This window comes from Chenopodium quinoa, unplaced genomic scaffold (genome assembly GCF_001683475.1).
Source record: "Chenopodium quinoa cultivar QQ74 unplaced genomic scaffold, ASM168347v1, whole genome shotgun sequence".
NCBI classification, from domain to species: domain Eukaryota; kingdom Viridiplantae; phylum Streptophyta; class Magnoliopsida; order Caryophyllales; family Amaranthaceae; genus Chenopodium; species Chenopodium quinoa.
Genome location: NW_018745174.1, coordinates 1,009,306 through 1,153,484, shown reverse-complemented (window position 1 = coordinate 1,153,484; position 144,179 = coordinate 1,009,306). Strand labels below are relative to the sequence as shown.

Here is a 144,179-nt window from a genome sequence, read left to right as displayed (position 1 = left end):
ACTAGGGTAATTTTTGCAAAATTCTTAAAGAAACTTAAACAAAAACTTTAAAGTGCAAGAGAGATTTTACGTGGAAAACTTCTTGGCCCTAATCAAGAAGAAAAACCACGACCACAAGGGATTTTAAACTCAATTCTTAATAATAATAGGGAAAATAACCTATTACAAATTGAGAATCTAAACTCAAGTTCCTCTACGAACTTAAGTTCCCCCTCAACTGATCCCTCAATCAGTTGAGCTCTCGAATCTCTCTCTTTCTCCTTGCTTCACTCAAAGCAATTTAAACACTCTAGAGTTTACCCAAACTCTACCCCAATACAACTCAAGATAAAACTTCTAAGATGCTAAGTACAAAGACACTCAAGGACTTAAGTGGATTTTTGACTCTTTTAGAAAAGCTAAGAATTGTAATGCTTAAATGTACTTTTCAAAACAGAAAACTAATCCTATTTATACAAGAGGAAAGCAGTTGAAAACCTTACGTTTGCCTTAACTCCCACTACACCACAACTTCCATGAAATAAGGAAGTGCAGTTCGTGGATGCTTGGGCAGCAAGCTGAAGCACTCAATAAGGAAGTGGTTCCTTTATTTTCTCAACCTCCTTGACCAAGTAAAAAGTCGTTTTAAAAATAGTTGTACCAAGTCAGATTTTCCAAAATATTAGGATAAAATCATAACATAAAATCTTTTAATAAATAAGATATTTTTACTTAAAAGATAATTTTCCGAAATAAGATTAAATCTTGTTAAAATAAGGAAAATAAAATCTTTATAAACTGAAATTAAATCCACTTAAATCCTATCAATTAACAATGTACTTAACATATATACAAGAAGCCTAAAATAAATAATAAAGATACAATAGACTCCTTGGAACACAGTGAAGCTTCGATTCTGGAGCTTCAGTTCCTCACTCAAGGAACTTGGCTTCTGATTGTCTTCTATGCTCATCCACAGCTCATCCTTAGACCTTGTTCCATGCTCCATTCTGACTCTAGAACTTCGTTGCATATAAGAACTTGTCAAGTACATCAAAGCTAATAGACAAAAGTTAAAGCCCTTATGGGTTTGCTTAGGTTCCTTGAGTCATCATCAAAACTTAAGATCAACATAAACAGACCCGAATTTCTTTCAAGTCCAAAAAGATGGTAAGTACCAAAAGGCCTTTGGAACTCATTCATATGGATCTCTGTGGTCCAATGAGAATCCAAAGTAGAAGTGGTAAGAAATATGTAATGGTTATTGTTGATGATTTTTCAAGGTTCACTTGGGTTTTCTTTCTTGTAAGCAAGGATGAAACGTTTGATGAGTTTGTTGCTTTTGTAAAGAAAGAACAGAGAAGAATAGGTAATCATTTGATACATCTTAGATCATACCATGGAACAAAATTTGAGAATTCAAAATTTGATGAACTCTGTACTGAGTATGGTATAGATCACAATTTCTCTGCCCCAAGAACTCCACAACAAAATGGGGTGGTGGAACGCAAGAATAGGAGTCTTGAAGACATGGCAAGGACAATGCTGATATCAAGCAGGCTGCCTAGGAACTTCTGGGCTGAGGCAGTGAACACAACATGTTATATACTCAACAGAGTATCTGTTAGGGCCATCACTAACAAAACTCCATATGAACTTATGAAAGGGAGAAAACCTAATATTTCTTACTTTAGATATTTTGGTTGCAAATGTTTTGTTCACAATAATGGTAAAAGAAACTTGGGAAAGTTTGATGAACGTAGTGATGAGGCAGTATTCCTAGGATATGCCTCAAATAGCAAAGCTTACAGAGTGTATAATAAAAGAACAATGTGTGTTGAGGAGTCTGTACATATTATATTTGATGAGACTGAAAATTTGGTTGATGTACAGGATTGTGATGATGATTTCGAGATTGGACTTGTGCGTAAGCAGAATCCAGATGAAGAACCAGCATCACTGCAGAAGCAGCAAGTTGAAATTGCAAAAGTAACGAATCCTGAAGCAAATGCTGAACCAGAGCTGGAGAATGCACCAGGAACTCCACTTCAAGAACAGACTGAAAATCATAATGAAGGCCAAAATGTGGAAACTCCTGAAGAAGTTCAACCTGAGATCCAGAATCAAGTTCCTACAGAAGAACCAGTCAACAATAATGAAGATAGATTGTATCCAATCAAAGATTTCACCCCAAGGCCCTGGAAACATCAGAAATCTCATCCAGTTGATGCAATCATGAGTGATATCACAAAAGGAACTCAAACCAGATCTCAGCTTAGGAACTTCTGTGCATTCAATGCTTTCCTTTCTTCCATGGAACCTAAAAATTATTTTGAGGCTTTGACTGACGCTGACTGGATTAATGCTATGCAAGCTGAACTAAATGAATTTGAAAGAAATAAATTTTGGCATCTGGAACCTAGACCAAAAGACAAGAATTTCATTGGACTAAAATGGGTATTCAGAAACAAACTAGATGAACATGGTATTATTGTCAGGAACAAAGCAAGACTAGTTGTACAAGGTTTCAACCAGTAAGAAGGAATAGACTATGAAGAAACATTTGCACCTGTAGCCAGGTTAGAGGCTATTCGTTTACTTATTGCTTTTGCTGCTTATATGGGATTTAGGTTGTACCAGATGGATGTCAAATGTGCATTCTTAAATGGATACTTAAATGAGGAAGTCTATGTGGAACAACCTCCTGGATTTGAAAATCCAGAGTTCCCAAACCATGTCTATAAGCTTGACAAGGCTCTTTATGGGTTAAAGCAAGCTCCTAGAGCATGGTATGAAAGATTATCTAAGTTCCTTTTGGCTAATGGTTTTAAACGTGGAAAAATTGATAAAACATTGTTTTTAAAGTCAAATGGAACTGATATCTTAGTTGTACAAATTTATGTTGATGATATTTTATTTGGTGCAACTAACGAATCTTTATGCAAGTATTTTGCTTGGAGAATTTGAAATGAGCATGACTGGGGAATTAAATTTCTTTCTTGGTTTGCAAATTAAGCAAACTGAAGAGGGAATTATGATTCATCAGCAAAAATATATTAAGGAACTGATCAAGAAATACAAGTTGGAAAATGCCAAAACCAATAATACTCCTATGGGAATTGCTACTAGATTGGATGAAGATCCATCTGGAACTTGCATTGATCAATCTATGTATCGAGGTATGATAGGCTCACTACTTTACTTAACATCTAGTAGACCTGACATATCTTTTAGTGTAGGTCTGTGTGCCAGGTTCCAAGCAAATCCAAAGGAGACTCACCTGACGGCAGTAAAAAGAATCCTTAGATACTTGAAAGGAACTGATGATTTGAGTCTCTTCTATCCTAGAAGTGATTCTTTTGATTTAAATAGTTTTACTGATGCTGACTATGCAGGTGATTTGGTAAATAGAAAAAGCACTTCAGGTATGGTCCAATTTTTAGGACCTTGTTTAGTTTATTGGGGTTCCAAGAAGCAAAACACAGTTGCTTTATCTACAGCAGAAGCTGAATATGTGGCTGCAGCAGCATGTTGCTCACAAGTTCTATGGATAAAACAATAGGTCAGAGATTTTGGTATTATTTTTACATGTGTACCTATTTACTGTGATAATACAAGTACTATATGTATTTCTAAGGATCCAGTTCAACACTCAAAGGTAAAACATATCCACATTAGGCATCACTTTCTAAAAGATAATGTGGAGCAAGGGAATATTAAGCTAGAATTTTGTCAAACTGAAAATCAAATCCCAGATATTCTAACCAAGCCCTTGAACAGAGAAAAGTTTGAGAAATTGAGACTGGAACTTGGGATTATCAAGCTGAAGTACTAGCCTCTGAAGTTCCAAGATATGGCAAAGTCAAAAATAATGTAAATAAAGCAAAAAGAGCATTTAACACAATTTTGGTGTGCTAAACATAGCTAAAGTGTCACCGTTGTTAATTACTGAAGGTAAGTTCATTAAACACTCAATTAATTTTGCTAGTAGTAATGTACATTGTATATGTATAGAAAGCGTGTTCCAATTGCGTATTTGTGAACAATGATCTTGTTTTAAAAGTTAAATGAATTTGGAAAGAAAATGAAGTTTGGTAAATTCTTCCCGCGTGTTTTATTTTTGGAAAATTCGTTGAACTTGTTCAATTAATGACTACTTTGTAAACCCCTTAAATTACTTACACCGCTTTATTAATTATAAAACGAACCCACAACCACCTTACATCATCACGCTGTCAAAATCATTTACTCCACTGTGAAAAACTTCTACACTATTCTAAAACCCTTTTGAAGAAGAAACTATGGCCATAATCACCTCACTAAGCTCGTCTGAAAACTCACACCACAACCATTCCTCTGAACAAGAAGAAGTTTCATCACTTCCGATTGTCTCTCACACTAAAACTCAAATCATAAACCCACCATCATCCACCATGCAAAACCCTAACCCCGAACAATTAGAAAACATCACCAAGTCAGTGCTTGACAAATTGAGAGAGTGGAAGGCTAAGAAAGGACAAAAAAAGTCCCTGGAGGATCACATTGAGGAAGTTGAGGAGTTTGCTTGCAATTTGGAAGAGGAGGGTTCTGAAAAAGAGAAATCGGAGGACGAGGAAGAAATTGATCAAGCTGAGCTTGAAATTCAAGCTGATAGGTATGTTGTTGGTCATCGTAGTGATTTAGATTGGTGTAGGAGTGCTAGATTTCTAGAATTTATTGATTTAATTAAGTTCCAAGGCTGGGAGTATTTGTTGGTTAAAGTTTCTAATAATTTGATGTATCCGAGTGCTATGACTGAATTTTGTCAAAATTTTGAAGCAAAATTGGGAATAATAACTAGTAAGGTTAGTAAAGTGAATATTGAATTAGATGTGGAAACACTAAGCAAAATTCTGAGAACCCCTATGGAAGGGAATGAGACTTACATTAAGGGTAAGTCAAGTGTCAAGGTTGGAAATTACTTGAGTGGTGACATAGTTGAAGCCCTAGGAGGAAAAAGGGGGAAGAACATTATGAGTCATAATGATCTGAGTCCTTTAAATAAATTGTTGTTCAATCTTGTTAAGAAGACCATCTTACCAAGAACTGCAAAGAAGGGTAAAGCTTGTTTGATGGACATGGCTGTAATTTTCAGTCTATCAAGGAGGATTAAAATTAATTTTCCCTCACTTATGTATCAGCACTTGGCACATTGTGTTCCAAGTGGAACAAAAGTTGGATATGGTGCTATTCTGTCTACAGTTTTTGAGAGTCTTGGTGTTAAGCTTAAAGGGAAGTATGTGGGCTTGGATGAGAAGCCAGAGAATGTGATCGATGTTGATACTCTAGCAGGTCTAAGCTTAGAGGTAGTTCAGGGTAAGATTTAGAAGTTAGAGAAGGAAGAAGAGAAGGCTGGGAAGTCAACAGGAAAGAGAAAACAAAAGGAAGCGAGTGATAAACCTGTTAGGAAGAGCAGGAGATTATCTGAAAGTGCTTTGCCTCAGACCAGCATGGAGAAACCATTGGAGCTGGATACTGATGACAAAGTACTTGAAGGGCAAGTGGCTGAATTGGTTGATAGAATGGAGAGGGTTGAAATTCAAGCCAAGGAATCTGCTGGGCATGTTCAGTTTCAGAAGTTGGAAAAACAGGTGCAGGAGCAGGGGAAGGCACTAAAAGAACTGAAGAAATCAGTGCAGGCACAAGACAAGGTTCTGAAGGAACAGGAGGAGAAGTTCTAACAGAAACTGGAGAGTCTTGAGTAAAGGTTGGAAGCTCTTATTGCACAACAGAAGGAAGACAACAAGTAGATTCTGGACCTCTTACAGACCTAGCCATTTCCTTTTTAGCTTTCCTAAAAATAGCCTATCCTAACTTCCTTAGTAGTCATGAACATTTTCAGTTTGCTTTTAATGTTTAAATATTTTGGTTTGTAAAAACTTAAGCAGGATGATTAATCTCTTTTGTTTTTAATGAATGCTTTTGGAATTGTCTATACATATATACTCTTGTCTATTATGAATGCTTAAACAGGAGAGTGGAACTTTCCTAAGGGATGTTAGCAGCGCTGCCTTCAGTTTCCCACACTCGATGAATTGCTTGTGGGGCTGTGGGTAGATGCTTAATAAACTTGAAAAAGCAGGACTTTTTTATAATGCCAAAAGGGGGAAAAGAAGAAGCAAACATGGAGGCTGAAGTTGTTCTGGGTTCCAGTTGAGAAAGTATCATAACTTTCTTCTGATATGATGCTAATAGTTTAGTTTACTGTCTGTCTTAGTTATTTTTGTTTATTTTTTGCTTTTGGTTTTTTGTTTTTATTCAGTTCTGTGTTTATTTTCTGTTAATAATTTAAAAATACAAAAATACGACCTTTTATTTTGTTTTAACTTTCTCAAGAGTTTGCTTAAGTTTGTCATCATCAAAAAGGGGGAAATTGTTGATGTTTAAAGGTTTTGATGATGAGGAACTTAAGTTACAGCAAACTCATCTCATAAAGGCTTTTCAAGTGTTTGTTTAGTTTAGGTGAAATTGATCTTGGTGATGGAAGAAGTAACTGAAGCTAAGAAGACTTGAAGGAGTTCTTTATCAAGAAAGTTATTCAAAATAGAAGAAGAGTTCCCTCACAGGAACTGAGTTCCCTAACAGGAACGTTCCTTCACAGGAACTTGAAGATGGCTGACTAAAATCTTTGGAGGAACTTAGTAAGCGTGGAGCCCAAGTAAACCTACCAGAACAAGAGCGCAGCGCAGCAATGTTTTAGTTAAGATTTTATCTTCTAGATTCATTGTTAAATACGTTAAGTAGGATATGCATGAAATTTATTAGAGGCGTGACAAGTTAGCTTGCCAAATAAATTAAAATCAGAAAAGATAAAAGATAGAAATCGAAAAAGATTTTCTTTAAATGTTTATTTCTTAAAATCAGTTTGTTAAAAAGATATTATGCTTTTTAACTTAATATTTCTATCTTATTTTTCTGAAAATATTTTCTTCAAAGGATTTACTTAAAAACTGTGTTTTAAGATAAGTTAAGTTTTACTTATTTATCTTTATGAAAACCTACTTTCTATATGAGCAATGCTTGTATAAATAGTAGAGAAAAAAAGGAGTTAAGGTTTTTGTGAGTTTATGCGTGAAGAATTACAGAGCTTTAATTGTGTAAGTTTGCCTAGCTTATAATCTTGTCATATTAGTTTCGGGTTTCATGCATAGCTTGCCTGTCATATACTAGGTGTTAATTCTTGTATTTGGTTTGGGTTATTTGGGTGAGAGTATTTTTATTATCATTTCATACAGAGAGAGCTTCTGGTGAGAAGGGGAAAGATTTGTACTTAGGAAGTACGAGAGAGTCTGAGTGTGGGACTTAGACTGGGTAGAACAGTGTTCTGTTCTGTAGCAAGTTCATTTAGGAACTTGTGAGTAGAGGCTTAATTATAATAGGTTGTAACTTGGTGTTTGCCCTATTATAGTGCAAGTGTTTGTGTTTGAAATCCCTAAGGTAGGGTCGAGGTTTTACTTCTAGATGGGCACTAGAAGGTTTCCTCGTAAAATCCTGTGTGCATTGCAAGTTCCTATCTTATTCTGTTTTATATTTGCAAAAGTAGTCATTAGAAACTCATCTACAATTCACCCCCCCCCCCCTCTTGTAGAGTTCATCTCAACTAACAAAGTTCTAAACCCATTCCACTATGGTTCCATTCCTGATTCCAATCCCATACCAGTTTGCGAACCAAACGCCCCCTAAGTATGAAAGTATGAAAACATTTTGTTGGCTCATTTTGAATCAGGAAGGAAAAGAAAAGTAGGAAGGAAAATATTATATCTCTCTCTTCTCATGGTCCCTACTCATCAAACCCACAAGTACATTTGTTTTTTTTTTATTATTATTAATTATAGCTCTCTTCTCACATTCATTACTTTTCAATAAACTATTAACCCCACTATCTTTCTTTTACAATTTTTTAATACTCCATCTACCTCACTTACCTCTTATTTTATTTAAGTGAATTAAATCGCCTAAAACTATGTGCCGATCAAACTATAACACTTAAAAAAAAGACGGAGGGAGTAATTAGCTTGTTAATTCATTTAGTTAGTGTCTTTATATACTCATAAGTTTTCCTTATGTTGTAAAAAAAACCATTAAAAGTGAACAATGATAGATATTAGTTTAATGCATGATGAAATTCTACATACATTGTATCTGAAAAATAATCTACTCATTTAGTTAGGAAAATTTGCGAGAAAGGTCCTTTATTTTAAATGGTCAACCTTGTGAAGAAGATCCTTTTATGAAAAAAGGTGACACAAGAGGTTTTTTTTTATTTTTTTTTTATCAGGATTAGGTTGTGATGAGAAGGGTCCTTTGACCAAACTCCAACGTTGACCAAATTTTTCCGGCCAAAAAAGTCACGTGCACAGCATGTGATCACTTAAATGACCCTTTTTTTTTTAACCCCCTTTCCCTCTTTTCCCTCAATTTTCATTTTTCAATCCCCCTTTTCCCCATTATTAAACCTAATTGAACTTTTTCCCCAAGATTAGTGTTTTGTGTGTTTGGCCAAAGACCATGAACGGTGAATTGAAGGATTTCGGAGTCAATTTGTTACTGCGCCAAAACATTGATTTATGGCGACTCTATAAGTTAATACTAATAGATGATTCCATAGAGGTTGATTTAATTTGTATTTGTATTTGTTTTGGTCTGATGGTAGTATTATTTATTGAAGAACTCAAACGATAGTAGACTTAGGCCCTGTTCTCTTCACCTTAAAAAAATAATATTAAGTAAAAATAATTTTAGTTCAGTAAAATTAATTTCAATTCAGTAAAAATAAGTTTTCTAAAGAAGAATTGTAATAGAAAATCAGTAAAAATAATTTCAGTTCAGTAAAATTAATTTAAGTTTAGTAAAAATAATTTAAGTTCAGCAAAAATTATTTCAGTTCAGTAAAAATAATTTCAGTTCAGCAAAATTAAGGTGAAGAGAACGGAGCTTTAGTATTGAAGAAAAAAAAAACAAATTAAACGTTGACAATGCTCACAAGTATGAAAATATTTTGTTACTTCCAATTCATTTTGAATTGTGAAGGAAACAAAAACAATATATATTTTGTGTGTTATAGCATAGAGAATTACTACTTTCCATTCAAAAAAAAAAAAAAAAAAAAAAGAAAGAGAGAATTACTACTTATAGATAAGCTTATATCATCACTAAGATCTTTTCTAAAAGTAGTACACATAGAGGGTTATGAATTTTGTTGGGTTGTTATTCAGTTGTTAGTTCATTTTTTGAGTTTTGATAATCGATGATTCAAACTGAGTAAGTCACATTAGTTCTTGCTGAGCTCCAAATTAGATTGTTAGACAAGTTCAGGGTAGAAACTTGTGTGAAAGATCCATTTATAAGTAGGTTGTACTTAGGAGAGTTTCGCCCATTATGATAAAAGAGGTTTTTAAATAAATCCCTTGAAAGTCGAGGTTTTACTTCCAGTTGGACATGAAAGGCTTTCTTTTAAAATAGGAAAAATTGCCACCATTAATCTCAAATTTGCCTCATTCACCAATATCAATCCCAACTTTAGTTTATTCCCGATCACTCCCATCTTTAACCCTATTAATTTTTATCACCCCCAACCGGTCATCCAACCTAATATTACAAGATACGTGTTAGCGTATGATTGGCTTAAATTTTTTTAAAAAAATAATAAAAAAAAAAACACAAAAAAAAACCCCAAAACCACCCATGTCCAGCACGCTGCCACCACGACACCATGGCCAGCCCAACCCCCAACCCCCTACCCCCGGAGCACCGGCCGCCGACCATTCCCCCTTCCCCCTCCCCCGGTGATGTCCCGACCACCTGCCCTTTCCCTTTCGATCACCACAAACAAGCCAAAATCCCCCAAATCTCAACCCCCAAATCCCAAGCTATAACCCTAACATTCGATTCCGACAGCAGAGGGGATTAATGGTTGTTGAATCAACCACAAAATCGTCCGATTTTAGTGCGCGAGAGAAGAGAGGTTGATGAAGGCATTTGGGTGGCTGAAAAAAGAGAGTGAAGGAGCAAGGGAAGGCGGTCGGGGAAGTGACGACACCAGAGAAGGGAAAGGGGTCGGGGTCTAGGCGGTTGTCGGCGCTCTGGAGGAAGTGGGTTGGTTGGTCGTGGGTGGCTGCGGGCTGTGTTGGGTGGTTTTTTTTAAAAAAAAATTGTTAATTTTTTTATTTTTACTTTTATTTTTTATACTTTTTAACCAGGCCAATTAGGTTGCGACATGTGTACAAGTAATTCCAAGTCAGCAAGGTTCACCTTTTCAACTGATTTCAAGTCACTTGGGAGTTATAAAAAATATTAGGATACAAAGTTGAGAGTGATAGTGAGAATAAACTGAAGTTGAGATTAATATTGGCGGATGTGAAAATTTTACAGTAGTCGTTTGAAATATGACTACCATAATGTTTTAATGATTATATAGTTCATAATCGACATAATTTATAGTAGCCCTTAATTATATTACTTTATTAATGGTATTAAATTGTATTATCAACATTTTTTTTGATTTATCAAATTTTTATTTTCATTTATGTAATTTTTATTCTTATATTATAGTCTCACAAAAAAATTTATTTTATATAAGGTTTAAATTTTCAAAATTTATAATTACATTGTATATATTATAAGACTAATTGTGTCCATTTTTTACCGTGAAAAAATAAACCGATCATATTATATATCATTAAAATAATATGGTAGTCATTTTTCAAATTAATGACCGTTCTAAATTCATCTTAGCGGATGACGCAAAGTTGGGATTAATTATGGCAATTTTTCCTATAAAATATGCTATATTCTCTTTGTACTACCATATGCTTTTGTTTTAATTTCGCGAAAAATTGAATGTATAGGCCGAAATCCATTATGCATTACAAAAATAAATACGGAATGGGGTGAAAATATTGAGAATATATCATTATTATTTCACAAATTCTTTTATGTGGGGTTAGCCAGGGTTAACGTAATTAGTGTTGCAGGGATTACTTCGTCACTATTATATGGATTACTTTGTTTTATTAAATGGCTTTATGACGTAGCCAACCTCACACAAAACACGCTATTTGTAAATAAAAAAATATATCATAAGTTAAGTTAAAATATAACAAAATTTAATTTAAGGAGAAAAACCCATTAATTAAAGTTGTAACCGCAGCTTTAACATTCCCAATATTATCTCATTCTCTTAAAACCCCCCATTAAAATTTTCATCTCACATTCCTACAACCCATTAATACATTTTTCACCCAATAAATAAAAATAAATCTCCTTGTCTTACACAAATTTTCTAAAAAATTTCTTTTCAAGTCAGATTTGAACTTGGAGAGCAAGGGTTTTAAAAGCCTATTTATTCTCTAAATTTATCTTATTTTATTTTTATTACGGAGTATATAATTAACAATGACCAATCACAAAAACAGTCAATGCATGAGTTGGAGATCCGCCATGTTGATGGTGGTTTTCACGGCGATACTTGTAGCAACACCACACGTACTCGTGGATGTTCCGCCACCGCCACCGCCTTTTGTCCTTTGTATTCCGCTAGTCATCGTTGCTATCCTTTTTTTCTTAGGTTTTTACATGCCCTATAAACTCCCTGATCATCCTAATGCTGTTTTTGGTACTTAGTTTTCATAATTTAATTTATTCCTTAATTTGATGATATTGTAATAAGTTGCAAATTACTTGGTATTAATTAATTAATACTCGTAGTTATTACGGAGTAAAATATCTTCTTTAGTTGTGACAATTATCCTTATCTTTTTCTTTATATGTACTTACTTCATGAGCCTTATCTTTGCTGGTTTTGCTGACTTTTTCACTCTTACTAATGTGAATTAGGAGAATAATTTACATAATTAATGTCAAGTTATAACCCATGTGTACATGCATGCATGTTACTAAAAAAAAAAGGTAAAGTCTTGTTCACTATTTAATTTATTGGATTATTTATCACTATTTGAACGCGTAAATTAAAACGATTTAGGTAATTATTGATTCCAATTTATCTGATGCACAAATGGAAAAATACAAAACCAATTAATTTTTGATGGAAATCGCATACAGTACGATTGTTTTCACTCAATTTTTTTTAACTCGCGTTTTACACAATTTAATTGCTTATGTGTGAACAATTTTATGATTATATCTATAATTACATATAACTTTAAATTATTAAAATTTGATATTTGAATACCACACATTAAATACAATGCCTTAAAATTTAATATTTGAATACCACACATTAAAACAAATTTAATAAGATCACATTTAAGTTTTGTATTGGTATATTGGTGATGAAATACGATTAATTTTTCGTAGTTTGACCCATGAATAAGTGAATAAAACAAAAACGAATGAATGTAGAATTTCCTTTGTTTCAAAATTAATGTCATGCCTTGACAAGATACGTATGTCAGTACAAAACTTTGACTATTAATATATTTTTTGACTAAAAATATCATTAATAAAATAATAAATTATAAAAAGTTGATATTTGAAGGGTAACATTGAGATGAATCTAACAAATACCCACGTGACTATAATTTGATTTTTCTTATATACTTGTATATTAACATTGGTCAAAGTATATGATTTTGTCATTTTGTGAATTGTGCAAAAAGTTAAAATCGGATTGAAACGAAGAGAATATATAAATTATAGACCACTTTTGTTTCATAAATCATAATACTCCCTCTGTCCCCTTTTGATAGTCCCTCATGGGCATATTTCACGGGAATTAGGGTCTATTCTCATTGACTGAACTCAGCTGAACTGAATTGAATTGAACTAAATTGAATTGAGCTGAACTGAACTGAACTGAAATGAAATGAATATTTTATAAGAGAAGGAAATTAGGAACTGAACTGAGCTGAGCTGAGCTGAACTGAACTGAACTGAACTGAATTTTAACGTATGAGAACAGACCCTTAATAAACACAAATAAGAATAGTAAAAGTATATTGAAAAGGTAAATTGACATTGAGTATGGAAAAAAGTAGAGAGAGAAGGTAAACAAGTACATCGAAAAATAAAATTTACATGGAAAATTTTAATTTGCACAAATATTGTTGCAAATTGGAGGGAGTTTTGGTAAAAAAATTAATATTAATGATTGTTGAAAAAAGCAAATGGGGTGAACATTTTGGGACTAAAATTTGTCCACAAGGGATTATCATTTGAGGACGGAGGGAGTATATGAAGGTGTTGAATATTAAGTTTTAACCTTTTTTTTTTTTTTTTAAGGCTATGTTCTTTTGAGCGGTTGTGCTAAAATTTGCTCTGCACTGTTGGGCCCTACTTTACTTTGCTAAGCCCCACTATGCTCTAGTAAGTATAAATAAGTTGATTTACTCTGTTGAAACCTGCTCAAAAGACCAGGATCTAACTTTGGATATAAATTTGTATACTTCCTCTTCTTTTTTTTAGTTGACATCTTTCTATTATCACGCTTGACAACGCATGTTTTTAATGATTAATATCTCTAATTATCAACATTATAAAATTATAAAAAGTGGGTATTAATAAAATATACATTGAAACGTTTCAAATAAGATCCCACATAAATATGTTTTATCGTATCTATAAAATATAAAAGTGAGTCAAAACGTGTTGTATGAAAAGTGTAAAAGTCAAACGGTATCAACTAAAAAAACGGAGGAAGTGTATGGGAAGAAAAAAAATGAAGGGACTAAGTAATTAACACGCAAAATAAACAACGGTTACTATAAGTCTACAATCCTTAATTGGTTAAGTGGCCCACGTAATAATGGGTTTTCGAATCAACGAATCGACATTGGCGAGTGGGTCAAAAGACTAGCTTATGCCCTGGTCTTATGGAGTAAGGCAATACACACGAATAGCATTTAACTACATTAATTAGTATGGAGTAAAAATTAGTAAATGCTTAATTCAATATTAATACAATCAAATACAGATTGTATTAATATTGGGCAGTGAAAAATTCACGAGGAAAACAAGGGAGTGGTTTAATTTGTTGAAGTTAACACTTTATCTGGCGCCTGAAATTGGAACATATGCATGTTTGACACTTCTTGCTCTCTTTTCTTTTTCATTTTTCACGTTTATTAACACAAAGTAATAAGTTATTACATAATCAACAACCACTTATTTAACTTAGCTGCCTAAGATGCATGAAAATTGAACAAGTATAAAGCTAAGAAAGCAAAAGTTGGTGTTAGTCAATAATCATGCAATAGTTAGTCTTTGACGACATTGATGCAATGTCTTTTACGATTGCACCCGATAGTGGTGCAGACCGCATCAAACCCCATCTGCATGCACCCATGTTATAGTTGGTCTTGTTATTAATGTTAATTTTTTCCTTTTACTTCTGAAACGTTAGGAAAAAGTTTCACCACGTGAGTCAAACCTTATTAGTTTGACTTTCATGGTACGTATTTCCTCGTATTCTTAAGCTTGACAACTCATATCGAAGACACTAAAAGAAGGAATAAAAATCTTTTGAAGTAAGCAGGCATATAATTTTGTAGACTGTCCCTTACCACTAAGCATTTGTTACTCAAGTACCCACCTGTCTATTTGGTGTCCAAAACAACATAATGTACTCTATATTAAAACTACACTTGAGCTAAAAAGTATTGGTGAGACTTTCCGTTTCAAGTCTTAGTTCTTTGCATCCATCCCACTTGTATATATTTTTGGTAGTGCCAACTAGTTGTTTCAATCAAATAATAAGCATAATGTAGATTATCAATGCACCAAACAAGAAAGTATGAATCCATGATGTAGATTAATAAAGGGACAACCATCAAGTGGTCTTCACAATATATACAAGCAAGCAAAAAAAGAGAATTAATTAGTTAGGATTTTATTTCCCCTATACTATAATATCATCTAATGCCAATATAATAATACTGTATGTATTACACTATTATGGAGAATCTAATCTAACATTCAGAATATAGTCGTCGACATATAAATTGATATTATAGCAATGCGAAATTAAACGACACTCTAACATTTGTGCATTTATAATCTAAATAAAGTACGTTTTTTTTAGGTAAGAAAAATAAATATTGAAAAACCCTCGTCAATCACAAGGGGAATTCCTAATGTAAATAAAGTACGGATATGAGAATAATGAAGTTATAGTGATCAGTCTTGTACAATCCGTCCAAAATTATTTGTCATATGTTTAGGCTTTTATCCGCAAAATTTAAGGGGGTACTTTATTTACCTGATAATTCTTATTGGGATTATTATTAACTAATCTTAAATGAACTTATTAAACTTTACTTTCCCTGACCTTATCTTATCTACTTATATATGTATGAGATTTTTTTTTCCTTAAAAATAAGTGAAAATAACTTAAGGTGAATGAAACAATAATGCAAATCTTAATAACATGATGACATTATTAATACAAAAGACCTTAATAATTTAGATCATTTCTATCTTGCCTGCATGTTCTTGTGCAATATTCAATTTACATTGTAGGAAATTGAACTTTAAGATCATTACTACTCCGTGTTTTAATTTAAAACTAGGGAATGGTCCGGGCGTTATTCTGGTTTGCTATTTTTGTAATTGTGCAACTGCTAATTTTTAAAAGGCATTTAATAGTGGAGTATGTGTTTTCAATACTTTTGTAGTATACTACTTTGGATTAGTTATTTTTGTACGCAAGATTAAAATATAAGTGAAAATTAGCCTAAATGGTTAAACAATGATCTTTCTTTAAAGAGGTTGAGTGTTCAAGTCTTCTCATTCACATTTTTTTTTAATTTAGTTAAAACACACATGGAGTATTATTGGTTGTGTGGGTGACGTGGCATATTGAAAAATTGAGTGGGTGACATGGCATATTGAAGAATTGAGTATGTGACATGACGTAATGAGGGGTTTACGTGACACATAGACGTTGTTGGAAACGTCTTTTAATATATTAGTATAGATTTTTCCGAGCATTACAAAATAGTATATGTAAATAGTGTATTAGATATATAGCCGAAATAATTATAGAAGTGATAGAGTAATTAATTACATAAAATTGGCAACATATTGGATTAGATGTAGATTAATAATCATGCCAACTACTTTAATTTTTGCACTCAATAGAAAAATTTTATTTGTTTAAAGAAAAGGCCAACTACTTGGGTAAGAAAAGGACAGGAATTTGGTAGAATCATTCCCTCAAATATAATTATATGAAATTTACATGCAAAGAATTAAGCAAAAGATGCATTGAATGTTGTAGGAAAGTATACATCACGTATCCAAAATTACCTCAAAATTTTCCTAAGTCGTACTTGTTGGTGGACTCCTTAAATCCATCGTCTAAACAAACAAACTTGAACCTTATTTTTCATTTTGTCAGATTTTATACCAGCAAACGTGCTACTATGGACCCCTTTAAAAGTTTAAATACATATATTTTTTTAAAATAAATAAATAAATAAATAAAGATTTTTTTTTTTTTTTTTTTTTGTAAGTTTGTTATGTGGGTGGTCCTTATTCTCAAGGCCTACCCCTGAACTAAAGGGCACGACCCACAATTTAGTGTTTTAAAACTAGTATTAACTGTTGTTGAGCAAAGGTTTATTATAATAATATATATAGCTAATTAGCTACTAATTCAAGGGGCGATGACAGCTATACTCATGCATGCAGTTGTTTATGAGCTTTAGAATTCAAGGGGCGACCACAAAGCAAAATTATGGTAACAGACTAACAATGGAAAACATTTTTGGATAGAATAATGCGGTTTACGTTACTTAATGCCTAATTTGAACTTTATTAAACCTTAATAGTGATTACATGAATGTAAATTTCCAGAATAATTAAAATACTAGAATTGTATTGTTGTTATTTTTTATTTTTTTTTTGTAAGACCCGTTAAGCTAAGGCGTCATTATATTGATATTAGAGCAAGGTTATATGCATGCATAAACACAAAAATCAAAATTGTATAAAGAAATAAGTAAAAAAAAAAAAAAATTAAATTCATTGTTGATAAAGAACTTGTACTAGTGGGTATTAATGGTTGTGCATGTACAAATACCACATTCAAAATTCATGATAATGTTACTTGTAAAACGAAAATAATGTACAGTACCTAAAATGCTTATTGAAATGCATTAGTATTGGTGATAATTAAATTTTTAAACTAGTGGGTAGCTCGGGCGTTGCCTCGGGTTTCTACTGTTGTCGACGTACAATCGATAAATTTGTGTAAAGGTTTTTCATAACTGTAATTGTCATTGTCAAATCAAAATTGAGTTATTCTTTGAGTATCTTATTGTTTTTTTAATTGAATATTGTGATTTACAGTTATTTAATTATTTTTACACATTAATAACATAGTTGTTCATTGGCTTGCATGGCTATATAGTCATCTTTGATAAGAGAGGTTTAAGGTTTGAACCTCCTTATCCTTATGTTTTTATATTGAGCGATGTTCGGTTTTATCTTTGCAACTTTTCTCTTTTGTTGAACTTAAATTGACCTCTTCAAACAACGATTACTATTACTTGAGTAGCTACTATCATGATCTTCAACTTCAAGCTAATTCGTGACTTAAAGGTCGTCCCAAATTCAAGGCTAGCTTTTATGCTTGTTAGATCGTTGTGACTTTACCTCCTCTTTTCACTTCTCATAAACTTGAATTGGCTCGCAAATGAACAAGAGTACCCGAATAGGTGAGTCAGATCCAAAATTCATATCATCATATGTACCGAATTACCGATGTACGCGCGTATCAGATGACCAAGGTCACGTTACAAATTTTACATGGCGCCCAATAAGACAAAAAGGAAAAAGCGATGTTTTCAAAGGTTATAAAAGGAAATAAAATCGGGTGGTGGTATTTATATATGCTTACTTTGACTCATTCCCTTCTTTTGCTAATTCATTCATTTCTCATAACCCAAATCTCTCTCTATTTCTCTCTCTCTCTCTCTTTCTTTCTTGACTTGAAATTTCTGAAAAATAAACTTTCAAAAAAACACACAACATTGATTACTATACCAAAAGAGTCAAATCAAATATACAAGATGAGCTGAACTTAGAACAACTCATGAAGTAAGTAAGCATTTAACACACAATAACAAAAACAAAATTACACGCATTATCATTATCATTATCATTATCATTATCATTATTATTATTATTATTATCATTTTACATTAGCCATAAAATTTGTTGGTACAACTTTACGACTACTACTAATACTAACACATTAGTATGTTGTAGGCGTCGTAGTAGTTGGCCTATTTATATACGAAGTATATTATTAATTAGAAGTTGGCCTATTTTTATATACGAAGTATATTATTAATTAGATGTATTATTGTAGGAGAACATCGGCCGCGATGGTGGTGTTGATGGTGTCGATTATGGCGTTGCTGTTAATTCTTCCTTTGTTGCTGCCACCACTTCCGCCGCCGCCAGTGCTACTTTTATTTGTTCCGGTGTTGCTTTTGCTTCTTCTTTTTGCTTTGGCTTTTACTCCTAATACATTTCCTCCTCAACCTTCTAATTCCTTTGTTTTTTCTTGCTAACTAATCTTTAGTTAATTCCCATGTATATATATAATTCTTACTTTAGATTGTTTGTAGAATTTGGAGAGAAAATTGTAAGGTGAATTCCTTTTATTAGTTTAAAATAGAAAATATTCAGCAATTCTTTTTTTTTTTTTTTTTTAAATATATATTGTTCAATTCTAGTCATTATTGTAGGTGTAAATGATCATCAATTGTTACTATGCTAGAATATTTATTGAATTTTTGCAGATATAATTTATAACAGGTTTATTGTATACAACAAGATTGTTCGTCTGAAATCAACTATGGAGTGAATTAAAACTCCTATTCACAATTTATGAAATTGTTTTAGGAACTTAGAATAATTTTATGGTATGCTTTGATTATGATGAATTGATGATAATGGTCAAAATCATCAGTAAGTTCTAACTGCTGTTAGCCTTTTAAATTCAATGCCTTTTGAATTCCAAATCTTGGAAAGACCGTCATTCCTGTCGTTGATGCATTCAACATTACCTGCATTGCATGTCTTTGATATTTGATAGAATCCAAAATTGGCAACTTCATTTCAGTTCAACAATGGTAATCTGCCATATAATGGGTGTCTTTTTTTGTTTCTCTCTTTTTCTTTCGTTGGACAAAATTTAGAATTTGTTATATACATCCAGGTGTATCGTACACTCAAGTAAACCAAGGTTAGAGTTTACACTTTATTTGATGATTAAATAAATAAATACAATCATTAAAATGAGAATAAAACAATCCGGGTGTATATAACAAGCTCACACAAAAATTTGATGAAGAAACTATGTATTGAAGCAACACATATGATGCTCCTTAGCACATTGAACCCTTTCACGATGAGGCATGCTTGTGTATCCTACACCATACTGAAACGAACCTCAATCCTACTAGCACGAGAGGGTTGGGCTGTGGAAGCTCATGTCGTGCCCATTATAAGACAAGAATAGGTGTGTTGTGTTAAACTTGTGTTGATCTTTCATAAAAAGAGCTCACGCACAACTTGAACTACGTGTCATAAAAATTCCGTAATAATTTTCTTCTTTCTTTTGTAAATTGGTTAAAGGGAGCCGACCCTTTATGCTTAAAATTGACAAATTTAAAAATTATATGTATAGACATGGACCAGTGTATCTCTCATATGCATCCTGAGTCGGACTTGTTGCGGGTTCATGCAAAAACCGATCATTTTTCTTGCAATGTTTGACCGGTATATTACGGACCAAACCTATGCCCAACTCGACTCTTGAATGAGCCAAATAAATCTCATGTATGTCTCCCTACTATAAGGCTTGTACTTGGGAGTTTGGACTCTTAAATCAAAAGTATATACGATATTATCAAGACACCAAGATACCCATTCTATAAATTGGTCAATTGAGAACGTATAGTTCACATTGTGATATGATTTTAAGATTATAAACGAAACTATGATAATTAATTTAGGTTCTAAACTTACTTATTCTTAAATCTACTACTCCGTATGTGTTTGCAGTATTGCACACATCTAATCTCCGGTGGATTTTAAAAATTTTAATATGTAGTATGTTACGTTCACATCATTTCAACTTACTTTAAGAAAATAAGTTCGAATAAGATTTGATAATAAGTTAATTCATATAACATACATTTAGAAAATAAGATCTATTAGAAGCTAATAAAGGTTGCAGCCTAAATTTAATTACAGGCATGATATATAGATTATTTGACTAACAATAAAAAAATAAAATAAAAAGTCTAATAAACTTAATAGTTTAGATAAGCAAATCAATTGTCACACTTAGACTAAGGACCTGTTCTGATTTACTGAACTGAGCTGAATTAAACTGATTTGAGATGAACTGAACTGAATTGTTAATGAGAGAAGAAAATTAGGAATTGAACTGGACTGATTCAAGCTAAACTAAATTGAAATTAAGCTAAAGAGAAGAGGCTCTAAATTGTAAGATAATTCTGTAATAGTCATTCTTAAAATGATTACCATACACCCAAATGATTATCCTTTATCTTAGACACATACACATTGGTCCGATCCATAAATACCTATCCGAGGCCAACAAGTCAATACCATCAACAGTCCCTCATACCCATAGTAATAATAATTCAAACTCGAGGAAAGGAAGGAAGGAGTGCGAAACAATTTGTCTAGACACACATGTATAGTTCACAACTCACTTTGAAATACATTAAATTACATCACATTACATAAATAAATAGGATTTTATTAATAATTATCCCGGGACGTTAGATAAGAAATAATTATATTGGTTGAAATAATATTAGTTAGGAATGCATGACAAAATCACATGTCATTCGGCGTAATTAATATTAGTTTTACTTTAATATTTCCACTTTTAATTCTCTTATCTAACGTCGCGGGAGCACTAAACTATGATTCTTAAGGCATACATAAATACGGCGTAAGAGAGGATTCAAAATAAAACGACATGCGGCAGCTCACATTTCCATGATTCCATACAATAAACCAAACGTGTATGTTTTTGATATGATTTAAGAGTAGGCTATTAATAACAAAATTGGATTATATATTCAACTTTTAAATAAACGCTGAATAAACTTCATTCGGTGATACATTGCATCTACTTCAATTTTCTGGTTAAACATGAATTCATTCATGACAGTTTACAATACTTTGGCACTGAAAAGTTTATATTTTGTACGTAGTTAGCACAATTACCTACTTTTTTCTTTAAAATAATTCTTTCTTTTTTCTTTTGGCTCCCCTTTTTATTCCGGGTCTTCCTCTTGTTTTGTCATCATATATGCTACTAAAAATTGCTCTACGTGTCGGTCCAAAAATAGTGAAAATAAATCTATATGTGCCAAAGTAGTCATTGTTTTGTATAAAACATAATTGCCTCGATTTGGGTTCTAAAGTAGTGATTGTGTTTGATTAGGTGATCCGTATAAGGAAGTACATTGTAAAATCTTATCTTAGGGGGCTGAGATTCAAAAAATTTTAAATGAAGGTGTTAGTCGGGATTTTTTTATTCTTTCCTCTACTCTAAAAATAGTAAATAAAAAAAAATCGTGAAAATTAAAGTATATACAGTCAGTATCTACTTAAAAAAAATGAAAATAGTCGTTTTTTTTTTTAAGAAGATCCGGCTCTTCCAATATCTTGTCCTTACATGTTGTGCTATTTTAACTTTACAATAGAAGGTTTGTAAATTTTCATAGGGTCATTATTTAAAGAACTTTAAACATGAGATTAAATGACTTCTACTAAAAAAAAAAAGGAAGAAAATTGACTTCTACTTGGGGAAATTACTTGGGGGTTATTTGTGTTCCAATGGGTTTTCAAATCCACTATGTATTGTTTTTTTTTTTTTTTTTTTTTTTTCAAATGAACGTGTCTATTTCTTCAAGTAAGTAATGGGCATGGATGAATTGCTCGAATACCATGGTAAAAATCCTTATTGGATTAAACCAAGCTCATGTTAGAATAAGAAACAAGAAAAGTGCCCATAGTAATTAGCCTAATAACAACAGAAAATATCATCGTAAACTGTTATAAAAGATCAATTATATTTGAATTGGGTGTTTTTTAGATGTTTTTTTAGATAAGTTCAGTGATATATGTAATTAGATGTATAAGTTGGGTTAGGTTTTATGACAGGTCAAATATCTTGTAATTTAAAGCCTTATGGCTTATATATAGGACGAGGTTTAGCCATCATTAATAGATTGTCGTTTTAAGGCTAATTTTTTAACCATTCCTAAAAGTCCCTGTGTAAATTATTTACTCAACAGCCACTTAGCATATTATCTTTTTTACTCAGTACGAGTAGTATTAATTCGAATGCTTGAGGGTGTACCAGCTATAGTGCTATTGACCTAATTGCAACCAAACCCAAACACTCCCAAGACTCTGGCCAAGCCATTGATAGCAAACGTTGCACCTGCACCAGTATTACAGAACAACTAGTATTACAGAACAACTGTACCTTCGTATTAGAAATGCTTGTCGTAAACTTTAACTAGCAACGAAACTATGAAAGTACTGTAACTATCACAGTCACACATCTGAATGATCTGATAGTGAGCATAATGATTTAACAGCAATATGTTGCTTAAAAGACAAAACAATTAGAAAACTTGGAAGCATGAATACAATTGATTGTTTCTTTTACCTAAACAAGTAAAGTTCTTGTGCATTTAATTCACAGTAAAATGATGAGAGGTTATAAATTAACAAGTTTGATGTAGAGAACTCGAAAGAGATTATTCAGAGATACAGAGAATTTACAAAGTAAATATAGTTCTACGAGGATAAAAAAAAAACTAGCTGACTTATTTAAAATTAAGAGGAACTTGAATAAATATATTGGAAGACAAGCCGAGGTATTTAACCTCAAAAACAACTACTCCATCACTATACAGCTTTATTTCATGGGTAGCAGAATATATACATATCGAATCAGTCAATAAGAAAACTAATGGAATGAGGTTCCAAAAATTTGAGACTAGGAAGATTATTTAATGAGAGTTTTAAGGCATCAAAGACGCATTATATTTACTTAAGTTATTCATAATTTTGGACAAGTTGATCCACAAATTACATGCAGCACTTGTCTGCAGGTCAACAATATACCTTTAGGATCTAAGATTAGATCTCAAGGAAAATAACACCCCCCAAAAAAATGAGGACAGTTAAGTATGAGAGAATTTACAGTTGCAATATATACGGTTCTCCTCACAGTAAGACATTCATGAATAGATCAGGTCCCAAGTCGAAGAAATGAAGACCTTCATCTCGTGACAAAGGAACTCAGCTGAGGCGCAGAGTGTGGCCTTAACAGGCTCCAAAATCAATCCCTATACATTAAGCAGAAGGTGCAGCTGAACGCTCCCCACCTTTCACTCTTCTTCCAATTCAAATTGTGACGAGTAATCTGGACATCTTCAGGTGAAGAAATGACATGTTGTAGCAATTCTCTCTATGCAGACTGTAAAGTGGCCTCCTCCTCAGTAGTTTGTTGCTCAAACATTGCAGAAGCCTCAGGAGTGTCTTCTTCACTAGGTGGTACCAGTTGCCAAAAGAGTGGCAGATACTTGTCCCAGTCCTTCAAAATAGTAGCACCTTTGGAGCTTCCGGTTTTTTCCTGCATTTCAAAAGATAGGCTAGCAGGTTAATTATATGACATTAAAATCACAAATGGGTGACGAATGTTTTCGTTTTATAGATTTAAGGCTACAGACGACTAAGCAATTCTTTCCTACAAACATGAATAACATATGGATGTTACTCTTTTCATGTAGTTTGTCAGTGATATATTTAGTCTTGAAGATTGTGGTGTCTTTTGTAAGAATTAAGGCATGATAATGTTTTTGGGGGTACTCAAATAACCAACACCATGCACAAAGTTGACAAGTATTTTCTAATTTTTGAAATTAGTGGCTGGCTTTGCCCATGATCATGGAAATAAATTGGACTGGAGAGAGGATTTAGACATGCAATTTGAGTAGCTAGTGCTCCAGTTTTAAAGCAATTGTTAAAAGAGTGAGAAGGAATAGGGAAGGGTATGTGATTTTAAAGTTCTTATTCAGTAATCCTTCATGGTTGTGTCAGTTTAACAAGTACACCGTATCATTTTCTCAATTTTTTTGTAATTTCTGAGGAGTTCTACGTCAATTCTACTAGTACCCTCTTTCAATGTAGAGTGTCATTCTTAAATGCAGCATTTTACAAAATTTGAATGTTTTATTTTTACTGAAACGCTTTGCATCATTTATATAAATGTCAGTGTCCTGTTTCAAGTACAAGGGAATCAGCTTAAAGATGATTTTGTGCCATTTTTACAAGTTAATTTTCAAGAACTTTGTGTCACTGTATGACCTTATGTGTCCATTCAATGAGCGACATTTATATGACATTGTGTGTCATTTTATGAGTTTTAGTGCCAGTTTCACAAGTCATTTTTCCATTAGAAGGGTTCAGTCACTTCTAAGTCATTTTTAGAAAACCTGAAACTCATCATAAGAGTATAAGACAAATAGAAGGCACGTTGTTTCTGCATAGTAATATTGCTGTTTGTATAGAATACTTACAACATGAGCTTCAATTAAACTCTTGAGTTGCATCTGCCCAACAGGAGCTGTCACCCTCTGAATTTTCACAATTTCCTTGTTTACCTGGTTCAAATACACGCAGCAATTAGTATACAATTTCATCAAATTATGACTTTGACAGAGAATAAACAAGCACACTGGAGTCAAACAGGGTGCTAATCTAAGATAATATGCCATCCTCGAGTTCCTTTACTGTCTTGCAGAAGGTTCAACCAGCACACTTAGAAGAGCAGAAGGTTCAACAAAAAGAATAGTCTTGCATAGCCAAGAACTGGGCTATGTCTACACATGCAGCATTTAATATCCTCTTGCAAATAGCCATCATCCCTAATAATGAGCACAAGGATAACATATTCAGAAATGAAATCCAACCTTTGGAATGAGAGTATCATCTTCATCAAGTATGTATGCCAGACCTCCAGTCATGCCGGCAGCAACATTTCTACCAACTCTGTTGAAGGGAAAGAGAAAGATGAGAATATTTTCTTCTTTTCCAAGTGCAAGATATTTAATATTAGTAAATAAGACTACACTCACTTTCCAAGTATGACAACACAACCACCAGTCATATATTCACAACAGTGATCACCAGTACCCTCAACAACCGCCTCGGCAAGTGAATTTCTTACAGCAAATCGTTCCCCTGCTTTACCTCTTACAAAAATTTGACCTCCTGTTGCTCCATATAAACAGGTGTTCCCAACAATTGTAGCTTCTTCTGGGCAAAATCCAGGATTTTCTGCAGGAGTAACAATCAACTCACCTCCAGCCATACCCTGTGAACATTTAATTCAAAACAATTGTTAATAGGAAACTTAAAAAGATAAACCTGAAATTTGGTGAAAGTTATGGGCTATTTATTATAATAAATCAACAAGTCTCTCATTAAACAACAGAAGAAAATTTTACTCCACATCTGATCACTAAGTTAGAAATTATACACCAGAATGTAACCCAAACGAACTTACAGAGGAGAGCGAAAATGAATTGAAAGCCAAGCTGTGTTCATTTAATTTCATAGTTGTTTTTATCAAAACCCAAACATGGATTCAGGTATTGATTTACATTGCCAGTACAGAGAGCAAATCAATGTTTAAATTAAGGTTGATGAGAGATGGTCATGACATGTTGCAAATTCTCCTACTATACCAAAGACTTAAAGTTCAAGAATGACAGATGACTTATATTATTTGCACATCATTATCATACGGTTCATACCTTTCCTACATAGTCATTAGCTTCTCCAACAAGGCGGATATTCATTCCAGGTGTCAAAAAGACTGCAAAAGATTGGCCTGCACTCCCTTCAAAACTGCAGACATGAATGAGGTTAATTGTTCTATTAGCCCAAACTTTCCATACGAGTAAAGAGTTGAGGAATGAGATATAGCTCTTGAGATGAATAATTTAAAACATCAAATAGACATTACGTTATATTCAGCTGCCCAGCAAAACCAGTGTCACCATACTTCTTGGCAATAACACCTGCTACACGGCCACATACAGCTCGATCCACATTGAATATCTTAACAGTTTTGTTAACAATCTTTTCGTTCTCAATAGCATCTATAATCTGCAGGAGTTGTGAGAGAGAACTTAGAGATTTAATTTAAATCTTAATACCAATAGAACCTTCTGGACTTAAATGTATCCATATTTAAAAATACAATTGCAGAGCGCTTATTGTAACAGACTTGCAGATAGTTAATGAACACTAAAAAAAGATATGATATGTTTTACAAAAAAAATTATCTTATGTTGCTTGATCCTTTAGTCATACTTACGTAAATGTCAGTTACTATTCTCTCAATGCATTTAACACACTATTACTCCAACACTTAACCCTGTAACCGCTTGTCCATAATATATTCTCCATGTTCACTAACAATAAATGACTAAATGAGTAGACATTAACCAATAGTATGTTAATATAGCAGGAATAGTGATAGACCGAGGAAGTGTTTCTTTTACACATTGCAGCTGGTCAACTCTGGCAATTATAGTAAAAGACAAAATTGATTATGAAGACTTAGCAATTTGCATGCTTCTAAGCCATTCTTAATAGCAACTACCTGGTGGGTTAGCTACATAACTCTTTGCCGTAAAAATAGCCATTCAATCAATCAATCAATCAAAGCCTTAATCCCGTAAAAGTAGCCATTCTGGTCATAAAATGTAGCAACAATAGCTACAAAACTTTCTTGCCATATGTTATAGACTGGATTCTACTGTTTTAATTAAGCACAATTAATATTAATTTAATGCTGAAAGCTTGAACATTTGATTGATTAATGGTTGGATTGCATAAGGATAGCCATAACTTGAGGTTATGAGTCTCTCAGTAGCTTGAGGCTACAAATCTCCTAGCAACTTAAGGTTGCAACTCTCCAATTTTTCCTCACTAATTTCTGCCTACCTTCTATGTTACCCATACTAACTTACTTATACTAATGGTCAAGGTTGACCTTAAAGCTTACATGTGACTACTTAACGAAAATGGAAAAACCATAATAAAACATACTAAAAGCTGAATGCTTTCTTTCCTTCTCTTCTTCTTAATTAAATTTGTCTTTTACTTAATTACCCCCTAAAGTCGGTCTATTACACCATAGGAGTAGCATTTCTGGCAATACATTATCATTTGCAATCCTAACCTTATGGAATCAGAAATTTTGAACGAAACAGCAGCACCAACATAAAAACACAATGCATATAAGTATAAAAAAAAAAAAAAAATGACCAAGTAAACAAATCAAATCAGACTAGAAAAGCCTTCACGACCATGGTATTAAATCTCAGCCACATCACTGCATCACGAATTCACAACCCATTGTAAGAAATTTTGAGCCTACCATGACCCAAATATTAGGCCACAACAACCGCATTGCTCGTGATAGTAGTTCCGCAGCCATTACCGCAATCACAGCGGCATCCAAGATTCAAAACCATGTTCATGGCCCATTTGATAAGTGTAAATGGGATTGATAAATTTGCAAGGAACATCTTGTGTGAATGCCTAAGGTAATGCTAATCAACCCCAAAATATCTCTTTTCAACATAAAATTTTTCTACCATTCATTTTCACTTGAGAGAAAGTATTTGGTTATGGAAATTTATGAAGAAATTTTTAAGTTTGGGGAATGGGCAGCATTACTGTGGACATTAGGATGAAACCTGTAAAACTAAACTTAAGTTTTTTCCAAATACCACCATATATAGTATATACCACCTACCAAAGAGACCATCAATAACACAACAAATTTTGCTTTTCTTATTGAGGTATGAATTAATTTATGATTCCTAAATATACCTCAGGATCTGAAAGTATTTGATCATCCAGCACTGGTCCATTGGTATGAACTTCCTGTTTCCTGATGGAAGTGCTGCTCATCCTTGGTAAACCAACACTCTGGAAATAGATTTGGGGGAAGAGGGGGGGGGATTACACACCAGTTAGCAGAGAATTAAGTGAAGTTATGAAGAAACAATCATATAATTATACATATAACAAGTTTGAAATGAACATACAGAAAGTAAGTAGTTGAGATCAAGATGTTGAGTTTTCATCAATGAGATGTCTCTTGGTTTTAGAATATCTGTTCTCCCAATCACATCATCCAACTTCTCAAAACCCAACTGCGCCAAAATTCCTCTTACCTGGCAACCATTAAAAAAGGTCACTGCATAAAGACTACATTCATGATTTTGTAAAGTATAATCCAATGTCCAGCTACTACTATAAACCACAAAACCACATTATGTCCCAGTACCCCCATAAACTGATTGTTTTTAGAAGTCTCAGAAACTAAGTAAACAGTTAATTACCTCCTCAGCAACATATAAAAAGTAGTTCACCAGATCACCAGGCACACCAGGAAATCGGGCACGTAATTCTTCCCTCTGTTATTAATTTATGCGAGAATGGAAGTGTAAGAAAGACAACCCCTGGAGAGAAGAAAAGTAATAAAGTGTAATATCAAAAATGGTATACCTGGCTAGCAACACCAACAGGGCAGTTGTTCGTGTGGCAAATGCGAGCCATAACACAGCCTGTAGCTATCATTGCCAACGATCCAAAACCATACTCATCAGCACCCATTGCTGCAGCCATCATGACATCAACCCCACTTTTTAACCCACCATCAACTCTCAAAATGACCCTCTCTCTAAGTCCATTTGCAATAAGGGTCTTTAAAATAATTTAGTCAGTAATGAAATGAGAAATTAGATAACCAAAAAGAAACATTTTGAGACATTCCTGTGCTATACAAACCTGGTTGGTTTCTGTAAGTCCAAGTTCCCAAGGTCCACCAGCATGCTTAATCGAACTTATTGGGCTAGCTCCAGTTCCACCATCATGTCCTGATACCTGCAAATCAAGCTGTGAATTGACTCCAGTCCTAAATTGAAAGCTTGGAGCATAAATGGATATGTAGTCCCAACACAGGACAGAAAATACAGTTGGTTCATTTCTCATGTCAAGCCACATTGATTCCGGCAGTCTTGCCATGTAGTGAGAGATCCACCTCATTGGTAGCTTCCCAAATCACCAATCTAACTAAATCTAAATGAGCTATCTAGGATTTCATCGGGTTTCCGATATCACTAAAATTAATAAATTTGTGCTTCAAAGCTCACAAGATTCCATAAGTATTAAGTATCGCTCACTCCCAAGAAGAACACTTGCAGTTAAAAACCCACAACTTCCAGATCAGAAAATATTATGATGCTATGACTAAAAAAAGAGGACTGCTCTGAGCTTAAAAATAAAATTTAAGTTGACTGTTATGCAATCATGAAACTAACATCAAAATATCAAGAGAAGAAGGCCCACATCAATAATTATCACTGTCAGTTGAATAATATTCTTACTAAAAAAAAATTGTTCTGACATGAATATGTAAGGTTTCAAGGTGACATTATGTTTGTGCAAAAGTATGCCCTACTGCAAATTAAAATTAACAATTTACTACTGAATACTAATTTGTCAAATGTGACTTATACAAGTACTTAATTTACATATTGACCATCTAGCCATGACTAAATTGTATAATTTGTTTTCTTCCAATCTGTTATAATTGTAATGTGTTTCTGTTTATGTAGATGTTAGTGTAAGCCATTTTTGGAACACTCTACCTCAATATAACATATGGAAAGGACATATGTTTATGTAGATGTTAGTGTAAGCCATTTTTAGAACACTCTAGCAGTGATACAGAGACATTCATACCTCAATATAACATATGGAAAGGACATATATACCTGAATGATGTCTGCATTACCCTTTGCAACACCAGAGGCAACAGTGCCAATACCAGCTTCTGCTACTAGTTTTACTGATACCTTGGCCTTTGGGTTAATCTGATAAATTTTCATAATGAGTGAAAGCTGTAATTACTTGTAAATGGATCTCTATAACATTGATAAATAGGATTTGTACCTGATGAAGGTCATAAATTAACTGTGCAAGATCTTCAATGGAATAAATGTCATGATGAGGTGGTGGAGAAATAAGAGGAACCCCAGGTTTCGAGTTTCTCAATCGGGCAATATATGCACTAACTTTTTTTCCAGGCAATTGGCCTCCTTCACCAGGCTTAGCACCCTGTGCAATTTTGATTTCCAATTGATCGGCATTAACCAAAAACGTTGGAGTGACACCAAAACGTCCAGATGCAACCTGAAGAAAATAAAAAGCTTGTAAAATTCAAGAATTGCAGGTCAACCATTCAACGGAAATAAAGCAAGATTTTAGACAAGAATTTATACATGGCCTAAAAAGGTGAGAATCTATAGGTGCTCATCTGTGACAATAAGAAGAATCTTTGTATATATATAATAAAAAATAAAAAAAAAATAAAACAAATATAAAAAAAAAAAACCCCTAGCTGATTATATAAAGTCACCTGCTTAATGGCACTAGTTGCTGTGTCTCCATTTTGAAGACCTTTTAGATGAGGCAGAGTAGAGGAATACCCATCAACCACATCGGTCAGGGGACGCCATCTAATTGGATCCTGACAAAAAAGAACACCACCAATAACTACGGCGCATATATTGTGAAAGATGGGAACATAAAAATGAAGCACAAAGATTGTTAGCCATAAAAGTTTTTATAGAAGAGAGTGAATACCTCACCACCTTCTCCTGAGTTGGATTTTCCACCCAACCTATTCATCGCAATGGCAATTGCTTCATGAGTCTCCCTAGAGATAGCTCCAAGGGACATTCCACCAGTACAAAAGCGTTCGACAATAGATGTAGCAGGTTCTACTCTACCCACAGGAATAGGCGCCCGGTCACTTTTGAACTCCAGAAGATCACGAAGAACCTGAAACAATTTCATTTCATATTATCTTTTCAGTACTTCAGTCATTAGCAATATTTGCAGACACGTTTAAATTTGTAACAAGACACAGAATAGCATATCCCTAGGGAGCTGAAAGGAGTTCACGAAATACAGAATCAAGGATAGTGAGAAACTCTAATCTAAAAAGTGATTTAGCTCTCTACCTGGAAACTGATTAGAAATGGTAACAGCTTCCTAAAATTTTAAAAGGCTATGTCAAGAGATCTAGGGACTTTTGAAATAGTTGGCCTCCACAAGGATACAACTAACATTAATCTTTATAACAACAAACTTGGATACAAGATGTCCAAATCTTCCAATTCTCAAGTACAACAGTAATACGATATGCCACACTTGGTGAGTAAAATAAACACAAGGAAAAAAACGCGCACACACACACACACACTATCCCAAGCCTCCCAAGTAATGCCTAAAAACTCCCTGCAGTGAAGAAGTAATAATTGACCCCTTCCCCACCAAAGAAACAAAAGAGCATCAAAAGCACTAAAAAACAATCCTTTCACATATGTAACACACGCTATTAATGTGGCCCTCACAGGATTAAAATGGATGCAACTCATGCGAGATAATTAGCTCTTAAATCAACACGGATTCAAGAAAACTCACGCTGACAGGTCTGTTAGCCAGATGCTGCTGATAAACTGCATAAGCACTTTCGCTCTTGTTGCGGACAGCTTTGTGAAGCAACTTTGACATCTCTGGGTTGTTTACATGATATTCCCCTACAAAAAGAACATAAATAGTGTAAGAAACCATTCAACATTCAAAATTTAAGGAAACAGAAAAATCAATAAGCTAAACGAAATTAAAAGAATAGCTGTTTACAGAACCAAAATCATGGACTGAGCATATTCAAAAAGGAATCAAAATGCAGTTACATTGCCACAATTTTTTTATGTTGTTAAGTGCTGCAGAAGTACAGACATTAACAATAAACATAGTAAGAAGATGAAAAATATAAGAGTTAAGGGACTTGTTGACTTAAAGCCCAATAACCTTTTATATCCAATTGATATAAGCAAGCATTTATAACGTCATGAATGCTCTGGCCTTCCCAATCAGAGATGAACAATGCAAGGTCTTATTTTGTAGATGAAGTTAAGAAGATCCAAAGCTTGTCAAAATGTATAGATTTCAGAAGCACAGCAGCAAGAAACTTATCCAACAAAATCCAACTGAACTCTTGAGCTCTTAAACAAAGATATTTTATTTATTTTTAATAGAAAACTAGGTTACTTGGTCAGCAATCAAGTAGAAGGGGAGAGGAGAGGGAAGGAGTGAGCTAGTGTATTCCTTTGGTTTATTAAAAGGGGAAGGAAAATGAATAACTCTAATTTTTTACCTTCCCCTTTTCCCCAATCATAAATCCAAATAAGGAAGAACGGTCTTTCACAATCTATCACCTTTCCATCATCCAAAGGTTCCAAACACCTGACACCAGTATGAGTTTATAGAAGAGAAGGGTGATGCTTCTTTCAAAAAGGATACGACAGCAAAGATATTATTAAGATGAAAATATTAACAACCCAGTGGAGCTCCAGTCAAAGCTACGCTTTCTTCTGATCAGTAGATAATCTGTGACCCTTCCAAAAACCTAGTGCCTATGCAAAGATATTATTGCCCAAAGCTATGCTTTCCTTATCAATAAATATGTGATCCTTTGCTAAACGTAGTGCCTACGCAAAGAGACCAATATTGCCCACACCAATATTGCCCACAGAATAGAAGTCTGATGAAAAGGTTCACGGAAAATATAACTGGTAATTGGCAAATTTGGTCATTAAAATAAATATTCAACTCTAAATTTTAAACAAAGGGATAATCAATTCACTAGATATAGCGTGTGACAAATAATTTTAGAAATTTGTTCACTAACGCTTAGATCCTACACTCAGGAGCAAAGATAAATGTTCTTTCAATTACACTTACATGTTTGTTTTACTATACATCCACATTTATAGCATAGTTTGTGATTACAATTGTATTGAAAACGTAAGCCTTTAAACACTTGGAATTGTTATGATAATCAGATCACCAAATATAGAATAAATGCCCAGTTGATTCAAAAATGGGATTAAGAAAAGGATTATTCATGTTGGTTATTCACTTATTCCTTTTTTTTTTTTTTTTTTTTTTGAGGCATTCACTTATTCCATTAATGAAACGGCTTATGTTATAATTAAGTTTTTCAGAATACATTACAAAACTGTAGCTAGGCAAGAGTTTGTCCAGCAAGAAAGCATGACCAGAATCGGACACCTTGAAAAAGGAGTTAGCATTAAGATTTTTCAGTCCCGTTAATTGAAAGGGTGTACACAACTAACCGTAACTAGAAATGTTGCAGAAATATTAGTTTTGGGTTACTCCGAATCTAAAATCGTACTCTGTGAAATATGTACTCACTTGACAAGGAAAGTAATAAAACAAAAGTCATGTCATCATCATCAAGTCAAGAGTTTCGACAGGCAAAAATAAGACAGCAGTGTGCAAGTAATACCTCCAGGTCTGAATTGTATAAACCCGAAATTTTCCAGTCTTTTGGCTGTATCCTCGGAAAATGCCTTAACCCAAAAGGACAACGTCTCTCTCGCAAGCTACAGATAAATATTCACCAGAAAGAGTCAGGATAAGACATGGACTACAATCACCAGAACAAATAGAATTTTCCTACTATTATATATGTTTGATCAATAATAAATCCCAAGATAGTTAATTTGCAACCATGAGCCTTTATATCAGATAACCATGCAAAATGCCATAGGAGCTTATTTACATAGGATGATAGGATCAAACAGGTGGATCAAAGCAACATTAATCATTGGATAATGCATCATGCATGATCCCCAAAAAGATGAGACTGCGTCACTGCACAAAATTGCCACTAGAAGATTGGTTGGGAGCATGTCACAATGAGTCGTTGGAAATTCTTATGGTGCATTGTGGGTTCTTAGGAACATTCATGAGCATATATTGACATAGAACTACAGGCAATAAGGCTTCCAGGCACAAAATATATGGTAATCTCAGTACAATATGCCATTAATTTTATCCATCATTAAGACTGATAGCTACTCATTATGCATATAAGCAGTCAAAGATATGACAGTCGTGATACAAGACAAATTATGCAGTATAAAGGAATATGTGTACAGAGAGAGAGACAGACAGACAGACAGACACACACACACACACACACACACACAGAGAGAGAGAGAGAGAGAGAGAGAGAGAGAGAGAGAGAGCTTCCTAGCTTACCTCATCAAGAGTCATTCCACCAATGCTAGAGACACTCCCTCGGAAAGCTATATCAACAACATCTTTTCCCAACCCATATATTTCAAATATTTGAGCACCGCAGTAACTATATTGTGAAATGAGATTAAGACTATCAATTTAACTGGCCATAGCATAAACTTGAAAAAATAAAATTAAAATCTAGATAGGGGAACAGAATATAAGAAAGCAACAAAATTAAGGAAAATTGCAGAAAACTTATGCAGATCTGGAGTAAGGACTAAGGAGTGCATACCTAGAAAGCAGTGAGATACCCATTTTTGAAAGAATTTTAAGAAGACCAGATTTAACAGCCTACAAGCAAATAAAATAAAAAAATATTAGTTGTGAAGTAAATCAATCATACTTCTTAATTTTATTTTATTGGGGAGGGAAGGAGAGGGTTTTTTTTTTTTTTTTTTTTTTTTTTGCACTAATTTAAGGCTGTCATAAAGCAATTCTGGGGGAAATGTGTGAGTTTTATTGATAAAATAAAATAAATTAAAGAACGCAATCATAACTATGTATAGTAGTATAGCAACAACTAAAAATAAAATAAGGAAATAAAAGGCAACAACACAAACAGCAAGTCGCACAGGCTTATTTTTCAGGGATGGGTAGTCCAGGATTGCTATGCAACAAACCTTGCAGAAGTTCTTTTGTGCTTGTTCAATTGTAACTGTGGGAATTTTTCCAGTTCGCATCAAATTCACGGTTTTATTGCTCAATCGCCATTGTCTACATGTCTCCAATGCTAAGTATGGGCAAATAGCACTGCAAAATTATATACATATATATACATTAACATCAACGCATTGAATCAGGACCTAAGAAATACAGCACAAAGTAAAAACAACTGAAACAACAATATATATACATTAACATCAACGCATTGAATCAGGACCTAAGACATACAGCACAAAGTAAAAACAACTGAAACAACAAAGCTGGATCCCCTGCCTTTCCCAAGCAGCCACCAACTCAACCTATTCTCTCTCTCATTTGCTCACCAAACGAAGCAGGTAAAGATGGTAATAAATAAATGTGCCTTGTTCCAATTGGCCATTAAATTTTTTTTTTTTTTCTGCTCACCCCACCCCTCTCACTCCTCTCCTCTCCTCCCCTCCCCTTTCCAAACACTATGGATCCCCACCCTCTCACTCCTCTCCTCCCCCTCCCATCTCAAAAAGCTACCACACACCACCTTCACATGGTCACACCAACACCATCCTTACTCCTCCTCCCCTGCACCAACCACAGACAACATTCCAAGTTCTAGCAAAACCACCTCCTACTACCATCAAATATTTTCCCCCTTCCCCTCGCACCAACTACCAACAACATCATCATTCTCCTCCCCCACGGCCCCACCTCTTGCCACCATCAATTTCCTTACCCTTTCCCACTCTTCCAGCGTCCCGATTACCTGCTGGAGAATATTCTCAAAAACTATCATTTTGCTGGAGGCTTTTGCATAATTGCCGGGCATTTTGGCTTCATGAAGATGGTGTAATGTGTTTTTGAAGATGTTCACTTGGTAACTTTCTCAAAAATCATCCCTTTTCTAGGGGCTTTTGCATAATTGTTAGGTATTTTGGTTTTATGGAGATGATGCAATGTCATATATGTCAATAAGGCAATGTGGTGAGCAGGAGAAGGGATGAGAGAGAGGGTTAAGGTAGCTGCTGGACAGTGAGTGGGTACAATGATGGCAGGATAAGGAGAGGGGTTGTGTTAACAGAGGAAAAGATTTGTTAGTGTAGGATAGGGAATGGGGCTGTTGTGGTTGACTAGAGGAGAAAGATTGTGATTTTTATTCACCTGTTTTGTAGGCTACAAATCACTTGTGACCAATTTGCAAACACACCCAACAGTAATGGAATCTTTCAAAACAATCCAATTTTGGGATCAATAAAGGTAGAAACAATACTTCGGATGTATCATGTTTTTCTTTTAACTTGTGACAAAACCCAATATTAACATATATTTAAATGAGACTTGTATTTAAGATGTACATGGAATTCCAGGGGTATTATTATAGGATATCTGAGTCATCTGACGATATCAGTAAAAAGCATCTTAGCACAATTTAGTTACTTTTTTTCTGATTAAGAAGTATCGTTGTAATTTCTCAAAGTCTGAGTTAATTATTGTATGGATAATCAAAGTTGTGCTACATTATTAAATTATTAGCTATCACTGAAATTTCATCAGACTGTCATTAGTTCCTCAGCTACTTTTTCCTTAATCCCCATCGGCATTTTCTAAAGTGATAGCAAATTCTATGCAAAAAGGTGGTCCGTGGTCGTAGTTGCCATCATGGTGACAAATGCGGTACCTTGAAAGCAACATCTTGAGTTAAGTTGCATTTCGAGGACATCACAGTGTGATTTGACGTATTAGAGAGGTTTCTTTTAATCGATATGAAGTTTTGAACATAAATTTTAGAGTTTAGTTAAAAAAAATTTATCTTGTAAGTTTATCAAATAAGAGGCTAAAAAAAATTGTATTAGTAACTAACATATGTGCGTAATTCTCATGCATGAACTCAATAATATTTACTCCGCATATGCTTGACGGTTTCAATAGCAGGTTAATAGCTTATGACAGATGATGCTAATTAGAAAGATCTACAAAGGGTATTGGAAATGCTATGTGCGTAATGATGTGTTGATGATAAAGCTTCGTAAGTTTCAAATAGAGAAATATATCTGACCTTGCACCGTATCCAATCAAACAAGCAAACTGATGAGTGCTGAAACACTGAGCAGTATCAACCACAATTGACGTGTATGTTCTCAAGCCGTTTTGAATTAGATGATGGTGAACAGCACCAACAGCAAGGAGTATAGGGATGGCAGGTCGAGTTGGTTCCTAGAGAAAAGAAGACATCAATTACAATTACTACACAAATTTAGCAATGTGCGCAAACAGAAAATAATTTCTATTCCAAAAGGGATCAGAAAGAAAGCAGCATATACCAACTCATCAGAACGATCAGACAAGACAAGCATCTGCGAACCATTTCTAACAGCTTCATCAGCAGCTTCACATAACCGATTAAGTCTTTTCTCTAGAGATCCTTCAACTCCTTTCTTTATATCAAAGAAGGTTGGCAGTACTTGGGCCTTTAGTAAGGGATCATTTACCAACGCTTCCAGCTCCCCTTCATTTAGTACTGGACTGGACAAAATAACCTAAATCACAGTGGAATACGTCAAATATCAAACCTAGATAGCCATTAATCAGACACGTGATCCAGATCCATGATCCTTTGTATACTGCGATAAATAATCACATTTAAAGCCAAGTGAGGGGAAATGTCAATTGACTAACCTGTGAGGCATTTTCAGGTCCAACCTCTAATATATTCCCACGCTTACCAATGTTAACTTCAAGAGACATAACTAGCCCTTCCCTAAGGGGATCAATGGCTGGGTTTGTAACCTGTAAAGATGAAAAGTTAGCTATATCATGAGATCCTTATTTAAGCATAAGAAGCATAAGAAAAGTGCAATTATAGAATTTAAGCATTCACTTCAAACATATTTGTTTTTTAAATGTCCCAAAATGAATTTCACACTTATATTTTGCGTAAATTTTTTGCTTCTTCTCCATCACATCAACCTTTTTTGTCTTTCTATGAACACTTGCTCTTAATTTTCTCTCTATTCGCTATATTATTCAGTTATCAACTTTTGTAAAATTTTTGCCACATGAAGGGGTCTAGGGAATAATTCAATGGACCCCAAACTTTATTTCAAAAGTTCATAAAGCAAACCTGTGCAAATCGTTGCTTGAAGTAATCATACAGCATATGTGGTTTCTGGGACATCACTGCCAACGGAATATCATCTCCCATGCAAAATGTAGGCTCCTTTCCTTGGGAAGCCATACTTTCAATAACCATTTGGACATCCTCACTTGAGTAACCAAAAGCCCTGTCAAAAAGAACTCTGAGAATCATACAAGAAAAAGCAAACAGAAATCCTCTTATCATCTCAGTATAGCACCGTGTCATGTTCATAGAAGTAACAAATAATAAAAGGCTTTATCTGCCATAAGCAAAAGCCACCAATCTAAAGCTTAAACGGGCCTTGTGACTCACAATATCCAATTTCTGAACTACAAAAATCCCGATTTTTTTTAAAAACGCCATGAAAGATTGATTACCATCATTAGCCTTTTAGATAACAATGACAGCATTTAGTGATATTCTATTGCTACCAAGATCTTATCTATTCAAGGGCCTTGCTTTCACCTTTGATTTTGACCAGACAGACAGCCTGACCGAATTGGGCCGTAGAATAGAGTCATAATGACAAGTCTAGACCTGACTGTCCATGGGCTAGTGGACCCTTAATTCCGAACAATAGAGGGCAAATACATAAAGCCAAGTTCAAATTAAATATAAATAATGAAATTAAAAAGGCAAATAAAGCATACCATACTATAAATTACAAGTGTGACAAGATAAATGGTTATTTGACAGAAATTATACCTTTCAAATTCCTCAATTTTAAAGGTGACATCCAACTACAGGAGACTAGATGATTATGCTTTCACCAAAGGAAAAAAAAAAAGGTCGATACTTATGCAAAAGGAGGAACCAAAACCTGTAAGATTGCGTGTTAATATACCCATTTAAGTAACACAGGAAATGGCATGTTCTAATTGCATACAAGTAGATTCTAGTAGCTAATTGAGGGAAACATGCACATCAAGCTGCCAGACGGAACAGGTTGTGATTATCTTGACTCTAGATAGTGGATACATGTCTTACAATTATGTCTTAAGTCCACCACACCAAGGCAACCTAAAATAGCAAAGGGGCAAGAATCTTACTGTTGATTTCTTAAGATTGTGTCGCTTTCCAAAACTGCTCCTGAAAGAAAGTTTACAGCCTTCAATGAACGCAGATTTTCCTTTACCCACTCTCCATAAGGATTAGATGAAGCTACACGTTTCTTGACTTCAGTATTTTCATAAACCTGCAGTTACAATCCACTAAAGATGATTGGCTGAAGCAACTTAAATCTTTCTGAATACCAGTGAAGCATTAATGTCACAGTGCCTTTACTGCTACAGCAATTAAAATCAAACAACTATTACTGCATCATTGCAGTAGAAAGACCTTGCAGATCAAGATAGAACATGGAAGCATAAAGCTAGCTATTTATTTATTTGCAAAGTCCAACTAGAATTAAAACAGAACTCCTATCACAGGCAAACTCCAGGTAGAAGCTATTATACTAATTGGGTTAAATAATTGATTTTACACATTCCTTTAATTTCTTAAAGATCTCACATCCTCACTTAGGGAATCAAGTTTGGAAGTGGTAACCTAAAGGGAAATGAGTCTTCCTATTAATACAAAACAGGCAAACACTTAAACAATCATAAAAATTAAGAAAAGTGAATATTATTACAGCACATCGAGAAAATTTAAACAATACAAATTCATATATGTATTAGTTATGAAATGCCATTTATACACAGCACATTCTAGCAAATATTGTTCAAGTCTCAAAATGATGAGGTTACAGAATACAGATGTCAACCAGAAAAACAAATCAGACAAAGTAATATGAGATACATTAATAGAGCAACCAATACGATGGAATTACTATTTTTAAAATGAAAATGAAAATGAACCTACAGGGCACATTAACATTATTCACAAGAAAAAAAACAAATTACAACAATACCCAACATGAAAATGACCATCTTAGTACAGCAAATATTTCAAACTCATTCTGAGACAATTTCGTAAAAGTTAAGAGTACAAACCTGACCACTGGTGAGATCAACTGATATCATCATCCCTGGACCTAAACGCCCTTTCATTGTAACTTTTGATTCATCCATTGGTAAAACTCCCACCTATATGAAGACAACACCTGGAACAATTAATTTTTCTGTTGAATTTACTTCAGATAATAAGCTTAGGCTTTCCATGACACAACACTTAGCATTGCCCTAATTAGCATTGCCTTTTTTAGGGAAAATTAGAAATGGTAAGTAGCATAGACAGCTCCCAAACAAACATATATTGCCGAAAGTCAAAGTGTATTGTTAACATTTATTCTGAGCGAACAAAAAGTATATTGCTAAAATATCTTATCAATCAAAAACTTCACAGTAATCTTGGCCCCGCTGCCAAAGAGCTTCACCTAAAAGGCTATGTGACAGATAATCATTAGACCCCATAAATCTGCTTAATAGCTAGCCACCTTTCTCTTACTCCTTGCTATCAATTGCACCTCAACAACCTTGGCCCTGCTGCCAAAGAGCTTCACCTAAATAGCTATCCTCCCATGTCTAACATGAGGCAGAAGTTCCCATATTTGTGCAAGGGAATTTTTATTTTGAAGTTCCGAACAAATTTTGATATGGAATAGATATTTAGCAATTTATATTTAAAAAAGTGACAGAAGGTCTATAGCAAGTAGCCTCCCAGCCCTCCCTAAGCATACAACTGGAATCCCTAGATATGGTATGTGAATTTTCAAGTGTTACTACAAGTGAACAGAGGATATATAAAATTTATCCTTTGGTCCTCACTCACCCTATATTTTAGCAAAAACTTTTAGTTGCAACACTTGAAAATTCACATTTTTACAATAAACCTTCTTTATTGATTGATATGTTGGGCAAATTATAGTCATGTGGGATATTGTTAGATTTGTCGAGTGGAACACCACAATTCAAAGGCGTCAGATGCAACATAGACAACATTGTCTACAGATGTATTTTACTTACAAGAAGTGTGTATTGAAAAGCATACCTCAGATGCAACATAGACGACATTGTCCACTGTACGCCAATATCTTGCAGGACGAAGACCATTTCGATCCAGACAAGCACCAACAGTTTTTCCATCACTACGAGACATTTACAGCAGAGCAATAAAAATTAAAAAAAAAAAAAAGTTTAGTAACTAGTAGAGCATTATAGGAGGCAAATATAGAAAATGATAAGCTGATTCAAATAAGAAAAGTGGAAATCCACTACTTATGATGCCAACATTTACAAAAGAAAAATAATAAAGAAAGTTTAGTAACTAGAAGAGTATTATAGGAGGAAAACATAGAGAATGATAAGCTAATTCAAATAAGAAAAGTAGAACTCCATTATTTATGATGATGAGCATTCATTGCTTCTTTCATTCTTGAAAGATATGCAGTCAAAACCAAATTTGCAAAACTACAAATGAGTATCAATAGAAACCAAAAGACTAGAATCGACAAATAGGTGATTTCAATATATACCCATACTACAAACACCCTCACCTATGTGGCAATCAAAAACAAAAGTTCTTAAAAAACAGGAATATGTTTCATAAAAACTACTTCCCCCCACCACCATCCAATTATTGTCCACATATCTTGAACTTTAAGTCTTGACAAGTCTTAACAGTCTAAACATCTATTCCATACTACAAACACCCATACCTATGTCTGAGTAATATAGCTTCAGAGACTATCTTGACCACATGAAATTCTTCTAATAACTTGATTTTACCAGAAAACTATACAGGACAATTCCTACAACTGAAAATGCAATATTCAGAATTGCATGAATGATCTTAGGCTCTATATTATGTATAATTATACATAGAACTGTATCAAGATCATGCTGTTCCTGAAGCCAGCATTGAGAAGCGAGAATAATTATAACAATGAGCAAAACAAACGATATCAAGACAGTGATATTAAAACCCCAGCTAAATGTTGTCTAGGCCCTATTTTATATCAAACACTGTCGATGTACAAAATAACACATTGACCTAGAAAGAAAAAATGCACAAAATGAAATTAAAAAAATAAAAAAAAAAAAAAAAAAAAAAAAAAGAGTAAAATAAATGCTAAATTACTTCATTTTCAGGTTTAAGTGGCATTCAATTCAATGAACAAATGAAAAGGATCACATGAAGAACATGCATGAGAGCATCTAGGAACATAAACATCCAAAGAAGTATGGCCCAGAAAATGCTTCAAGAAACACATTGGAGGATAAAAAATATATGCCATCAATTCACCTGAATAAAAGCAAGGCAGGTCCATCCCAAGTTTCCATTTGCCCCTTGTAGTAATTATAAAAATCTTCAACCTACATAACAAGAGGAAGGAAATAGTTCTATTACCAAAAATCCAATGTGTAATTATAGTTGCATAAACAGAATTCTAGACTTATTTAGTTATTTTTATTAATTGGCATCTCCAAATCGATCAAACTTTCAAACTAAAATGAATTAAAGAACCTCGATATTTCTAGTAACTTGAGCCAGATATATGCAAGTTCTGAATATCAACAAACATTAAACTTTGAATTATAAAAAGAATCACCTCAGGGTATTTGATCATTAAGGTTGGATGGTTCTTATAAGCCTCAGGAACAAGAATCATTAAAGCTTCCTCAGGGGCACGCCCACTTCTTATCAACAACTGCAGAAATTAACAAGACCAGAGAAATAAAAAGGGAAACAGAGCATAATTAGAGATCACTCCATCCCACTGTGTAAAGGGAAAAAGAGAGGGGGGGGGGGAAGTGCAGAATAACACAAAAGAAATGTGAACAATCGGCATTAACCCCCCTCTTATTTCATAGTCCACATGCAACATATTAACAATTAAAACGTACAAGATACAACTAAAGGATTAGGGTAACATACATAAGAACAAAATGCAGAGAATGAGCGAATGGATCAGAAGAACAAATGGCATATATTAGTCATAGCATACAATTAGAAATTGTCTACATGTTTCTTCTTACAAGAATAGAAACAACAGAAAACAAATGGAAGATAATGAAAATTTTGTTTTAAGTACACTACTCCATTATCCTAACCCCACTTCCATTTTATTACCAAACAGGCACCCAGCCACCACTGAAAACACCTCCCTTAAGAAACCATCAACAGTATAACAAATAATAGGTAGGTAACTCCTTAATGGTTCTCTAAGGATATATGGAATATATTTCTGGAATGTTGGTTAAAGGGAAAAGCCTCAAAATCTTCATGTCTTTCGATAAGAATTTCACGATTAAAACAGAAATAATTCTGGAATTTGTAAAATTCTATTGCATGCTTCCACAAGCAGTTTTATATATGTGAAGTTACAGCATTCATCTGCTCATAAAGAACCATTACTTTCCTTATTAAGACAGCATGCTTTCAGATAAACTTTAAAGGAATACTTACCTCTGCTGCACTATCAAGATTAGCAGAATCAGACGCCTTGGGATTTCCATAAGGACGGATTTCACTTTCACGGCCACGCCAAACTGGCGACTGTAATGATGCTTCTCGAGATCGCATCCAATTCAAGTTTCCCTGTACATGGATCTCACAGTAAATTTTTGGTGACTAAAAAAATAAGGTCATGCCGAATTTAAACTCAAAAGAAACCCAAATCTCAACCTGTATGGTATTGATCTCTCCATTATGACCAAGAAACCTCATCGGCTGAGCAAGTGGCCATCTAGGACTAGTGTTTGTACTGTACCGCCGATGGTAAATGGCAAATGGTGATGTGTAAAGTTCATCCTGAAGATCATAGTAAAACATTCCCAGAACTTCTGACCGAAGCATCCCCTTGTAAACAATAGTCTGATTGGATAAGGAGCAGAAGTAAAGCTCAGAACCCCAGGTTTCAGAACTGACAGCTTTTTCTATCAATTTCCGACAAATGTAGAGCTCTCTTTCAATATCATCAACACCTTCTTCTTTGATAACTCTAACAAAAACCTGCTGTATGTTGGGCATGGTTTCTTTAGCATTTCGACCGACAACAGATTTATTAGTGGGGACAGACCTCCAGCCAAGCACCTCAATACCTTCTTGAGCAAAAATATTTAGTACAACTGCAAAAAAAAATATAGGGACCATAGAAAATCAGTTCAATCACACAAAAGCTTGGTACACAAGGTTCTCAAATCTCACAGTTTTCTCAACAGATCTGTTGTCCAAAATTATCTGCCTAAACAGAAAAAATTATTGTTACATACATGCATCTCTTGGAAAAACCTCTCCAATTGCCTCAATAAGCAAGGGGTAAAGGCTAATTGTATAAAAACCTCCCCTTGATGAGATAAATGATCAATTGCTTTTTTTATTTGAAACATATTATCTCTAAGTAGATCTTTGAACAAGTGGAAGTAGAAAATCCAAGGACCATCACAAGTCCCATCCACAAACAAATGGAATCCTTATAGCTAAAACTCGATAATTTCTAAAAATTTGCTTAGAACGATAATAGGTTTCCCAATGACAGCTTAGCAGTCAACTGCAAATGCAGCAAGCGGCAAAACAAATTTGAATCCCAAAAGTGGTTTGGACCATATCAACGAAAAATAAGCTCATCCTTGAGTGTTATAAATATTGATAGATAATCCGTATAGCACCGACTTGTGAACAAAATAATGGACATGGCCTGTATGACTTCAACCCTTCATAATTTCTTTTGTACCCATGTCAAACACTCAACACTCCAACAAGGGTATGGAATTCTTACTAGACACTTCAATGCTCACCCAGACATTTAAACTATCTAGAACCACATAACCATATAGGAACATGTAAAAATATATGAATGAAAAGGAAGAATATGTGTAATTTTAGCTAACAATGAGCTTTGGAAAAGCCTTACAACAAGAATTAATAATCAATTCAGCTTAAATTGTGTGTACAGAGTATTTGTACATTAGAGTTCATTAGAAACAGTATTTTAAAATATAAGGTATGTTCCATTTATGCCACATCCCAATTTTTGGACACTGTCCCTTGTGTCTGAAATAATCAGCATTGACATATCAAATACTTGGCCAACACTCATACCCGTATTTGAGTAACATAGTACATGGCTACATGATTCTCAGCTGAGCTTTCATACATCCCTAAAAACAGATTTCTGTTTTACACTACAATTAGTAATTAGATATTTCTACTCGCCACCATTTCTTTGTGCCAATAAATGCTATATCCCATTCCCATAAGGCCATAACCAAGAAAGTGACACTTAGTAAATTTCAAGAGAAAATTAAGATTACTGTCTTCTTGGTTTTTTACCTTGTTTGGCTTCTTCTGCCAGGTTATCTTCTTTGGGGAGAAAAACCATTCCAACACCAGTGTGTGTCCGATCAAAAGGACCAATCCCTTGGTCTTTGGCCCAATCATCAAAGAGATCCCAGGGTATTGCAGTCATTACTCCTGAGCCATCACCTGAATCGTCATCTGATCCACATCCCCCTCGATGCTCCATGCAACCAAGTGCAGTAAGAGCATCCCTAACTATCTGAAATGACCCCTTATTATCTAAATTGGCTATAAAACCAACACCACAAGCCCCTCTCTCTGCAAGTATATCCTCCAAATTTACAGCCTGGAATATATGAAGTCCAAATCGTGAGAAACAACACTACAATCAATCCTTTTTATCTCATACTCTTCAAACAAACAAACAAAATTGCTACTCTAATTTAAGAATTGTACTTCTCAATTCTTATGGTATTTTTTTTACATTGAAAAAATTTAAATATAAAACAAAAGAGACTATAGCGTTCGTGTTCTTTTAATAAGGTAAATAAAAAAAATAAATAAATAAATAAAAAGTTGTTTTATGCTACTAAAATTCAATCAACAATCTTCTGAAATTAACTCTGACCACAAGCAACATTTCGGCAATTTATAATTCTGTTATAAGATACAGATTATCAATCTGAATTCATATAAAATTAAATTCAAATATGAAATAAATATAACCTAATTCAAGCCAAATCACCCAGACAAAAAAAAAAAGGTCAATCCAAATAAATTTACAATATACTATATTTCAAATTTGCTTATCCTCCTATATGAGTTTAAAGAAAAAGACACTTGTATTTACATCGGATCTTGTTAGATTCGTCTCAATGTGTAGTTTTAAAATATACGGAGTACTTTTTATAAATTTTATACGAAGTTGAAGATATTGATGCTCTAATATGTTCATTGAAAACCATGCAAAGAGACAAATTGAGCAAATAAAAGAAACAGAGAGTAGTCAGCATCTTAAAAATGAATTAATTCCAATTTTATCACCTATCCAACCAACCGTATGAACTATGAACTACTCCCTTTGTTTTCTTTAGTCTAATCAAGTTGACTTTCACTATTGTCAACATAAATATTTTTACCATGATGGTGTTTGATCTTTTTTTTTTTATGAAATTAAATACCAAAACAAATCTAACAACTATTTTCTTTTGTTCACACGTTTTAACGGTCATGTTTGCCAATACATAGCTTCAACTATTACTAACGAACTGATTTAGAAAAAAAAAAGATCAAACAGTATAACCTTGAACAATCAATAAGTCAAAATCATAAAAAGATAACTTTTTGAAATCATATATCATGGCAAATCTTATAAAAATCACATATATAAGAAAAAAGAGAAAAAAAAAACATGTCAACTAAAAAGAAAGAGTATAAATCACAAAAGATAGTAAAAAAAAAAAAGAAAAGAAATAATTAATCCATCCCTCCTGCTTGGACCCTGATTGTCTCTTAAAAAAATACAGTCAAAAACAAGAAAAGACTAAGGGAATAATTAATTGCACAATCATAGTGACTAACATATAAACTATATATATGGTGCAACATATCATCACAAATTCACAATACCACCTACCAAACAGGCCTGTAAAGAACTGAAAGTAGAATCTTCGCGAAAAACAAAATAAAATAAATCAAAAATTCAAACAAGCAAACAAAATAGAAAACATGACCATATTTTCAGAATCACTGATTAATTCAAGCATTATAATTAAGCAAATTCACATATAATAAGGTGTAATAATTAAAAAAAATGTTGAAGTTTAGAATGATGGCATATTAATTTGAACTGAAAGTAGCGCAATCACCAAATAATCAATTCAAAATTAAAAATATTTAAAAATAAAAGAATCGTCATAGTATACCAGCTGTTCGGAGGGATTAGAAGAGGTTGATTCTCTAGGAGTAGCAGAACCAGAGGAATGAACACGGTCAACGTCATCAACAACAGCCTTGATCGCCGACGAAACAGCAGAAACCGCCGGAAAATTCCGGAAAGTTCCGGCGATTCTCCGGCGTCGAGAACGCTTCTTAGAAAGACCGACGAAGTCAGCGAAGATGAGACGGCGTTCGTTGGCAGAGAATACCGACGGAGACGGTGACGAGTATAGCAGCTTCGGCGCCGATTGTAGCGCCATTGTTGACGATTGATCAACTCACTGAATGAACAAAATCGAAATCAAACAAATTCAAAGTGGAAGATTGAAGATGAAGGAGAGTGTGTGGAGGAGAGAGAAAAAGAGGAGGATAAAATGGGGATGAAGGTTGAGAAGACCACAACCACAACAAACCCACTAGAATGGAAAAATGAGGAGTTTTTTCAGTTGGATTTTGGTGTTTTTATTTGGGAGAAAGAGTGGAGGAGTGTGGCCACTAGCCTTTTACTGTTATATTCTCTCTACTTCTTTGGCCCTAATTTATTTGTCTTCTTTTTAATCCTTTTTAGGATAATAAAGGCTTTTGCCTACTTTTTTGGAAATTTAACTCATTTTATATTAGGTTTTACAACTTTTATCTAATTGTTACTATTGCATACACATGTCACATATGTATGTGACTGCACCGTTCTTAGTTGCTTACGACTTATTCTACATTTAAAAGAACATAACATTATGATAAAATATTGTGTAGGGAAATTACATGCGGAATTCTCGTCCTGCATCTAACATCACTAGCAAATCTCTCGTACCTTATCTTGATTTTTGTTGATAAGATATTTGTAATTACAAAGAAAACGTAGTTAGTGGTATGGAGGTTTTTTTTCTCGTTTTAAGCTGTTGAAATTTTATAATGAGTAAAAAAATTCTTGTTCAGTGTAAGTAAACGAATACTTTGTGAAATTCTGACGGGAAAATTCTCGATTGTTATGGAATAATCTCTTATTTTGTATGGAATTTTAAATATTCTTTATATTTGATGGAATATTTTGACTTATTTAAATGATACTTTTTCTTTTCTCTTTTCTTCCATATTATTTGTAAGTGACTGATAATCATTTGGATGATTCTTTTGGATATTTGATAGGTTCTTTAGCAAGGTGTGCTTTTTTCCTTACTCAAAATATAAAGATGCATGGAAAGTTGTTTAGTATATTGTCCAAGTATTCTACAAATGTGCATTTGAATTGGAAAAGTTTGTTTTTTTCTTCTATCTCTTAATTTAAGTTAGGTGTATACTGAAATATATATTAAATTTTGCTAAAAAAAAATCATTTTCCAACACACCAAATGTGCTTTTTTTTTTTGGCATATGAGGAAAGAGAAATAAATATTCTAGACGGAAAATAGCATTAGTAAAAAGAAGCATAGAATTCCATCAACTACTTTTCAAGAGAAACGCTTTCAAATTAATCACAACTCGATTATTTTCCTAACATTTTTCTAAGCTAGTTAATTGGAACACTTTTTGAATTCAATCAGGATCTACTCTTATTTCAGCATTTTATTTTTCACTTCCACTGGACCTGCACTAAATATTTCTCTTTCAAAAAATAATAATCTTTCCCCACAACCCATTTGTATAAATTATTCTATCTTATCAAGAGTTGTATATATCATTTAGGTCGTGTTCACTTCATCTTATTTTTACTGAATTGAAATTATTTTTAGTGAACTTAAATTATTTTTGTTGAAATTAAATTATTTTTACTGAGCTAAAATTAATTTTACTGACATGAAATTATTATTTTTACTGATTATCTGTTATATTTGGTCCTGTTTACTTTTCCTTAAAAAAATAATATGCAGGGAAACTAATTTCAGTTCAGCAAAAATAATTTTAGTTTAATAAAACTTATTTCAGTTAAGTAAAAGTCAATAACTTTAAAGAAGAAATACAATAGAGATTTAGTAAAAATAATTTTAGATCAGCAAAAATAATTTCAGTTCAGTAAAAATAATATTAGCTCATCAAATATAAGATGAAGTGAACTGGACCTTATTCTTTAAAGTTACTTATTTTTACTGAACTGAAATTGTTTTTTCTGTACTGAACTTAATTTTACTGGATTGGAATTATTTTTATTGAACTGAAATTATATACACTGAATATTATTTTCTTAAGGTGAAGTGAACAGGGTCTTAGTCAATAAAAGATGATATATATCTCACTATTATACATTATATTACTTTTAGTATTTTCCAATTTAAAGCGCACCTTAACCTCCATATCTTATCTCGGTTATCATGAATTGATAATATAATTACAATAATATACTTTCAATCTTAGATCAAGGGGGTGAAAGTTTGTGACTATTTAATAGGTTAGGGAATTGAGCCAAAAATAGGAGAATCTGCAACAATAATCAAGCAAAATGTTACACCTAGCAAAGAGGTGAGCGGAATCTTTAGAGTTATGACTAATTAAATAATGGAATAATTGTTTAAATATTGGTCAATACTCAGTAGGTGCTAATTAATTGAGTTACAGTTAAGTTAGAGAATAGCACGGCAGCCTAGTCACATCTCACAAGTTAACACTTTTGATTTTTATGAGCGGGTTTTAAGGTTACATGACTCATTAAAACATGACTCATTAATCATTATAGGATACAAGTTTTTTTTACCCAGAATAAAAAGGATAAGTATAATCTAAAAGGTTATGTATAAGAAGTTCCAGTACAAATAAAAAAAAAAATTATAATCATAATTAATAAATATTAATTACACTGACTTGTGCATGATTTTGTCATAAATTTTCAAATTAATACGAAAATATATTAAATGCATTATTATATTTGCTCTTATAGTTGGCTACATATATCATTATCCTAAATTGTATTTAATACTGGTAATAAATAATACTTCCTCTGTTTCATAATATTAGTCTCATATACTCCCTCCGTTTCAGTATGATAGTCCCATATGGAATCAATCACATAAAATAAGAAAAGGTGAATATTTGGAATCTAGCATTAAAGTAAAAAACAATTTATAAATAGTTTGCCTTATTTCATTTTTTTTATTTTTTTAAGGATAGCATTAGTCATAATTGCATAAATCAAAAGAATAATTTCTTTACATAGAGTCATGTTATTAATTCACAATCAATTAATCTAACCACTTAGAATTTATTATGTATAAAATAGGAAATAAAAGCTGTTTCAAAAAAAAAATAGGAAATAAAAACTAAGTTAAACTGGAATACATTCAATATGGGCAGATCTTTTTGAAACGCCCAAAATAGTATATGGGACTAACAAACTGAAACAGATGGAGTCCTATTTTGGGCGTTTCAAAAAGATTTACCCATGTTGAATATATTTCATTTATAACTTGATTTTGTTTGAAATTAATTGATTGTGGATTGATGACATGACTCTAAGTATGGAAATTTTTACCTTAAATTATGCAAGTATAACTTGTGCTTTCCTAATAAAAAAACAGAAAAGTTAAATAAATTAAGCTAATTATGAATTCTATTTTAATTTGTTGTTAGATTCCAAATATATTTGTTTTCTTATTTTATGTGATTGATCCCATATGGGACTAACATTATAAAACGGAGGGAATAGGATACACTTTGTAATTTATGTTCATTAAATTAGTTGATGTTGTGTATTTTCAAAATATCAAATTCTAATCATTTACATCCAACTATCCATACAAAACTATTCAAAATTTAAATGTCAATGGTCAAAGTTTGTATTTTGTATTAACATTGTGGGTATCAAAGTGTGTAAACCAATTTTATAATGAACATTGAGTAATATATTGATTTTAAATTATGAAAAAAGAATCATTGATATATAGAGAGTTTTTGCAACCAACATATGGAGTTTTACATATCAGGTTAAGGGTCCGTTCTCATTGACTAAGCTGATCTGAACTGAACTGAACTGAACTAAACTAAACTAAGCTAAACTAAACTGAATATTTTATAAGAGAAGGAAATTAGGAGCTGAACTGAACTGAACTGAGCTGAACTGAATTTCAACGTAAGAGAACAGACCCTAAGAAGGAGAAGGTAAGGAAAAGGAAATCCTTGTCCTAAGCTAGGGATCACACTTATAACAAGCAAGGTGAAAACACTATTGCATAGCTAGCTACACCAAGTGGGATCAGAGTTAAATTGTTAGATGTTCAAATCAACTAATTGGTTTTGTTTATTTAATAAGTTTATTTAACTAGATTGTCAATTTAGGGTGAGGGATAGTTCAAGTGGTTAGCGCTTCCCTCTCGTTTCCAGGAGATTTTTGGATCGATTCTCACTCTGAAATAGGTTTCACATTTTGTCATAATCATGTTTAATTAAGAACACTTATATAATACGAGTAATAGAAAAGTTTAGCTTAGTCATGTATGTATGACGAAATGAGAGTGCTTGCTGAACGTACCCGTCATACTTGATCAAGGAAGAAGTACACCAAATTAATTGCATGGCTGATGACGAACGCTTGATGCAATCACAAAGGAGTTAACTTGAACATCACATTTTCACATAATCAAAAATTAGTCATCAATATAAATAGTGTGAAAATATTTTATAAAACGAAATACTTGTATAGTTGCATGGCAATATTAATTACCTTTCAATATTCCTTCAAAAGAAATATTTCTTTAGTAAAAACATATAATAAAGCTCGTATATAAACAATATAAAACTAAAATTGTTACAATAAAAAATTTAGTGAACATATAATAATGATTGATTATCAAAAGTACTGGTATATATAAAACTAAAATTGTTATTATCATTTAGAACAAAGGAGAAACACCAAAAAAAAAAAATAGAACAAAGTACTTAATACAAACTTAATTATTACTTTATTCCAGGAATAGTATAGTTCTACAGTAGTTCACAATAATTTATATAAATGAGTCCAGTCTATAACTTTAATATTTACGTAACTAAAAATTTTCTTAGTGATCGAATGTATTTACAATTTTACATTATGGTGTACACACTATACAACACATGTCCTTTTTAATTTGTTTTTTTTTTATTTGTCCTTTTTAGTTTGTCCATGGAATGTAATAAGTGATCACATAAATTTATCTCTTTACTCTCACAATCACCACATTTCGTTCGATAAATTTCTCTGTCATTTAGTTTGGTAGTGGACTAACTCAACCAAAAGCTTAATCTGATGGTTGAGACACATAAATATATTTTATACTCTATTATTAACTCTATCAAACATAATAAACAAATTGTTTTACAATAGGACAAACGGAATGGAATAAAAAAGACTAACAAGTATAAGACCTCGTGTATGTTTATTTAGTTGCATGAGTTGGAATATTGTTAGGCTTTTCCAAGTGTCTAAAGGTCAAATAAATGTCAAATAGGCAATGCTTAATTATGGGGGCCAACTTCCTTTTTCCAATTGTGGGCATGTCCATGTCTTTACTCCTCACCTTTGATGGCTTACTTATATCTTAACCATTATCACACAACCACAACCACATGAACTTCATCCTATAGAATCCCACCACATTCACAATTTTACCCAATTACACTAAATTGTTAAATTATATACTACGTATAATAAATATATGCCTTGATTTTGATTTTATTAATGAACAAGGTCTTGAATAAATTGTAGGTCCTTCATTCTCAAAGATCAATTGTCATTTTCAATTCCGACATATCAGAGCATGTCATTTTTAGTGGTTATTTTTAAAGATTTTTATAGCTTCTTTTAGGGAGAACGATCAATGTTTTTCTTTTATTGTAGGAGTACTAATTATACTTCCTTTATTTTATACTAGATTAAACCCCGTGCAATGCACGGTTTTCAAATAACTTTAATGACAATAAATTTTATCAAAAAAGAGTATAACTCAGGGCCTGTTCCGATTGACTAAACTCAGCTGAACTGAACTGAACTGAACTTATTAATTAGTGATTTTTAACTACGGATTAGTGATCTTTGATTATTTATTGATTATTTATTACTATACATATGTGTATATACAAATGTACATATTAAAATATTTACGAAAAATATACTATATAATTATAATTATAAAATGTATGGAAAATATATTACAAAATATATGGAAAATATATTAAAAACTTAAAACCTCTTAACATTTTAAACACATATACTATTTAATTTTAAAATAAAATAGTATTAGAACAAAAGAACACAAAACACTTACATGTATCTAACCCATTTAAACAAATTTTAAGTTGTGTAGTACTCTAATTTTCTCAATGAGATTAACATTAGAAATATGTATCAAAAAAATAGAACCATTTGAACAATGAATTGTATCAATATTATTATTATTATTATTATTATTATTATTATTATTATTATTATCATTATTTATTGTGATTATTATTATTATTTATTGATTATTATTAGTATTATTATTATTATTGTTGTTATTATTATTATTATTATTATTATTTATTGATTATTATTATTAGTATTATTATTTCAATTATTATTGTTATTATTATTATTATTGTTAATATTATTATTATTTTGAAAACATTATTATTATTATTATTATTATTATTATTGTTGTTGTTGTTGTTGTTTTTGTTGGTGTTGTCGTTGTAATAAGAGCTTAAAAGAATGAAATTTGGCTTTATATCATTAGCAATATCATTAGACATAAATTAAGAGCTGAACTGAACTGAACTGAACTGAGCTGAACTGAACTGAACTGAACTGAACTAAACTGAATTTCAACGGAACAGAACAGGCCCTCGGTATTATCAAGTATGAAATATATTTCTTCAAAAAAGGGTATGAAATGTATTGTTTTTTTTTTTTAAAATGATAGGAGTATATATGTGAAAGAAAATAATTAATATATATGTAATAGTTATTATGGGCAATGTTATATTTAAAGAAGTTTGTTTTATATTTTGTACAAATCAATAGTCAAAATTTTGATACAATATAAAAATAAGGCTTTTTTTAGTAAGTTGTTTTGGAGGGAAAACTCTTTATATTATATTGCCAAGTGTCATTTTAGATTCGCCTTTAGTATAATGTAATTGATTAAATGCGTCACTTTTTAAATATTAAAATTTTAATTTAGATCTATCACTTTTAAACTTAGGTTATACATTTTCTCTATCTATCTCCTATCACATGTTCCCTTTTTATTTTTTCTCTCTACACTCTATACTTCATAAATTGCCTAGAAGTCTGCAAGTACAAAAGTGATGCAACTAAATAAAAATGGAGGAAGTAGGAGTAATTGTCAGATTTTGCATCGAATAAATGTGTTCACAACGTTGACTCGAATGAGCATCATTGTTCATTGAAGAGTAATATTCACAACGCAACGTCGTTGTAAAACTTACTGTCATGGTCTAGTGGCAAAGACGGAATGTATGATTATGATAGATTGCAGGTTCGAATTTCCCTTTTCTATTTTGTAATTTGTAATGCATACTAAGCTTTTATTAGTTTTCTTGTTACAAAATACGTTATTAGTAACCCCATTCACATGTATAACCTTTTATACAAAGTATATAAAAACAGGTAATGACAAAGTTTTCATGTCTGATATATAAATATACTAAAGTAGTTTTAATATAGTAGAGAATTTTCGAGCTTTAGCAAGCTTTAATTGAATTATAATTGAGAGTAGATAAACATATACGGAGTAAATGGACTTAAATAAGTTGCTCACATGTATTATCTAGTCAAACATTATGTTGTCCAAACTTTATTTATTTATTTATTTGACAAGCGTAAGACTTTTGTTTGAGCTTGTTTGTTACTTAATAAACAGATTTTAGAGAGAAGAGAGAAAGAGAGGTGGTACCAATGCTTGAAACCTGGACCTAGACTTCAGAGGTTTCATTCTCTTACCACTAGTCCAGACAGAGTTGGTTCGCGAGTGGTTTATGAACATATCAGTTCATTTACACCCCCTACTTCAATATATGCACTTCTCAAAATTTAATTTAGCAAACCAATTTTAGCTCAGTACTAAATAAATGTAAATCAATCTAAGGCGATTTGAACTAACAAGATAATGTAACAAGTTTTGGGATAAGTCGAAGAAAACAAGTTATAAATATGCATGTTACAAGTTTAGTTTAATGTTCAATAATAAGAATCAGCGGATAGCACGAGGGAACGGAACAATTCTATCATACACAAAACAAACAAGTTCTACACAAAACAAGGGCATTACTAATCAACCGCAGAAGTAGCTGTCACAGTTTCTTATATACACAAGACAAATTTACATACAACCCCTATCCTCCTAAAAAATTCTATCATACACCGCGGCAAAAAAAAAAAAAAAAAAAAAAAGTTTAATCAACTTACACCTTCTCCAATATGCTATACAATTGTTGATTAAACTCGTCATTGCATCAAAATCCAAACATGGAAAATCAGCCCGATGGCTCTAAGCCATGCCATGGCTAGCACTTGCAGGAAACCCAGGGCCAACTATTACACAAAAATGGCCCATAAGATCATACAATTTAACCAAGTGCCAACAACTAACTGGCAGCCCGAGTGAGTCCTATTGAGGGTTCTTTGGAACCATAAACCAACTGGCCAAAAATAAGTGCTCTTATTTGGCTGCATACCAATTTTGAGCACACTTGGCGTCAACAGCAAGCTCAACTGTGAGAAGGTTTCTACCATTAAAAGGTTTGGACATGCATTCAACTACCAGAGCCTTTGCTTCTTCCGCTGATTCTGAAGGCCCCTCTAATATCACTTCATCATGAACCTGCTTTCAGAAAACATTATGAATTGTAAGCCTACGCAATTTCTAAAACAGTATGAATTGTTCATCACATAAAGGCCTGTTTGAGGTTGAAACACAAATTGGTGCAATGATTTGTATCCAACATATTCATGAAATAAGTAGCAACTTTCAACACATTGGAATAACGACAATCTTGTGAACATATTGAAAACAGCATTTATATACATTCCACTTAAACTCTGATAGAACTTCTAAAAACAGCATATTACATAATGATCCAGTGCTATCACATTTATTTGCAAAATCATCACTTACTGTTGTAACATTACTCCATAGTAAGGTACCATAATGAGGTAATAATGCCATAATAAGGCTAGATATTATGGCAGGAGTGGTTACCACTTACAAAGATGAAGAGATGTAAGGAGGTGGTTGTATAAATAGATTGTGAATGTAATAATTTTGTAACATTAGTCCTACTCTCCTGTCTCTATCATAGATAATTTAAACATATTACTATGTACAAGTATTTATACTGTTTATTTGAGCCAAAAGGTGTCACTTCTTTCATTAGATTGACGGTTGAAGCTTGCCATAAGTACCATGTAATAATGACATTTCCTTATCTTGTGTAATGAATTATTTTAGATGAAGAATCCACATGGCACTATGGCAGCCTTGTCAAAGGCTACACCTTTTAAAGAGAGTAGATATGATGAATCATATTACAGATCATTTTTTTCACTTACTTTTCAAAAACTGTTTAACATGTTCCAACCTAAGGAAAGAAGGCACGTTTCATAGTCAATTCCAATGGACAAAATTTTTTTGGCAGCCCAAAGCGTCATTTTATATGGACGATTGTGAAAACATTGAAGATTTGCAAAGTTGCAATAATTGCTCTAGCTCAATTCTTAGATCACATGGAACTTCCGAGGCATAGTCACCAAGGCCCCTAGTCTCTAAAACATTGAGAATTCACTAAAAATCAGTTTGAAACAGTAGAAAGCTGAAAGTATCAGTTCAACCACTAAAAATAATTTCACTCTAGTTAAATCTAGTGAAGAGAACAGGACCTAACAGGGAGATGTTTATAAAAATGATATGATATATACAAACCTAAGGGCTACATAAAAGGAATTAAAAGTGCAAACATTAAGCTAAGTCAAACATTGATTACATTCATCCAAACGCGATATATCTACTAAGAAAATTTAACGCCAATTTACATGTAATAAACGCTTATATGCAGGCAGTACTTCAATGCAGCCCTAAGCAGTGCAAGTTTTAGATAAATGAACAAGTGTTGAATGATTGTCATTGGAGGAAGTGATAAATTATCATTCTAGAAGTACAAGCTCAAAATAAGGGTGGGAAAAAGTATACTTTTTTTTTCTCAGTTGTTGGTCTAACCTACTCTATATATTGTACTTATTCCTTGTTTAAACCACATTATTTATCCGTTGAGTATAAGGTGGGATAGATATTTATTTAATGAGGTTGAGGGTTCAAGCAATACAAAACTACAGAAGTGTACCCATATCATTAGAGGACGCCCTATGGAAAAAATTGTATGAGACACTCATTGCATTGATAGTGAAATAAATAACTTCCTGCCAACATGCATCAATTACTGAATACTACTCCCTATGTTTTAAAGGTTAAGGTTAATTGTATTTGGGTTAAGGTTAGTTTTCTATCCTATAAATACAGTAATTGTTTCCACTTTCCTTTTTACTTGCTTCATACTGGGTTGGGGATTTGAGTAGTTAGAATATAATTGGGACTCTAATGTAAAAATAGAGCCATGCTTTTATCATTCTAAGTGAATGCACTCTAAAACATCAATTACTTAGTAGCAACAAATAAAAAAGACTATAATTATAACACGTCAAACATTCGAAGCCAGAGAAAGTACTTCCTCTGTTCTGCTTTATTTGCAACATTGGAAATTTGCACTATTCACATTCTCTCATTTGACCACCTTTATGTTTTACATGTTAGGAAAAACAAAGTCATATGGAATCTTGATAAATTCGTCTCAATTATATTTTTTTACTTCTCATTTGACCACCTCCTGACGTTTTTTTATATTTTCACTAATATAGAGGGTTAAAATTATGCATTGGCACGCATGAAAGTCAAAATTATGCAACTAAAAGAGAACGGAGGAAGAATTAAAAAGATTAGAAACTGAAATCTAGAGGGATAGCAAATTTGATGGTTTTGACAACTCTAACAGGAATACGGGATGGAGCAAGAAAAATGCAGACCAACAGAGAAAAAAAAAAAAGCGAGGAGAAAGTGAAATAAAAAGTTAAGAAAACCAACTGAACCTGCAAAAGCAGCTTCCAACCAAGCTCTTTCAGACGATTATTTGTATCTATTTCCAGCATGGCACACATGGCAACATCGGCGGCACTTCCCTGCATAGATCATTTAGATAAGGTTTAAAAAAAAAAAAAAAAAACTAAATCATTATCAACAGTAGATGGATGGGATCACATGAGAAACAAATAAATTAACATATAAGTAAAGCACGGAGAAAAGAACCTGCACTGGCGTGTTGATTGCAGCACGTTCAATGTGACTCCTTTGTGGGGGTGAAGCATGAGCCATTGAAGGGAAGCGACGAGCTCTCCCTAGCAGGGTGTGAACACAACCACGTTTTGCAGCTTCTTTCTTCCGTGCTTCTTGCCATTTCAGAACCTCCTGGCGTTCTTTATACCACAAATCAACTGTTTCCTTCGCTTCTTTAACAGAAACCTAGAGCAGGTGAGCACAGTTACTAAATTAGAATCACTTTCAAGTTTGGGCACCAGGCATAGTTCAAAACTAGTCAGTTGCAACAGAAAAAAGGGCATATTTTGAACCTAGTCAATTTGCTACAGACAACTTAGATATCAAATTTTAAGGAACATTCTTATAATTAAAACAAATGATTATACTTTGTCCCGATATACTTGCCCCATTTTCCAATCAGGGGAGTCCCAATTTACTTGCCTTTCAAAAAAAAAAAAAACTCTACAATTTTTCTTGAGTTGGGTCCCACTCTCAGCCACCCTATTTTTTACCCTCTACTTTATCCCTTGCATAAAATCTTGTGCAAAACTGCACATGGCTACGAGAAAAATAAATTGAGAAAGAGAGAAGCTAGAAAATATACCTTCCAGTCTTTAGCAAGACCCATGGGAGTTTTCCCATATGCAATGGAAAAGTTCAGCATTTTAGCTTTCCTTCTTTCAGAACCAAAAGCATCCTGAAACAACATTTGTAGAATTAATCAGAACTCTGAGGTAACCTACATAGAAATTCATAAAGAACACAGATAAGGCCCACTTTAACAAGGTTAGTGCCTAAATTAGGGAGACTGTTTCGTATAAAAGTAAGGGCAAGCAAAGTTGGCTATCCCAAGTAACTAAAAACATGAGTTAACCCAACTGTAAATCTGGAATACACAATAATTAAAGAGAGCAAAGCAGTGATTCCAGATAAGTAGTCCAACAGTAACATTTCTTAAATAAGAAAATACTCTTATTCTAAAATAAAGGTTGGAATTTAATGTACCTTGAGTAAAGGAACAGGAGGCTTTTCTTCTCCAGGTTGAGGATGCCATTCAAGAATTACTTCTTCCCGTTGAACAGCTTCCCGGATATATGGATACATATTCATAGCAGTTCTTGAATGGAAATCTCCACCAGCTTCAAATGCTTCCTTCATACTCTTACAATTAGCAAGGTGTGCAAGAATCCTAAGTTCCAGCTGTTCCAAGGGAAGCAAGATTAATGCTATATCAAAACTTGGAAATTTCAGTAGTATCAAAACATCTAAATAAAATATACTTGTATATAATAAATAAAACAAAATCAAAATACAGTAATCCAACCTGCCCATAATCTGCAACAATAAGGGAGTTTCCAGGGGAAGCGACAAATGCTTGGCGGATCTTATATCTGTCTTTCTCTAAAGCAGGTTGATTCTGATGGATGGCAAACAAATTCACGATAATTTCAAAATACTTAACAGAAAAGATTTGGCTTCAGTTATAGTATAGACACTACCTAGCAAAATTGAGATATGCAGCATGTTCCAAACTATACAATGAAAAGTTGAAACTATATTTACAGAACAGTAAAGAAATATCAATGCTATTCAACGCAAAAATATCTAATAGAGTTTTTGGTAACTGCTAATTGGACAAGCAATTACTTCACAACATGGCTAAAAATATTCTCCCTAAAATAGTCTACATTTCTCCAGAAAATTTATATAACATCATATGAAAAATGAGTACCTGTAAATTTGGCCTCCTAGCAGACAAGCGGCCGGTTTCTGTATTTATATTTAAGGAGCAATGGATGCGGCCATTCTTCCCTGACACATGACTTCCCTGAGATGCAGAGCACAAATGTTCAGACGTGATCCACAGACCTTGAATTAAAAATGGCCAATTTATTTCATAAAATACATTCAGATATTATTAGTGACTAGCTCTCATAGTCCTAAATCCTTTACAACTCACAAGAATTTCAAATAAAGGGAAGGTCTATGAGACTATGACCTGTTACTGTTCTACAAACAGCTAATGAGCAACTCATGTTTAATCAATCTTGCCTGTCAGATTTATGACATCCTTTGTTTTACCTTAGCACACTCAGACAACTGGAGAATAATAAAAATTTGACGGTCCCTAGGCTGATAAAAATCACATTCAACTCCAAAAGTTGATTCCCGGGTTTTAAAGCTAGAAATATACTGGTCCAATTACTTGTACAATTTATTTAATTATATAATATTGTCAATTACTAAAAAAAAACAGAAATAGCTTCAAAGCAGAATAGTGCAACTGGACTTCATAAGTTTCCAGTCCCAACTGAACATATCCAACTTTATTTTGATCATATAAAGTCAAGGGAGTAAGATTTCATACTTAAGCTCTTCTAGATAAAGTAGGCTTAAATTGACACACTAGCTTCCATGCAGAGTTTTAGGAGAATTATATAGGGAATATGGGTAGGGTACTAGGGTGGTTCGTTGAAGTGTTGAATATTATGATGTGAGATAAGAGAAATAATAAATAATGTTGGACTGGAGAGCATGAGGAGAGATAAATAATTTATAAAGTAATAGTGGGGACAAAAAGAGACAAATATATGTGGGTTTTTTTTTTTTTTTTTTTTTTTGCACAGACATATATATGATTTAATTGGTATAATATTTTCAAAGAAGAGAAAGTGTGTCATTTTACAAACAAAAATAAATTAATTAATTAAAATTGGAGGTTCGAGGAAAGTGTCATTAAAAAAACGGACGAGAGGTATCAAATAATGAGGCCCACGCCATGGTTAGAAAGCAATATATTGTCTTATAAAAGCCCTATTACTGGCCCAAACTTCAAGTTAAATTCATTTCTGCACAAATACATTGTTTCTTAAAAGCTTGCATGTAACATTTAAGTGATGAGCTTCTTGCAAGAAATAAAAGGAGCATTCTCTATATTTATTCCAATGTCTGACAATTCCTTCATACTTACAAAGGCAGACACATAAGAAAGTATGAAAGTATGCAGGGGGGGGGGATTCTGTATGTATGTATACCTGCAAAGGCAGAATGAAATTGGATATTAACGAATCAATGGAGCAAACTTCACACAAAGAGGCAATAGCATGGCAGGCCTCCATTCCTTCCTGCCCTCCTCCAAAAGCAGCATAAGCAGTTCCATAAGCAGAAATGTCAACATCTTTTTTTTCCGAGTTTGGTAGATCGTCATTTAATGGATCTTCAACATCATCACTTGAAAAATCATATTCTGCAGAGACCTTCCCAGCAATAGCTTTTAAGGCATCTCCACTAACAGAAGGCCAACCACTTGCCGTATAAAAGTCAGTTTGTAAACTAGAACCAATTTTATGCAATGTAATGTCACGATATTTTTTAGGAGTCTTCTTTCCATCTTCAATTACATTTTCAGTATTCGGGACTTTGAACTTTTTCTCTGTAGGGAGAAACTCATTATGGTTCTTCCTGTAAAAACAGCAAGAAAGTAAGCCTCTGCAGGTTATGTGTGCTTTTGTAAGATAATCAAAGCCCCTAATTCCTCGCAACAAGATCATTACAGTTATATTACAAAAAACCAGCACATACTTTAAGTTTAAAAAACTTATTCAATGACAATCTTCATTATCATTAACAAGCAAGAAATAGTGAAAACAACATCAGTTTTAACCAAGAAAAAAGAGAATACAAGACCCACCAAGTAAATATCACCATATATACAAGATCATCAGAGCAGTAAAGGTTTGGGAAAACAGCATCAGTTTTAACCAAGAAAAAAGAGAATACAAGACCCACCAAGTAAATATCACCATATATACAAGATCATCAGAGCAGTACAGGTTTGAGGATTGTGAAACATGATAATTCTTCTCCAATAACATATTTTCTCCTATAATCCCATTAGCACTTAAATGGCCAAAAGTCTGGATCCAAATACTAGTTCATCTTTTTTCTATCTACAACTTAATGAGGCTTGTTTGTTTCTTCACTATTACAATTGTACAGTAAATATGGAGCATGTTCATGCAATTTGGTCCTTTGGCAATTACTTGGAGATTCTGGACAGAACAAAAATGGAGTTGTTGGAGGCTTAAAAAAGAGGTTATTTAACTAAAAGAAATTGCAATACAATGTGTCCTGCCAGCCAACTCTTACTTCCATCGGCAATATGGCTGAATCAGCGGGAAAAAGGAGGTGTCCTTAAAATTAAGGGAAGATGCACAGAGCATTCTAATTTTTTCGGACACCAATACTTAGAAAATACAAATAAATTTCAGATATACCCAGGTAAAGGAAATAAAGAAGGGAAAATATATTAAAACCGGTTATTTCTACACATTGATCCCACTGAAATGCTAGCTATTGCAAAGGCACCCACCAGAGTTCCAGACAATAGTTGCTATATGTAGGAAAGATATTTAACCCCAACATCTAAGAAAGGAATATGTTTATCTTATCTTAACATAGATCTAAAGCATTGAGTGCTTTCCAGACACAATCTAATTAAAGAACGTTGATGAAATACCAATATAACGGGAGTGTGTATAGGCTTCAAATGAAAGAATGTCTCCCAATATAGAGTACAATGTACTTATATAACAAAAAAGAATTTGGATCACACAACATCAGAGTAGCTTGAAGAATCCCTCAGACCTTGGTGTATCATTGATTTTTTTTTTTAACACTTTTCAGATAAAACCCAAGATTCAAGAACAAATGCCTCTATTATAAATTATAAAAAAAAAAAAAAAAAAAAAAAAAAAAAAAAAAAAACCCACATTTATGGTACAAACTTGGTGTTGACTATGACGGCAAGCAAATTCATTTACATCAGGACTTTCCAGTAGGCGGGCGGGGGGGGGGGGGGGGGCAAAAGGCTTATAGCATTCTGTCAACCTACACGCAACATCGACTGGATCTCAACACCCTTTTCACACAAAAAAAGGATGAATAAAAAAACTATTAGACAAGCTTATGATACCAAAAAAAATACCTGTTGCATATTCCACCAAAAAGGAGTGTTCTCAATTGTGCATCACTACCTACATTCATATATCTAGCATCAGGGCAATGCTTAGAAGTCCAGTTCCGAAAACGATCAGCAGCAACTTGTTGTTGAGCAATAGCCACCTTCTCCACCTCTGAAAGATATGCTCGATCTACTAGCATACCTTCTGTTTCCATTTCCACGAGAAGTCTGCCAAAGGGCTGCCAATAGTTTTCATAGAAATTAAGCATATTCCCCCTATATTTACCCTCCATAATCCATGGCATTTTTGATAACTTGGATTTCAAGCTCTCATACAGCTTTAAAGTACTAATGGAATCTAAAGAAGAATAGCATATCCATGGTAGCCTTTCTTCCCGTTGCAGCTCTTCAACTGAAGGAAGAGAGACAGTTTTACCCAGGGATCCATCTTTCTTTGCCTTTCTCTTGCCAAATATGGCTTTCATTGAAATTTTTTCCCATCAGATCTTTTTCTTGGCACATAGTACTCTCAGACATTACATCTGGATTACCTGTTAATGCTTCAAGAGAGTAACCACCATCTGCTCGTCTAGAAGAATCCCATAATCGTGCCATGTGCATTGTATCAGCATGGAACCCAGAAGGTTTAATCCCATAGTTTTCTACAACATGGCAATCAAAGCTGTAATTGTGCCACACCTACACAAGTAGCTAAAAATCAGTCAAAATACATAAAAAAGATGGACTAGGTAGGTATCAAAGTAAAGCATAAGGAAACTACTATCTACTTTATGTCAATCAAATACATACTACAAAACATTCTTAACCTTTTGATTTTCCATCCTTCATTTTCTCCGAGACAGAAGACTTGTTATCCAAAATTATGCAAGAAATAGGACTTCTAAAAATGAATGGATAAAGAGTAAGACTACATGGTCAAGCCAAATAAAAATTTGTGTAAATAAGATGGAACATATATATCCCCTAGTTAAAAACAGCAACATAACCAGTTGCCAAATACTATGCTTGCAGATCTGCATAAGATGATACCAAAATGTGTCTGTAAAAATTCTAATACCATCAATTTGTTGACAGGCATTGATAATGAACAAACAGGTCAGCAATACAGTGACATGATTTGCTTCAAACCCCACTAATGTGCAGACAGAGTATCAGACAAATGTACAAGAATTTTAGTGTCATGGCTTCAAAAATCTTTTTGGCGTGACAAAATGCCATACTAATTGATCTAGAATTCGCAAGGAAATACTCACCTTTTTTATTGATGAGTCTTCAAAGAATGGAGCAAATTCAGCTAAAATATCATTGCCGCCACCATCTAGCACATCTACCCATATGCAAGTTTTCCCATTACCATAATCTGCTTTTTCACCAGAATAAATACTGAAGCATATTATCTCCCCATGATCTACAGGTGTCTCCTGCTTCACGTCAATCTTGGACACCTATCATGATACAAATGTATATTAATTAATATAACCAACATGAAGAATTCAGCTCAAAACTTATATATACTGCACATAGACAACAATTAAGACTGAAACGTTGTATTATTTTCCAGCATAATATTTTCCCTTTAACATAATTTTCGTATCAAAAATTAATTTGTTTCAATGCCTCGTAGATCATAACCTTGCAAGTAATAGGTAAACTTCCCCTGTTCTTAACAGGAATACCCAGCAGGCCAGCATCCTAATAAACTAAAGTGATAACATAAAAAAAAAAACAAAAAAACACTTCCATAGCAATACTTCCCCCCACCCCTCTATTCCCCAAAAATAAAGTTTCAATAGCAGCAAACATGCCTCGGTATCACATGCATGTACGTGATGTCTATACTCATGTGTAAGCTTATGCACAACTTTCCTAGCCACGGTGACGTTATCAACTACAAGAACTTTGTCAAAGATGCTGCAGAGCCTCATTTGAAGTTTTAGTTGATCATCCGTTTGTGCACCATCAAGAATATCAAGCTCAGAAAACTTCTCATGTACACCGTTTATTCCCTGATTTAATGAGCTTTCGTCCAATTCTTTCGCTGATGATGCGCCATTGGCAGACAAAGTCTTTTTAGACTTCTTGGCAGTTTTTTTTGCTCTCTGTAGCAGACTTCAGGCTCACATCATTCCTTTCATCAGATAAAAGTTCACCAGCTACATCTTTTCGTGATGATAAGCCATTAGCATAAAGGGCTCTTCTAGCAACATCTGTCCAGGATTAGGCAAACTGTTATATCATGAGTCCATTGCTCTACTTGGGAACAACAAAATCACAATAGAGACTGAAACACAAATAACAAAAAGTAGAAGATCATATACCATCAACTTCATGCAGTGTTTCACCAAATGTCTCCTGAAGTTGTTCTAAGCCTGCTTCTATATCAACAGTTGTGGTTGCAAAACGTGGGGAGCTTGTAGCAGAAGTAATACCAGTAAACCCAGGAATCCCATTCAAGTTATCACTTGTTGAGTTATGACCGCGATTTTCTGTGGCTTCCTTGGATGGTAATAATTCTAGTTCCATCACACCATGCCTAAAGCCCATTTTACTCTTCTTCACCTTAAAAGTCTCTTGAGCCCAAACAGTTTTGTCAGTGTGTCTCGACACTCTTGGTTGGGCAGACTCTCCAGATCTCCATTGCCTCACAAACGTCCCTGCATCAAGAGAAACAGGAAGTGATCAGATCAGCATCCATAGAGTTTACAACTTTATATCACAGTATGACAAAAAATCTCTGTTCCAAAAAGGGCACTGGGTAAAAACCAAGCACAACTTAGAAACTGCTTTCTTTCATTTTCAGTGCAAAAATTTCAAAGACCCTTGTTTTGGTTTTAAACAAATTGGAATTAAGTTAAAGAGGAATTATTTGTAAAAAGGAAGCACAACCAATGCATTTTCTTCTTTCAAAAGGCACTTCCTTAATGGCTTTTTCAAATAACTTTAATAATTTTGAAAACAATATGTTAAGAAATTATTCTAAAAATCCCTATACGAAATTGTATGTCTCCTAGATTCAAAATTTACACACTTTGGTCACTAATGTCTGAAATAACATTCAAATGCAATACAGAAGTACATTCATTCTATTAATTTTACAAAAATAATTTATACAAGTATAATTATAATTCACACATAAAACAATATGGGTTGTGAGCAAAAGTCACCACAGGGAGGCACTGTTCTCATAACCACCAAACTGCAATAATTATAATTAACCTCCCTGAAATCCTATTTCAACTTCTCATAGTCACCCTTTGACATATTTGTCTATTTTATGATAACAGATTCCCAGTTTTGTGGTGATATCCTATGATGAAGGTATTGAATCCAAATCAATGGAGAAGAGTACAATTATCTTCCTTGAATCACATGAAACAGAATCAGGGCATTATGAATTTATGATAACGAATATATGCATCTTGCAAGCAAGGAAGACGATGAGTCGTAGAAGAAAGGTCGGAGTCAATGCTAAAGAGAGCCTTTTAGTAAAGAGCCCATCATCTAAAAGCATTAAAAGTACAACTATAACAAGAAACTGAAAGAAAGAAAAAAAATAAAAAATAAAAAATAAAATAAAAAGGGTGTTCTTCAAAAAAACAACCTATAAAAGTGAAAGTGGCATTCTCTACCGGCAAAATAAAGTATATAACAAAGACAACGAATGCACACCATTATATCTGGTTGAATTAGCATGTTGCCCTGTAGAAAACATTGGTTCAGGCTGTCGTAGCTGCACAACTTTGAACAATTCATCATCACGTGAAATCCCATATTGACTCTGAAGACGATGAAACTCCTTCCTGTAAGCTAACAAAAGCACATCTAAGCAACAGACATGATATAGAAGAATACTACACTATACAACTCTTTCTACTAAGTTAGGAAACTTTTTTTTTATGGCTATGTTGGAGAACTGTGATAGCAATATTAATTTAGTATTTAGGTAATAGAAAAACCAAACAAAAATTAATTAAATAGTCAAGTAGGAGCTTCTTCTAGAGCAAAGGGGCTCCACTAAAAGAAAAAAAAATACCCTTTTTTCTAGTTAAGAAACCCTTTATCAGTTAGGCATCACCAAGCACTGGCGCACTGCATCTATCACTCAAGAAATAGAGATAATTCTTCTAGCAGAAGAATCCTGTTTCGCTCAACCAGAGGTGGCAATGAATTAGAATGCAAGCTGGAATATCCTCACTCTAATTTGTGTCAAAATTTCAAGGAATAACCTCCCACCCTACTCTATTAACACTATCCTAACCCTTCCAAATATGACACATTCCATTCTACAGTAAATCTAAATCAACACCAATTCAATTGATGTATCAAAATTACAACTCTTCCATTCATTGGATACTTTTATTTTCCCAATATCCTTCCAATAAATATTGGTGTCGGCTAAACCAAGAAGTCTGTGTCACCAATGGACAAGTATCATGTCTCTTTAATATGGTTCTTTTCACTAAATGAAACCAATATATTCATTCTACCTCAAAAATGTACCAAATTAGAAAGTGCAAGGCTCATTAAGCATTGGCATCCCCTTTTTAACAACATTAGTCATCAATCAAAAATTACCACCAATGTATATCATACTCCACCCATAGCTTCAACACCACCACTTCGATTCCACCATGAATTTACACCGCCCATTTCAGCCTTTAGATTCCACCCTATCATCTCCTATTCTCCTCCCCCTCCCTACCCACCAAATAAAATTTATTTTTGAACTAATGCTGATTGACATCAAAGCTTTTTTTTTTTTTCAGTTTTCTTATCTTTAAGCATGCTTATCTCATTCAATCTTGCTAAAAATTATATATATATATAAATAAAAAAAAAATACTCGATTATAAAAAGTACTCCAATTAATAGCTACAGTATGTTGGTAGCCTTGGTACCTGAGCAATGCATATAGTATGAAACAAGCATAGAACCCCATTAAAATAATAGAACAATGCAACCCAAATTTGAAATTAAAAGGAAAAAAAACTTTCAACATAAAATACCCATAAAATAACAACTCTAAAAATACCCACAAAAATAACAACTCTAAATTTCTAAAACACCCACAAAAAATTTAGAACATAAAGTAACATTGTAAACAAAATTTTAAAATAAATAAATAAATAGAGGGGGTAAGAAGAAACTGACCATTTATGAGCAGCTTTAGAGCAGAAAAAGCGAGGACGAAGAGAAGCCGCCATAGAAGAGGAAGAAGAAAGAGAATGAGGGCAAACCCAGAAAAGAGGAGGAGAATAAGCAGCCCTAAAAGGGGAAGAAACCGCCATAGCTAAAGCTTCAGAAGCTCTGCAAAGCTTATGGCTTTTGCTAATAGTACAACCCACCGTTTTGTAGCTGATAATTTATAAAAGGGGTCAAATTTATTTTCACAAATTGAAGAAATTTGAAGGTGAATAAATTTTGAGGTGGAGGGTTTTTGGAGGGTTTTGAAGAGGTGGGATTTTGTCAAGAGTTCATGGCGAAACAAAGGAGGCAAAAAGAGGAGAGAGATAATTTGGGTATGATTGAATCAATTAAGGGTTAGCCTAAAACCCTTTCAACTGTAAAAATAAAAAAGAGGAAGTTGAAATTATTCAATTTGTGCACTTACCCAATTCAACGGGAAACATGTGATTTTTGTAAGAGTACTTTGTAATTTTGTTCCGGTAAAAACGAGACACAATTAAGGTTTAACCAAACGATTTGTTCCGGTAAAAACGAGACACTTACGTTAATTTTTTGTCAATTTCGAGTTCAATTTGAAAAGGGCTAAAATGGGGGCTAAAATCTTGACCGAATAAAATTGAATTAGATTGCAAATTACAATTTATAACAATTTTTTGGCTGCAATTTGCGATTTTTTTCAAACGGCTGCAATTTGCAAAATATTAAATGCATCAATTTTTATTTTTTTTTTAGGCAATTTTTTCTTTTGGGTAAGTGAGTTATTTTTTTAGGCAATATCTGAATATTATCTTATTTAAGGCAATATCCGAATATCATCTAATCTAATCTACTGACATAAAAGTACTATAAAACAAAGTACTACCATTGAGCCCTCACGCACAAACCAGAAAACAAAGTACTCCCGTTAATATCCCGAAGTCCTGATTCCAACACGAGAGAGAAAGCTTCCTAGACTTATTACGCTCAACAACCATAATCGTCTTTCTTCCCTTTCACCCGAATCAACAGGTTTTTAATGTTTTATTTTCTCCTTTTATTACCTATGTTCGATTATAGTTTGGGCCTGCTAGATCTGGTTATATGATTGTGTTTGATTTAACTTCAATTGAATTGGTTTTATTTTTAATTTTTTTTACGTGTAAATATTCTTGAAATTGCCAATTTGCTCCTGCTTGATATGTTTTGATTAAAGTTTTCTCCTTTGTAATACGTTTGTGAATTTATTTATTTTTTTTTTTTATTTTTTTTTGTGTTTGATTTTAATTATTCGCGGATTGTTGTTAATTGATTTAGTTCTTATATACTCATACTCTGCTGTGATAATATGATATTGTTCAATATAGATGGATTTAAATATTGTCGAATTGGAGGGTCTTGTTCAATGTAGATGGATTTGAATCATGTCGAATTGGTATGGTCTTGTTCAATAGATGGATTTAAATCATGTCGAATTGGTATGGTCTTGTTCAATAGATGGATTTAAATCACGTCGAATTGGTATGGTCTTGTTCAATAGATGGATTTAAATCATGTCGAATTGGTATGGTCTTGTTCAATAGATGGATTTAAATCACGTCAAATTGGTATGGTCTTGTTCAATTTAGATGGATATAAATCACGTCGAATTGGTATGGTCCTGTTCAATTTAGATGGATTTAAATCATGTAGAATTGGTAGCGTTGTTCAATATACAAGGATTTAAATCATGTCGAATTGGAGGGTCTTGTTCAATTTAGATGGATATAAATCACGTCGAATTGGTATGGTCTTGTTCAATTTAGATGGATATAAATCACGTTGAATTGGTATGGTCTTGTTCAATTTAGATGGATTTAAATTATGTTGAATTGGGATGGTCTTGTTCAATTTAGATATATTGAAATCATGTCGAATTGCTATGGTCTTGTTCAATTTAGGTTGATTTAAATTATGTCGAATTGGTAGGGTTGTTCAATTAAGATGGATTTAACCATTACGAGTATATGCATATACATAATACGGAGTAAGACATTCTTAATTGTGGTGTTTTTACTAATGGTTCAAATTTTTGAAATTACAGGGTGAAACAATAAGACCTAAATAATAATTTTATCGTAATATACTCGCTCAAATAAGAATCAAAATGATAAAATTTTGTATTATTTCTCACTTTTACTCTTCTTTATTTTTATTTATTGCCCTACTTGGTGAGTTGTGATCTTGAGAATTTTGTGAGATATCTTAATTGTGTAAATGTTTCTTCTATGAACTTGATACCTACATCTGGTTTTCTTGTGTGCCACAAGAAATTTATACTATCATGAAGCTTGCATATTGCATCTCGTATCTAGTTTGTTAATTTCTGAATGTTTGTGTTGATGCAGTTTGATGGCTGATTGGTCTACATTGCCCTCTGATCTGCTGTATGGAATTGCACTGAAATTGAATTCTATTGAAGACTTTATTCATTTTTCCGCGGTATGTCATTCATGGAATAATGGCTTCTCCTTGGTTAAAACCAAGTGGATTGCAAATAATCTAACAACACCGTGGTTATTGCTACCTGAGCCTAATAATATAAACTCTAGTCAAGAAGAGAACCCTCGATTTGATGAGGGTCATAGGAAAATCTTGAGTATTGGCGAAAATAAGTGTTATAAATTGAAGCTACCAGAAACTTTTGGGGCACGATGTTGGGGTTCTGCATACGGTTGGATAGTGATGCTACACCTTGACAAGCGCATTCAATTATTTAATCCTGTTACTAAAGCTCAATTAAACCTCCCATCTCTACAAACTATGCCAGAACAACCAAGAGAGGACGAACTTCCAGAAGATCCCGATGAAGCTGATGATTGGTTTCAAAAAACTTTTTTGCACAGGTTCATTGTACTAAAGATGCCTCGAAAGGACCATGTTGATCAGGACGAATTTGTTGTAATGGCCATCTATTGGCCTCTTGATCACTTAGCATATGCTCGTCCTGGAGATCAAGCATGGACACCAATATCTACATCATGCACATGTAAGCGTTAAGTTAGTGATGTGTTCATTTGGAATGGATTGGTGCTAATTTTGTATATTGATGGAGCACTAGCATATTGTGATATCAGTGGAACTAATACTTGTAACCATGATGCACCTATACCTGTCAAGGCCAAAGGTTATCTACCCACCCCCAACCACATCTTTGGGAACGTAGTTGAAGGGCTTGGTGAATTATATATGGTGGAGCTAGGTGGTGAGTTGGGTGTAGTTTTACGAGAAAAGCGGGATTTAAGCCATTCAGAAATCGACTATTTTACATGTGGTTTTGAGGTCTATAAACTTAACTACCACACTAAATTATGGGAAAAAGTTGAAGAATTGGGTGATTATTTGTTATTTGTTGGTAATAACACACCCATGTCTATTCATATATCAGATGCTGCTAATTGCATCCGGAATGCTATATACTTCACAGATGATGAAGTAGAGTTTTGGGAAATGACAGCGACTCGTGGTCATGATATGGGTGTTTTTGACATGACATCACGGGAAGTCAAAAGGATTTATGAAGGCATTGATACAAATTCCAAGTGTTCTCCTCCTATATGGTTTTGGCCCAAGTTTTAGCTCTATTCCTTGTATACATTGTGTACACTAAGTTTTTATTCATTTACCTTGATTGTGTTGTATGATGTTGAATGATTTGGAGAGAAAAATTCAGAAATTCAGCCTGTGAGAGAAGAAGCTTGTAAGTTTTTAACTTAGTATCCATGAATCAACAAATTCAAGGCACATAACTTGTTATGATAATATGCTATTGTTCAATATAATGGATTTAAATCATGTCGAATTGGATGGTCTTGTTCAATATATAATAGGGATTTAAATCATGTCAAATTGGATGGTCTGATCTTGTTCAATTTAGATGGATTAAAATCATGTCAAATTGGATGGTCTTGTTCAATTTAGATGCATTGAAATCATGTCGGATTGGGATGGTCTTGTACAATTTAGATGGATTGAACTCATGTCAAATTGGTATGGTCTTGTTCAATTGATGGATTTAAATTAAATCATGTCAAATTGGTATAGTCGATGGGTTTAATCATTATATACATACATATAACAAATCATTCTTAATTGTGGTGTTTTTACTAGTGGTTCAAATTTGTGAAATTACATGGAGGAACAATAAAAGCTAATAATAATTTCATTGTAATATACTCACTCAAATAAGAATCAAAATAATAAAATTTGTGATTAATTTTCATCAACACATTCAAGACACATATTTAGATGGATTTAATCATTATCCTAATCCCTATCCCTAAACCTATAAAAGCACTGAGTCACAAAAAAGAAATGGCTCCTTATGAATAGTACACTGCCCATATTGCCCCTAAAATTTGACTAGGATTTTCTTATGAATAGTAATCTTCCTGAATTGCCCTCAATATATTTTGCATGTGAAAACACACGTGGTTATAAGCTGGGAGCAATTAGCAAACAACACCAATTAATTTAGGACTTGTTTGACATCATTTTTTGTTTTTTGTTTCCTTTTTTTTTAACTAAAACCAAAAACAAGAAACAAGAAAAAGGTGTTTCACTTTTTTGTTGTCAGTTTTCATATTTGTTATGATTCTAATAAGTTTAAATAATTTTTGATTTATTATGTGACATATATCATATAATTTTATACAATAACAAACCAAAAAATAGAAAACCACAGTAATATCAAACGAACCCTTACATGTGTTATTTAATGTTTTTTCAATAATCTTATGTTAGAGATATCGGAAAATATATGTGTGATATATTTTCCGTAGATATCATTCAGAGAATAATATATTTAGGATATTTATGTTAAGATATTATTTTGAGAATATATCTTTAGGGTTTATGGTTATGTTAGTATATCTTTAGGAATATTGTTTCCTATCTTATGAGCGTAGGTTTTGTATAAATACTCTACCTATCGATTAATAATAATAAAGCCATTCATTTCTATTTCCTCTCTAATTTGTCATGGTATCAATAAATCTTGGACCGCTCACAAAAAATCCCCCCCCTACCGGTGGGTTAGAAAATTAAACCCACCGGTGGGATTCAAAATTTTGCTTCCGCTATGCAATATTAATACTCTTTAAATTTTTATTTTTTTTGGGTTGGTACACGTTAATCATATGTGTATGTGAATTTTTTTTTTGGGAGATTTTTTTTTTTGTGGGAGTATGTGAGTGGACTTCCTCCACTATAACACATCTTTGGAGATGAAGACATCAAATAGCGTTATGTTTGACGCGATATTTTTTTAAAAAAAAAAAAAAATTCGGCTCTCTTGTGTCGTGAGACAAGATATATTTGGTTTTCCTTGTGCCGTGAGACAAGGTTTGTGACTTGATTCGAGCATGATTTTGCTCATTTGGATATGAGAGTGTGGTTTACTCTGGAAGACCAATACAACATTTGAGTGTGGTTTATGATTGGAGTTCGGTTTTGCTCTGGAAAAACCAAAAATTGTTATTTGCAGGTTCGAAAAGAATGACGTTCCTGTTTGATTGATGACTGATGAGTTCGAAAAGATGAGCGTTCTCATCGTTGAAAAAGAAGAAACAAAAATTGAAGGAGGCATCACAAGAGTGTGCATCTCGACTTCAACAAAGTGAAAAATTTCCAATCGCAACGTTCGTGTTAATGTCGTTAAGATTGCGGGAGGGTGTTAGAGATATCGGAAAATATATGTGTGATATATTTTCCGTAGATATCATTCAGAGAATAATATATTTAGGATATTTATGTTAAGATATTATTTTGAGAATATATCTTTAGGGTTTATGGTTATGTTAGTATATCTTTAGGAATATTGTTTCCTATCTTATGAGCGTAGGTTTTGTATAAATACTCTACCTATCGATCAATAATAATAAAGCCATTCATTTCTATTTCCTCTCTGATTTGTCATCTTATATAATTTTCACCATCTAGGGTTTAATTTCACTCTATCGTTGATTTAATTGTCAGTTTAGTCAAATTAGGGTTATTCTTAGGTGGATTACTGAATTATTGGCTATAATTTACTGAAATTATGAAAATTTATAACAAGCTTCTCGTGTTTTGTATAATTTGAACTGTATGTTCGCTAAATTTGCTAGAAGTCTGGTTCAATCAAAGTGTTTCCTGCTGATTTTATGATTCACTCTTTGAATTAAAGGTTTGTCTAATTTGAAAATTTGGGATTAAAAGTGTAATTTGGGGATTTTTCTATCCAAGTTCCAGTCACAATTAAAATGAGTGCCGAGAATAGGGATTCTTCCATACATTTGATATATGCGAAGCTATAAACCAGCCTGAATTTGATAGCTGCTTCACACTCACTGTAAGTTCTAAACCAGACAGACGACATGTATCATACTATCACATTATTCTTATTGTGTTAAGTGTAAGAAATTCCAATTTGTTACTTTCTCCATCCCTAAATTACATTCCTGGTTTCTATTTTGGGTATTCCAAAATTACATTCCTTCTTTCTATTTAGTAATTTTTTTTTCCAAATATCCCAAATCAATTCTCTTTTTTCTGTTGTATATTTAGGTGCCGTTTGGTTGGGGTTAATAATCAAAGGGAATCGGAATGAACTGATATCATTTCCTTTGTTGTTGTTTGTTTGTCACTTTTTTATTCCCTTTACCCATTTTTATTTTTGAGTTCATCCATTTATAGTCTACATTGATTCCCCACCCCCCCTAGACTTTTCCATTCCCTTTCCCTAGTCACCATACCCACCACCATCTCGTCGCGGACCCAGTCACCTCGTCGGTGCCCGCTGCACTTCCCCTGTAACACCCTAGAAATTTCTTTCCTTTAAATACCCATTCTACTCTATTAAAATACGATTTAGGAATAACTAAGACATTACCGCCATCGTGAAAACGGCTAAGGCAATTATCAAAGATAGACAGCGAAAGACTCAAAATTAAAAACCGATTTAAACCAATCAACCCAAAGTCAACCAAACGAAAATAAAGTTTAAAACCAAACGAACAAGTCAAATAAAATCAAACTACAACTTGGAACCATTAAAGGCCCTTCTTCAAAAACCGTTCCCAAAACCAAACCTTTGTGTTAGTCCACACATAATATATCATAAATAAATAAAGCATTAAACACCTTGTAACCTAATGAAAACTAGTAGGATTAACTCTTCACTCATGCCCCATCATGATCATGCTTCAACACCTGAAAAGTTTATCTTTACTTGTTTCCACTACTCTCCATTAAAAATGGGTCATCATAGGGCCAAGATAAAGACATGGCCAAATACACAAACACACACAATCAGCAAAGCTGAGTACATAAGCGTAAATTAGCCACACTAACATGCTTTTACCTATCAACACACACTTACCTCATTGCACCTGTTCACAAGCACACACACCAATCATCAAAACACAATGACTAGACACTAATAAATTCATTTTGCATTTATTACGCATCGAACGGGTTTCCACCTCCTAACCTCCCCCAAATAAATTTGAGGTTAACTGGCACGAGAGCTAACCGTGCCAGCGACAAAACCACACAAAGGTGGCGGAATTCCTGCGCATAATAATAAATAAAAAGAAAGGAATATACAGTGTCCTGTACTCCATTAGAAGTTATGGTTAAATATAAAACCCCATAACTCCCCCCATTGTTCATACTCAAGGTATATACGTTCCAAGAGTTTTGGTGCGTAATCTCTTTCACTTTACGTTATTTATAGATTATTAGACTTGGTGATGACTCTCAAAGCATAATAAGTCAATCAACAATAATTATTCAATCAAACAAACATACCAATTTAATTCTTGAATAATTAGTGACCACATATTATTTATTGTTGAACCCTTTTTAATTCTACCTCAGTGTCAAAGACACCTTAAACGCATAATGCGCCAAAAATCCTATCCCTCGGTGTTAAAAACACCTTAAGTGCACAAAGGCACCAACATACAATTTATTCCTTGTGTACATAGACACTTATATAGCTCATTCCTCATGCTTAAAGCATCAATAAAAATTATTTGAACCATAATAAAATTCCTTTTCAATATTCCAAACATAATTAAACATGTAGTTTAATTAATCATGCCTTCTAACATGCCATAAATAAAAATGTGGTTCAAACACAACATGCCCAAAATATAATTTTCCAATCCATAACCAACACAAATAATTCATGCTTCGCAATTCAATCATAAACACCATAAATTCACAATTCCATACATAAACCTTAGCATGATACTACTTGTAATTGATTGAAATCAAACCTAACATGATTCTACATCATCAAAATATGCTAAGTACTCGTACGTACCTTGAGCACGTTATTAAAATTGCCACGACTAGTAGAAATCGCTTACTTCAAAGTCTCCTACACATTAAATCCATAATAGAGTACTAATATCCACTCTAAACAAATTTCCAGCAATATATACTATTTTAAAACCCTTCATAATTTAATTAGAATAAGCTGAAATTATATTTAAAACACCATAAATTAAGTCCCAATTAATGGGTAATTTAAATTTCTTCAAGAAACATAATATCAAGTGTTCTACATAAAATTCCAGCACTTTATTATAATTAAAACTTGCTGTAATTAGGTTTTAAAACACTTAAAACAAAGGCCTACCCTATTATACATCATAATCTTTCAATAAATCACGAATCAAGAACCTAGGGTTTAAAAAATTGGGGCTTTTTAATTAAAAACCAAATCTGAAAATTAATTAACACAATTACAATAACCAAACATCAAAATTAAATCTCCAAACTCATAATTTATAATTAGACTAAAGCATAGATTAGTTTTGGGTAATAAAGATTTGATTTTTAAAAGAAAAAACCTTTTTTTTTTCGAGAAACATGGCTGCCGACAGCAGGGGGCCGGCGCCACTGCCGGTGGTCTCCGCTGCTGTCAGCTGGTGCTGGTGGCCGGCGGCCCACCGGTGGTGGTGGTGGCTGCCGGTGGTGGATGTGCGCGGCAAGAGGGGAAGGGAAGGAGAGAGAAAAAGAAAAAAAAATAAAGAGAAAAGGGAGAGAAGTTTACCTTGGGTTTTCTCCACTCTGGGCAACGTTGAATTGCCTCATAAGAGGAATATTTATACCCCTTCTCTATCTCCCCTTTTACCCTAAACTTTCCTCCTTTAGTTTTTCCTAATCCCTTCCCTACTAAAACTTGTTAAAAATCATAATTTCTTAAAATAAAACCCCAACTTCTATTAATTAATTAATTAGACAACCTTTCCTTTTGTAAAATATTCCCAATTTACATGGGATAAATAATTAAAACATCATAATTAAAATGCTAGAATTATTTAAATACCCTTATAAAATTTATATATATTAAATAAAATACGTATAAAGTGTATATATATTAAATAAAATACGTATAAAAATACGGAGTATTACATCCCCCCACATCTCGTCGGAGCCCGCCTACCTCCCCCACCTCTCCCCAAGAAAATACCTCCCCTCCCCCGAAAAACGTCGGTCGACCTTCCCCCCACCCTCGAAATCCTAGCAGCTAGTTGAGGGACTAAAATAGTACTCCTTGGTGGTTGAGGGACCAATTTGCCTCACTCAATAGTTGAGGGACCAAAATGCTACAATTATGTTACTTTAAGGACCGTATTTGATCTTAACTCCCTTCGTGTCTGTTTTATTGGTTCTAATTATTTTTATGCCTTCTCTATTAGGCCGTTTGTTTGAATGAAAGAACTTGGAACTTACCCCTTATAGTGGTCTCCCTTCTGAAACCAAATCAACAGTTTAAATTTCAGCAGGGGGGTGATCAAGTTCAAAATGTCGCGAAGCTACTATTGTTACCGGACGGAGCAATTCTCACCACATCATTATCCAACTTGCAAAACTCAGTTTTAATACGTAAATCTTGTAAGTTATAACCAGCTGAATCTGCAATCAGATGATTCTCATTGGAAAACCTTTGAACTTAATTAGGTACAAAAAGTGGACTGTGTTTTTTTAAAATTGAAGAGTGATCCTTCAATAGTATAGATTGTGGAAGAATTATCTATATGTGTAATGTTAAGAGTTTCTACATCTAAGCTAAGACTTTTCATGAGATTTTCTATGTTGTTTTGCTTGCTATTCCTCTTCATCCTGTCCCCTTTCTATTAGCTATATGTGCTAAATGCTTTGTATATAATCTTCTCTAAAGCTATATGTTGAACTGTTGTTATGATTTCGTTTTGTAGGTGAATCCTGGTGGCTTGTTCTCCCTGCTTTTGGTTGATGTAAGTTGTAAAAAGTGTTAACTGCATTACAAAACTGATTCTTTTTACCAAAAAATAAGACTTGGTTGCTATGATGTTAGTGTTCACTATTCAGGATTAAAATAGAGATTTTATTTTTATTATTATTCTATTAAAATTTGATTTTGTTTTTTTGCTGGTAGACTTGTTGTATATATAGGAAGGCAATAGGGCTTATTGTTTAAGCCTGTTGTGCTCTAGGTACATACATGTCATAAGTGTCGTCCCTGCCTTCGAACAACTTCCATAAGGGAAAAGAAAAGAAACCTAGCAGAAGATACTATATATTTCCTCTGGTCCAATTTACTCGCAACAAAGGGGTATTATTTGTGAGCAGAAAATAATACCCCCGCGAGTAAATTGGACCGGAGGTAGTAAATCAACATATGGATTGATTAATGAAATTTGGATTTTAGAATTTTGAAATGTAAAATACTTCGTATGAAGGTTGTAGAGGGCTAAGAATTGCTTTTTGGCTCTAAATCTAAAATTAGTAAATTTTTTTTTTTTGAATAAAGATTATTTCATAAATACAAAGTTATAGGATATTTATAAAGAGATTTAACTAAAATAAAGAACCTAATAGATGTGATCTAGACTATTGATACTGTTAGATTAGTGTATAGTTCAATTTCAAAATTTAGTACTCCATATTCTTGTGTCATGTTAACCATTGTCATGTCAGTTTAGATTAAAAATCATGAACTGAACTAAGATGTTAGTTTTAAATGTTACTGACCTTACTATGCAGAGTGTAGAAGAGAACATGTATTATAAGTTTGTTTTTAATACTACATAGATTTTTAAATTGGACAAAAGTTCTAATTCTCTTTTGTACGAAGTAGCATTTTGATTATCCCTAAAAAAAATAAAAAAAAATAAAAAAAAACAAAACTAAAAAAAACAAATAATAATACTTCAAGAGAAAACTTTTATTCAACAGTTTTGATGTATTGACGTTAATTTGGTGGTCGTTTTGATGTCTACAATTCTACTTACTATTACCGTGAAATCCATAAGAACAAGGCTTATTTCAAGAGAAAACTAACAAGACCCTTTGGTGTATAAGTGTATTGTTTATATAGGACAAACAAAGTGAAACGGAGACAATACCACTTTTCTCATCCATCTAAAACCTAATGTTTTTTTTACGCCTATATAAACCTTAATGTTACAAATAATCATTTGCTCTAATTTTAGAAAACTGACTGTAAATCCTCACAGCTCTAGGACCTAAAACTTCATAACTCTTAGTATCAATAGAAACTACTAAAGTCAGGGAGCTGCTACACATACACTGAGTGTATGTAGCCCCCACATACACTCCCAATTAAATCTTGACACCTCACCATTCACCAAATAAAAGAGAGGGAAAATTGGGAGGGAAATATTTTAGGGAATTACCGCCATTATACACTATTAGGCGGGAGAACTAGTTTGGCGCCAATGCTAAACATGTTTGGGCCCACCATTCCCACCCACCCCATTATCAATTTAATAAAAAAAAAATATCAAAGGAAGCCATTAACGATAGAAGCATTTTCCGGCGAGGTATTTTTTTTTTTTCATTTTTTTGTTGTTTAATAAAATCAATTGTGTTCAACTATGTATTTCATATGATCAATACATCGAGATTCTATTGTTCAATACTTCATTGTACACATTTCATGTATAAAGCACGCTTTATGTAATGTTATAAAATAATCGACTTATAATGTTGTAATTTCAATTTTCATTGTTAACTTATTTTTATAATCCAATAATAATTGTAGTGTTTGTTAAACTTGAATGTTACATATATTTTGTTTTATTTAAATCAAGTGGTCTAGTTTTGACAAACTTTCTGGAATTGTACAATTCTGGGTATAATCCACTATTTTGGTTAGACGAAGAAGAAAAATCGAGTTCTTCGTGATTTAAAAATGTCTTTATATTTTAATTTAATACCAATAACATTTGTTTAGTATTTTTAATTATATATTAGTAACTTGATAGTGACCCGTATATTTTCTGTAGTATAATATCAAGAGTTACTAAACAAATGACGGGATTACTATTCAAATACATTAAAAAATAAATTATAAAGCTTGTATTTAGAATTAACAAATACTTAATATTACCACCTTTAAATTAGTTTTGAAAATAGAAATTACTTGGTAATTGTTAGATATCTCAAATAATTGTCATTAAAATTAGTTTTGTGAACAATGATATCAATGAAGTAAATGTTTTTACAAATTGTAAGTAAATTTTTTTAAAAATTGTAAGGAGCTCTCTAACTAGTCTTCATTTTATTATCAATTTCCATTTTCAGTAGCATAGTTCTTATCTGCAAACTTTTATATAGCATTCCAATGCTAATAAAATAAATATTGTTACTAAAATAATTGTGTACAAAATTTAATCAAGTACGGCAGGGTTACAATTAAAACAAACGTAATTCAATAAAATAGGCTTTCAGCTACTAATAAGTATACAATTTTGTCAACAATGATATAAAGAAGGTTAATATTTGTATAAATTGTAAGGATATCTCTACCTATTGTTCATTTTATTATTATTTTCCATGTTCACATGTTCAGTAGGATATTTATAATACAACGTTGTTATTTGTAATTTTGCAAACTATTAAATACCATTCCAATAATAATAACATATATAATGTTACTATAACATTATGTTTAAAATTTATAATATTTGATAATTGTGAAGAAAAAAAAAGGGTGTGATGACGAACCCAGGATTCGAACCAGGGAACTAATTGCATTAAGAACGTACTAAGTAATCAAAGGTGTAAACAAGATTGAGAGAGGTTCACCATGTTAACAAGTACATTTTTAAATCAATATAGCATACGCCGGCACGCCGCTATTATTTGCAAACTATGATAATGTTTTCCAATACTTTTTAAAATCATACTGTTACTAAATCACAAACAAACCATGAATTGTTCGTTACTATTATAGTTGACAATTATTGCACAGTATATGTTTAAATTTCAATATGGATTATCATAGTAATTGAAACACGCATACAATAAATTTTTCATTATTGGATACTATCACAAATTTTAGTATTTAGTATCTATTTGTTGAAAACTCAATTATAAGTGTTATAGGGGTATACATGTTCATAGACTAATCCTAAGAGTTTAGGTAGTTATCAATAATGTGATGACGTAAGTATATCAAGGTCTACAAATGCATTAATGACCAAAAAATATATATATTTATAATGTAATGACGATACTCAACATAGGGGGCTTAAAGTTAAATTTGAAGGGTTAAAATCAACTAGTGAAGGGTTACAAAAAAAAACAATTGTAATTCATAAAAATGATTATCAACTACTAATAAATATAGAATAATGTTAAAAATGACATAACATGAAGTTATTACAAGAAACTTATATTTGTTTCGTTAAAAGATGATTCTTGAATTTAGATTGTAATTATGTGTGAAATTTACTTACATTTTATTAATAGTTTCAAAATAAATATAGTACCTATAATATATTTATATGTAACAGGTATGTAAATAAAAGTATTTTAACTAATAAACTAGTAACAATGAATCCCATATATTGAACTTAAAAATTAGTGTATAATCAGTACTGGGATACATAGACAGCTCCATGTTTTATGATGGGGATTACTACTACTGCTATTTTGTGTTACTAAAAACTACTCAATCAATTACTGATGTTATTAAGTGAAAAACGAAATCCCGAAGAACAATTGAATTAACGATTTGCCATTTTCTTCAACGACATGTTATGTTTTAATTATGGAAAAGGGCAAGTTCAATTAGCGAATCGAGTTGATGTGAAACAACTCATACACTGGGAAACGCATAATTTAATTATGAACAATGGTAAATATTACAAATTCACATTCATTTACATAAATAATTGTTCACCAAACAAAAATTAGTTCAAAATTGACAAAAACGGCAAATTAGATCTCCAAATTGATGTTACACATGCTATTCTCCAGTTAAATTGCGTTCAACCATTTTTCATGGGGGTAATTCACCATTTTAATTACAGTAGAGGAATTGAACTCCAATTTTGCGCTTACGAGCCCTAGAAATTGGGGATTTCAATGGATGTGAAGAGAAAATAAAATAAAGAAATTCTTAAAAAAAATTGGAGCAAATTTTGTACACAATTCAAGAATATCGATGATTAGAAACATGTAAATTATTTTAACAAATTTGGAGAAAAATTATATATGAAGAGATGAACATTATGAAGAACCCTAGAAATTGGGGATTTGTGAAAAGTAAACTAAAAAAAAAATCGTAACAAAATTTGCAGCTATTTGATTCAATAAACTCAAAATATTAAATTTTTGGACATGTAAAGTATTTTAATAAACAAAATTTTTAAATAAATTTTTTTAAAAAAGATGATAAACATGAAGAGTAAGAACAATGGAGGAGAGAGGGGAGAGGAGAGAGAAAATTAGACCCAAAAAAAAAACAACCTGGTCGAAATGAGAGAGGAGAGAGTGGAGTGGTAAGGGGGAGTGGGGCCCAAGCAAATTTGAAATTTGAATTTGAAATTTCAAATGAAATTTGAGTTTTTTGTTTTTTTGGGACCCAAATGCAAAGCCAATAGAAGGCCGACACATCACTGGTGTATGTCTGACCCACATACACTTAGTGTATGTGTAGCCTTACAGCTAAAGTCAAAGTCGCAAAGAAAATTCAATTAAGAAGCTCATGAATCCCATATGAAAGTAACATCAACTTTCTTTAGTTTTACAACATTTACTCTAGCCCTAAATATTTAAAACTGACGCCCAATAATTGCAAAACAACTTAAATTTAATCCACTAGCATAATCCCATTACTCATTTTAAAAACTTTTTGGCTTAGGAAAAAGACATTTGCTTCATTGTACTCGACGTTTGTAAAAAACAAGTAATTATTTCAAATAATTTACATGTTAAGATTATAAACAATTAAAATGGTTTATTTCATGTTAAAAAAAATGGAAAAAATTACATTAAGTCGCCTTTGACTATTCACATTACATAAACTTCTACACATATCAAGTATAGCTTCACTGTACTTGCCTCTAATAATATTCTACATTAATCGTTTTACATGTGACCTTTCTTTAATCTTATTAAGTATTAAGGTTGCCTAGGTAGTAGGTAATATCTTTAATTATAACTAAAGAAAAAAAAATCACCCATTTGATTACTTAGACCCAACGATTTAGATTTAGAGTCACAACACCAACTCTACGTTATTTAAGTGCTACTTATACATCAATCTCACTTTGGCTATAATTAAATTTCATATCAAATTTTGGGTTTGTTCTTATTTTGGGTTTGTTACTAAGTTAGGCCCTGGTCATTGAACGAAACTATCTTTTCAAAATCTGTTCCAACAACACAAGCCAATCCCAAAAAAAACATTTAAAACATACAATTCATTTTTTACATTACAAGACAATATAATCAAATTTAACTATACACACTAGAACGCGAGCGTAGCAACTCCCTAATATACCTATACATAACAAAACATTCTTAATTGTGGTGACTTTACTAGTGGTTCAAATAATTTGTGAGATTATACGGAGGAATAATAAGAGCTAATAATAATTTTACCGTAATAAACTTGCTCAAATAAGAATCAAAATAATAAAATTTGTGATTACTTCATCAACACATCCAAGACACATGAATCTATACACATGGGAATCATATCATACTATTGGTTTAAAAGTTTATAACTAAATCTACTCCGAACTACAAAAGTACACCCCATACACCCCTCACTTCTTTATACTTATCGACATGTACATGTCCTACTAATGCCGACGTATGAAAAACTAAGGAGCAAGATGGTTTGGGGCATTTCATGTAACCTTTATGGTTACGATTGACATGTCCATCCAACACGATGTGATCCACAAATGTCCTATCGCATAACGAGCAGGTGAACGGTTTATTGGGAAACACCACCTCCATCCTAGGATCTTCGATCTCCAAATAGTGCTCTACCATTTCTCTTGTTCGCCTCAAAACACCCAATCTCATATAACCCACAGTAAGTATGTAACATTTTTCTTTGTCAAAGTTGTCCAAAGTTGCTACAAAAAAGAAAGAATAAGCTAAGTTAGCAAATCCACTATACATGAACTCGGAAACATATATATATTAAAAAAAGTTCAAGCTATTGGAAAAACCGAGAAATAAAAGCAGCAAGCCTGAAAAATTGTGAGATTGGTAGCAACTGGCAACTATGAAGCCTGGACTCAGGAGGAAAATAATAGGGAAAGGAGCATCAACTATTATTGAGGAGGACAAATGGATGTGTGACTTCCTAATGAAACTAAAACATAATCAAGGAAGACTACAACAATAGTGAAACTTCACTTCCTAAAATTGTTACCTAACATGATATAACATATAGCATACTTGTATAAATGTATTGCAATACTTGTATAAATGAAGCCAATAATATTTTTTTTTATCATATTGGTTTGATGCTGACAAAAACTTGAGGTTGAGTGATTTGGATTTCATAGACTCCAGACTTTATAACCGGACCATGAAAAGGCAATGCCTTAGTTGGGCATGCAAAAATTCAATAGATGCATTATTGTCAATGCAAAGTTGAGAAATAGAAATGATGTTGCGTGACATTGAAGGTACGCATAGAACATTGTTTAGTTTAAGAAGAGAAGAGGAATGAGAAAGAGTAAGAGAACCAATGTGAGATATATTTAAATCTGTACCATCACCAATGATAAGCTCGTCATAGCCATAATAGAGAGTATGGAGAGATAAGGTTTGGAGATCAAACGTGACATGGTGCATTAGGTTTCTGCTTGGAGAAGTTAGCAAGCATAGTGGTAGTAAATGGATGGCATTGGTGGGTTGGAGTCATTAGAGGGTTGGTATAGTAAGGCCGTAAGGGGGAGGGTAGGTTGCCCGTTGCCATATATTTTATGTGGATGAGAAGTGGATCTAGAAGAAGGAAAATAGGATCAAAAGTCCTGATACCATTTAGAGAATGTATAGCATAAAACAGCGAAACCATCATATAACAGTGTAAAACCATCATCATCATCTAACATAATATAACATACTTACACTAAATTAATTATAAACCCTTTTAGGATATCATGGATTCATTTAAACTTGGTGGAAATATAATATTCTCCAACGGGCTGGGGGATCCATTTTCGAGTGGAGGGTAATTCTTATCATTTACTATTATTAATTTCGTTGACTAACATTATATTCAAAGAGATTGATAGGATATTACATGATATATCACCAACAGTTATTACAATCAAGACAGATCAAGGCATGAGCATACAAAACCGTTTTTTTAATTGTATATAACAGTGAAACCATCATCATCATCATCTAACATGATATAACATACTTGTATAATGTGTATCATAAAATGCAAGATTGAAATGGTGAGCAAATTTGCAAATTTACCTTCAACCATAGCTATCCCACGCCTCACGTCCTCGGGACGCCTCGAATGGACAAGGGCCCATGATAGCCTCGCCTGAGCACTCTCTTCTTCAGCAGCTTGCTCAATTTCCTGAACAAACAACATACAAACCAGTTTAAAAAAATAAACAAACATAAAATTAAGCGCACAAAAAATTAAACTGAAATGAGATCTTACCGCAATAGTATTATGATCATACCAGGGGATCATATCACTGTTGCTAAAAAATTCTCCGACGGAATTGAAAACAATTTCAATCCTCTCCATTGAATACGAAATCCTAAGAAGAATTGTTGTTAATGTAAATTATGAAACGATCCAAACAACCAGTATACAGAGGTAACATCAACAGCACAACAACTATTCCATCATTCTTCAATTATCCAATGTCTACATCATGAAAACCACCAATCAAGCCAACAAACTACCCATATATTCCATTAATAGAAACACCCATATACTCCAAACCATCATCAGTCAATCAACACACAACCAACATAAATTTTCATACAGAAAGCAACTCAGAAACAACACCAACAACAATATTGTGAGCAACAAACTACTGCCAAACATCAACCAACAACAATAAGCATAACAATATCAACACTGGACAACCTTCAATTTTAGTGCAACAATATACTAACCATCAACAACCAATCCACAGCCACAACATACATCAGCAAACTAAGAACACAAATCATCAAATGACCAACACAACCAACATCATATTGCTTAGATTCAACGACAACAACAAGAATAATAGCACCACCCATTAATCTCCAATATCACAACAACACAAATCAACTAACTAGCAAACAACCTATATACTTCTCAACAAACCAATCATCATTATAAACCCACCAAGTACTACAAGAGAAAAATAACCAGAAAAAAACCTCAAATGCGACGGTTCCGAGATGCTACTGAATACCCAAAGAGCAGAGAATAGCAGCAACAAACAGAGGAGTCACCAAAAAATGTGGGCGAAATTTTTTCACAATACCCAGTAATTGATGCAAAGACCTAGAAACGAACTGAATGAAAGCCCAGAAAATAAACCACTAAATCAGCCAAGAATGCAAGAACTTTGAACGATGAACAACCCAAACCAATGCCCGCATTTGCGACAAAGATCGGAAAACGCAGAAGAAAACCCCAAATCTTCAAATACCCAACAATTGGATTTGTAAAATTGATTAAAACTCCAGAAAGGTCAAGATTATCAGATCAAAAGGTCATGAAGCGAATTGAAGCAGTGATTTGTCGATTAGAGGTTGATTGAATTGGTGGGAAAATAGGGTTAATATTGAAATACCTAGAAAGTTAAAGCATTGAATTTGTGAAATTTGCAACAAATTCTATCGAAAAATTGAATAATTAATAGGAAATCCCCAGAAATTTTCGTGTTTTATGATGAAAAACCCAGAAAATTGAAAGTATTTATAAAACTGACAAAGAAGAAGATTTATACCCAGAAATTGATGGAGCGATTGAATCAAAAAAAGAAGAATTGAGGCACATGAAAGCAGTAATACGTCAGAAAGAAAGAGATGAACGAAGAACAGAAGAAAATAGGAAAATTTGCAAATTGCAGCCATTTAAAGTTCGTATTTTGCAAATTGCAGCCATTTTAATTTATTTTTTTTTGGCAAATTGCAGCCTAAAAGTTCGTATAAATTGTAAATTGCAGCCCGATTCAATTTTTTCATTGGATTACATGTTGAAAAATCTTCGGTTAAGGTTTTAGGGGTCATTTTAGTTCTTAGGGGAGCGAATTGAGCTCGGAATCAGCAAAAAAATAACGTAAGTGTCTTATATTTACAGTTTTCCACAAATCGATACATTTTTGTTACGCAAAACGAGATACTTACGTTGTTTTTTTGCTAATTCCGAGCTCAATTCGTGCCCTTATGGGCTAAAATGACCCCTAAAACCTTAACCGAAGATTTTTCAACATGTAAATCGATGAAAAAATTAAATTGGGCTGCAATTTACAATTTATACGAACTTTTAGGCAGCAATTTGCAAAAAAAAAAAAATTAAATGGCTGCAATTTGCAAAATACGAACTTTAAATGGCTGTAATTTGCAAATTTTCCAAGAAAATAATGTTGGAAGTTCTTGATATAAAATAAGAGAGTTGGGGAAAAACAAGAGAGAGGGGAAAACAAATGAAAGGAGAAAAATCCCACATTAGTGGAGGGGAAAGGTTTTTTCTTGTTTTTTTTTATTGTAGTACTTAGTTGAGTGAGTGGGAGGTAAGTGTTACTCCACACACACGCGCACCAAGCTGGGTCTTGGGTAATTCGATGCGTGGGTCCTTGTTATTTTTTTGAGAAATTTTATTTCCCTTTCTTCGTTAAACAGAATATTCCTTTTTGTTTGTTGGGATTATTCTTTTTTGACTGTTGGGATTACAAAAATTAAATCAGTCATTAATCCCTTGATTGGGAAATGACAGTGACTCGTGGTCATGATATGGGTGTATTTGACATGACATCACGGGAAATAAAAAAGATTTATGAAGGCATTGATACAAATTCCAAGTGTTCTCCTCCTATATGGTTTTGGCCCAAGTTTTAGCTCTATTCCTTTTCCTTATATACACGGTGTACACTGAGTTTTTATTCATTTACCTTGATTGTGTTGTATGATGTTGAATAATTTGGAGAGAAAAATTCAGAAATTTAGCATGTCTTCTGTGAGAAATATGAAGCTTGTAAGATTTTAACTTAGTATCCATGAAACAACAAATTCAAGGCACATAACTTGCTGTGATAATATGCTATTGTTCATTACGTTAGAGGGTTGGTATAGTAAGAAGGACTGAGGGAGGGTAGGTTGCCATATATTTTATGTAGAAGAGAAGTGGAGAAGAAGGAAAATAGGATCAAAAGTCTGATGCCATACATATATATAGAGAATGTTTTGAATCATTGATAATTTCCTTCATTACGTTACTAGTATACATACATAGTACACCTTAATCTAGGGTCACTAGGGAGTAATTGTATAGGAGATAATTAAGGTCTGTTCTCATTGACTGAACTCAGCTGAACTGAACTGAAATGAACTGAACTGAATTTCAACGCAAGAGAACAGGTCCTTAATTAAGGAGGATAATATGTCAATCCTTATCACATATATATAACCATCATATAACAGTGAAACCATCATCATCATCTAACATAATATAACATACTTGTATAATGTATATCATCAAATAATGAAACCATCATACAACAGTGAAAGTGTAAAACCATGCATCATCATCTAGCATAATACGAAGTATAACATAATTGTATAATAATGTATACCAAGTATATAGCATAAAACAGTGAAACTAACAAACATATAACAGTGAAACCATCGTAATCATCTAACATGATATAACATACTTGTATAATGTATAGCATAAAAGGCAAGGTTGAAATGGTGAGAAAATTTGCAAATTTACCTTCAACCATAGCTATATCCAATGGCTCACGTCCTCGGGACGCCTCGAATGGACAAAGGCCCATGATAGCATCGCCTGAGTACTAAGGCTCACTCATTAAATCACAGTTCCTTCAACCTGCCGAAGGCTGGCAATCCCTGACCCAACCCAATAACCCGACCCGAACCTGATCCGAAGTTACTAAAAGAAACCTGAACAACCCGAATTCGACCCGATTTCACCCAAATTTCATATTTCAAAATAACATTAAGATTTACACTATTTTTGATAGTTTCTAAGCATAACCCGAAAACCAATCCAAAATCTGACCGGAGCCTGACCCATTGACCCGAATTGCCACCCTTACCTACCATAGGTTCACAACCACACTCAACCCAAAGATCGCTCACCCATGGGCAATCAAAGAGAGCATGCTAGCTCAAAACCAAACAAAACCACAAGAACTTATAACTTTGCTGGTTATAAATAAATACTACCTCATTCCTATAATATAGTTCTTATTTGTGTTTTTTCACGGTATTTAAGAATATAGGAGTAGAAAGTGGATGAAGTTCGTTAAGAAAAGTGAAAATTACAATCATAGACAAAAGTTAAAGAGAAAAAGTGGAAAAAGTACAAGGCATGTGCAAAATTCAAGGGTAAATTAGAACAAAAACTTTTGCATGCCCCCGGTTTACAATATTTTTATTGTACATCGAACATTTTTTTAAAAGTGACTCTTTTTCCATACAAAAGTGACCCTTTTTCTTTTATAAACATGACCCATATTTTCACAAAAGTGACTCTTTTTTTTACATAAAAGTGACCTTTTTTCTTTTACAAACGTGACCCATATTTTCACTAAAGTGACCTTTTTTCACAAAATTAATTAAGCTACATATGCAAAACAGAGTATCAAAATCAACAAAAATAAACACAAAATTAATCATAGTCATGAAAAAACTGTACAATCACTCAATCAAATCAAAAGTCGCCGTTGAAACCATCGTCGATTCCACCATTTCCGACCATCTCACTGAGCAACGCGAGGACGATGACGATGACGAGTTAGAGCTCACTTTACCTTCTTCCGACTTCATATATTCTGACGACTTCTTTGTACTCTTCTTCTTCACCATTGCAGAATCAAACACTACAAAAAACAAAAACAAGAACAAAATAAATAAAAAAAAACTAAAAATCGAAGAATCAAAACAACTAAAACTAACAAAAATCTCATAAAATTAAGTAAACAAACCTTAATTTTGCAAATAACAACTTCACAAGTGAAAGAGAAGAGAAATAATCGCAGTTAAAGAACGAGTAACCAGGTTGAATAGAGAGAATTGTCAATTATGGAAGAAGATAGAGAAAGAACTTTGTGAATGAATGAGGAGGAGAGAGAAAATGTTGGTTTTTATTTGTAAGCAATGAAGCATGCACGTGTAAATCAAAATGGAAACATTTATGCTTAGAGCAAGAGGCGATTTACAATAGTTTAATGTAAATTGGATGTTAATAACTAATTGTGAAATTAGAAAGTACAATGAATAGAGTTTCAAAAATAAGGGTATAATAGTATTTACATAAAATCCAAAAATAAAAATAGGAACAACATTTTGGTTTTTCAAAATAGGAACTACTACCTCCGTTAAAGGTTATGTGCAACGATTTGACATAGAGCAAAGAGGAAAAATGTCTAATTGTTGTACACTTGCACATAACCTGTAATGGAGGTAATATATTATGGACGGAGGGAGTATTAATTTGTAGTTAATATTTTCTTTTGTTTGACGAAATTGGAACATTGACTAACTATGTCCATGTAATTAATATTTTTTTTTTTGAAACAATGTCATTAATTTCAATCACTAAATCAAATTAATATCATTAACGTATAAAAAAAGCATTTTTTTTTTGACAAGTAAAAAAAGAAAAAAAAAAACATTATTAACCAAAGTACAAAGTAGCAAAATATTTTTTATATGATGGTAAAACAAACGTATTAAGCCCTCTCTCTCCCTCTTATTTCGTGCGAACTCGTCGGCTTCCCGTCCCCAGTTTCTCTCTCCTCTCTGTCTCTCTAAACTGTTTGGGGGAAAAAACACAATTTCGCACCAATTTCTTCTTCCTTAATCGATGACATTCTTTCACAATTTCTTCATCCTTCCAGAATTTTCTCAGCAAAAGCCCTAATTTCTTCCATCCTTTTTCTTTCGATTTTGTAAGTTTTTCTCTATTTCACCTTTAATTTCACAGATCTAGGGTTTTTTCATGGATCTTTAATTTGCGATGATTATTTTTGGAATTGAATTATTCTAGCATGTATGAATTTTTGTAATTTTGCGTGTAATTTTGTTTTTTCCGTTGCGAATTTTAGTGATTTTTGATCGTTTTTTTTTGAAGGATTTTAAATGTTGTGGATTGCTCCTGATGAAATAGTGCAGTTTTCTTGCTTGCAATTGATGGAAAATGGCTGTTCAGATGGATAAACCTTCAGTAATTTCTCCTAGGGAGCGTGCTCAGCGTCTTTACAATAATGTATGATTTTCATTCTGTGTTCGAAATCTTGTGTTATCTTCATCTTTTGCCTTTAATTTATCGATTTCGTCGTAAATATAGATATAAGTCTTCCATGATTATGTTGCAGTACATAGGAACTTGGTTGTTGTGGAATTTGTATGAGAATGGTTTATGGGATTGTGTTTGAATGAGAATGGTTTATGTTGGAGTACGTAGGAACTTGGTTGTATGAGAATGGTTTAGGGGAACATCGGTTTAGTAATCATCGGAATTTGAATGACCTTGCTTGCCCCAAGACTAGACCGAGAGCCTTGTTAGATGCATTGGGGTGATGGTTTGGTGGTGGAATGGCTGTAATTGTGTTATGGATATTGCTTACATAAAGTCTGTCTTTGCCGTGATCTTGCGTGGGATGTCTTTTGGTTGAGTATGTGTTTCCCGGGTTCTTATTGATGTTATATTTATGATGTGATGTGCTACCAAGCCTAGTGTTGCTCATTGGATGGTTTACTGTGTTCAACTTTTCGTTATTACCTTCTTGTTTGCATTGTCACATCTTATTCAGTTCTGCCTAATTGTCAGTCTCTTAAATTCTAACAATGTGTGGCACTGTTGTTTGTCGGCTCAACTTTTATAGTTTGTGTGGATTTTGGTGTTGTTTTTAAGACATCCAAATTGCAGCATGACAAATATGATTTTTTTTTTGTTTGTGAATTGATGCTGTGCAGAATGTCGAGCTGGAAAATACCCGACGTAAATCTGCACATGCAAGAGTTCCTTCAGATCCTAATGTATGGCAACAACTGCGAGAAAACTATGAAGCCATAATACTGGAAGATCTTTCCTTCTCTGAGCAGCTTGAAATTGAGCTTGCTTTATGGCAGTTGCATTACCGGCGAATAGAAGAGCTACGGGCACTCTATAATGCAGCTTCTTCTGCAAAGGTTTCTTCTGCTGCCCAAAACGGAAATGGTGGCCCTGCGCGTCCTGATCGACTGGCTAGAATACGCTCTCAATTTAAAACATTTCTGTCAGAGGCAACAGGATTCTATCATGAGCTCATGTTGAAAATAAGGGCAAAATATGGCCTATCTCTTGATTATTTCTCAGATGATCCTGATGATCAGATTTTGCTCTCAAAAGATGGACAAAAAATCGCTGATATAAAGAAAGGCTTGATTTCTTGCCACCGGTGCTTGATTTACCTTGGTGATCTTGCTCGCTATAAAGGTCTCTATGGGGATGGTGATTCCAAAACTCGAGACTTTGCTGCAGCTTCTAGCTATTATGTGCAAGCATCTTCTCTGTGGCCGTCTGGTGGTAATCCACACCACCAGGTATTTCTTATTGGTGTTCGCTATTTTTTTTGCTGTAGACAAGTCATTTGAAATGGTCTGTTTTCTGTTGCATGACCCTTCATTTTATATTTGCTGTTTTTTTTAGCTTGCTATAGTGGCTGCATATCATGGCGATGAATTGGCTGCAACTTACCGCTATTTTCGGAGTTTGGCTGTTGAAAGCCCTTTTACAACCGCAAGGGACAATCTTATCATTGCATTTGAGAGGGTAAGTAATTAGATGATGAGACTCCTGCTATGTTCTTTCAGCTTTATCCACTTCTGTGTTTAGGAGGAGGGGGTGGTTCTTTGCAACTTCTATGTACTAAAGCTTAATAAACTTGATCATATCTTATCCTGTTTTTTCCTTAAGCATTTGTTGTTTGGGACTTTGGATGACTATGAATGGGTGTAAGGTCTAACAATACTTCTTAGCTAGCATGGAAGGAAATTACAAATTGTAAAAGCCATAACCTTTGGCCTTTTGAGGTTATAGCTCGATTTCTGATTTAGTATAGCAGGACCCCTATTTCAAGAGTATAGGAAAAAGTTTTGTTGAAGCATTGTGTCTTACCTCATTGTGATTATCAAAGAACCAACTCTTCCCCTTTGAATTGATTCTCATGTCCCCTTCTTAACCCAGTGAAGCTGTAAAGCTTGAAAATGATTGTGGTCTTTTGAGACTCCAATTACATAATGCTCATAGTTTTACTTTTGAACAAATTCTCCTTGACCTGAACAGTAATTGTTTTCCAATGCATCATGCTAACAGTAAAGTGTTCTAATTTAAGCCCATTTACTTGGACAAAATTTGTGAGAATCCATCTTCAAGCAATTGTTATAACCAATACTATCACTTAACAGTTGATACCTGTGCATATGCTCAATCCCTGTCCCCCTCTTGGGTGTTTTATAACCTTGTCTTGCATACATTTATGCTACAAAATTGATTGAAATAGTAAGTGTTGCTTGAGGAGGGAGGGCAAGGGGGATTTGGAAAACCTTGTCAATAGATTGCATGTGAAAAGTCTAATTATTTCTCTAATGTTTATATCAATGATTTCTCTCTCCAATTTTTCAATTGAATTTAGTTATTCACTCCATTCATATGTATGATATCTATCTTTTTTCAAGCTAAAACATTGATATTTGTTTTCTCTCAATTTATTATTGAATCATACTGAGAATATCATTGTCCCATATCTATACTATGAAATTAGTCGTCAAAGTTTGACCTTGGAGAGTTTGATTCAGAGGCTCAGAGCACATTTAGCATCCTTGGAGGGGGATTAATGTTTTTGGTTAGTGAGTATAGACGTTGGTCAGTAGGGTAGAAGTTTTACAGGTGAGGTGGCAGTGAACTGGCTTTTGAATTTGTAATGTATACCACCATGATAGGCAGGAGAGAAATTAAGATCTGATTTTGTGAAAATTTGGACACTTTTTATCTCTGTTGTGATGAACTCACTACTTTTTGGGACAAAGTAGACTGTTTACTTGATCAGTTAAGTGTACTGTGGCAAATGTTAGTATATAATATAGCTGATTATCGTGATGACTATTTTGCAGCATGATTTTTGTTTGGGAGATTCCTATATGATTTTGTTGGTGTTCATATATGGCTTTTGCATGCTAATATGTTTGAAATCACTTTGATGCTGTGTTTAAAGTTGCTTTCTTAGTTAAGACTTAGCATTGTAGACACTAGACAGTGTCATGATTGAAAATTTATAAAGCTTGTGTCAACTTCTTATACACAGAAGATGCATGCTGCCCTTTTGTTTTGATGCTTACTTTATTTTCTTGCTTCTGTATTATTATCCTTATTTTTTGTGTATGAGGAAATTGTTTATGCCTTGAAGTCTACAATCTTAATATGACGTGCGACAATAATTGTAACAACATTTTTTTGTTTTCTGTGGCAGAATCGTCAGAATTATACACAACTTCTAGGGGAGTCTAAAACTCCAATAGTAAAAGCAGCCACCTCACGGATGTCTGGAAAAGGGAAAGGAAGAGGTGATGGTAGGGGGGCTTTGTCGAAAGAAAACAGACGCCAAACCAGTCCAAGTAAAGAAAAGGCCCCTAGTATTCCTGAAACTTTGAAAGCATTCTGCATTAAGTTTGTCAGAGTGAATGGCATATTGTTCACTCGCACGAGGTATCATTACTTTCATATATAGTAATTTAGTTTGATCTTCTCTTGTATTAATGATTTGTATTTAACTTTTACTGCTTATGTGTCCAGTCTGGAAACCTTTGCAGACGTGTTATCAATGGCCAAGAACGATTTTCTTGTGCTTCTTTCGTCTGGCCTGGAAGACCAATACAATTTTGGGTCAGATGCTGCTGAATGTGGGCTTGTTATTGTCAGGCTGGTGGCAATTCTTATATTTACGGTACACAATGTGAAAAGAGAATCTGAGAATCAGTCATATGCTGAAATCCTACAGCGTTCGGTCCTCCTGCAGAATGCGTATACTGCTGTTTTTGAGTTTATGGGACATATTATTGAGCGATGCTTGCAGTTATGCGATCCTTTATCATGTTATCTAATGCCTGGAATTTTAGTCTTTGTGGAATGGTTAGCTTGCCATCCAGATGTTGCGACTTGCAGCGAAGCAGGGGAAATTCAAGCTAATGCTAGAATTTTCTTTTGGAATTCCTGTATAACCTTGTTCAACAAGCTTCTGTCAAGTGGGCTGCTTTCTACTGATGAAGATGAGACATGCTTTTCCAACATGAGCAAGTATGAAGAAGGTGAAACATCCAATCGCCTTGCTCTATGGGAAGACTTTGAGTTGAGGGGATTTCTGCCCCTCCACCCTGCACATCAAATCCTTGACTTCTCTAGGAAGCATACATTTGGGAATGGTAGTGATGGTGGAACTAAGGAGAAAACAACTCGTGTCCAGAGGATAATAGCTGCTGGCAAGGTCTTTGCTAATGTTGTTCGGGTTGAGCAGCAGGGTGTTTATTTTGATCCTGACTTGAAGAAATTCATTTTTGGTGCTGAGGCACAATTATGTCTTGAATCCTCACCTGAAACATTGATGTCAAATGTCATGGGCCAAGAATTATCAGGTGAAAAGAAATCAAGTCCGAGAGCTTTGGGACCAGTGAAGGTGGCCGAGGTTGATGATGAAGAAGAGGTTATTGTTTTTAAGCCTTCAGCTGCAGATAAGCAAGTTGATGTTGGGTATCCAGCTTTGACTTCTTGTGAGGATCTTGGGCTTGTTTCTAATGTGTCTGGTGGAAATTCGGTAGTTTTTAATCGACCTGTGTCAGCATCACCAAATGGAAACCTTCTTAATGGAGTTTTTACCAATGGAATTGTTCAGAATGGTCTTGATGCAATGTTGAGGTCATCCATGTCTGTTGCTAATGCGTCCTCCCAACATGTGCAACCTACGCAACTTCCTAGTTCTGGCTGGTTGCCTGAGCAGCGGGCTTCTGTGTTAAATGGATTTAGGAATCTGAGTTTGATGGGTAATGGGCATATAATGAACCAAAAGCCTTCAGAACATTTCACTCCTTTGCAATCTGCTGCCCTATCACTTCCGTTTTCGCATGCTGTCAATTCCAATACTAGTAATGGTTACCCAGTGCAGGTTTCAGAAGCTGTCATGCCATCTAAAACTGACTTTATTATATCGTCTGGGCCTGACTTGAACATTTCCACTATCATCAAGCCCCAGTCAGTCTTTCCAGTTGGTTCTCAAAAAAATCCAGTTAGTCGGCCAATCAGACGCATAGGCCCTCCACCAGGTTTTACACCTGCTACTCCTAAATATGCTATTGAACCTCAGCATGAGCCAAGTGTGAAGGATGGAAACCCAATGATGGATGATTATAGCTGGCTTGATGGATATCAGATGCCATCCTCAACAAAGCAAGACACAGGGTTTGACCTCTGCACCAATTTTAATGGGTCTTTATATAGTCATGTTAGCAAGTGGAATGACTCGCCAGGGGCAATTAGCTTTCCTTTTCCTGGAAAACAGGCTTCAGTAATCCAAACCCCAGTTGAGAACAATAGACACTGGCAAGACTTCCAATTTCCTGATCAGCTGAATCTCTGCGAGCAACAACAGCAGCTAGGAAATCAGAAGGCAATTCCATTTACACCACAGTTTCAAGGCCAATCTCTGTGGGAAGGTCGTTTTCTGGTGTGAAAACTATGTCAAAGGCTTTAGAAGGTCTGTTAACTTATCTCAGTTTTCCAGTTTTTGTATGGATCAATCATTGTGAGGTGAAGATTTACTGACTAGTCTTCTTTGTGAAGAATCCACTGAGGTGATTATCCACAGGCAGATGCTAAAGTTTCTGCGCTGCTTTGGTCCTGCATTGATATTAAGTTTTTGTTGAAGCTTGAGTGATCTTGGGAGTGTTGCAGGCCCCTGCTATTGAAACAGGTATATATCATCTGTCTCTAATGTAATATGTTTTTATATAAGCCGCCAATTTGGTCAATACTTTTGTCTGGCATTACAAGGTTTTTTTTTTTTTTCCTTCTTCTTCCCCTTTCTCACACCACTCTAATTATCTATATAGATGGATTTATTTTAAGGCTGTAGCACGCAACAAAGCCTTAGTCCCATAAATGATAGCACGAACTATTAATAAACGCAAAAATTTGGAAGTTTTTGGCTGTGAGTAATTTGATCAATGTTGAAGGCTTGGGTGTGAAATCTAGGATCTATCATTGGCGAATATGTTAATTTTTGTTTTGAATATTCATCCTCTGCCCTTTGATCTGTGGGCTTGATAAGAATTTGACTTGTCATACAGATCTATTTTTGAATTTACCCCTTTGGATTTCTGCTGGTTTACTTGCAAATGAAGTACATTTGTTGTAACTTACTGCCTTGCCAATTAATTTCTTTCCCTCTTTGATATATAAGTTAAGTTTATTAAAGGATTATTCACAATTAAAATATTCAGATCAGTGCAATAAGTTTAGGGCTAGTGCATGAAATTATATGTCCAATTAAGTTGCGGGACATCCCCCCAATTGGAAGATGTTAACTCAATAGTGGGACTAAAAGTTTATTTTGGCAAATTTTAGGATTGACATGGCATTGAATGGGTAGAATCGACTTTTAGGTGTCATAAGTTTTACTCAGTCTATTTTATTGTTTTTGGTTTGATTCAATTGAGGAATGTGCTGTAGTTTCATTATCATTCCTGTCACTACAATGTTTAGGTTTTTGGCCATGAAATGCATGCCAGTACCTAGTGGAACTACTTTTGGTTAGTTAGAACGAATGTCGGATTTTGGTATTTATCCAAGTGTTGACATTTCAAGGTTATACATTTCAGACGTGGGGATAGCGTCCTAAAATTATATGTGTGGAACCATGGCATAAGTTTAGTTAATTATTGTGTTTAGAAATTTACATAAATTTCAATGTATTTGGCTCACTTTTTGAGGTCACATATGGCATATATTCTTTTTTTTTTCTTCTATGGTTATGTGGTTCAATTATATTCAAGTGTCTGAGAGCTATGAAGTGTTGGCTAAGGATTCCATAACCCTTTTTGAAGCGTTTAGTGTTCAATACCAGTTCGGGTGATTGAAGTAGCATAGGGAATCACACTCCCTTTATTTTGGACTGTTGAGCTTATTTTTCACTTGGAGTGTTGCAAGAGTTTGACTCACTTTTATATTTTATTTATAGCAACCCCATATTATCATCTTACCCCCTCCCTCCCTAGCTTCACCTCACAATGTTTACACCTTTCGGATCACTCCTTTTACTTCATCAACCTTTTCTTTTTTTCATGCCCATGCCCTATCTTACTCATTCTTTCATACTTTTCACCCTTGATATAGTATATCTTTGACAGACCTTGTATCATTTGAACGCCTTACCCCTCATCCCGCCCTTAATCTCATAATATCTACACCTTTCTGGTCACGCTTTTTACTTCATTGACCATTTTCTTTCACGTCCATCCCATTCTTACTCCATACTTTTCTACCCTTAATACGATATATCTTTGACAGACCTTGGATCATACGCATTGATAAAGTTCTGTGCTTCTTAATTTTACAAGTTTGATACTCCTAAATACCTTCCCATGTTTGTGTTAGTGTCAATTCTATATTACAGGAACCTATAATACAGGTCTGACCACCACCTATTTTGCAATTTAAAGATGGGGCACACTTGGATGTGCACATGCATGGTTGCATTTGATGTGTATCCTTGAGTCCAAGTTGCTTTAGTGTTTGATGGTTGAGGACAAATCATTTTTAGGGAATTTTTGTCAACAAGGTGGTGATTATGATATTGGCTTTTTAGAATTTTGTTTTTAGGTGGGCTGTCCAGCTAGGTTATATGTGATTATAAACTGAAAGGTCTGTATCAATTAAGTGCACTCACAAAGTCATAATTGTTTCTGCAGGTGCCGAGGTATCCAGGATGGGATGGATGGAGTCAATGGACGAGTAGGGGGGACTGCATTGGAAATCTAAAGGGTTAGTGCTATTCTGCCTGAATGGATGGGGGCATGTCTCTTTAGATCGGGATGTGGTTGGATCGGCTTTTTATGCTCGATAAGTATTAGCTTACACTACTAGGCCTTGGATCGATGATATGCAAATACGGGATGTTAGTAGGCATTGCAAAAACCATCAATAAAATCAGTTGAGGAAGCTGATTTAAGTGATGGTATCTGGGCAATTGCTTTTGGGCAGCCTTAAGTTTCTACATATTAAATTTCATCTGTTTTTTGAAGCAAAAGATTATGCACAATGCTTATATTAGTAATAGTTGAGATAACCCCAGGTCTACTATCGCGTTATGGCATTTTTAGCCTGTGGGGAGTACTCTTAGTAATAACTGGTCACTGGAGTATGTTCCTTAGACCAGACTTTGTTTTATGTTTTCCAGACTTGGTTTGTTTTTTTTTTTTTCAAGACTTGGCTTGTTTGCTGCTGTTTTGCCCATTGTGGGCAAATTAGCTTTTATAGTATTGCAGGATTTTTACTACTATTGATTGAAATTGTACTCCATTTGCTTGTTATTATCTGTTTCTCACCTTCCTTTTCATTGATAGCTATATGCTGCTACGACCAGTTTGTTTGAGTAAGCGGGAATTGGATTATTTATTCATCATCTTAATTGTGGTATTTTTAGATCAAAATCTTTGCACATATAGAAGCAATATGAGCAAATTTGTACCGTGCATTGTTATGTAATGTGGTTCTAGAATGACTGAGGTGAGACTCTGGGTATGGCTAATGATCTGACTTGTGCAGTTAATCCTCATTGCTGGTCTCTGTTACTGGTCTTAAATACTGTCTGGAGCTATATTTGTTGGTGTTGCTAGGATTTTTTTCATACATACGAGTACTTTCGATTACTCATATTGGAATGAAACTGTACTCATTTGAGATAGCATTATTATGTGATGGAATTATCCACAATTTAGGGGGACAAGAGTGAGAGCTTAATCATATTTAGGTGTCCAGGAGCATGTTCACCATACCCTTCATCTTAAAGCCATGTTTTTTCCCCTGTAATTTTCAATTTCCCCTTTAAGCCACCTCTAAAGACTTATGGAGGGAAGAAGATACTTTGTATATATTTGGGCTAAATATTATTATTGACGCGAGAATTACAAAATTTTCTTTTCTGCCTGTGAAAGTAGACATTGAAACTGCACAATGAAGAAAACGTTTCCGGCACAAGAGATAAATGCGTCAAACAAAACACTTGTGCATATGTAAGTCAAGAAATAAAGAATTTGTCCGGACAAAAAAAAAAAAAAAAAGAAATAAATTGTCATCCTTATTTTAATTTATTAACAAAGCGCCTGTAAAAATGTTGTACATTACATATTTACATCCGATTGTGCAAAGTCTACCAAAAGTCTACAATGCATCACTGCTTTGACGGACCTTGATCTAATATAACCTTTCACTCAATTTGAATGACTTGTGGGTAGAACTATTGATCATTAGTCCCCTAAACGTTGAGAAATAGGATTAGGCATGCAAAAGCCAAATTGTACGTTGAGAAATTATTAGGATTAGGCATGCAAAAGCCAAATTATCCAAGTAGAGTTCGTTGTAGTACATACTCCCTCGCATTAAAGCTAGCTTAATTTAAATTGTGTAACCTTTGCACAGAAGAGTGGATTAGTAATTTTCTTGACAAAATCCACATTTGATTATAATTCGCTAATTATTACTTGAATGCTTGATGGGAACGAGAGATGAAGTAAGCAATAGAGAGGAAGAGTACGTAGGCTTCAATCCTGAAGATTATTTTATCCTAATACTCTCATGAGTTGGACGAACAATTTGTGTAGAGAGAGATATAAATGACGAACAATTTGTGTAGAGAGATATAAATGACAAATAATACGAACATAATTCAATCTCAAATCTTTAATACGTTGTATCAATGAAAAAAATTTAACCAAGCCCATTTAACATCCATATAATTGTAAGATTTGTATCCAATTATAACCAACATTATAAACAAAATAATAATTTGTCTCGTCCAACAAATAATATTAGGTTGCGTTATTTTTTTTTTATTTTTTTTTTTGGAAGAATTAGGTTGCGTTATTTTTTTTTTTTTTTTTTTTTTTTTTGGAAGAATTAGGTTGCGTTATTAACCAACATAATAATTGAGTTTAAACAATACAACTTACTAAATTTCTTAACACTAATCACACAAAATTATAAAACAACTATTAATGTCCTTATTTCCAATTTAGGGTGTTCATTCTTCTAGGAAATTTTGTTTTGTTTATATTTATTTAATTTCATGATATATGATTTAAAATCAAACTATTCATTGCTTAAATTTAAAAGTTTGTAGGTCAAAATATCTCATATAAATTGTTATAATCCTCCACAAATAACAATATATAGCATTAACAATTTAGCATATGAAGGTGTTAATATATCTCACATAATTTCAATTCGTCAACGAGGATTATCACACATCTCCTAGTTTATAGGGATACCAAGTTCTTAAAATGGCAAAAAATATTACTGAGTGTCCGTTCATTTCTTGCTTGTTTTGTGGGCATTAGCAGTTGTAGCTCATTGTTAGAAAAACTCTTCTTCTTGTCATTTGTAGATTAGCAATTTCCTCCGCTTTTGGCGAATGGTAATTTTTGCAACCACTATTTTGTAGGAAAATTTTCCATTCACTTGTGTGTTAGAACCAAAACAAATTAAAACAAGATTAGCCTAAATTATCTAGGAAAAACATTTATAAAAAAATCTAAAAATTTAAATAGTAATTTTAATACGCGCTAGGATTTTTTTTTTAGTTTGGTTTAATTTTACATCTAAGAGTTTGATCATATAGATTTTCCAGAGAACAAGCAGAGTGCATCACATTCGTCTGTTGCAATGTACAAAATCGAAGATTTGATGATTTTTTACAAGTGGGAATTTCTCAGGAAGATTAATGGTTGACAACAGGTATATGTAACATAAACATTTTATGATCATCTTAGATAAACTTGTACATAACATTATATATCTTTGATGAAATGAACAAAAACTATGTGTTTGTTACAAGAAAAGTAGTAAATTCCTAGAATAGATTCTATTTCTAACCCAAAATAAGCAGAGATCATTACCAAATCTTGTGGAATGGCGAAAGCATGGGAGGCAACATTGCGAAAAACACAAGCTGCTGCAAAGAAACGAGCACATAGCATATTTGGCTCGACGTCTATGGCCCATGTGCACGAAGATTTCTTTGATGATCATGGTCATATTATCTTTGATGATGGACACAACAAAAACCATGGAAGTGACAACATTGAGCCTGTACCGGTGGAGAAGTTTCTTCCGAATGGAGATTATTATGTGGGACAATGGTTCGAGTATTTCCCCCATGGACATGGGAAGTACTTGTGGACTGATGGGTGTATTTACGTAGGGGAGTGGTTTCGAGGCCAAGCCATAGGGAAAGGTAGGTTTAGTTGGCCTTCAGGGGCTGTGTATGAAGGTGAGTTTAAGAGCGGTTATATGGATGGGAAAGGTACTTATACCGGCTCTGAAGGGGAGGCGTATAAAGGTTTTTGGGTGATGAACATGAAGCATGGTTATGGTGTTATGACGTATGAGAATGGGGACTTTTATGATGGAGAATGGAGGCATGGTGTGCAAGAAGGGCAGGGGAAATATCAGTGGAGCAATGGGACTTGTTTCGTAGGAGAATGGAAGAATGGGGTGATTTCGGGTCCTGGTGATGATTTGGGCTAATGGAGACTGCTTCAAGGGGAACTGGGTTGATTCTTTGCCTGCAGGAGACGGTATATACAAATGGGATAATGGATGTTACTATGAGGGGTATTGGAGTGGAGACCCGAAAGAGATGCTTGGGACTTATCATTGTCCTGAACCTGAACTGTTAGATCAGGAAAATTGGGATCCTCAAGAGTTGTATAATGATATTTTGAGTGGGTGTAAGGTATGTGCAACTGAAAAGATTACTGTTTTTCCATCGCAGAAGAAGCTCGCGGCATGGAAGTCACCCAAAGGAACGGATCCAAGGAGTAGGCCTGCACGAATGTCAGTTGACTCGAGAATGACTCCTGGTGGACACATGTTGGAGTCAGAAGGAAGTTTTTCAAGTGATTGTAGTAACAGAAGGAATTCTGACAGTGGAAAAGATGGTGATTTGGATGGTTTAAGTCTTGAAAATTGGACTAGTTTTAAGATGGCACCACCTGGGACTCCAGGGAAACCACTTAGGATACTGAAAGTAGGGAAGAAACAAGGAGAGATTATTACTAGAGGTCATAAAAACTTTGAGCTTATGCTTAATCTACAGTTAGGAATCAGGTACTTTTCGCCTCTTTTTGCCCCATTTTAGTTTCATTTATTGACTACTTTCAGCATATTGTAACCATGTTAGCCTGTTAATGCACCTTATTTGGCTCTAGTAAGCTCGAGCCTCATCTACTTCGTTCTTACTATATCCCTTGACCTGACTAGTTGGCTTATCTAGTCATCTTTTCTTTTCGGACTAGCCACTGTGTACTGATTTGGCATACTGATGATAAATTCTGAGAGTGATTTTGCAGGCATGCTGTTGGTAGACCTGCTCCACCAACATCCCTTGATCTGAGGTCGTCCGCTTTTGATCCCAAGGAAAAAGTGTGGACAAAGCTTCCATCAGAAGGCTCCAAGTATACTCCTCCACATAGTTCCTGTGAATTTAAGTGGAAAGACTATTGCCCTTTAGTATTCAGGTTAGCTTAATGGATTCATCTTATAACTCTGAATCTTTGTATAATCTGACCATTTTATTAGAGCCTGACTATTCAATCTTTACTAGAGCATTGAGGAAGCTTTTTAAGGTGGATGCAGCTGATTACATGTTATCAATCTGTGGGAACGAAGCCCTTCGAGAGTTGTTGTTGAGCCTTTTGGTTTTGATGGACAAATTGACAAACTCGACTAATGAATGTTTTGAGTCTTTGGTGAATAAAGGATTCAAGCAAAGTTCGTTCCGGAGTAGGAACTTGGATGCGGAGTAGCATTCTTTAAAAAGCCTCGTGCAAATCTCACGTTCTAGTTTTAATTGTGAGCACTCAATAATATAAAGTCGGAAAGGAACTCAATGACTTATGTTAAAGACTACTGGAATAAAAGTTAGTTTTAAAAGATAATTTCTTAAAGAAAAGATAATTTGTAAAAGTTTTAATAAAGATAATTATCGAAGATAATTATCTAGTTGTTTTAATAAATAATAAATTTATCTTTTCAAATAAAATCTTTTTAAACAAACTTTTGATAATCTTTTAAATAAATATTTGATAAAGTTAGCAAGTGGTTTTTCTGTGAGAAAATCTTTTATACGGCTAATGGTTATCAAGTTGTTAGGATAGTGGTTTAATTAGATAAGGCTAGGAAACCTCTTCATGATCACAATCTGTCAAGATAACTCCACAAGTTGTTAGTGGGTTGTTGACATGTGGACGTGATTATGGTGGAGGTTAATGACTAAGCCTTCTCTATAAATACTCATGCAAACTATCTCAGTAAAACACAACTCTTGAGCATAAAAATTCCAGTAGCCATCTAATAACATAAAGAGAGTTATTTTCCTTCATATATTCTTGAGTGCAATAGGTATTTGTAATCACAGATTGTATTCAAGTACTTAGGGGTTGGGATTGTGAGTTTGTAAAGTGAGGTCAAGGAAGCTTCGTTGCTGAAGTCTTCTGTGAGAGTTGGGAACAAGTTCCTAATTTGTGGAACTTGTTAACGGGTTTGAATCTTCACTTGTAAAGAGTTTGATTACTTAGTGGAAATTTAGAAAAGCCTATATCTTCTCTCGTCACTATTTCATTTAGTTAAATTCCGCAAAAAGTTTTTAGATTTCACCTCAAATACAATTCACCCCCCCTCTTGTATTAGCCAGTTAGACTTTCAGTTGGTATCAGAGCGGGAACTCAGAGCACGCAGGCAACCCTGTTGAGTAAGTTCCTGGGAAAATGGCTTACACAGAGGAAAAGGAATTCGGGAGTACATCCATTCAAAGGCCTCCATACTTCAACGGCAAATATTATCCTTATTGGAAGGATAAGATGGAAATCTTCATCCAAGCAGAGAATTATCAGGTATGGCGGATTATACAAGTAGGAGATTACGAAATTACGAAAACGAATGCTAACAATGAGGTAATCCCTAAACCTATGGATGAATATGAAAAAACTGATTTCGAAAAATTAGAAATGAATGCTACTGCCAAAAAGTTTCTAATTTGGGGACTTGGACCCGATGAACATACTCGTGTCAAAGGGTGCAAATCCGCAAAGGAAATTTGGGATCTTCTGGAAGTTACACATGAAGGAACGTCAGATGTTAAACGTTCCAAAATAGATATTCTTTTATCTCAGTATGAGCGCTTTGAAATGGGAAACAAAGAATCCATTAAAGACATGTTTACTCGATTTAAAAGTATTACTAACGAACTAACGTGTCTTGGTAAGATAATTCCTATAGATGAGCAGGTCAGAAAAGTCTTAAGAAGTCTTCCAGACAATGACAGATGGAGAGCAAAGGTTGCAGCGGTGCAGGAATCAAAAGACTTCACCAAGTTCAATCTGGAACAGCTTGCGGGTTCCCTCATTACTCACGAGATCCAGTCGAACAATCGGACTCAGGAGACTGTCAAAAGTCAAGGGCTAGCATTAAGAGCTAATGAAGAATCCGAAGAGAAGTCTGACATCGATGAAGAAGAAGCTGCAATGTTGGTGAGAAGGCTGAAAAAATTCTACCGTAACAACAAGTTTTTAGACAAGAAGAAAGGATACAGTAAAAGAAATCAGGAACCCAAAGCCAAGTCTTCTTGTCACAAATGTGGAAGCACCAACCACTTCATCAAAGAGTGTCCATTATGGGAATCTGAGAAAGGCAAGGGAAAAGAAGCTGATCAAAGCAGAAATTCCAAGCCTAACTTTTCTAAAACAAATTTCAGGAAAGCAATGATTTCCACGTGGGGAGAATCAAGTTCCGAAGAAGAGGAACAGGAACACACAGACGATGAAGTAGCCAATCTCTGTCTAATGGCAAAGCATGATGATGAGGTAGTCATTCAACCTAGTTATTTGAAATCTCTCTCAAAGGATAAATTAATCTCTTTATTGTTAGAAACCTTAGATGAATATAAAGAATTATGTGCAAAACTAAGGCAAGCCGAAAAGGCAACTGGAATTTGTAGAGATCATGTTAAGTATCTGAATAGCTTAAGAAATGATGTTCAAGGCAGATTCTTTGAATTGTTAGATAAAAATATTATGCTAAAAGAATCCCTTGAAAGAGTCAAGAGTGAGAATATCATGCTGAATATTGAATTGACTCAATATAAAATGTTGTGTACTAACATTGATTCTTGCAGGTCTACTGAAGTTCCTTTAATCATGTTTAATAATGAACTAGAGCATGTTAAGAAAGAGATAAAGGAAACCAATGATAAAAATGAGAAACTAGAAAAGGACCTAGAAATTGCAAGAAAAAGTAAAAATACAGCAAGCACGGGTGTTCCCAAGTGGGTAAAGGAAGCTCAGACAAAAAGAACAGAAGGTCTAGGCTATGTTCATAAGAAGAAGTCCACTGGAAAGAAAAAGAAATATGTGAACTTACCTAGTGAGACCGTTTGTTCTTTCTGTGGTAAAAAGGAACATCGCAGTGAAGAATGTACTAAGAAAGCAAATCTGTACAATAAGAATGTGAATTATGTTTGGCAGAAGAAATCTGATTTAAATGTGTCAACACAGGAACCCATGAATGAAAGGGTTCCTACTACTAACTCTTAATTTCTTTTGCAGGTCGAAGTGAGGGGGAACAACCAGTGGTACCTCGATAGCGGTTGTTCTAAGCACATGACAGGAGATGAATCCAGATTTCTCTCACTGACGGCCTATACAGGGGGAACAGTGACCTTTGGAGACAATAAGAAAGGCAACATTGTTGCTGTTGGCAAAGTAGGAAGGTCAAGTTCCCATGCAATTGACAATGTATTTTTAGTCGAGGGTTTGAAGCATAATCTACTCAGTATTTCTCAGTTTTGTGATAAAGGAAACTTTGTAAGCTTTTCTTCTGAAAAATGCAAAATCATCAACAATAACACTGGTAAAATCGTTTTGGAAGGAACTCGTAAAGGGAACACATATACCGTGGACCTTAACAAAGTTCCAAAATACAATCTATCTTGTTTAAGTGTTATTGAGGATGATCCACTTCTATGGCATAAACGTTTTGGACATGCTAGTCTTTCATTGCTTGACAAATTAAGGTCAAAGGACTTGGTAATCGGATTACCTTCTATCAAATTCCTAAATGACAAAATTTGTGAAGCCTGCATCAAAGGAAAGCATGTTCGATCATCATTTAAATCAAAGAAAATGGTAAGCACCACAAAACCATTGGAACTCATTCATATGGATTTGTGTGGCCCCGTTAGAATTCAAAGTAGAAGTGGAAAAAGATATGTCTTAGTTCTTGTGGATGATTATTCTAGATTTACATGGGTCATATTCTTACATAGTAAAGATGAAACTTTTGATATGTTTATGACTTTCTTGAAAAAGACACAAAAATCAATAGGTAATCAACTTATTCATATGAGAACTGACCATGGTACGGAATTCGAAAATTCCAAGTTTGATGAATTTTGCAGAGAACAGGGAATAAGTCACAATTTCTCAGCGCCAAGAACACCACAACAAAATGGTGTGGTTGAGAGGAAGAACCGAACATTGGAAGACATGGCAAGAACAATGCTAATAGCAAGTGGGCTTCCAAGAAATTTTTGGGCAGAAGCCGTCAACACAGCATGCTATATCGTCAACCGAGCCATGCTCAGACCAATGTTGGACAAGACACCTTATGAACTGTTAAAAGGGAGAAAACCTAATATTGCTCATTTAAGAGCTTTTGGATGCAAATGTTTTGTTCACAATAATGATAAAAGAAATCTTGGAAAATTTGATGAAAGGAGTGATGAAGCAGTCTTTTTAGGATATGCATCTAATAGTAAAGCTTATAGAGTTTACAATAAGAGGACTATGTGTGTAGAAGAAAGTATACATGTGATTTTTGATGAAACTAATAATTATGGTTGTATACAGGAATATGAAGATGGAGATTTTGAAATTGGTCTCACTCGTTCAACAGACCAAGATGAAGAATTAATTCCCAGAAAGCAGCATGTTCGAATTACTGAAAATACTAATAAGGAACCTACTGAAGTTCCAAATAATACTGAAGCCTCTGATCAAAATACAGAAGAAACAGAAAATACAGAAGGCGAAGCAAATGCAGAAGCAGAACACCATGAAGAAATGGAAGAAAGAGCAACTCAAAATAACACTTTTATACCAGCTCAATCATTCCAACCAAAGCCATGGAAACATCAAAGGTCACACCCCCTGGATAAAATTATAAGTGACCTAAGCAAGGGAACTCAGACGAGATCCCAACTGAGAAACTTCTGTGCATTCAACGCCTTCTTATCAACACTGGAACCTCGAAATCACAAAGAAGCCTTGGAAGATGCTGATTGGATTGTTGCCATGCAAGAGGAATTAAATGAATTCGAAAGAAACAAAGTGTGGCACCTTGAACCCAAACCAACAAATCAAAAGGTTATTGGTCTCAAATGGGTATACAGGAATAAGCTAGATGAACATGGCACAATTGTAAGGAACAAGGCAAGATTAGTTGTTAAAGGCTACAATCAGCAGGAAGGTATCGATTTTGAGGAGACTTTTGCTCCTGTAGCTAGATTAGAAGCAATTCGTATTTTAATTGCATTTGCTGCATTTATGGGTTTTAAACTTTATCAAATGGACGTCAAATGTGCTTTTTTAAATGGTTTTTTAAAGGAAGACGTCTATGTTGAACAACCACCTGGATTTGAGGATCCAAACTTTCCTAACCATATTTTTAAACTTGATAAAGCACTGTATGGATTAAAACAAGCTCCAAGAGCATGGTATGAAAGACTTTCAAAATTCCTTTTACAAAATGATTTTAAAAGAGGAAAAGTTGACAAAACTTTGTTCTTAAAATCAAAAGGAACTCATTTATTAATTGTACAAATTTATGTTGATGATATTATTTTTGGTGCAACTAATGAATCCTTGTGCAAGTACTTTGCTGATTTAATGAGCAGTGAGTTTGAGATGAGCATGATGGGGGAACTCAACTTCTTCCTTGGGCTCCAAATTAAGCAAACTAACGAAGGAATAATGATCCATCAGCAGAAATATGTGAAGGAGTTATTAAAAAAATACGGTATGGAAAGCACAAAGATAAACCACACTCCCATGGGAACAACCACAAGGTTGGACCAAGACCCCAAGGGAACTCGTGTGGATCAAACAAAATACAGAGGTATGATTGGTTCCTTGTTATATTTAACTGCCAGCAGACCTGACATTTCGTTTAGTGTAGGTCTTTGTGCTAGATTTCAATCGGATCCAAAGGAATCGCATCTAACAGCCGTCAAAAGAATTCTACGATACTTGAAAGGGACGGAAGACTTGTGTCTGTTTTATCCAAAAAGTGACTCGTTTGACCTAAAAGGATATGCTGATGCTGACTATGCAGGAGATTTGGTCAATCGTAAAAGCACATCAGGTATAGTCCAATTCTTAGGCTCTTGCATGGTTTCTTGGAGTTCCAAGAAACAAAACACTGTTGCTCTATCCACTGCCGAAGCAGAATATGTGGCTGCTGCTGCATGTTGCTCTCAATTGCTATGGATAAAACAACAGTTGCGTGACTATGGCATTATTTTAGAGTGCGTTCCTATTCATTGTGATAACACAAGTGCCATTTGCATTTCTAAAGATCCAGTACAACACTCTAAAGTTAAGCATATACATATAAGGCATCACTTTTTGAAAGATAATGTTGAAAAGGGCTTAATTAAGCTAGATTTTATTTCTACTGAATTTCAAATTGCTGACATTTTAACTAAGCCTTTAAGCAGAGACAAGTTTGAAAAGATGCGTGTGGAATTGGGGATGCTACGGCTCAAGTGATTTTTGTTTGGAACCCCTAAGGTAAAATCGGATGTAACTAACAATGCTACGCTCAATCTTGTGTGAATAACACAGCTGAAATTACCCAGGGGAAAGATTTGTGAAGTATTGAAAAGTCACTTATACATACTTTTAATATGTTAAAAGTATTGAGCCATGTTGTTTCAAGTTCCTTTTTCATCATTCTTTACTCTCTGTATCATGATCACGTAAATTATCATCATAATTTACAATCAATCTGCTCTCATTTATCTTTTTCGTTTTTTTTTATTTTTCTTCTTGTTATTTTCTTTCTTATCTTTTATTTCTATCTTATTTTTTATTCTTATCTTTTTCCTTCCTTATTTTTTCATGATGAATTTTTCTATTCCTCATAGAATTCAAAAATACAAAAAGATCTTATTTGCTACGTAAGATAAGAAGCATGTATATCAACTTCTTAACTTACGATTTTATTTTATCAACATTGAATTAGATGAGTGCAATTATTTCACCAAATTAAATCCTACTACCTCTAAAACTACCCCACTACCTCACAGTTTAAACCGTCACTTTTCTTTCTCACTCCTCCCCATTAAACTCTTTTTCTTCTTTTCACTCCACCTTCACCTATCAAATCAATTAAATTCCCCATACACTCCCATAACCGGCCTCACTCTCTCTCCTTCCTATTCACACTATTCATCTTCTCCTTCCCTTCATTTTACCTTCAACACCATGAAAACCAACCGAAACACCACCCCAAAAACCCGATCACCACCATTCAAACCCTCCTCAAACACGGGGTCTCCACAACCGGTGCCAATTGCGGTGGTGCATCCATCTGCTCAGCCAAAGAGGAAGGCTAAGGCTGTGAAGGGCGGCGACAGGAAACGGCACGCAACCACCAAATTCCCATCATGGAATTACACTCTCGGATATCACATCAACTATGATTGGTGTGTGGCGAGTAAGTTCACTGAATTTACTTCTTTAATTGATTATCAAAAATGGACTCACTTGTTCCAGAATTGTTCTCATTACCCTGTTTATCCTAAATTTATTTATGAGTTCAAAAATACCTTTCAATGTGATAATGGTGTGTGCTCGGCCGTAGTTAATGATATTCCAATTTCGTTTGATGCCAATTATCTTGGAAATCTATTTCAAGTTCCTGTTAAAGGCTATTGTTCTTATTTAAAGCACAAACAATCTGTAAACATTGGCCATAATGATGAATGCAAAATCCTTCAATTTATTGGAGGAAATCCGAAAGTGAAAACTACTCACCATCATGCCCTAACACCCCTTCATAAGCTACTGTTTACCTTCACCTGGAAGGGTATAGTACCCCGTTTACAAAAACGGAGTACCGTATCACTCTTGGATGCCTCCCTCATATTCTGTCTTGCATGCAAAATACAGATTAATTTCCCTGCTCTAATGATTGAACACTTGAATTTTTATGCTCAAAAGACCACAATTCCATATGGCTCTTTCCTTACTGTGTTGTTCAAATCTTTTGGTATTGATGTTGAATGTGAATCCCCAACATATCTCAAACCCGATAATATCCTCTCTGAACAATCATTACTTAGACTGAGTCTTAGGCTTACAAATGGCAAAGTATGTTTTGTGCCTCGGAAAGGAGGGGAGAAAAAGAAAGGGAAAGGGAAAGAAGCTAAGGAAGAATGTGATGCAAGCAGTGACCAGGGTAGTGAGGAGGCTAGTGAGGGTGCTACCACCTCCAGTGATTCTGAGGGAGATAAGGAAGAAGAAAAAAGTTCTAACAGAGAGAAAAACAAAGAAAAAATACTTGAGGGAGATGTGCAAGGAGAAAAACAGGAAGATTCTGAGGGGGAACATATGGAAGTTTCTGAGGGGGAAGCTCGACAATCTGACTTACATGAGGGGCAGGGAACTGATCAAAGTGAGAGGGAACATACCACAGACTCTGAGAGCACAGCTGGACCACCTGTCATTCCTGTGTTTACAGGGGGCCTTAGAAGGAGTAAGAGGAATGTGGTCAAGCCTGCCCTTTCTACTACACACCCTGTGACTGTAGAAACCATCAGCTCCTCAGACAAATCTGATTCCACCTTCAACCCTACCCAAGTTCCCTCTTCCACTGAACCCTCTTCTATTCCTGTCTCACCTACTAGGCAGCCTTCTCATTCACCTTCTCCTCCTCCATTTCAGCCTACTGGCTTTGCTGCTTTCTCTGGAACTCGTGTGTTTGTTTATGATTTTCAACAGGTTAAAGCAGATATGGAGAAGTTGACTACTCTGGTGAGCAAGAAACTGGAGGAAATGGCCTCGGAATTGCTTTCTCTTAAAGGCCAGGTGCAGGCTCTGGCAGAATCTCAAGCAACCGGATTTGCAGGCGTGGAGGCAAAGCTTGCACAGGCTGAAGGCAAGTTTAGTGAAGGCAACAAGGAGATCTTGGAAACTATCAACAAAGTAGCCTTTGAGGAAGTCGAGGAAGACTCTATTGATCCCACAAATCCAACCCTTGATCCTACCAATGCAGCCTCTTAAATCCTTGATTGCACTTATTCTAATTTCATATGTTGAACAATTTTATTTTGGTTTTGTTTAATCTCTCTGAACTTTGGTTTGTACGCCTTTATCCTTTGCTACATTCTCTATGTTCCTCTTCTATTTCCTAAATCGGAACTTGGCTCGTATTTTTCATATGATTGTGTGTGTTTGCTGATAATTTGGTACCTAACTTATTTTTGCCTTGCATTATTTGAGCTCACTATTCCCTACGTAGTCTAGTGGGAGTATAGCAAAATGTTTTTTTTCAATCTTTTGATAATGCCAAAAGGGGGAAAAGACAAACTTCATGGCGGCTAAAGTGTTTACCAAGGAACTCACACATCGAAGGTACAAACTTTTGCTAAGTTCAGTTTTTAAAGTCTTTGTTAATTTTTCTTTTGCTCAGTTTTTTTAAAAAAAAAAAAAAAAAAAAAAAAAAAAAAAAAAAAAAACTTTTTAATATTTTTCTAAGTTCTTTAATTGTTTTTTTTTGTTTTCATGCCTTACTTTAAATTTTTGTTGCATGCCTGGATGATTTTATTTACCTAAGTTTGTCAATGTTTGTCATCATCAAAAAGGGGGAATTTGTTGAGCCTTTTGGTTTTGATGGACAAATTGACAAACTCGACTAATGAATGTTTTGAGTCTTTGGTGAATAAAGGATTCAAGCAAAGTTCGTTCCGGAGTAGGAACTTGGATGCGGAGTAGCATTCTTTAAAAAGCCTCGTGCAAATCTCACGTTCTAGTTTTAATTGTGAGCACTCAATAATATAAAGTCGGAAAGGAACTCAATGACTTATGTTAAAGACTACTAGAATAAAAGTTAGTTTTAAAAGATAATTTCTTAAAGAAAAGATAATTTGTAAAAGTTTTAATAAAGATAATTATCGAAGATAATTATCTAGTTGTTTTAATAAATAATAAATTTATCTTTTCAAATAAAATCTTTTTAAACAAACTTTTGATAATCTTTTAAATAAATATTTGATAAAGTTAGCAAGTGGTTTTTCTGTGAGAAAATCTTTTATACGGCTAATGGTTATCAAGTTGTTAGGATAGTGGTTTAATTAGATAAGGCTAGGAAACCTCTTCATGATCACAATCTGTCAAGATAACTCCACAAGTTGTTAGTGGGTTGTTGACATGTGGACGTGATTATGGTGGAGGTTAATGACTAAGCCTTCTCTATAAATACTCATGCAAACTATCTCAGTAAAACACAACTCTTGAGCATAAAAATTCCAGTAGCCATCTAATAACATAAAGAGAGTTATTTTCCTTCATATATTCTTGAGTGCAATAGGTATTTGTAATCACAGATTGTATTCAAGTACTTAGGGGTTGGGATTGTGAGTTTGTAAAGTGAGGTCAAGGAAGCTTCGTTGCTGAAGTCTTCTGTGAGAGTTGGGAACAAGTTCCTAATTTGTGGAACTTGTTAACGGGTTTGAATCTTCACTTGTAAAGAGTTTGATTACTTAGTGGAAATTTAGAAAAGCCTATATCTTCTCTCGTCACTATTTCATTTAGTTAAATTCCGCAAAAAGTTTTTAGATTTCACCTCAAATACAATTCACCCCCCCTCTTGTATTAGCCAGTTAGACTTTCAGTTGTCCTCCCCCGGAAAAAGTGGAAGCTTCTTTTACTTGAGTAGTGATGATCGTTACATGATTAAGACAATAAAGAAAACAGAAGCAAAAGTAATTCTCCCTTTCATTGATTAAACTTCTTTTACTGACCTTGTTTGGTAACCGGATCTTTGCAGCATTCAGATTAAAAATTGGTATGTTTTGAATGTATGTAGGTACTCTTAAGGATGTTATCAGCGTACTATAATCATGTTCGAGCATTTGAGAACACGTTAGTGACCAAGTTTTTCGGCCTTCATTGTGTTAAATTGACAGGAACAATCCAGAAGAAAGTAAGATGAGAAATTTGCTATACTTTTTTTCAAGTGGAAATTTTTCTTGCTAGGCATACAGTTAATGATGCACAAGAGTCCAGGTACGCTTCATTATAATGGGGAACTTATTCTGCACCGAGCACACCATTCATCGACGTTTTGACTTGAAAGGATCTTCACTTGGCCGTTCAACGGATAAGCCTGAAGAAGAGTTAGATGCAAGTACAATACTTAAAGACCTTGATCTCAACTTTATATTTCGACTGCAGAAGTCATGGTTCCAAGATTTCTGCAGGTACCTTATAACATGCCTTTTGATTTGCTTCAGTTTCTAGTAGACCATCTTTAGTTTCATAATTCATTTCTGTTACTTATATATGCAGACAAGTTGATAGAGATTGCGAGTTTTTGGAACAGGAGAGAATTATGGACTACAGCTTGCAGGGGACCTGATTCCTTCTGGATCCCGGACACCTATTGGTTAGTCACACATACTATTGTAGAATGTCCGAAAAAAAAATTGTCACCTTTCCCATATATTCAATGATTATGAGTAGAATTCCCGCCATCTATTACATGACAGTATGACACCACTTCAATTGAGCTTCTTTTAGTATAATTGTTGAGGGGTTAGAACAATGTGACAGATATTTACAGATAGAACATGTAATTTATCTTGAACATTTATATAAACATGACTCAATTTTACATGACTCGATTGTAACTCTCAGGCTGTGATGAACAAGAAAATGAACCAGGAGCTCCTCGACTTTCCAAAGTAGATATGGATCAACTTCTAATTGATCCAGCCTGGTGAGTGTTTCTAAGCTGTCATCTTAGGAGCACTTTACTTTTACATTGATCTTATTTAAAAGCTAATAATGCTTCATTTCATCTTACAATTATAATCAAATCTAGCTTCTGTTAAGCTACAGCAGAAGCAGCATTGACTAGTTAGTCTGACGCGCTTCACATTATTTCAGGTGGGATAGTGTTAAGTTAGGAATCAATATGCCAGCACAAGTTGAGAGAGCTGTGAGAAAAATTGATGGTGAATCACAGGTATTGGAGCCAGTTGGAGAATACTACGACGTTGTAATGTTCTTTGGGATCATAGACATACTTCAAGATTACGACATTAGCAAAAAACTCGAGCATGCTTATAAGGCAATGCAGTATGATGCTACTTCAATATTAGCTGTAGATCCAAAACTCTACTCCAAACGTTTTCGTGATTTTATTTTTAAGATTTTTGCGGAAGGTGCTTAAAACCAAACAACATTTGATTTCACCAACATGTTTCGTCTCCTGGTTTGGGTAACAGGTCATTATAAATAGGAAAGACTACTCTGTGTGCTTTCCATCAGGCGCGAAGAACACCCTAATCTTGCTCCTATAAGGCTGGGGATGCCTCAATTTAGTGTACGTAGTATTTGTTACTCGTATGACAGTATCTGTTGCAGTGTTGCTTTCATTGTCCTGAAGCTAAAGATATGAAAAGGTGTACACAACAGTATATAACAAAAGACAGCTAACAACACCGAATATGTAAATTAGGCAACTGCTGTTATTATTTCTTGTGGAGTCCAACATTAAGCATTGAATTTGTATCTATGAATTCTTTTTCGATTTTCCATTATCGGATCAAGTATTGTGTAATGAGGAGAAAAGACAGTACTTTAGGAGATTTTTTGTTGAGTAAATATCTTTAAGTTTGTACGATTTCCTGTCCTGTCATGTCAGATTTTGTAATGAAAAGACATTTTTCTTGCTACTTGTATTTTTTTGATTGGCCTTTTGACTCTTTAATTGCATAAATGTTTGGTAAAATTAGTCGATGATTATCAAACACAGAAACAGATTGTAGGTTTGCACTTGAAGAAACAAAGAAATGAATGTACATTATTGTATAGGTTTGCTTTGTGATATTTCATTACAGTGTACTTGATGAGCAAATACGCGTTACATAATCAAATTATGTAACGCGTGTATAATCAAACACGCGTGTAAATGTGTATAATCAAACACGCGTTACATAATTTACTACGGAGTACATGATTAATGGATGAGTATATCATATCTTGTTGAATTGGGAAAGAGCAAATACAGTGGCAGAGGTAACAGCAGGAATGAAAAAACCGTCGGGAATTACTCTAGGAAAAACTCCTTTTTTTATAAGAAATGTAGTTGCAGGAATCCCAAAGATGTAGAGTATAATATCCTTTGCTCCAATGCCTGTAAATCCTGTTTCCATTATTGCATCTTGAAGAATTTTTTGAAACTCTTCCTTTTGCAACGGTTTTCCTTTTCCTGGGTGGTGTTTCTGCATTAATATTTAATTTGTTAGACTGTTCGGGTTATGAATAAGTGAGTACAATACATATACGTGTGATTTTTTCATGAATTTTTTAGGCGTCATGATTAGCAGCAATAACAAATTTGTGTCTATTTGTTTGTTATTTGTAACTAACTTTATCGATACAATTGTGGGACATGGTATCTGAATCATGGAATTGAATTATGTCTGCATCATTGCGTTGTGAACATGTGGCCAATGGGTCCATAGAGATCTAATTAACATCCGTACATACCCACGTTCTACCAAAATAATCCTCTCAGACAAAAATATTGCGAAGGATGTAATAAAGAAAACCAATTACCTTGAATGCTTTCTCAAGAACATCTTCCTTTGGTACTCGAAATTGGGTATTGCCAACACTGGTATTGATATTTCTGCGCAGTAATCAAATCTAAGAGTTAAATCAAATGCTAAATATTGTTTTCATGATTGTAAACTAATGATGAGCATCTATCTAACGTGTTTGTTAAGTTGTGCACAGAAAGAACAAGTTATGCTTGGAACAAGATAATTAAAAGGAACCAGAGTATTGACAAGTATATATATATATATATATATATATATATATATATATATATATATATATATATATATATATATATATATATATATATATAAGGAACTTGAGCAATATAGGATAAGCAATAGAGGAACAAGAACAAAGATGAGTGTTATGGTTGATAAGCATGATGATGGCAAAGGAACCATAAAGGTAACTATATAAATAGGTGTTTGCATATGTTAGCTTCATGTTGCTTTATGTTTAATTAGTTCTCTCACTTGAAGTTTGTTTATGACAAACAAACTTTAGTCTAATGTTTAAGTGTTTATGTGAAGACAGGAACTGGCTTAGGTGAAGTTAATGGGTTGGAACTTAGCAGACTTCAAGAGAAACATGAGAGAATGAATGAAACTAAAGCAGGTTTTCCCATGAGAACAAAACCACGAAGGGACCTGAAGATATTCTCCAACAAGATGCAGAAGGAACTTTCGGCAGTCTTTCCCACGAGAGCCGAAGCATGTTCCCTATACTAATAGGTTCATGAGGAGTGCAAGCTAAGTGGCAGAAAGTTCCATAAGGAACCTGGTCTGCGAGTTCCAATAAGGAATGAACAAGAGTGACAGAAAGTTCCAGCTAGGAACTTGGTCTGCGGTTCTAGAAGTGGAATGTTGCCTCAAGGTCTAGAATACATCAATACTACAAGATTCCAAAACAAGAGTTTCATAGATACAACATGAAGACGGAGAAATCGAAGTATATCGCTCTATGATTCATGTAAGTATGTTGGACATAAAAGTCAGTCTGGAACAAGTCTATAAAACCAATGTGAACTCTTGATAGTCAATAAAATTAGAGTTACTGACTTGTTAGAAACTTACTGATTTGTCAGGAACTCAAAGACTATCAGAGTTTCGAAATCTAATAGGAACTTAAGTCTGCACGTCTTTAAGATTTGGTTTTAATGATATAAATATTTACCTAATACGTGCATATCTTTTAGGGATATGATTTTACAAAATAAAAATATTTATTTCTAATAAATCTCTTTAGGAAAAAGATAAGCTATTTTTGGAAAGTATTTTCAACAAAAATAAGTTTTGATTAAAATCTTTAGCAAGTCTTGCATGTGGTTGGCCACACAGTGTAGCCACATTGATCTATAAGAGTAATCTTTATTTATATGTATGAGTAACCTCATTTTTTTATAAGAGTAACTACATGTAGTCCATAAAAGTAACTCAAATTCATTATACGAGTGAAATCAAGTTATTTAGAAATAAGTATCCCAATTTGTTCATTTGAGTAACCCTTATTTATTTTTTTGTTTTAAAAAACGAATGAATAATTCATTTATTAGCTAGTAACCCCCTTTTTCTCATTTAACTAACCTACATATGTTACGGTAACCCCATTTAATCTTCACCGTAACCCCCTATTACTTAATTAATTGCCTTATATGTGATTATGTGAAATGGTCACACCATGTGGCTAGCCACATATAAGACTTTGTGTAAAATTTGATTTTACGGCAATTATATCTTTTTGAAAAAGATAAGCTAGTATATTTGGAAAATATAAGTTTGAAATAAAATCTGTTTTTGTAATAAATATATCTTATTATTGACAGAATATATTCTTAACAAAAAGAAATATTTTTTGAAAACTTATTTTTGGAAAATATCTTTTGAACATATCTTTTGATAAAACTTATCTTTTACGAAAAGAATGATTTGGGTATACTATAAATATGCTCATATGTATTCATTCAAAGTTGATGTTGATGAAGTGTAATGGTCGTGCTTAATGGTTTAATTCTTGAGTGTCCAGCATATTAGTTTTATCTCATGTGTTATTATTATGTAATTTGTATAAAAATTCTTCTAATAATTTTTTAGGAATAGGGGAGTAGTTTTTTTTTTTTTGACAGGGGAGTAGTTATTTAATTATTATTATTTTTGTAAAATTCAAATAGTTTGGGAAGGAATTGGAGTTGAAAGACATACTCTACTGTTTCACAAACTGCTCTGTAGAAGTCACAAAAAAGTTCATCAGGTTCCTTAAACTCCTCCTTATTTAACAACTCCTTCTCATCATAACATCTTCTTGCTATTTCTTCCAACTTGGACTTTTTCACCTCGTTTCCTACAAATTAAAACATTAATTAGTTTACATGTTATTTAGCATTATAATTAATAAACATTGTGTTATTGTTATAGGAAAATTTGTCAATTACTACCGCAAGTTAATACTACTTTTGTAAATTACTACCGCAAAGTAAAAAAGTTGTGAATTACTAACGCAAAAAATTTTAACATGTTGCGATTACTACCAAACCCCCAATAAACCCAACTATAACATCATTATATCACTTTAACCCTTGGTTAAAGCTTTTAACCATGACGTCATTATATCCCTAAACCATTTTCTTTTTTTTTGGAGGGGGGAGGAGGGCTGGTTAAAGCCCTTATCCATGGTCAAACACGGGTTAAAGGGATATAATGACGTCATAGTTGGATTTAATGGGAGTTTGGTAGTAATCGCAACATCTTAAAAAAATTTACGGTAGTAATTCACAACTTTTTTAATTTGCGGTAGTAATTTACAAAGTAGTGTTAACTTGCGGTAGTAATTGGCAAATTATCCTTTGTTATATATGATCCGTTAAACTCAAAATGGGATCAACAATTGATCGTTTGATTAAGACAATTTCTTATAAAAGAAGTTACTTAGTAAAATGTTTCTTTTGTGCAATTTAAGGCAACTTATAAATAGATAGATTTAATCTAGCTAGCTTAGGATTTGATGATGATACTTAGGTCTTTAAAAAAAACATTCGATAAGATCAAAACGATTTATTCATATTTTGTTAGAGATATGATATCATTATTATCAGAAATATATATACTCATAAATAAGAAGATTGTCAACACTAATTCTATTAAGTAATTAAAACAAGGAAATTTTAGATTTTAACACCTCACAAAAACACGAAAATTGATTTTAACACCCCCATAAAAAAAAAAATTGATTTTAACACCAGATAAATTTCCAAAAAATTGGTATTACCACCACTTAACTGATTCTGTTTAGGAATCCGTTAAGTGGATCCATAAGCCACGTGTCGTGTTATTATTGGCCAAAAAAATAAAAAAAAAGAAAAAAAAAATAAAAAAAAATAAAAAAAAAGAAAAAGAATAAAAACCTAAAACTACCCAGCTACCACCACAGCACCACCGCCGCGCCACCGCCGGCTTCCCCCCAACTCACCATATCTCTCCACGAAACCACCACCCGTGTCGCACCACCTCCCCCAACCCACCTGAACCCTCCCCCTCCCTTTCCCGCAACTGTATCGCCCCCAAAAACCACCAAACCCAAAACCCTTGTTCCCCAAAACGGCCACGAATCTGGCCAAAAATGGCCGAAATTGGCCGGTTTTAGGGATTAGTGGCCTTAACCGGCCGATTTCGGCCTTTTAAGGCCGGATTCGTGGCCGTTTAGGGGGGACGAGGGTTTTGGGTTTGGTGGTTTTTGGGGGCGTTACGGTTGCGGGAAAGGGAGGGGGAGTGTTCAGGTGGGTTGGGGGTGGTGGTGCGACACGGGTGGTGGTTTCGTGGAGGGATGTGGTGAGTTGGGGGGAAGCCGGCGGTGGCGCGGGGGTGGTGCTGTGGTGGTGGCTGGGTAGCTTTAGGTTTTTATTTATTTTTCTTTTTTTTTTAATTTCTCTTTTTTTTGAACAAATAAAATGCTGACACGTGTTAATGTGGGCCACACTTAACGGAATTTTTGGATGGAAACCGTTAAATGGTGGTAATACCAATTTTTTGGAAATTTATCTGGTGTTAAAATCAATTTTTTTTTATGGGGGTATTAAAATCAATTTTCGTGTTTTTGTGAGGTGTTAAAATCTAAAATAACCTTAAAACAATCATTACTATACGTAAAGATTGATTAATAACAAAGTAACTATAGTATGCATATATATATAAAAAAAAAAAGAGTAAGTTGACCTAGAGTTGATCACATTTAGTGGCTCGAAATTTCCATGTAAGCCCTGATTATATAAATAATTTTTTTTCGAAAAATCTTGACACAAACCGACCAACTCGTGATCAATTCTAGGTTAACTAAAGGAGAAGGGATGATACCAGGAGTTAGTTTCATCAACGATTGACCCATATCTTCAAATTTGATCTTCCTTTCTTGAGCTCCCTCTTTTCTTGTAATGTTAGTTTGAATGTAAGTTGCAATAAATGAAACCAAGGATTTGACGCAACTTATGTTGCATAGAATCATAGATAAGCATAAAAGAACAATTGACATATACTATGAAGACTTGTGGGTTGGGATTAGTATAATGCATTTCCTCAAAATGAAGGCAACTTAATTGATTCTCTTTATATATTTCTAATGATTTTGTTGTGCTTGTATATATGTATATTCTTACTCTTTCTTATTCTTGGTTTAGAAGATTTATCATTTGTGATTTTTGTATTATATTGCATTCGTGGTCAACGTTACATTCCAAAGTTTTTATCTTAAAATAAAGTCAAAGTAATGCTTGCTAGAGTTTTCTAAATTTTTTATTTCAATAATAAAATAATATGTAACAAAAAAATTAAAATTTGCTTTGTCAAGTTGTTATAATTAAATTGACATGATTTGTAATGAAAAATGAAAAAAAAAACTACAGTATAGTATCTAAATTGTTTTTCCCTCTAGGTTTTCTCCTTGGGAAGGTTTTTTGGTTCCCTCTAAGGTTTTTCCTTAGGAGGATTTTTCTAGCCTCCATTGCTAGATTTGTTCTGCTTTTTTGAAGGTTTTCCTTCACTCTTCTTCTTCTTCTTTTTTTTTTTCTTCTTTTCTATCTTTTTTCTTATGATCTCAATTGTAAATTTTTGTAGGGGCTTTTACCGGTGATAAGCTCAATTTTTTTTTAATTGCTTTCAATAAATGGATCCCATCTTTATGATGAGATTTATTCAATTAGGCTTATGTTTTTTGTTTGTTCGTGTGCTAAAGTTTGAAGATTTAGGGTTTCATCGTCTCCGAAAGTATCTAGAAGGCCATATGAGTTTCTTCACCCAAACAACTACTCATCCATGGATCTCAAGCCAGATTAGAGCTAACTCACGTATTATATTGCTTCAGAAGAAGTTTTTTTTTATTACGGCGATCGTCGATCGAATATGTGATGTAACTAGTTTTAAGGTGATTTGTACTTGTATTGGAATTTTAGATTTCCTAGGAATTGTTTATTGTAAGTGTCGTTTGGCTATCTTTCATTAATGAAATCCTTTTTCTTCTTGGTAAAAAAAAAAAAAAGATTTGTAATGAAAAACGAATACTAAGTTTATTTTCAAGGAAAATTTGTGAACCACTATCATTTATTTTGCACTTTTTGAAAACTGTTTTTTTTTTTAAAAAAACAACTACCATTATTAGAAAATTTATTTGAGTACCACGCACTACCATTTAACCGTATTGTACGACCCACTTGAACCCTAACCACCCACTACTCCCTACACGAATCAAACCCCAACTACCCACCAATCCCAACCACCCACCAATCCCCAACCTAAACCGAACCCCGACCACCCACCACTCCGCTATCCAAATTGAATCAGTCGCTAATCACTACTCCTCGAACTTGAACTGAACTAGCCATCCACTGCTCCCCCACCTGATTATGCGAGTGTGAGTGGGTGTTGGGGGTGAAATAAGAGGTGATGCATGCGGTGGGGTGGGATTTGGCAGCGAAAGGCGTGGAAGAGAGAGAATGGGAGTACATCGAGGTGAAGTGGTGGTTGGATAGGTTTTGGTTTACGGCTAAGGGCTAGTTGAGTTGGTGGTCTTGTGGGGTCAGTGGTGGTGGTATGGTGGACTGGTGGGGGAGTGGTAGGTGGTTAGGGTTTGATTAAGGTGAGCCCTACAAGACGGTTTTCTTTTAAATAGTTACCGTTAAATGGTAGTGATACTAAAACAAATAAAATTTCAAATAGTGGTAGTTGTTTTTTTAAAAAAAAAAACTTAAATGGTAGTTGTTTACAAAAAGTACAAAGTAAATGGTAGTGGTTCACTAAAAATCCTATTTTTAATAATAAAATAATACCATAGTATATTAACATTGTGTTCATCTATTCCCAAAAAATAAAAATCTAAGTTTCGCATTATTGTCAATCTTCAATTCTTCATCATAATTAAATTGACTTGATTAAAATGAAAAATGAACCAATCTTAATTATTATACTTAACTTTGATCATATCTCAACCCTCACGGGTTTTTTTTTTGTGATATATTTGTGGATCAAACACTCAAAATTAAAGGAAAAATATCTAGGATAATTCTTACCTCCTTCTTACCCCTAAGCACTGTCACTTGAAGACGGAGATTCGAACTCCAAACCTTTAGTATATGTGGTAAGACCTTTACAAAGTTAGACCTTGTTTTGTTGAATTTTGCTTGCGTTTATTTTGTTAGAGAGTGTGGTCAAAGTGTGCAACATCATTAATTTAACCAATTTTTACATTTTTCATGCACCTTATGATCTTAAAATTGCAGGGTGTGATTCCAAACCGTAATATATATGCACTTTAGGTGCAATTTTGTATAAGTTGGACTCCTTACTACTAATGATATATGTGGATCGTGCCTCGTGTTGGTTCTGCATTCCTTGGATATTGTCAGCCCATAGTCGATCCTTGTTACATGTCAAGTTTGCCTAAGCACATGTGATGCATTTTTTTTTTCAGTGAAAAAGAGGGGCAAAGCCCCAAAGCAAAAACACATGTCATGCATTGTTGTGATAACATTTCAAAGCATGTTATGACATGTCGTGTCATATTACGTTTCTCCAAGAAAAATGACTAAAATCCACCTCAAACCCCCTAAAATCTATAGTACATTAACATGTGTGGCCATGTGCCCATGTTATGTCATGCGAGTATGCGACTGAAGCCACAAAGTAGAAACACACATGTGCTAGCATTTCAAAACATGTTAAAGAAATATCGTGTCATATCACGTTTCTCCAAGAAAGAGTGACTCAAACCCACCTCATATATCATACCCTTAATATATACAAATAAATTAACATGTAGTGTCATATACTCATGTATCCATGTTATGTCATGTCATACATTTGTGTCCATACCATGTTACGAGTATTTTTTTATTGATGATGCTAGTCATACCATCCAATGGGCCGACCCCGCCCAATACTATCTTTACTTATCCCTAGGCCCTAGGAATAATACTCCTCAACAACTAAGTAGTAATTAGTAATAAATCTAATTACAGTCTTACAAAGAGAATATTACACCTCAGTCTAGAACATTACCAAGGAAATGCTGGAAATCATAAACCGAGAAAATCTCGGAAAACAAATGAAAACAGGGCACAATTCTTACCAAGCTATAAAAAGCAGAGCAAACACAAACATTACAACCCAACAACAATGGCTTCAACGGTCCAATCACACCAATGATCAAAAACTTTCTTTCTAGACTCCTCTTTCACTTTCTCTCTCCTCCCATTTTGTCCATTTCTTCCTTTTTTGATTAATTTATCATTTCCATAATCATCATCTCGCCGCCTCTCTGTTTTTTTTAACCTAAAAGATTGGAAAAAGTTTCAATCTTTATTCATAAATTTATTAAAAAACATTCTGGGTTCTTAATATTAAATTCTGGGGTTTAATTGCTGAAATTTGCAGTAGTTGTTATGGCGGGAAAAGATAGAGATGATACCCAATTTGATTTGGAAGATGAACATGATTTAGAAGATAACAGGGTTAATAGTTGTAGCAGTGATGATAATGAAGATGATGATAGTGATAAAGATGATGACAATGTTGATGATGATGAAGGTGAAACTTTTATCTCTCAAACTTGGCCTCAGAGTTTCAGGTAATTTTTTTTTTCGGTAATTTTTTTATATTTTTCTGCATTCCTTTGTTTTATACTGTAATAGAATAGTTGAGTTTATGTTTTAAAAAAAAAAAGAATAGTTGAGTTTATGATTTTTTGGAATAATTGTTTGATTATTTGAGATTCTTTTACTTTTAGCAATTCTATAAAGTGTGCATACTTTTGTGTAAGAAATTTTGTGATTTTTTTAATACTCTATGTATATTCAGCTAATTATTAAGCAATTTGAATGCACAATGAAATAAAAACAATCTAATTGTGTATCTCCATTAATTGTTGTGGGAATTAATTATGTTTTGCCCAATTCAATTTTAGTGGCAAAAAAATTGGTTTGAACTTGTGGGGTTTAATTGGGGTGTTGGGCTTAATTTGTAGTTTTTGTTTTATATGAACTATATGAGTAATAGTTGTAGGTTTTGAAAGAATACATAGAAAGAAGAATTTTGGGTGTTTGGGTTAAGAAAAATTTAATCTTGTCAGAATTAATAGTTGAAGTAGCTAAATCCAACAGAAGAGATTAAACAAATGTAGGCTTTTAAAGAATTGATGTATAAGTTTGCTTCTTTGGTTTGTTTGAGTAGGAGTGATAGGATATGATATGTACTTGTACTTCGTACTATCTCCGTTCCTTTTTGTTGATTACCCTTTCTACTTTTGTATGTGCCTTAATCTTGGTTTCACTTTTGCTTTTTGATTGTTCTTTGATGGTTTTAAGAAGAAAAAAAAAAAACTATCTAATGATGAAATAGGTCAATTTGATTTGTAACACTACTCATATAGTTGAATTGTTGTCAACTTGCTGTAATTATTATAATGTGATGGGAAAAGCTTTACATCTTCATAACTGCCTTTTGTGTTCTCATGTTTTCGATAGAGAGACAACGGATTCGTATACACTTGCTGCATCCCCAGGGTTTGGACTGCTTGGTCGAACTCCTAGCTTGATTAGCTTTCGCAGCAGAAGTAACATAGATGATGATGGAAATAAGACTCCCTTGCTTTCTGAACATGGGAGCAGATACCAGAAAGAAGACTATGACAAGTTGTCGAAAGTTTCATCGAGGATATCTGCTTTAGGATCCTTGCATGAACATCTTGCTGGAGAGCTTCCAATTGGTCAAGGATGCACTTTCACTCAAACTGTATTCAATGGTGAGAATTGCTTGTTTAAACTATTACAAGCTTTCATACCATGATCTTTAAATGACTGAAGTTCTCAGATTTCACCTATAATTTTCCATTCTTTAACAATTGAGCTTTTTCAATGTTTGTTTTCTTGCAGGGATAAATGTTATGGCTGGAGTTGGGCTTCTATCTACTCCGTATACAATAGAAGAAGCTGGTTGGCTGAGCCTGTTATTCTTATTCCTCTTTGCTATGGTATGCTGTTATACAGCCTCACTTATGAGATATTGCTTCGAAAGTAAGGCAGGGATTATAACTTATCCAGACATTGGTGAAGCTGCATTTGGAAAATATGGACGTCTATTCCTATCAGTGAGTTCCTTGATTGTTTTATGTGAAATTAAATTCCTCTATGAGTCTATGATACTGTATTGATATTTGATGGAAATTACTGCTGAGAGCATGAATATGCAAGCATACCCAACCGTTTTAGAATATGCTATTAGCTTCTGTGTTTTCTAACTTTGAGAAAGAAATATGTACCCTAACCTATTTTTATCTTTTTCTTTCCCTCTGCAGATTGCCTTGTATGTGGAGCTATATGTAAGTGAAAGTTGAGATTCTTATTACATATTTACATGAACTACAGTTTTCCTTCAAAATTTTCTTAATGTTTGTATGTTTTGTGCAGTCATATTGTGTAGAATTCATTATATTGGAGGGGGACAATCTTACTAGGCTATTCCCTGGGACTTCGTTAAATTGGGGTGGCTTTTACCTTGATTCAACACATGTGTTTGCATTGCTCACTGCCCTTATTGTTCTACCAACAGTGTGGCTGAAAAATTTACGCGTAATTTCTTACCTTTCAGGTAAGTTATCAATTTCATCTTGTCTAATACAGTTTTTATATGTATTTTTACGTGGAATAACCCATATGGTATGTGGAATTTTTTTTCCTGTGCAGCTGGTGGAGTTATTGCAACAGTGATGATTGTTTTTTGTGTTCTGTATCTTGGAACGGTTGATGGGCTTGGCTTTCATCACACAGGAAAACTTGTAAATTGGAGTGGCATGCCCTTTGCTATTGGTGTGTATGGATTCTGCTACTCAGGTCATTCAGTTTTCCCCAATATCTATCAATCAATGGCTGACAAGAAACAATTCACAGCAGCATTGATAACCAGGTATGGAAACCTGTAGACTCAGAAGCAATACTTGGAGCTTTATGGTTCTTGTTTGTCTCTCGTTATTAATGTGAACTTCTATCTGCTGTGCAGTTTTGCTCTGTGTGTTTTGATATATGGAAGCGTTGCTGTCATGGGATTTCTTATGTTTGGCGAGGGCACACTATCACAAATCACTCTAAACATGCCAAAGGATTTGGTTGTTTCTAATGTTGCACTCTGGACAACTGTATGTATTTCATTTTTTTAATAAATTTTATTTCCCAACATTCAAGTATATTGGAAGGAACACTTACAATTTTCTGCTTTCTTCTGTGCAGGTGATCAACCCATTTACAAAATATCCTTTTCTTTTTCTTTTTTTCATTAGAAGTCATTTCTTTGTTTTTGATGTCAAACACAGATATATATGATATACATGCTGTCCTCTAAGACTTGTTTTGTGATCCTTGACATTGTATACGTATGCATTATTGTTGAACCCACTAGCTCGAGGAATAGAGGAGCTGTTGCCAGCCCATATTGCTAACAGCAACTGGTGTTTCTTTGTGCTCCGGACAAGTCTTGTTGTTTCCACACTTGCTGTAGCTTTCTCAGTTCCATTTTTCGGTATGTATTTTACACTGTTATTCAACTGCTAACATTTTCAAATCCAGAACATGGTATAGTTTTGGTTTGAAGACTATAAATGAAGAAGAAACAGATTATTTTAAGCTGGAGTTAGACATGCAAGAAGTTATCTTAGTTTTTGTGGATCATGTGATCATGTCTTAACTCTAAGAAGATCATAGAAAAAAAAAAAGGCTTGAAATGTTTTCCATTAGATATAAGACTGGTTACATCCTCGCACTCTGCAGCTTTGATGTGGCCTTGCATCTTCTTTCAGTTTTATCCCAATTAACTGACAACCCCTCTTTTGGTTAATTCTTGTTGCCTTTTTCTTTCTTCTGATTAGCTTGACTTAGTTTTCCAATATGCTTCCTCCTCCCTCCAGCATTAAAAGTCTCATACTACTTCATATCACATGCTATTTCAGGAAGTAAAAGTTATCACTTTTTTCTAGTTTACTAATGAGTAATGCTTTAAATTTCCAATTTGCCACTACTTTAAGCAAGCAATGGGGAAGAATAAAAAAGGCTCAAATGGACTTCTGTAAAATTAATCATAAGGATTGGGACAAGGTGACAACTAAGTTTACACGGAGGGTTTTGGTGATTTAGTTGCTCTAGTTTGTTATGGACGTCTAGTTAATATTTGATAACTCTATGTGCTAATGTTCTTCGTATCTTTTTTAATGTCTTTGATATCTTTGCAATGAAGTTTCCTCATATAAAATTTGGCCAGTATACATTAATTTTCTTGTCTTATGGCTGCAGGTCTTCTGATGGCTTTAATCGGTTCGCTTTTGAGTATTCTTGTGGTAAGCATGCTCATATGTAGAGTACACACTATATTGCATCACATTGCAGTTTAATTTGGATACTACCTAGTGTACTTCTCATGGCATGATGGATTCTGATTAGCATGCTATGAAGTATGAACCTATGCTTATGTATATTGTTCATGTGTCCTTTTGTGATGCAGGCTATGATCTTTCCAGCTCTATGCTTTTTAAAAATTATGGATAAGAAGGCTACAAAGATGCAGGTTTGCCAACATAATCTGTCTTGCTTATTTGTAGAGATTGTGTAGTGTGATATTGTCATTAGATATCATGAATTCATGAGGCTTACGTTACTTAGTCATGGTTCGAAAAGAGAGGGAGAGCCTTTTTTACATTAACCTTAATCATACGGAGCAAAAGAGTTCAGGAAATTGACTAAAACTAGACAATCATGCTTGTTCAGACTTCCATACGCATCAGAGAATCCTATGCCTTCCGTTGTTGCAGGGGAATTCAGCAACCACTCCTCTTCACAATGGTGGGCACAGGTTCCTTGTTGCACAACAAGCAACAGCTGGTTGCTTTCTTAGTGATTGCGCTTAAAATGTACCTTTAGTTTTTGTGGAGGTTAAAATAGCGTGTGTCTAAGGACCTTTCATCACAATATTCAGAAATTAAGATGAATGTTAGCTTACAGGCAGCTTATTTATTTACCTGAATTTTTTTGGTTTTCAAGTCTGGTTATAGTTTCTCATTGTACTCATCCTCGTTTCCTTTCTTTACTTTTAGGTGATAATAAGCACTGCTATTGTCGTGTTGGGTGTTGTCAGTGGAGCCTTGGGGACGTATTCTTCAGTGAAACAGATTATTGGGAGTTACTGATGCGTAGATATGACATGACTATTGACTCCAGTTTTGGCTTGCCAGAGGGTTGTGCTCTAAAATTCTTTAAAAATCTTTAGCTGCTCGCAAAAGATATATGTATCCGTACATAAACTTAGAAAATCTTCTGTAGTCTTATACCGATTGGGTGTAAGGCTGCATATAGTGGATCCTCCTCGAACCCTACCTTAGTGAATTACAACTAGGTGTGTGGGTGGTGGACTGGTGATGGTTGTGGTTGTGGTTGTGGTTGTTGTTAACTTGTGTCGTAAACTTTTAGATAACTACAAAGTACAATACTTTTACATAATGCTAGCCACATCTCTTGGTGGCATAAAATTGAGTTTTCGGGCACATTCATATGCTTACAATGCCTAGTATGCTAAGTGGAAACCAGATTTTGCTTGAGAACAGGATAATCGAATATAGACTTGCTATTTTTTGGTGTATGGTTCAATTGTTATCATATTAACCATTTTGGCCTACTAAACATTTGGCACAAAAAGCCCATAAACATAATGGAGGAGCAATGGCAACTCCATCTTTAAGTAAATTAGCCTTCTGGCCCGTGCAATTCACGGGTTATTCATATAAAATTGTATTGAGAGATAAGTGAGGAAATATCAATAATCATTATAGGGTATAATATGTAATTAGAGACATGATTAAACAAATTAAAATTTTGAAACTTTAATCGAAAAAGAGGCTTAAATAGAAGGTAGAAGGGCTAAAATTAAAGAGAGATTAGGAAAAGGTTTAATTAAAGGGGAGAGATGAAGATGAAGAGTGTATGAAAGAATGAAGTATAAGTTTAATGTAAGAATTAAAAAAAAATGGTGTAATAAAAAATTAATAGTGTAAGATGACATGTGGCACTATGGTTAGAGAAGTGTAAAAGAATGAATGAGGACATGTGTCTTTCTTAGTTTCTTGGTTATAGTTTTTAAATACTAAGTATAGATTTGTTACCACCTTAGTCACTTGTTTCCCCCTCCCCTCTTCTTCTTCTTCTTTTTTTTTTCCCTTCAAAGGGGTGAAGTTAAGGCATGTTCCCATACATTTATTTTCAGTTCAGCTCAGCTCCTAATTTCTTTCTCTTATAAAATATTCAATTGAGTTCAGCTCATTTCAGCTGAGCTCAGTCAATGAAAACATGCCCTTTTTAAATTTTGGTTGAGAAGAGTTAATGAGAGAGAAAAGTTGTGAGATGTGATCTAATTTTCTATAACCAAAAAAAGCATAGGGCCGGCTAAAGTCAAATTAAAAGAACGAACTAGACAGAAAAATGAGGCAAATATTTGGGGACGGTGGGAGTATTATGCAACTTTAAACCTTCATCTGATAATTTTGGTGGCTTAGTGGGTAGAGAAGTAAGATGATGTCTAAATGTAGGGAGATGAGTGTTAAGTTTGTTATTAATTATTATAGTTGTACTTGTAATCAAAATTCTTTGGAGGTTACACTTTATATTGACTTTATTATCATTATGATAGAAAATAAAAATATTTTTCTTCTACTTACAAAATCAATAAAAGATGAATAAATTATTTCATGTTTGAGATTGATTTAAAAGTCTACTTACAAATGTTCATGATCATACTTTATTCCAATTTCACCTCACATAAATGCAAATAAAATAAACTGGAAGTGGAAATATAAATGAATAAATCATGTTATATCAAATTTGTGTTCTTGTTAGATAATAAAAAAAATCTTTAATTAGAGTATGTTCACATTTACTGAACTAAACTGAACTGATTGGAGCTGAACTGAACTGAGTTGAGCTGAAATGAATATTTTATGAGAGATGAAAATTAGAAGTTGAAATGAACTGAACTGATTGAAGCTGAATTAAACTGAACTGAACTGAACTGAATTGACTGAACTGAACTGAAATTAAGTAAATGTGAACATGCCCTTAATTCATTCAATTAAATGAGTCAAAATGCTTGACATTAACTTTATATCAGTTTTTTATTTTATTAATTTTTTTTAACCCCAATCTAATATAACTAGTTAATGATTAGACATGTAGACTTTCTTACATATTTGAAATGTAATTTGATGGTTAATCAACATCACATCATAATCTTTGTTATATATGTAAAAAATTGACCTAACTGAGCCTGATTCGGAAACGATTAGCTTTAGATTTCAACCTTCACGGAATAATGTTTTAACATAACTCAAATAAAAAAATACTTGACCTACCTAGGCCCAATCGAATCTGACTAGTGACCCAAATTGACACTTCTAAGTTGAGTTCTTGAGGTTACATATGTCAATCATTGTATCAATGTATGTTTAATTAATCATTAACCTACTTTCATATTAAATTCATGATGATTTAATTTATTGTGCTAAAACATAAAAAATTTATATTTTTTTATACTCAGTATAGGTTAAGAATTCATTAACTCGGTATATTTTCAATACTCGTGATGATTTTATTCATTGTGATAAAACATAAATCTAGTATGACAGGTGTTCATCTCGTGTCGTATCGTGTCATGTTGTGGTGTTATTGTATGGTTTAAAATCCATCAACTTTTTTTGTACCCAAGTTTGTTCTTAATTTATGGTTCTTGGGGTTGTGGGCGACAGAAATTAGAACCTACCTCCCCTTTTCTTCCCTTTTTTCCACAATGTAATCTGATTGTTAACCGACATCTCATCATCATCCAACCCCCCTTTTTTCAATTTCCCCTTCTTACTATTTCCTCTCTCTTTCTGCGGAATAACCGCGAAAGAGAACAACCCACTAACTGTGTATTATCCCTCCCTTTTTTTGTTTCAGAATTATGAGGAACAATGCTTTTTTTGCAGTCAGAATCATAATTTAGGCAAATAAATTCATGGGTATTTCTGGGGTTTTCTTGAAATTGATTAATTCGTTGATTAGTTGATTGATTGCAGGAATTTTTTGTTGTTTTTATTTTAAATTACTTGGTTTTAGAATAGGATGAGATTCATTAAAGATGGGGTCTGTTGGATGTTGTGAAAAACAAGGGAAAATGTCTGAATTGGTAGCACGCACTGGTCGACAACAGCAACGCTATGAAGATGGCTGTCGTCTTGTTGCTGGGTATTTTTTTTTTTAATGCAATCTTTATGCTTTTAGTGCAGTTTATGCAGAATAATTATATAAATGTTTTCATTTTTGTGTATTATTATTGTCAATCTATAGTCAGTGTTATATATTCTGTGGATGTCGTCTAGCTTAGTTGGTACAATATCGGGGATGCTTATCTTGAATTGAAATCAAATTACGTCTATATTGCTATCATTCCGCTTTGGGTCTTTCTGTACATAGGAAAAAAGAATTTTGTTATTTTATTTCATTGGTCAAGTGTTTTTGGGTCAAGTGGCTTATAATTGTTTCAATGCTCTTGATTTGTTTAATGATTATTGCTGAATGGTATTCAATCTTATTTATTATAAAATGAAAAGGGATGTGGGAATTTGGGGTTGTTAGAATGTTAGTACATAAATGTCATTGCTAGAATTGGTCAAGCTATATGGTTATTGGTATATAAAAAATCGTATGGAATAGTGCTTAGAATTTCTTTCATTTCTGTCGTTAACTTTTCGGGAAGATGTTCAAGTCTTTGATTTTGGGACATATAATTGGGGAGGTTGATCGCGTTTTTAAGCAATGATTGCATTTGAAACTGCTTAAAGTTTGTTTGCAGCCATATCGAAAGTTGATGGTTGATGAGGTTTGAGCAGTCATTTGGGTTTTTGGCTGCCTTGGATAAGCTCACACTAACCCGTCAATTTGGTGGGAGTAAAGGATCGTCAACAAGGGCGTTCTAGTGCATTTTAAGTTTGGTTGGTGTTTGTGTTTGGTTGCTCTATAATGTTTTGAGAAAAGAGTAGTGCAAATGCCCAAGTCTTATGTTGTTGGCTATTGCGGGATGATTCTAAGCAAATTCCTTAACAACACAGAGTATGAACGCATTGTGTCCCGTGTTTAGAGGTTTTTATATTCACATCTTTACTTCATACTAGCAGTGGAAAGATTACCTCAACGCTTTTTTCCCAGAGAATTTTTGAAACTAAATAGATTTCTCTTTATTGATAGTTGTCGTAGACAGCAGCACTAGCTTCCATTTCTTAAAGAGGGACTAGCTGTCACACAAATTAACCTTTCTTTTTCTTTTTTGAGGATTGGTGCTGCAACATTGATCTTTGAGCACGTCATGCTCTTGATTTGAACATATAGAAAGTTAATGTTTAATAAGGTTTGAGACTTTGAGCAATATAGCTCAATTCGGTTTTTGCTTTTTTGCTGCCTTGACCCTAAGGTGTTTGTGTTTGGTTTCTCTATATTGTTTTGAGCAAAGAGTAGTGCAAATGTGAATTGCTTATACTGTTTGCTAACGCATAATGATTCTAAGTAAATCTCAACATCTCTTGAGTATGAACTTACTGTGTCGGGTTTGGAGAGGTTTTTATATTCACAACCTTACCCCATACTAGTTGGAAGTAGTGGAAAGATTAGCTTAAATTTTTTTACAAGAGCACTTTTGAAAAACAAAATAGATTTCTCTTCATCGGTAGTAGTTGTAAACTAGTAGCACAAGCATCCATCTCTAAAAAAACTGACAGTTGTCACATAAATTAGGCTTTCTTTTTTGAGGATTGGCAACATGAGAAGTGAGAAGAGGGGTAGAAATAGGGGATACAAATGATTTTCTTATGATTGGTAAGCACATGCAGAAGGTGGAGCTATTTTTTGGTGCGTGTGTGTGTGTGTGTGTGGAGGAGTTGCATCATGGATCCTTGAGCACATCATGCTCTTGGTAAGCTTTGGATAAGCCACGTTCTTGCTTGATCTCAACCCCCCCCCCCCACACACATACACGAACAACAAAGATCATAAATTTACCTCTTGCAATCTTTCATAGATTTTATATTTAGGGCATGCTGAAATTTAGTATTACCTTTTTACATGTTCTCAATAGTCAGGAGAATTGCACAATTTAACTATACATTTATTTGCAGGTGTATCCCTTTTAGATATAGAAATTCTGCAGAAAGTGATGGAACAGAATCAGAGAAGATTGTGGAAGTGCTTATGATCAACTCAACTAGTGGACCAGGTCTTCTGTTTCCTAAGGTGATTTTGTTGACACTTTCTTGGTTTAGCTTAAATTTTGGGGGATCTGGAGATGGCAACACTAATGCATGATTTGTATCTAGTCATAACGATGGGTGTTTGCTTTGATTCCATTTCTCATTAGTTGTGAATCTGTCATTACAGCCCCCATGTAAAGCAAAAATAAAAAATAAAAAAATAAAAAAAATTATATAATGATATTGAGCCACTTGATGAGGAAACTAGTTATGCAATAATTATTTTACTACCTAGTATGTAGCTAGATGACCAACTTTATCTCTGTTACTTGACCATATCATTTATATCTTTCCCAAAGCCACTCTGTTTAACTATTAGAGGAACCCTCCCCTTCTAATGTCTTAATGAAATGACTTCAGGAGTTCAGGTTATAGGTTCATTACGGTGGCATGGCTAAGCATTTAAGGAAATACTTGCACAAATACATTTCTATAAGACCCCCCATGTGCACTTTGCCTTAGATAATTCTAAGCCTCCACACCAACATAGAAAGCTTATTAACCTTCATTGAAATAGTTACAGGAGCTTATGAAGTACATTATGCTGAAAAGATGTGAAAAATGGATGCGAATAGGAAATTTTCATGTATACACAGATACACTAGAGTTCCGGCCATGAGTGATAAACATTTATCCATCTTGGCACAATCTCTGCTTGCTCTTTATCACTAGATGCCTAAGAGTATGTACTTCTGGTCTCTCTTTCTCTCTCTCAACCCAAAAAACCCCAATGATGGTCACTGTCTCTCCATGGAGATTCACCAAAGTGCAGGCCTTAAAATATTGGAGAGCCATGGACATGCATCATGCAATGAAGAGGTAGAACTAGCCCTCTATAAAATTTGGTGGCTGTTGGCCGTCTCTCCATGGAGAGGTGCTCAAGAATCAAGATTCATCCAGGATTCCCATTGTTGGGGTAGAGCTAGCTGTTTATTTTTTCAATTTTTGGAGATACACTTGGAAAGCTCCTCCAAGTCACCCATTGAACACTCTTATGGGTTGAGGTTCACAACTAATAGATAAACAAATCATTAAACTTATTTTGGTCTTTAATTATATTATTGGGGGATAGGGAGATCTGGGAGATTCGGTGGCATAAGTGAATTCATCTGCTACGAAGCACTATTATTCTTTGAATCACCTGCGTGTCTGAAGGGATGAATGAATATGAGTGTCATGGACTGGAAACTTGAAGATATCAAGTAAGAGAAAAAGATGATGATTCTTAGTGTTAAACTAGAAAATAGGTGTAGATTAATGACATATTAAGAAGAGAATTTAGGGAAAAATAGATATTTGGTTGTAATATGATACAATTGAATCATTTTTTTGAGTGATACAACCTCAGGCCTTCAAGTGACCTGACACTTCCAAACTAAGCAACTAAAACCACAGTAAACTCCTTACAATATTCTTTAACCCTTCTTTCTCCTTGTTCCCCTTTTTATAGATATTTTCTGATTTTTTCCCCCCTCAACTCTACTTATTCCCAAAGTAATCCACAGTCCACAACAGAATTATAAAGTCATTCTCCATAGTGCCCTTCCCACTAATCCATTCTATTATAACCAGCTTGTCTTTGGGTATCTGTTTGACAACTGATATGTTATCTTGAGCTGGTTTGATTTTGTGCTTGTTATCGTGACTAGCCATGAAAATTTTTGAACTAGGGTATATGGTTCCTGTATCCTATGGATTCTTGAAAGGCTCTGAATATGATGAAGATAATGGCCAAGCGGATTTTTATTGAGAAATCAAAATAGCGGCTTCTATTTTTAGATGGTCTTTCTTGAATGTTTTATGGAATGTTATATCATCATAATCTTAGGCTGTTAAGAGAGTATGACCATTGGTCCATGCATGGTATTAGAAATGCGGTCTTCTTCTTTTTAGTTGCTCAATACTAATGCAATGGTATTGGAGATCTCTGTATATCACTGCAGCTTGTCATTTCTCAGTGGTCAGTGATATTCATGTTTCCTTTAAGTAGAAGCTCTGATAAATTCTTCAATTATTACTTCTACATTTATTTTGTATTCCCTATAATATCATAGTTAGAAATTACCTTTCCGGCTGGGAGCACAAAAGGAAGAGTTTTGGCCAAGGATATGGAATGAATATGATGAGGACAATGTATTATATGGACTATAAACCACTAAAATGCTAGGGTAGTTATATTATTAGCTTAAGTTGGCAAATTTGTAATTTTTCGGCTATACTCTCTTTAACAGACTTGTTTTCTGGAGATCTATGTACCTTTAACTTGTGGAGGTTTCCTTGTATTAGTTATCTAGTTTGCTGCAGGGGTTTTGTTTGCTTATTTAGGAGGATATGCTCTTTTATGTCCTACATAAGTGCTGAGTTGCTTGCTGCTAAATTTATGATGTAGTTTAACTAATGTGCTCGTGTGTTCTCTCTCTCTCTCTCTTTTTTTTTCTTTTTTTTTTCCTGAAATCTGATACATTGCAGCAACCCTTGTGCAAATAGCAAATGTTACTAATGTTAGTTTACATTGTCTGCGCACGTTAATGTCCTTGGGTCTCAGTATACTTATGTGTGTACATTATGTTTTGATTGATTATTGAGTGTTAACTAGCACTATTAGGAAAGGTGTTATAGCTCATAGGGTATGAATATCGATGCCTCGTGATCAAACTCCCTTTTTCTGTTCCTGTCTTCCTGGCTATCTCTGAATTACTTGGGAAGTGAGTATGCCATACAAGGGGTAGCTTAGATTAGATCTTTCTTTTTCTTCTTAGGTTGCAGATGGGGACTTGGGGGATCATGGCTTTGGTTCATTCATTATTTTACGCAAAAGTAAAAAATAAAATAAAATAAAAAATTGGATTGGAAAGGAGTATCATTTGTCTTTCCTATGTACAATTGATGAAGAAAGATAAGGGGATTGCAGGGTCTTTGGGAATTGAAGCTTTGGTTCAATATTATTTTATCCAATTTAAAAGGTATGGATTGCAGATTACTGCTGGCCTTTCTCATGATATTAAGATTCAAAGTTGTGCATTGGCAAACATGGAAATCAAAGCCATAATTTGTAAGCAATAAGACGCAGGGGAAGTACATAGAGGTGGGTGGCAACTTGAGAGGTATATAAAGAATCATCTGTAGAGTTTTTACCGACTTGGAGCAAAGTAATGTGTAGAATAATGTGGGATATACTTTTTCCTCTTTCGTCTACCAATAAGCCAATAATTTGTAAACCTTAATTCGTATTTAAATAGCATTTTTGTGGACTTCCTTGCCTGTCTTTCTCTATATCTGTGATTTCCTCCAACTAACAAGCTGTTAGTCATCGATGAAGAAAGATTGGTGTTGTGAGTGTTTCGACATATTGGTTAAACTCCAGTCTATCTTGTGAATTTAATGATTTTGTAGCAGATGTGGAACTCGCTATAATAGTATTATCTGTGACAACTGCTCAGCTGGGACCTTGTATCTTTACCTGAATTAAATTATTTTGAGTTGAAGCTACCTCCTCTGCTCTAGATTTCTATCATGGAAACCGACATCTATGAAGCGCTTTTTTTAAAAAACGTATTGTAGAGGTTCAGTCACCAAATATATCAATTTTTTTTATGAATGTGGTTGATGGTGACTCGGAAAGTTACCCTCTTCTGGTGCATTTGAGGGCCTTTTTTCAGAATTTGCTGGGTGTAAGATTTGGTTGCTAAAGTTGTGTGTGTGGGTTTTTTTTTTTTTTTTTTTTTTTTTTTTTTTTTTTTTTGGGACAAGTGCTTTACTTCAAAATGTAGCACTTAAATTTTATAGAAAATTTTCTATTTGTACCTTTGCTTAATTTTTTTGTTCCTTTGTCAAAACCTAGGGTGGCTGGGAGAATGATGAAACTGTAGAGGAGGCAGCAAGGCGTGAAGCAATAGAAGAGGCTGGTGTCAAAGGCGACATACTGGTTAGGAATTTGAATTTTGTTTATAATACTCTGGTATTTTTGCAGATATAATGTGAATTGTTTGCATTTTTCATTTCTGAAAACCAATGCTTTTGCTTTTCACCTGAAATTCTTGCTTTTGAAAAATGACTATCATTTTGGAATTTAGGGCTTTGGTTTTGTTGTTTTATACTAAATTTAAATATCAATGGTGCAATTATTTTGAAGCGATAATTAGTTATATTGGCTCTAAACAAATGTTGTTCATACTTCATATTAATATTGCAAGATATAGCTATTTTGGCTCCAAACAACTCTAGGATTCCTTTATTCCATCTTTTTTTTAAATATTCTTTCTTATTGGTGCTAGTTGTTAAATCTCTCAGCTATATTTGGTCCTTGCGAATACCTTAGTGCCAATAACATTGTTCACAGAGCTGAATCAGCTTACTGGCCATTCTTGAAACTTTGGATTGTGAAGGACAACTAATTATTTCACTAAACTATACTCTTTATTTTTGGCAATGAGGATGTTAGATGGTCCTTTACAGTCTAGGCTTTTCCTTTCTGTGTCGCACAATGTTTTATCGTATAAAAACCTCCAGGCAACTACATAGACATATAGGATAGCCTCCATGTCTAGACTATTTGTATGGGGTATAGTGCTGTTTAACTTTGCTATATATAGATAATTTCAAAGAGGCTTTTGAAGCTGTCATGCATATATCTGAAATACATACATTAAACAAACCAGAAGAAGAACTTATGTATTATGGACTCTTCATGTCACCTCAAGTACCCATGTCGGACCCTCGATACTTGGGCAACACTTGGAAACTTCACTTTTTGTTCAAAATCATGGAATTTTTTCACAAAATAACCGAGTCGGACGCTTGGACACGTACCCATGTCGGACATGGGTACCTGAGTCCATGTAACATTTTGAAGAAGTAGAAGTCGACGAAGAAAAAAACCAGATGTAAAAGTTTCCAAATAGATAGTTTCTTCCTCTAAACCATTTTTTTTTCTTGAAAATTCATGCTTGTGGGTCACTCTGGCATTTTAAACCATTTTTCTGACTTCTGTGATGTCCGAAAATAAAATTGGTGCTCTTTCAGAACAGTCTGTTAGATGTTGGTGCTCTTTCAGAACAGCCTCTTTTAGATGTTAAATCTTCCATCATACCTCTGCAGCTTTTACCTTTGGTTTGGCAATCTTTGTGGCCCTTCTGGCTTAAGGTTGACCTCCTCTCCCAAGGAATAAGGCTGTCAAGAAGCAAGCCAAATTTTATGAAAAATATTCGTGTGTTGCTTTTTTTGTTTTCTCAAGCTTATACATGCAAGCCAAAGTTTATAAATTTGTTGGACTTTCTTGTTCTTTAAAGGCTTCTCTCATTTCCAGGATTTTTTGGGTTACTATGACTTTAAGAGCAAAACCCTGCAAGATGATTTTAGCCCGGAAGGTTTATGCAAGGCTGCTATGTTTGCATTGCTTGTGAAAGAGGAGCTGGAGTACTGGCCAGAACAGAGTACACGTCAGAGGAGTTGGTTAACCATACCCGAAGCTCTAGATTGTTGCCGGCACCCATGGATGCGACAAGCCCTTGAAGAAGGTTTCATAAAGTGGCATGCCAGTAGGACAACAGGCAGCGAGTGAGAAAGTGATGTATTGCTGGACTTACAGAAACTGAGTGATTTGGTTCAAGAGAGAATTATGTTGCCAAGACAGCTTTTCTGCCTTCTTGTTTCTTCCTTGCTTCTGGGTGTTGAGTTGCGAAAGATGGTAATTGGTGTGCGTCTTTAGGGTTTTGACATGGTTGTTTAGATTTCATTCTCAGGATTTCTTTAGGCGTTTTTGTCTCCGAGAAGTCTTTTTCATTTTTGGCTCAACTGACCTCTTTGACTTGTTTAAAATTACTGGGAAAAAGGCATGCTTTTGAGCTCTCCCAACTGTTTTTAGAACTGTCTTCTTATTTCCATTAGAAACTGTACATTGTGAAAATTACTATGGAGATTATACACAACTAATTGTTCTCCTTTTTTTTTGACTGTTTGTTTATCACATTCATAAATACTTGATTATGCTTTGCAAATGATTTTCCCATCATCTTTTATTAAGAAGAAATTAGTTGCATATAAATATGTAATTGAATAATTGTAGGATGTGGATTAGAAACTTTTTTTTTTTTTATACTTTTAGTGCGTGTTTGGAGTTAATCTTACGAATTCATAGATCATACCTTTCAATTAACTTGAATTAACAACTTATGAATAATAAACATGTTAAGCATTTCAAGTTATTTCAATTATGTTTGAGAGTATTAATAAGCGTTATTCAATACTCCATAACAAATTCAATTTTGTTTGAGGATTAACAAAACAGGGTAAGTTAAAAGATTAATGCTTATTAGTTATTAATATTCAATTAAGTAGAATTGAGGATTATTTCTTAGAGAGATTTAAGTTTATCTCGAGCTGAGGCGGCTTATGTTGTTATTTCAATTCTTAGTATTTAATTGTGAAAGAGACTTAGCGGCTATGGAAGAGGGAAATGGAGGGAAATTATGAATTTAAAAAAAAAAAAAAGAAAAAGAAAAAAACACGAGGGGCTTTGAGGAAAGAGAGAGATTAAGCTAGTTTCTCCTTTACTCAGTTTTTGGGACATCTCTTATAGCATCTTCCCATCAACATTGAGCTTTCCTAGAGTTTCTCCTTTACTCAGTTTTTGGGAAGTGGGGCACTTAAAAAAAAAAAATTGTAGGGCGTAACACATATGATGAGCTTGGATTACTCTGTACTTGAGTTAGAGGTGATTATTGGGCGGGTCGGGCCAGGCTGAAGTAAAAAGAAATCAGCCCACTTCTCGAGTCGGGCTAAGCTTCAGGTCGTAATATTTTGTGCCCAAACCTGCCCAAAATGGTCGGGTAGGGCCAAAAAATAACTAAAATTGCATTCCCAAACCCGTCCGAAAAAAATTAATGTTCAAAACCCGTTGGATTGATCCAAAACTTTGGGCAAGGGTTGAACATTTATTGACTCGTTATCTGAAGTAACCCAATCCAAGATGACTTATCACCCGACCCTAATTGGCAGGTCTACATAGTAATAAAATTCTATTAGATTGTGAAGTATATTATTTTAATCGATTAATAAATATTATAAATGGATGTTTTATGCTTTGAACTACTTAGTTCGCTCCAAAAATATTATGATATAAAAAATAAATTTATATGATAGTTTTTGAGAATTATAATCTAATAATTTTTTTGAATAAAATTATAATTCAATTTGTAGATCTGAAATATTGCTATTTTATTGAAAATAAAACTTTAAACTATCAATTTGATCCTAAAATTTTATCCAAATAGAATTCTAACTAACTTTTTTATCTTATGAATTCAATTTAAATCTATCCAACGTGGCACGACACTTGGCGTCACTTAGGGAAAAGTTGAAATGTCAAGTGTCTAGTTTTTGTACCCGTGCAATGCCAAGGTTGTTTATTAAATTTTGAGATAAATTTTTAATCTATATGTCAAATTTCAAAATATATCTCTAATGCAAAATTAGTTAGTAATTGATGTGTTTTTATGACGATTTAAATTATGTAGTAGACATATAAATGACTGGCTAAAATTTGAATGGAAAATAAAACTCACAACTAACAATTTTATCCTAAAATTTTATCCAAATTTGATTGAAAATAGAATTTTAAACTAATTTTTTTATCCTATGAAATCTATCTAAATATATCCAACGTGGCGCGACACTTGACAAAAAATTAGACCTGACTAAAAGTTTAGCTTTATATATTAGTTAGTTTTGTGCCCCGTGCGATGCTCGAGAGATAAATTTTCAATCTATATGTCAAATTTTTAAATATATCATTGATACCAAATTAGTTAGGAATTGATGTGCTTTTTTGACGATTTGCTATATTTTATCAAAGAAATTTTAACAAAATTAT

The 144,179-nt window shown here is 33.9% G+C and overlaps 8 protein-coding genes across 9 annotated transcripts; 5 read left to right on the top strand and 3 right to left on the bottom strand.

The window, feature by feature from the left end:
* Positions 1-22,943: 22,943 nt before the first annotated feature.
* Positions 22,944-47,529, bottom strand: LOC110710572 (ferredoxin-dependent glutamate synthase, chloroplastic). Its single transcript, XM_021888898.1, has 33 exons — positions 47,257-47,529; positions 45,365-45,677; positions 43,718-44,160; positions 43,499-43,630; positions 42,642-42,740; positions 42,335-42,405; positions 41,081-41,177; positions 40,084-40,176; positions 39,139-39,284; positions 38,075-38,234; positions 37,630-37,740; positions 37,275-37,490; positions 37,010-37,167; positions 34,938-35,067; positions 34,550-34,608; positions 34,276-34,381; positions 33,518-33,614; positions 31,627-31,742; positions 30,784-30,981; positions 30,557-30,667; positions 30,091-30,330; positions 29,913-30,011; positions 28,924-29,019; positions 28,642-28,839; positions 28,476-28,550; positions 28,179-28,307; positions 27,961-28,059; positions 26,081-26,223; positions 25,869-25,962; positions 25,188-25,426; positions 25,023-25,101; positions 24,630-24,713; positions 22,944-23,683 (listed from the first exon to the last, which is right to left on the bottom strand). The coding sequence occupies exons 1-33, from the start codon at positions 47,527-47,529 to the stop codon at positions 23,519-23,521; spliced, it is 4,869 nt and encodes a 1,622-aa protein (XP_021744590.1). The 3' UTR covers positions 22,944-23,518.
* A 7,830-nt stretch (positions 47,530-55,359) lies between these two features.
* LOC110710627 (DNA polymerase I A, chloroplastic/mitochondrial-like) lies at positions 55,360-69,141 on the bottom strand. The gene is given in 16 exon segments (XM_021888952.1): positions 55,360-56,055; positions 58,371-58,460; positions 58,588-58,800; positions 59,201-59,293; positions 59,602-59,796; positions 59,921-60,013; positions 60,329-60,424; positions 61,632-62,058; positions 63,584-64,053; positions 64,055-64,258; positions 64,834-65,025; positions 65,386-65,689; positions 65,738-65,787; positions 65,906-66,234; positions 67,250-67,380; positions 68,732-69,141. Coding segments are annotated over 16 exon segments (3,186 nt in total). The 5' UTR covers positions 68,869-69,141; the 3' UTR covers positions 55,360-55,893.
* Positions 69,142-69,335: 194 nt separating this feature from the next.
* Positions 69,336-72,584, top strand: LOC110710580 (F-box protein At2g17036-like). Its single transcript, XM_021888905.1, has 2 exons — positions 69,336-69,775; positions 71,131-72,584. Exon 2 carries the CDS (start codon positions 71,135-71,137, stop codon positions 71,780-71,782), a length of 648 nt encoding a protein of 215 aa, XP_021744597.1. The 5' UTR covers positions 69,336-69,775; positions 71,131-71,134; the 3' UTR covers positions 71,783-72,584.
* A 19,308-nt stretch (positions 72,585-91,892) lies between these two features.
* Positions 91,893-100,919, top strand: LOC110710582 (protein SMG7-like). The gene is made up of 8 exons (XM_021888907.1): positions 91,893-92,202; positions 92,385-92,519; positions 93,230-93,838; positions 93,945-94,067; positions 95,764-95,999; positions 96,087-98,037; positions 98,124-98,253; positions 100,250-100,919. The coding sequence occupies exons 2-6, from the start codon at positions 92,451-92,453 to the stop codon at positions 98,011-98,013; spliced, it is 2,964 nt and encodes a 987-aa protein (XP_021744599.1). The 5' UTR covers positions 91,893-92,202; positions 92,385-92,450; the 3' UTR covers positions 98,014-98,037; positions 98,124-98,253; positions 100,250-100,919.
* A 2,547-nt stretch (positions 100,920-103,466) lies between these two features.
* LOC110710626 (phosphatidylinositol 4-phosphate 5-kinase 5-like) lies at positions 103,467-105,086 on the top strand. Its single transcript, XM_021888951.1, has 3 exons — positions 103,467-104,067; positions 104,129-104,666; positions 104,909-105,086. Exons 1-3 carry the CDS (start codon positions 103,467-103,469, stop codon positions 105,084-105,086), a joined length of 1,317 nt encoding a protein of 438 aa, XP_021744643.1.
* A 12,598-nt stretch (positions 105,087-117,684) lies between these two features.
* Positions 117,685-122,971, bottom strand: LOC110710606. The gene is made up of 4 exons (XM_021888930.1): positions 122,812-122,971; positions 120,667-120,805; positions 118,463-118,535; positions 117,685-118,125 (listed from the first exon to the last, which is right to left on the bottom strand). Exons 1-4 carry the CDS (start codon positions 122,957-122,959, stop codon positions 117,877-117,879), a joined length of 609 nt encoding a protein of 202 aa, XP_021744622.1. The 5' UTR covers positions 122,960-122,971; the 3' UTR covers positions 117,685-117,876.
* A 3,018-nt stretch (positions 122,972-125,989) lies between these two features.
* Positions 125,990-131,518, top strand: LOC110710577 (amino acid transporter AVT1A-like). Its single transcript, XM_021888903.1, has 12 exons — positions 125,990-126,571; positions 127,467-127,744; positions 127,875-128,089; positions 128,297-128,320; positions 128,409-128,589; positions 128,685-128,904; positions 128,998-129,133; positions 129,225-129,244; positions 129,368-129,513; positions 130,281-130,324; positions 130,489-130,551; positions 131,078-131,518. The coding sequence occupies exons 1-12, from the start codon at positions 126,387-126,389 to the stop codon at positions 131,168-131,170; spliced, it is 1,605 nt and encodes a 534-aa protein (XP_021744595.1). The 5' UTR covers positions 125,990-126,386; the 3' UTR covers positions 131,171-131,518.
* Positions 131,519-133,721: 2,203 nt separating this feature from the next.
* On the top strand, positions 133,722-142,316 carry LOC110710496 (nudix hydrolase 16, mitochondrial-like). 2 transcript variants are annotated; one of them, XM_021888807.1, is made up of 4 exons: positions 133,722-134,255; positions 136,178-136,292; positions 140,151-140,234; positions 141,615-142,257. In XM_021888807.1, exons 1-4 carry the CDS (start codon positions 134,149-134,151, stop codon positions 141,867-141,869), a joined length of 561 nt encoding a protein of 186 aa, XP_021744499.1. In that variant the 5' UTR covers positions 133,722-134,148; the 3' UTR covers positions 141,870-142,257. The 2 variants fall into 2 exon arrangements, with proteins under 2 accessions (XP_021744499.1, XP_021744500.1); XM_021888808.1 differs by lacking the exon at positions 133,722-134,255 and adding an exon at positions 134,271-135,975 and having other exon boundaries at positions 141,615-142,316.
* Positions 142,317-144,179: the final 1,863 nt, after the last annotated feature.

Coding starts and splice junctions, on each gene's coding strand:
- LOC110710626 (XM_021888951.1), top strand. CDS start 103,467: ATGGCGAAAGCATGGGAGGCAACATTGCGAAAAACACAAGCTGCTGCA. Junction 104,068..104,128: donor TGGGGTGATTTCGGGTCCTG/GTGATGATTTGG, acceptor CTTTGCCTGCAG/GAGACGGTATATACAAATGG. Junction 104,667..104,908: donor AATCTACAGTTAGGAATCAG/GTACTTTTCGCC, acceptor GTGATTTTGCAG/GCATGCTGTTGGTAGACCTG.
- LOC110710572 (XM_021888898.1), bottom strand. CDS start 47,529: ATGGCGCTACAATCGGCGCCGAAGCTGCTATACTCGTCACCGTCTCCG. Junction 41,178..42,334: donor CCTGCCTTGCTTTTATTCAG/GTGAATTGATGG, acceptor AATGTCTCGTAG/TGATGGAAAAACTGTTGGTG. Junction 37,491..37,629: donor GACCTGAAAATGCCTCACAG/GTTAGTCAATTG, acceptor ACTGTGATTTAG/GTTATTTTGTCCAGTCCAGT.
- LOC110710580 (XM_021888905.1), top strand. CDS start 71,135: ATGGCTGATTGGTCTACATTGCCCTCTGATCTGCTGTATGGAATTGCA.
- LOC110710606 (XM_021888930.1), bottom strand. CDS start 122,959: ATGATTCTATGCAACATAAGTTGCGTCAAATCCTTGGTTTCATTTATT. Junction 118,536..120,666: donor GCAGTTTGTGAAACAGTAGA/GTATGTCTTTCA, acceptor ATTACTGCGCAG/AAATATCAATACCAGTGTTG. Junction 118,126..118,462: donor TTCTTGAGAAAGCATTCAAG/GTAATTGGTTTT, acceptor ATATTAATGCAG/AAACACCACCCAGGAAAAGG.
- LOC110710496 (XM_021888807.1), top strand. CDS start 134,149: ATGGGGTCTGTTGGATGTTGTGAAAAACAAGGGAAAATGTCTGAATTG. Junction 134,256..136,177: donor GGCTGTCGTCTTGTTGCTGG/GTATTTTTTTTT, acceptor ATTTATTTGCAG/GTGTATCCCTTTTAGATATA. Junction 140,235..141,614: donor GTGTCAAAGGCGACATACTG/GTTAGGAATTTG, acceptor TCTCATTTCCAG/GATTTTTTGGGTTACTATGA.
- LOC110710582 (XM_021888907.1), top strand. CDS start 92,451: ATGGCTGTTCAGATGGATAAACCTTCAGTAATTTCTCCTAGGGAGCGT. Junction 92,520..93,229: donor CTCAGCGTCTTTACAATAAT/GTATGATTTTCA, acceptor GATGCTGTGCAG/AATGTCGAGCTGGAAAATAC. Junction 96,000..96,086: donor ATATTGTTCACTCGCACGAG/GTATCATTACTT, acceptor TTATGTGTCCAG/TCTGGAAACCTTTGCAGACG.
- LOC110710577 (XM_021888903.1), top strand. CDS start 126,387: ATGGCGGGAAAAGATAGAGATGATACCCAATTTGATTTGGAAGATGAA. Junction 126,572..127,466: donor ACTTGGCCTCAGAGTTTCAG/GTAATTTTTTTT, acceptor TGTTTTCGATAG/AGAGACAACGGATTCGTATA. Junction 129,245..129,367: donor GTGATCAACCCATTTACAAA/ATATCCTTTTCT, acceptor GACATTGTATAC/GTATGCATTATTGTTGAACC.